General features: G+C 37.1%; 6 protein-coding genes and 2 long non-coding RNA genes across 14 annotated transcripts in view; 2 read left to right on the forward strand and 6 right to left on the reverse strand.

The window, feature by feature from the left end:
• LOC131942494 (uncharacterized) overlaps positions 1-16,575 on the forward strand; it is a 19,983-nt gene extending 3,408 nt beyond the window's left edge. For all 3 annotated transcript variants that reach the window (XM_059302400.1, XM_059302406.1, XM_059302414.1), the window contains exons 2-4: positions 46-314; positions 1,412-1,593; positions 15,879-16,575. In XM_059302400.1, the coding sequence (XP_059158383.1) occupies positions 65-314; positions 1,412-1,593; positions 15,879-16,412 (966 nt within the window). In that variant the 5' untranslated portion in view covers positions 46-64 and the 3' untranslated portion in view covers positions 16,413-16,575. The remainder of the gene's footprint in view (positions 1-45; positions 315-1,411; positions 1,594-15,878) is intronic.
• Positions 16,576-35,249: 18,674 nt separating this feature from the next.
• Positions 35,250-82,555, reverse strand: LOC131942656 (mucin-2). Of its 5 annotated transcripts, none has more exons than XM_059302565.1 (6): positions 82,399-82,555; positions 53,629-55,646; positions 39,149-39,379; positions 38,882-38,947; positions 38,219-38,380; positions 35,250-37,509 (listed from the first exon to the last, which is right to left on the reverse strand). In XM_059302565.1, the coding sequence occupies exons 2-6, from the start codon at positions 55,615-55,617 to the stop codon at positions 37,330-37,332; spliced, it is 2,628 nt and encodes an 875-aa protein (XP_059158548.1). In that variant the 5' UTR covers positions 55,618-55,646; positions 82,399-82,555; the 3' UTR covers positions 35,250-37,329. The 5 variants fall into 5 exon arrangements, with proteins under 5 accessions (XP_059158548.1, XP_059158569.1, XP_059158541.1 ...); XM_059302586.1 differs by lacking the exon at positions 82,399-82,555 and adding an exon at positions 70,259-70,434 and having other exon boundaries at positions 38,219-38,377; XM_059302558.1 differs by lacking the exon at positions 82,399-82,555 and adding an exon at positions 70,259-70,434.
• Positions 82,556-84,064: 1,509 nt separating this feature from the next.
• Positions 84,065-86,595, reverse strand: LOC131942758 (uncharacterized). Its single transcript, XR_009386811.1, has 4 exons — positions 86,537-86,595; positions 85,716-85,867; positions 84,869-84,996; positions 84,065-84,313 (listed from the first exon to the last, which is right to left on the reverse strand). It is a non-coding gene; the product is annotated as an uncharacterized LOC131942758 (long non-coding RNA).
• Positions 86,596-87,991: 1,396 nt separating this feature from the next.
• LOC131942764 (uncharacterized) lies at positions 87,992-88,734 on the reverse strand. The gene is made up of 2 exons (XR_009386813.1): positions 88,603-88,734; positions 87,992-88,262 (listed from the first exon to the last, which is right to left on the reverse strand). It is a non-coding gene; the product is annotated as an uncharacterized LOC131942764 (long non-coding RNA).
• Positions 88,735-97,554: 8,820 nt separating this feature from the next.
• On the reverse strand, positions 97,555-108,151 carry LOC131942727 (uncharacterized). Its single transcript, XM_059302651.1, has 4 exons — positions 108,112-108,151; positions 103,140-103,306; positions 99,552-99,647; positions 97,555-98,744 (listed from the first exon to the last, which is right to left on the reverse strand). Exons 3-4 carry the CDS (start codon positions 99,580-99,582, stop codon positions 97,816-97,818), a joined length of 960 nt encoding a protein of 319 aa, XP_059158634.1. The 5' UTR covers positions 99,583-99,647; positions 103,140-103,306; positions 108,112-108,151; the 3' UTR covers positions 97,555-97,815.
• A 5,317-nt stretch (positions 108,152-113,468) lies between these two features.
• On the reverse strand, positions 113,469-114,476 carry LOC131942546 (uncharacterized). The gene has a single exon (XM_059302447.1). The coding sequence runs from the start codon at positions 114,474-114,476 to the stop codon at positions 113,469-113,471; it is 1,008 nt and encodes a 335-aa protein (XP_059158430.1).
• A 4,067-nt stretch (positions 114,477-118,543) lies between these two features.
• Positions 118,544-132,541, forward strand: LOC131942558 (clathrin light chain A-like). The gene is made up of 2 exons (XM_059302456.1): positions 118,544-118,861; positions 131,843-132,541. Exons 1-2 carry the CDS (start codon positions 118,544-118,546, stop codon positions 132,380-132,382), a joined length of 858 nt encoding a protein of 285 aa, XP_059158439.1. The 3' UTR covers positions 132,383-132,541.
• A 5,823-nt stretch (positions 132,542-138,364) lies between these two features.
• On the reverse strand, positions 138,365-139,372 carry LOC131942568 (uncharacterized). The gene has a single exon (XM_059302466.1). It carries the CDS (start codon positions 139,370-139,372, stop codon positions 138,365-138,367), a length of 1,008 nt encoding a protein of 335 aa, XP_059158449.1.
• Between the last annotated feature and the right edge of the window lie 4,807 nt (positions 139,373-144,179).

A 144,179-nucleotide genomic window follows, 5' to 3' on the forward strand; every position in this document is an offset into this window, starting at 1 on the left:
GTTAATGCTAATCGTTATTTTTTTCTTTGAATATTCCAATCCAAGTTGCTGTCCAAGTACCACCATGACGATACTAGCTAAAGTACCGGCGTACCCTGGTCACGGGGCTACCCCCAGTCCCAGGGGCGGACCCAGGGTCAAGGCCGAGGGTGAACCCAACTACATCAAGGGACAGGGCACGGTCAAAGAGCGGGTGTTTGATGACACGGCGCCCCTGGTCAGAACCCCCAAGCCCAGTCCTAGATGCCCAACTTCCTGTTCCAGAGAGAATTATAAGCTGGGCTGGTATGGCAACGTCTCACCTTTGTTGAAAGGTGAGTCGGTGAATTGATAATACTCATTCATGTTTTAAAATTATGATAAAAAAAAAAACTCAAGTAGTAATGACAAAGGTAGCAATAACAGAAATAATAGTATGTATTTTTGTCTATAAAAAGTAAAAAAAAAGTAAAGATGTATCTGCCCTCCATTGGGCAGATAAAGTAGAGTTCATGTTTCTTGACCTCAGTGGCGTAGCGAGGTCGGGTGTCACCCGGTGCGGCACTTAATGGTGTCACACCCCCTGAGGCGTAGCGACCCTTCCCGGGGACAAACTTTCAAATTTTCGATTTGCCCCCCCCCCCCCACCTCAAACTTTTGATTTGCACCCCCCTCCTCAAAATTTCGAATTGCACCCCGCTCAAACTTTCGATTTGCACCCCCCCCCCTCAAATATGTCTCTATATATTTTTATATTTTTAGCCTTGGTGTCACACCCCTGAATGGTGTCACCCGGTGCGGTCCGCACCCCCTGCCCCCCCCCCCCCCCCCCCCCCTCGCTACACCTCTGCTTGACCTCACAATAGGAAGGTACAGTGTGGTCGGCACTATGCCATCACAGCTGGCTGGACGTTTTACAATCCCAAGTCCGAACCAGAGATACATACCCTCTATCATTCGACCACGCCGTCTCTACAGCTGTCGATTATTAACAAAATAACATTGCATTAAACAGTGAATGATATATTAGATGTTTTTAGCACTTAAAAAACTCACTTAAGACATGGAAATGGGATTTTTTGTCTGTATCGTTGAAAAGGTGAGGTTAGAATTTAAATTTCAAAATTAGGGCTACATATAGGGGTTATGGTGAGTTATATGGCTTTTGGGTTGCAAGTACCAAATACATTTTGGTTTGGTATGTGGTTAGGTTAGGTTTGCCTGTCGTCCCTAATAGGACATAGGCCGTTGACAAGAACTTTCCAGGCGTCTTTGTCCAGGGCTAGTCTCTCCAACTGTCCCCAGGTGTATCCAATCTTCTTGGTGTCTTCTTCCAGGTCACGTCTCCACATCTTGGTATATAACTAGTGTAAAACAAATGTGCAGGTGCTACCACCGTTCTTGAAAGTATTTTGTTGTTGTATCTGCACAGGGGCAGCGACACCTCGCCCAGAGACGGCACCCTATCGAGTCAAACCAGAGGCGGAGGCCACGGCTTTCATCAGCAGGGGACCCCGCATGAGGTGTATCATCAACGAATACGCCCGGCGGGGCGCTAGTCCCAGGGAGCCGAGGGTTAAACCGGAAGCGGCTGAAACAGCAGAAGTCAGCAAGGTCAGTTAGGGTGACACTCAAATGAATTTTTTTTTCCCAAAGTTATATGCTTTATTTAGTTTAGAACGTCTCTCTGTCTTCATGTCTGTGGAAAAACTTGTTTTCAATTTTGAACCGCGTTTATACAGCGATTTAGCCCAATCTTTCCAGACAAATTCGTCTCCGAAGACAATGCAAGAATATTTAATTTTTTTATTTAGTTAGATAATAAATTAGTTATTATTTTTTTATTAATATATTCAATAAGATAAATGGAGATACCAGGATTAAAATCTAGCGATCGCTCAATCAGACAGATGAACTGCTGTCCACAACTGTTTTCACTCGGGATAGCCGACTACGTACCTTAACTACCGTTGGTCATTGGCATTCAGAGTTATGATGGCCAGTCAATAAATTTTTTTTAGTCATTAAGTAGTATTTTTAAGGAAAAAAAACTGAAATACCGATTTATCATTTAAACTTTAAAAAAAAATTGCTTAACATAAATTTTTTAAAAAAGTATTAAAATATTAAAGCTTTTATAATAATAAGCATTTTAAATGCCTTGAAAATAAGGAAAATGAGACTGATTTCTTTATTAAAAACCGTTGGTCGAACATTAAATCGCCTACACTTTTTACCGTCAAAACTACCGCGACAAATCGGCCCAGAATAAAACGACCCAGTTAAAATAGCCCCGTCAAAAGTGCTCCCGTCAAATGGGCTACATACTAATGGACTCACGACATATTGGCTCCAGACAAATGAATCGTATGACGACTATTGGCATAGGCCAGGGGTCGGCAACCTGCGGCTCGCGAGCCGCATGCGGCTCTTTGATATCAAGATGCGGCTCTCCAGCTCCTTGAACAAATACTAATAATCTTAATAAAAAAATAAAATATTTGAAATAAAAAAAATGTTAGTGGCTCTTTAAAACCAGTGAAATTTTGAAAATTGTAACTTTTGGCTCTTCCGCTTCAAAAGGTTGCCGACCCCTGGCATAGGCGTAACCATTTTGTCCAACCCACCAACCACATACCTCATCTACCATTATAACCTCTGTTATAAGTGTAAATGAAACCTTTTTCATGAACTAACAACAATCCATAAACAAATCGAGCTCTTATCATCTAAATTCCACTAATTTAAAAGTGTTGATGTTATTCTGCTTTCTTAAATATTATTATTAACAATCTAACACACTTTTTGTGCTGTTATTATATCTATCTTCGACTCGCTTTAAAAAAAAAACCACAACTAATTTGATTATTCTACGTATCGAGAATCGAGACCATACAACAGGGTCTTACTGTATTATAAAATGCCCCGTACTAACTCTTTGGTCTAAAAATAGAACGAGTTTTTCATCCGTGGCCATGAGGGTTATAAATAGAAAGTCATTGAAGCGTGACGATGTATGGCTGGTGGTATGTGATTCACAAGTAGGTCACGTCTGGTAGTCTTGTAGGCGGGATGGTTTGTTCTGACTGGTGTGTAGAGTCTGAGAGGGGAAGGGGGCGGCTGTGGGAGGGGTGAACGGAAAAAAAGTCACAGGAAAAGAAAACACAGAAAAAAGTCAGTTTTTGCTAGGAAAAAAAGTCACAGAAAAAAAGTCACAGTGGAAAAACTTTATCGGAAAAAAAGTCACAGAAATAAAGTCACAGAAAAAAAGTCACAAAAATCTTTTTATAAATCTTTTTATTAATTTGTTAAGAATTGTTATATTTTGTATGTTTATTGTTGTGGGTTGTATTTTTTGATAGCATAAATTATTTATAGACGTTAAAAGCATTATGATTTATAACAATTGTAAGTAAAAATACACAACAATCTCAACTTGTTACGTATTTAGTTAAATACGCGGTAGAAAAGTTAATTATAAAAGAAATTTAGGCAAATTTTGCCGTAGGCTATTCTCTGGTCGGCCTCTCCTCAGTAGGCATTGTCCGAATATATTTTGTGTTGTTGACGTTACGCGTCAATGACAGCCTTTGAACCTTGTCGGCTTTCTGTTTTGATCCTATGTTTTGTTATGTAATGATAAATGTGGGCAGTAAAGGTGGTTGAACTAAACATAACTATTGTTGCCATGAGTTGAAGGCAGCAAGTCAGATGAACTTACCATTTCACGGTAATTTAATATTGGTATTAAAAAAAAAACACGACGAAAACCGTGGACTTTGGAGCATTCTATTAAATGCTACTGTAACGGACACCTATCTACCAGCCAGATAGATGGTGAACGCCCCCGGATTCTTTCTTGGGGTTATATGCAAATGACTTAAAGCCTAAATGAATGAACACTAACTCAACAACACACTAGGGCTCGATTTCGATGTCTAGGGAAAACTAGTGATACTATTGAAGTTAACAACTCATTCAATCTGCATACAACCTTTAATAAGCGAACACAGTTGTGGCAGAACACAAGGTTAAACAAGATAAAATATTTAGTTTAGAAAATAACAAAACCCAACTTACAAAGCGTAAGAAAAAATACTATCACAGATTCTAACACTGTATAAAAATAGCCACAGGTCACATAACACTGCTATAGCATCAAGAAATCACTTGGCGACAAGTAATATAATATTAGAACACTTTAACAACTTAGGAATGCATAGCACACTCAGGACTTAAGTTCTCTCACGTTCAAATGGTCAGAATCTACTGCCGGACAAAATGGACGGCCTGGTCAAGATGGACTGCCGGTCAGAATGGACTGCCTTGTGCTGCCTGTGGGCGATCTAGTTATAGACTTAGGCAACAGGGGAGGTTATCCTCAACTAATGTAGCCATTGGTTGGGGTGGTCATCTGATCTGAATCAATCAATCAGATCTTGATGGAAAATTTCTGAGTCTTAGACACTCTTAATAAGACAGTGGAAAAAACCCGGTTGTTGCACCATCAATCCATATATGGTATTAATACAATGTCAAAGTAAAACATGACGAGACCTAAGTAGGTCACATCCCCTCCCTTTTTGGAAGTGACAGATAGGTTCCACAAAAACATACATAAGGAACCAATCTGGCAATGAAATAAAAAAAATGTTTTACAAATGTAGTCAATCAAAATCTTAATACCAGATGAAAAACATCCCTGGAAACAAAAGGGAAGTAACTCAAACTTTTACAATTTGTGAAAGGGGAGTAACCCTTTCAAAAAATAATAAGACATCGTAATCCCTCAGAAAGGGGTATTACAATATTTCCATGTGGATATTAAAAGTGGTAAACCCGACAGGGTAAAACCTTTATTTCAATGACTAGCTACAATATCAACTGAGTCATATGAGACATATTATCATAAAAGATTACATATAATCAAAAACCACCTTTAATTAAGGTTCATCTAAAAATAAACAAAATATGCAACATGATTGTCATTTTGAAAAAAATTCAAAACTCATACCACTCACTTTCATGTGAGCGTCACCTAAACAAAACACTTGTGTATGGTCCTAATGAACCACAAAACATGTCACATGATCAATGTGTGTAATAAGATTTTACAGCCTTGACAAACAATCAGCCACAACATTATCAATACCCTTAATGTGGGAAATTTCCAGATTAAAATTTTGGAAATATAAACACCATCTCAATATTCTGTGATTCTTTTGTCCTAACTTAGAGGTAAATTTCAGGGGATCATGGTCAGAAAACACTCTGACTGGATTGGTTGAAGAAGTGACATAGACTTCAAAATGTTGTAAGGACAAAACCAAAGCTAAAGCTTCTTTTTCAATAGTAGAGTAATTCTTTTGGTTCTCATTTAACTTCCTGGAAAAAAAAGCAATTGGATGGTCAATCCCCATGTTGTCTTCTTGAAATAAGACTGAGCCAATGGCTAAGTTGCTAGCATCAATGGCAAGTTTAAAGGGCTTGCTGAAATCTGGTGCAGCCATAACAGGAGCATTAGATAAAAATGACTTAAGGGTTAAAAAAGCTTCATGACATTTATTTGACCATTCAAACTCAACACCCTTTTTCAATAATGCAGTAAGAGGTTCAGCAACAGCTGAAAAGTTTTGACAGAACCGCCTATAGTAACCAGCCATCCCAAGGAACTTTTTGATTTCTTTACAATTTTTGGGAGGAGGCAACTTTACAATAGCATCTACTTTAGCTTCAATGGGCCTAACTTGGTTCGTTTCCACTTGATAACCCAAATAGGTAATTGAACCTTTACAGAAATCACTTTTATGCAGGTTTACAGTAAAATTAACTTCAGACAATTTTCTAAAAAGGTTAGTCAACTGAACAATATGTTCTTCAAAAGTATTAGAAAATACAACTATATCATCTATGTAGGCCTCACATTGGTCTATGTCAGCAATGACAGAGTTAATGACCCGCTGGAAAGTTTGACCAGAATTTCGCATACCAAAGGGCATACGTTTGTATCTATAAAAACCATTAGGGGTTACAAAAGCAGATATTTCTTTTGCACGGTCAGATAAGGGGATTTGCCAGTATCCTGAAAGTAAATCAATTTTGGAAATTATCTTAGCTTGACCAACTTTATCAATAACGTCTTCTATTCGAGGTAATGGATAGGAATCAGCTTTGGTGAGCGCATTTACCTTCCTAAAGTCGGTCACAAACCTGAAAGATCCACCGTCTTTCGGGACTAAAAGACATGGGGAACTCCAGTTGCCGAAACTGGGTTCAATGATATCATTCCTGAGCATATAATCAATTTCATCTTTTATCAAAACAGCTTTTTCCGGGTTAACTCTATAGGGGTGTTGTTTGATGGGTTTTGCATCACCTACGTCTACATCATGAGGTGGTACCTTCGCTTCTTTGGGGACATCCCCAAAAATAGAGGGAAATGTCTCAAATAACTGAGACAATTTATGGCTTTCCTTTGTGGACAAATGCATAAGGTGGTCATTTAGATGATCTAAAAAGGAAGAATTTACCAATTTTGGGGGTTTCAATTTATCATGTATCACATCATCAGAAACATTTGAACATACAGGTAAAGTAATTTTAGCTGTGGATTGAAAATTGTTACAATTATCATAATACTTTTTCAGTGAGTTAACATGATACACTGTCTGTTTCTTTCTCCTGTCTGGCGTATTGACAACATAGTTCAAATCACTTAATTTTGAATGCACAGTAAAGGGTCCACAATATCTTAAGGATAACGCATTGTTCAGATTAGGCACTAGCACAAGAACCTTCTCGCCTGGATTGAATGTTCGTTTACGAGAACTCTTATCATACAGTCCTTTCATTCTCACTTGGGCCTTTCTTAAGTTCTTGTGAGCCATTTCGCACACGGCTTTCAGTCGAACGTGAAAATCGTCAAAGTTTTCCACTGGATGATCACTGGTACCTGTCCAACGCTCGTGGATCAGCTTCAGGGGACCACGGACAGAATGTCCAAACACAAGTTGAAAAGGAGAGTAACCTAGAGCTTCCTGGACACAGTCTCTCGCGGCGAAAATAATCCACGGAACAGTCTCATCCCATTGGGTGTTACTTTTAGCGAATGTTCTTAGCATGGTTTTTAGGGTTTGGTGGAACCTCTCAAGTACGCCTTGAGACTGAGGGTGGTAGGCTGAGCTGGTGATGTGGGTAACGCCTAGCTTGGCTAGCGCTTCCTGAAAATGGTGACTGGTGAAGTTGCTGCCTTGATCTGTTTGAACGATTCTAGGTAATCCAAAGGTAGTGAAGAACCGGGTCATGGCTCTGACTACAGTCTTTGCCTTAATGTTCCGTAAGGGGAACGCCTCGGGAAAACGGGTACTTGAACACATAAAGGTAAGTAGGTACTCGTTGCCCGCCTTGGTTTTAGGCAAGGGACCTACACAGTCCATGACGATTTTAGAAAAGGGTTCTTCTAATACAGGAATCGGACTCAAAGGGGCCTTAGGAATTTTCTGGTTTGGCTTTCCGGCCAACTGACAGTTCGTGCAACTTTTGCAGTAACGCGACACATCATTTCTCATTTTGGGCCAAAAGAACAGTTCTTTGATCTTCGCCATTGTTTTAGTGACTCCTGGGTGCGCTGACATTGGATGGTCATGTGCCAGTTTCAGTATTTCATGCCGATAAGGTGGAGGGACCAACAGCTGGTTTTTACCCAACCATGGTTCGGCAGGTGAGGCATCCACTGGTACAGAGCGACGAAAGAAGAGGCCGTTCTCGGAGAAATATTCCCCATCGTCAGATGAGAGAGATTTTTCGACCATTGCTTTGAGTTCCGCGTCGACTTGTTGAGCTTTAATGATGTCTTCCTGAGATATCCTCAGGGGTAAGCCCAGGCTTGTGTTCTCCGGAAGCATAGACTCCAGTTTGGGAGTCGAATTTCTTGACGATGATGGTAGGTGTGGTTCAGACGTTGTGTCAGCCCATTGTTTGGTCTGGCTTCTTGTCACCACACATGCAGGATACAGTTCATTATCATTATCTGGAACTGTTGACAAAGGGTTTTGAACCGTACAGGGGTATACTTTGCTTCCCGCAAGGTCATTCCCTAGAAGTAGGTGTACTCCTGGGACAGGAATACTATCTATCACACCTAAAATGACCTCACCTTCGACGAGATGATGTTTCAGGGAAAACTTGTGTAGAGGGACTACAGTAGATTTTGTCCCCACTCCCTGGATAATGGAAACGTTTCCGGTGTTCGTCTCCGGCGTAATGTTCATTGAACTTTTCAAAAGAAGTGACTGTGACGCTCCTGTGTCTCTTAGGACGGTGATATTCCGCTGAGACAACGGATCACCTGGTTTGCTAATGACAGCCTCTGTAATGAAAGATGAAAAGTCAACCTTTCTCGATCCCTCGAGATCGGTAGACTCGGAAGAAACTGGATGGTGGCGTGAACAATCAAAATGTGACTGCACATAATGTGTGGAGACTTGACTGCCTTCTTGCGGACACTTAGGGTTAGCGTCCCTTAGAATTCTAGAGTTCATATTTGAACCGGTTGCTTGAGGGAATAGAGCATAGTGCGCAGAGGTACGCACCGCCTCTCTGTTAAATTGAAGACGTTTGTAGCAGTCCTTGACATGGTGACCAGGTCTTTTGCAGAACTGACATACCGCTCGACGATTGAGAGTTGATCTTGGTTTCTCTCTGGACTGTGATGCCTTCAAGTGTTGGCCAACAGGAGGATTGCTGCCAAAAAGGGGAAGCACGGGGTTGAGGCGGTTTCCTGACACTGGTGGTTTCTTATGCACCAACATATATGTGTCAGCCGACTCAGCAGCCTTCTGGATGTCAATTATCTTGTTATCCAGTATGTGTAGTCGTATGTCTTCCGGCAGGGACTTTAGGAATTCTTCCCTTAGGACGAGTGATCTGAGCTTCTCAAACTCAGAAACTTCCTCAGAGTGTAGCCACCTTGAGAAAATTTTCTGTTTTTCAAAGAGAAATTCCACATATGATTGAGTGGGTAACTTGCGGAGTGCTCGGAATTTTATCCGATAGGCCTCGGGCGTCAGTTCGTAGGCCTTCAAAATGGCAGTCTTGACCAAACTATAGTTATTTTGAACGTCGTGAGAGAGTGCCTGGTATGTTTTTGCAGCTTTCCCTGTAAGGACCGTGCTCAATAAAGCAGTAATGGAAGTTTCGGGCCATTCACATGTTTTCGCTAAACTCTCAAATGAGTTAAAGAAAACGACCAAATCTGTTTCATCAAATTTAGGAACTAATTTCCCAAATTTGGCAATCACTTGCCCCACCGACAACTTTTTTGGATCTACCAGAGAAGTAACATCTCCACTAACTTTACCAAATTCTAATTCCAACCTCCTCTTATCTAGAGGTTTCTCCTCACGGAGTATCACCCCAGCCAATAAACTTTCATCAAATACACCTTCATTAATAAAATGAACAACAATTTTATCTCTCAACACCTCTGACTTCTGCGTAACAGAATAATCCAATTTCAATTCCTTAACAACACTAATCAAAACTTTTCTACTCAACTTCTCTACCTCCTCAACAGTGGGATTAGACAAAAAAGATTCCATTTCACTAACTTCGAAATCAAAACAAGCCTAGATTCTCTAAATTAACACGGCCCAACGCTGCGTTATAAACTCGACCTCCTATCTAGGACGTGACACGTCTGGCTTTTGACCTAGATACCTCTAGCCTTGCGCGCGTTGTAATAACACGGCGCCACTGGATAGAAAAACAACTAAATCAAACTAAACTTAGTGTTTAACTGATACAACCAACAACTGGAACGACAGATTAAATGCCGGCGAGTCCCCACTTTGTAACGGACACCTATCTACCAGCCAGATAGATGGTGAACGCCCCCGGATTCTTTCTTGGGGTTATATGCAAATGACTTAAAGCCTAAATGAATGAACACTAACTCAACAACACACTAGGGCTCGATTTCGATGTCTAGGGAAAACTAGTGATACTATTGAAGTTAACAACTCATTCAATCTGCATACAACCTTTAATAAGCGAACACAGTTGTGGCAGAACACAAGGTTAAACAAGATAAAATATTTAGTTTAGAAAATAACAAAACCCAACTTACAAAGCGTAAGAAAAAATACTATCACAGATTCTAACACTGTATAAAAATAGCCACAGGTCACATAACACTGCTATAGCATCAAGAAATCACTTGGCGACAAGTAATATAATATTAGAACACTTTAACAACTTAGGAATGCATAGCACACTCAGGACTTAAGTTCTCTCACGTTCAAATGGTCAGAATCTACTGCCGGACAAAATGGACGGCCTGGTCAAGATGGACTGCCGGTCAGAATGGACTGCCTTGTGCTGCCTGTGGGCGATCTAGTTATAGACTTAGGCAACAGGGGAGGTTATCCTCAACTAATGTAGCCATTGGTTGGGGTGGTCATCTGATCTGAATCAATCAATCAGATCTTGATGGAAAATTTCTGAGTCTTAGACACTCTTAATAAGACAGTGGAAAAAACCCGGTTGTTGCACCATTAATCCATATATGGTATTAATACAATGTCAAACTAAAACATGACGAGACCTAAGTAGGTCACACTACTAATCTTAAGTTTAACATAATTACAATCTACATACTTCATAATAAATATTTTTAGATGAATTATAAACATTCCTATGCGTATACAGCCTACACACATTACAGTTAATTAATTCTAAGTTAATTTGCACTCTCTAAATATTTAATACATAAAAGTATTAACAAATATCATGCAAATATATATTTGTGACTTTTTTTCCTATGACTTTTTTTCCTGTGACTTTTTTTCCTGTGACTTTTTTTCCTGTGACTTTTTTTCTGTGTTTTTTTTTCCTGTGTTTTTTTTTCCTGTGACTTTTTTCCCTACAATCGTGGGAGGGGAGAGTTACCCATGACTGAAAATGTGTTCCTTCGTAATGTCGATGTGTTGGTTGTAGTTTAACACACGCTTCAGCAGCCGTCCCTTATGCATAGCACTATCGCTTTCATCATGTAGAATGACAAAGAAATTTGTTCCACTGTTATTAGAAAATGTGGGGCGAGATTTTAAAATTCTAAAAGTAAAAGCAGTGTGATTGGAGATCGTAATATTTAGAGTCAAATATTTTCGGCTTTTTGTCAGTCGGTTATTCTTTGGATCAGTAGCGTAGCGAGGGGGGGGGGGGCGGGGGGGGGGGACATATGTCCCCGGGCGCCGAGCTTAGGGGGCGCCAAAATGGGTTGGAAAAATAAATTGAAAGGTTGAGGGGAGTGCAAATTGAAAGTTTGAGGGGGGGGGTGCAAATCGAAAGTTTGAGGGGGGGTGTAAATCAAAATCTCGAGTGGGGGGGGCGCAAATCGAAAAGTTTGTCCCCGGACGCCGGGAAGGGTCGCTACGCCTCTGCTTTGGACATCCACATTGTGTTGCCAATTTTTTTGGACATCCACATTGTGTAGTGCTCAGTGATGAACTGGCTCACCGGTCTACAGGGAACATTCCGGTGTGTCCCTAGGAAAAAAAAGTCTGTGTGCCCCGAGTAACGGTTCTGTATTAATCCTATCAGTGTTACGTATTTAAAAAAAATAATATGTTGATATTTCTCCATTTCAAAGTATCCATTTCTTAAAACCAAGGCGTAAATTCGAGCATATGATGGAGAAAAAAAAACGCACATTGAAAAATTGAAATTAAAATGGCATTTGGGGCACCTTTAACAATTTCTCAGGTCTCTAGTACATAGCCAGGCTACCCGTGGTTGTGCTAACCTTTAAACAGATAAAGGCAGTCATCCCCTACACGAAATTTAATTAAGTCTATACATTGTGTTTCCCAGAGAGTGGTAAAAGTAGGTAGCAAATATTTATATTTAAGTTTCACGTAGTTTGTGGACATCAAAGGCAGAGGCGTAGCGACGGACGGACGGGGGGTACATTTGTCCCCTAGGGGCACCAAAATGGGTAGGAAAAAAATTAAAAGCTGCAGTTTTGAATTATGAATGTAAAAAATATATGGGAGGGGGGGGGGGGTAGTGCCAAATTGAAAGTTTGTCCCCAGCGCCGGGAGGGGTTGCTACGCCTCTGATCAAGGGCAAATAAAATAAAATAAACGAGCTGACCCGCGACGTAGCATACGCCGCTATCTAGTTGTTTTATTTTCTATTTATCAACAATTCATAATTTGTGAATTCGACACTACCCCACCCCGCCCAGTGAAAGCAGCCGTTTACAGACGACAGTGATAATATCAAGCAGAACTTATTATCTCCCCTTAGTTTCAAATCGTTTACAAACTAAATTATCATCCCCTAATAGCCGTCACTTAATCGAACCGGCTCTACTATTGTAAACATTCGGGGTGAACCACAATTCACCTGATAGGTGGGGGATGAGGGTGGTGGCTAAGCTGCGTGGTGTCTCGTATGGTCCCAATGAAGAGAATTAAATATATAGAAGATATGGATATTAAAATCGTGTTTTTGTCAGTTTTGCTAAAAAAATAACTAGAAAAAACTTTAGCTTTAAAAAAAAACCATTGTTAAAAAAAAAATTAATATTTTACGAATCAGTGATATAAAATTTGCAGATCCAGAAAAGCGAATTTTTTTTTTAGCGTTGAGGCTAAATTTCTATTTATTTTCACCGTCTAAATTAAAACTTTCAGTTTCACTTTATTAAGACAAGCATTGATTGGCTGTATAGGGACTCCGTGATTTGATATTCTGAAAACCCTACTTTCTAAAAATGTGTACTAAAAACTAGGCCGATTAAGTTTTTTTTTTAAAATTATACTTTTTTAATCACGTGGCCTAGTTATGCCATGTTTCTTGCAGTGGCGTAGCTAGGATTTTTGGGCCCCTATGCAAAAAGTGTTAGTGGGCTCCTCAGAGGCGTAGCGACCCTTCCCGGCGACCGAGGACAAACTTTCGATTTGCACCCCCCTCCCTCAGACTTTCGATTTGCACCCCCGCCCTCAGACTTTCGATTTGCACCCCCCCACTCAGACTTTCGATTTGCACCCCCGCCCTCAGACTTTCGATTTGCACCCCTCGCCCTCAGAATTTCGATTTGCACCCCCCCTCAAACTTTCGATTTGCACCCCCCTCAGACTTTCGATTTGCACCCCCCCCCCCCTTGGGCCCCTATGCCTTGCTTACGCTAGCTTTACGTTAGCTACGCCACAGGTTTCTTGACATATTAAATGACACATTGTTAACAAACAAATTGTGTTTGGCTTACGTCCGACAAAAAACAGTCAGATTTTTATACCATTTATTTTAATAAAATCGCACATGATTTTAATAATCTTTAATTGACCTTCGACTAATTGTGAGACTACACTCGTTGGTATCCATATTCTGCAAGGAGATGATCAGATTTCATCGCAAAGATGTCCAATAGTTTTTCGAGGTGTCGAATGAATTAGAACGATCGTAAATATAAGAATAAGCTCAGTACTGTAATAATTGTTAAACGAAACTTTAAAATGCTTTCAGTAAAGACTTACTCTTTCATTTATATTATTTTTAGTTCCTAATACATGGATAATTTCAATTTTTAAATTGATTGCAAAAAAAATAATATTTATGTTTTTAAGGGACGTAGAAAAAAATCATGCAGTTTATTTATTTTACAGAAAGGCTAAAATTACAAATTTTCACTTGGAAGAAACGGTTATGCTAAAAAAATCTAATTGGCTATGTTATATATCGCTGGAAAGGTCTGTTATAGACAAATATCTACAGTCGTAAAACCAAATGTCGCGGTATCTTTCAGATCCTAATGTCATTTGTGCTATTGCTGGTACTAGTAAATTGTAATGATCTCCCATTGAATAATAAGCATGCGCTAAGGGGATGCAACTTTAGGTATAATCACTTAAAAAATCAAAACTCTACTTAATGTTCTAGGAAAGTGAAAGCAAAACACATTTAATAATAGACTGTTTAATATTTATTTAAACAATTAATTGTCATGACAATTTATGTGCGAAATATGTGATTTTATAAAAATCATTTTGATATTTTAGGATAAACTTAAAATATATGTTTTGATCTTGTTACATGAATATCTGTATGTATTAAGGAATAAAAGTTTCAGCATTGTACTGGTCTTGTAAATCTTTGTTGATATTTTGGATCCCTGAGTTTTAGGGACAAAAAAAAACATTTTGGAGTTGAGAGAAATAATATATAGTCAAAGTAAGTCTAAATAAGTTAGATATGTTTCCTATCGTATTCAATCAATACTTCTTCCACCTCCTCCACCCCTACCCCAAACTGCATGTTTAATCTTCTAAACATGAATGTCTGTGATTAAATAATAATCAAGCGGGATCATGCAGATTATATTATAGGAGCCGACCCGCGGCGTATCATACGCCGCTATTTAGTTGTTATATTTTCTACTTTTCAGCAATTCATAATTTGTGAATTCGACAGTACCAACGCTGCCACTGAAAATATTTGCTTTAAAACGCTATCAGTAGCTCGTTAAGGACGATAACCCCCACCCCTCCTTTCCCCAACCCTTTCCCCTCCCCCCGTGAAAGTAAACTCCTCTTAGTTACCCCCCTTAAATTTAAAATCGTTTCAAAATAAATTATCTGTCCCTAATAGCCGTCACTAAACCCGGCTCTACGATTGTAAACATTTAGCGTGAACCACAGCTCACCAGACCATGGAGGGGGTGGGGGTGGTAGGGAGCGCGCTTACAGCTTGGTGTTTTCTATGGTCTCCAAGAAGAGAATTATATATAGGCCTAAAGATAGATTATTTTTTCTCCAGTCTCTTGGAAAGTCAAACTAAAGACTCACGCACAGAGTGTGGACATCCTGGTCTAGTCGGTAGAGCTCATGGTTGCTGTACCGAAAAATCTCGAGTTCGAACCTCTGGGTAGAGGAAGCTCGAGAATGCTCCTATAACAAAAAACTGCTACCCTGCAGTCTGTTATTGAATAATCAAAGACTTTGGAATCAAATCCAAAAAGAAAAGCTGGTTTTGAAACTAGATGATATAATTAAACTGAATTGCTTACTCGATTGAGCAAAGCGAGTTTTCAGCGCTAGAAATGATTTAAATAATTCTGTTTGTATCCACGTTTTATAAAAAAAAAAAGGTAGGGATTGATTAGTTAGCATCGAGCAATAATTTCACTTCTTTACCAGACTATTGCGTGTTGTATGGGTGGTGTTAGGCAGTTCAAACGAAGGTTTAACACCAGAGATGAATTAAAAAGGTGTGTGTTCTGTTCAGACTATTTTCTCCAGGGGGGGGGGAGAAATTCTTTTGACACCCGTTGATGTATTCATTTTGTATATCTTCTTCTTCTTCTTCGTTCTTAATTATTAGTGTTGAAGGGGATCGAGATTTATCTTGCCAGTGGGTTCGAACTCGAGACTTTGTTCGAATTTATCAACCATGAGCTTTTGCCGACTCGACCACGCCTCCAACACAATTAAGCGTTACGTGTCAACTGGTTATGCGCCATTGAGGCCATTGACTCCAATTTCAGCCTGCTTTTCTTTTTAGATTTGCTTCCATAGCCTTTGTCCAACCAAGAACAAACTACAAGGCAGCAGTTGTTTAATTTTGGAGTTGTCTCTCCTAGAAGAGTGGCTGTCCCCAGATAACGAGCCTCATCTGCCCGAGGGTTCGAACTCGAGACTTTTCGGTTTAGCAACCATGAGCTTTACCGACTCGACCACGCCGACCCCAAATTTTGTATATAAATTATTATATTTCGTTCTGGGGGGCGGTAGACATGCTTCGTGAGGGGTGGGCCTCCCCCCCCCCCTCCCCCTGAAAGAATGTCTGAAAGAAAATTTGAATAATAATGTGGGAATTTGTTTTCCATTTGATTCCAGGGTGGCAGGATGCACAACCTCCTTCACAAATACGGCTCGCTGCCACTGTCGGCCCGAGCAGTGCCTCGTCTAAAATTAGAAGCCGAGCCCATCGCCGAGTTGAGCCGCGGTGAGCAGATGAAACAAACGCTACACAACTACGGCCTCAACACGCCTGCGCGCGCACCGGAACCACGTGTCAAACCGGAAGGGGAAGACAACGCAGAGCTGAACAAAGGCAAGCGGATGGGGAACATACTTCACAAGTACGGCCACGCCCCGTTAAGCGCGCGGGCCGTCCCGAGGGTGAAACCGGAAGGTTCCGGAAATGCTTTTTTGGACTCTGGGATCAGGATGGGTCGTCTGATGCATGAGCCCCGGGGCATGCCCTGCTCGCCCCGCCCCGCCCCGAGAACAAACACAACTCAGGCGAAGCAGAACGCGTTGAAAGGACGCGGGAGTATGGATTTGGTGTTTGATAATATTGCCAGGAAGACGTTTGTTTACTTGCCTGGCCAACAGGCTAAACAGTATGTCAGGGCCAGTATTGGCTGAGTTTAGATTTGTTCTCATGTTTTCATATTATTAGTCAGGTTTTTTTTTTAGTATAGAATTTGTTAATTTTATAATGTCGATGCTGGATGAAAAATAAATGTGTGTATGGTTTCTTATGTTTAACACAGTTATCAGTAATTGGATTATGACACACCAGAGGCGTAGCGACAGGGGAGGGGGGGGGGGGGGGGCTGGGGGTACTAATGTCTCCAGGTTCCTAGGCGCCGAATTTAGGGGCGCCAACATGGGTTGGAAAAAACTTTTTAAAAGCTTTCAAAAAGCTCATCTGAACTGCAATTTTGAATTATAAATATAAAAAAATATATATACAAATTGGTGAACTACCAAAATTAATTAATTATAACTAAAAAGTGTAGTTACTAATAGTACAAAATGAAACCCATAGATATTACCGATTTCTTAAATGGTAATCGTTAAATGACGGCACGGGTTCTTTGTGCTAATTTTACCATATTCTTCAAACTTGTCATTAATCGTTAAAAAAAAGTCAAAACCACGCATTAAAATAAAGTCATACTTTAAGCTACACCACTTCCCTAATTTGTGACAATCTTTCTAAAAATAGTAATTGAGCTACGTCAAGGTTGTTACGTCCCTTACATGTCCCCTGCTTGTGTGTGTGTGTGTGTGTGTTGTGTGCTGGAACGACAGGTACCCTCCCTTTGGTGTATAGTTGTATCCCTTGGTTGAATGTGTTTACATGGAGCGAGAGGTGTTCACGTGAGGTGTGTCAGGTGACGGGTGTCAGAGCGTGTGCTAGTGTGTGAACCAGTTAGTTGTAGTGTGGCTGTGGACGTGGAACGTGGTGTTGAGTATTGTATTTATGTTGTTTTGATCCTTTTATTATTTTAGTACTGTATATATTATTAAATATCTTATTATTATTGTTATTATAGAGTGTTAGTGTTATTGTTGTATACGTCGTATTTGTCTGTTGTTATTTATATACCCCTAGATTCTAGAACCCAACATTTGGGGGCTCGTCCGTTTAGCATGGCGACTACCAGGAGTGCCAGAAGACAGTTAATAAGTGACTTGAAGGAGGAGGGAAAGCTAATCGGGCTGACCAATGACAGTTTGGCGGAGTGGGTAAAGGAAGAGTTGAGGAGGGTAGAAGATGCGAAGGTCGAGGTTGTAGCAAAGGTATGTAACCCTGTACCCCGCTTGAGGGACGTGGCGGCGATGACGGTAGACGAGGACCTGGGTGCGTATGTGAGGCATTTTGAGAGCCAAGCAAAGAGACAAGGCATTGACCCCAAGGACTGGCCGCTCCTTCTGACGGACAAGATGAGTGGACAACTGAAGACTTTCCTCGTTGAGACGGGACTGAACTTGCATCATGACTTCGAGTCAGTAAAGGTAAAGTTATTCACGCACGCAGGTTTCAACGAGGAAAAGTATAGGGTCAGATTCCACCAGCTAGTACCAACACACGACGACATGAGAAGCTTCGCAGTCAACACAGCAGCCGCTTTGAGAGCGTGGGTCCAGCAGTCGGGAATAAAGGAAACGTTTGAGGACTTGGTGAACCTCCTGATAGTTGATCGGATAAAATCGGTGGTCACATGTGATCTGTTGGAGAGGCTGAATGGTGCTGCTAAGTTAAGTGTGGAAGATAATCTTAAAGTTATTGACAACTATAAGAGCACTCAAAACGCTAGAGTGACGAGGCTAGTAAACCAAACCCCTCCGTACGTCGCTGCTAGTTCGACAGCAGAGAGGATACCCTGGCAAAACAAGACACCGCGATCTCCAGGACACCACACTTGCCCTGGTGTACAGCCTATGCATGGTGTTAGGAAGGTCAGTCTGAGCAGTAAATGTTTCACATGTGGACGTTATGGACACTATGCCAGGGATTGTCGTAGCAATAGTAATAGCGGCTTTACTTGGAGAAATAGGTCAGAGAAAAGAGCTGTCGTGGAGTATGGAAACAACAAAAGACCTTATCGGTGCTACAAATGCAATGAACAAGGTCATATTGCCAAAGAGTGCAGTATGGATATAGATACAGGCGCCTGTTATAGCTGTAGAAAGCCAGGCCACATACAACGAAACTGTCCCAACGGGACCAGTAGAGCGAGCAACTGGCGTACTGAAAATGTACATCGACGGTCAGATGATCTCAAGTGTTATTGCTGCGGTGGTGTTGGTCACATATCACGGGTGTGTCCCACAGCTCAGCGTGATATGTTAGGAAATTTTTCCCGGCTTAAAGACTCGCATATGAGAGCGAGGTAAAGCACGAAATTTGGAGGCGTATCCTTACAAAGGTAGTGTCCTTGGTAAGTTTTTTTTGTTAAGATAATTTATTCAATCAATGTTAATTTTTCTTTGTTTTTTTTTTACAGAAGCTGTGTATGATGATTACGGGCTGGAGATGATTAATGTAGTTAAAACGGCTATCGAGAAGGGAACTCAGTTTGATCGCCTTTAAGGAAAGATGACCATCTATGGCGACGTACGCATCTGCCGATGGGCCCTTGCACTACAGGAATTAGCCTGTACTGTGAAACATATCAAGGGAACTGAGAACTTTGTAGCAAACAATCTATCAAGAGTGTTTTACGACAACTAGTGTATATGATATTGAGAAATTCATTATTGTTGGAGATAGTATGATTATGTTAAGGAATTTACTATTGGGGCATTATAATATTATATTGAGAAATGTTTGAGAAAGGTATTACTGATGCAGTATAGAATGATTATGCTGATTAATTTTTTTATTGTGGCTTCTCACATGTATCATTATAGGTTGAGATAGTCAGACCACGAGCTTGGTGCCCGGCCGGAGAAAAACCATAGTCCACTCTCAGGACCGAATTGTTCAAGCTGGATGCGAGCCACAATCTGGACCAAACTGTCCAGGCTGGATACACGCCACACTCTGGATCAAACTGTCCAGGCTGGATACAAGCCACACTCTGGATCAAACTGTCCAGGCTGGATACACGCCACACGGTCAAAACGAGGCTTCCTAAGGACTAAAGAATAAGTAGTCGAGCTCGGGCACCAACAGTGGCTAATGGAACAAGAAATATTTGATCTCTTTGAAGAAAAAGAGATCTGAAGGTGGAGGGGAGGGATGTTACGTCCCTTACATGTCCCCTGCTTGTGTGTGTGTGTGTGTTGTGTGCTGGAACGACAGGTACCCTCCCTTTGGTGTATAGTTGTATCCCTTGGTTGAATGTGTTTACATGGAGCGAGAGGTGTTCACGTGAGGTGTGTCAGGTGACGGGTGTCAGAGCGTGTGCTAGTGTGTGAACCAGTTAGTTGTATTGTTCAATATCAATTTTTATATCTACTTAGTATTCAAAAATGCACAATATCTGCTTAAATTAAGTTTTAAAAAGTGAACGATTAAAAATGCATAAGTAATACCTAAAAATGTTAACACTCTTCTCTTCCTTTTATTAAAATTATCAAAATGTTCATCTGTTTCTGTGAATATATAAAGGAATAGTATGGTCATCATAATGCCCAGTCGCCTTTACTTTCCCTAGCGTGAGGCAGGTGCGTCGCAGTATTAGAACCGATATTGTATTTACCATTATTTACAAAATGTGTGTTGTTTTAATTTATTGACGGCTGAGCTGACCAGACTGAAAGAAACACGAAGCTTTAAATATAATGTATTCTACTATTTATGATACTTTTTTTAAAAAAATACAAATCTATAACAAAGAAATATAACTTATATTTATTTACATTAACCAGAAACAAAGGTTTTCAAAATGTGAAATTGTATGAGTGATGTTAGAAAATGAAATAAAAGATAAGATCAACGTTACCAGTTAACGCTGAATAATTTGTATAAAAATGTGTTTAACGTACTATTAAAGTAATTTTAATTTTTTTTGACTTAACAATGCCTTTCTTTATAAGTGGTCGTGCATAAATGACGTCACACTTGTAGGGGGAGGGGGGGGGGGTCCGTACTTTTGTGACCGTGTGTGATGAGGAGGGGGGGGGGGTGTTCAGATGGTTTGACGTCACACTTTTGCGGTTATAAAAAACAATGTTATTAAATGAGTTTTAGTCGTTTTATCGCGTTTTAGAAAACTGTTCTAATAAATCATAATAGGAATTGATTAAAATACTCTATGTTGACAGAGTTCAGATAAGATTTTAGAAAAAAAAAATATAGATGTTTAAAGAAAAATTCAACTGCTATTTTGAAGGGGGTTGTAGGCTGATGTGTGAAGTCATTTTAGAGGGGGGGGGGGTGTCTGGCTTTTTGTAGTGACAATGTGTGACGGTGGGGAGGAGTTAGGTAAAAATCGTAAAAAAGGATGACGTCATCTATGGATGACCCCTAAGGTTAATGATTAAGGTTACAGTACGGTAATTAACCTTCTAAATGCGACCTATTGCAAGTGTCGACCTCTGCAGTCTCTTAAAGGCTATTAAAGGCTACGCACAGCCCAAACGTCACAACAAGGGAGGTAGTTGATTAAACGTTTAAGATATTGCAACAACGAACTGTCTTCCCTTAACCACATTTCATAAGCTCGTAGTGACGTCACTATGGAAAGAAAGGTTTTTGTGTGTTTTTAACAAAGATTTTGCTAGGCGATGTAATTTTTTTACATTTTGAAAGTCAGAAACGATGACATTTAATATTAACAAATTAAAAATGAAATATTTCTAAAAATGTGTTACAGATTTTAAAAAATCTTTACTTTCTCGTATACAGAGTAAAGAGGAAGTATTGTAATCGCGCTGAATAATTAAGAGATATTTTGACAGTTTTCGCCGTTTTACACCTTCTTACTTTATCATTTACTGAACATAAAGGATGCATTGTAATCTTACATAAAATCTAAATAGAGATTTTGACAAACTTTGACGATTTACATCCTTCCGGAGCGGTAAAAACTTGGTTTTGCAATTTTGTCTGTTTGTCAGTGATGTCTGTAAACACGATTTTTTAGTACCGTTTCAGCAGAGGCGTAGCGATGGGGGGGGGGGGGGGGGGCAGGGGGTACATATGTCCCCGGGCGCCGACCTTAGGGGGCGCCAAAATGGGTTGTAAATACAATTTAAAATGTCATTTTAGCTGCATTTTTGCAGTTTGACGGGGGGGGGGGGGGGGTGCAAACAAAAGTTTGACGGGGGGGGGGGGGATGTAAATTGAAAATTTGCTCCCCAGGGGGGGGCGCCAAATTGAAAGTTTGTCCCCGGGCGCCGGGAAGGGTCGCTACACCTCTGCGTTTCAGTTATATTGACACAATTTCATATATAAGTACTACATCAAATTTGTAGATCTGTTTCAACTTTTGAGCGATATCAAGTTACCGGAAGTGGTACATACTCTACTTCCGGCTTCTCAAAAGCCAATAACTAGAGCGCCATTTTAATTTAGGTAGACAAAAATTCATATGTATGTAACAAATGGTATGGGCAGTATTATATTACATTTTTAAACGATTTTCGGTAACCGGATATGGTATTTTACTCTATTTCTGTATAAACACTTTAACTTGAATACTATTTCACTTAGGTAAAATAAATTTCATAAACACGTATAAGATCTTATGAACAGATTATTCTAAAATTGGAAGTGAATTTATATAGAAAACATCTACTTTTACCTATGTCCGCACCCCCCTCTGGAAAATGTAGTCCGCCCCCCCTTCCCACATAACAAAATAGCAAGTGCCCCCCCCCCCCCCCTTGGAAGAAACACTGAATTTAATACATAGGTGTACACATCTTAGTATGTAGGCCCTGGTAAATTTTGAGTGATTTTAAGAGACCGGAAGTAGAATTTTACGCTGTTTCCGATTTTCCAAAAAGATCACTTCTACTGGACCAATTCATTTCAAACTTTTCACTTAGGTAAAGACTCGATGCCAAGGAACTGTGACAGAAAATGTGACTTAGATGTTTAGTTAACTTTTTACACAGTAATCAATTTTTCGTTTATAATGTACTAATATGCATCTCAATTACGCAAGCATTGTTTACGTTGCGCTATTTTTTTTACTACTTTTGTATTTTTAAAAAAAATGAGTACTTCAAAAGTATTTTAAAAAATACCTTTCTTTATAGTTATTAATATAATAGTTTATTATTATATATTTAAAGAAAAACGTTTATTTTCTCATTTTTAGTGCATTATTACATAAAAGCTTGGTATTAAAACGTTTTTTTCTGCAATTTTTTGTTTACCTTGAATCCTCAGTTTTAGTATTGGATACCTTGACAGACAGACAGAGGGATCAAGTTTAATAAAAGCTAGTAATAAAAGCGTATAAAACATTTCTATTACACGATTAGAATATTCGAGAAAGTTTTCGGGAGATCAGGGCCGGCGCTACCTATAAGGCGAACTAGGCGGTAACCTAGGGCGCCATCCATAGTGGGGCGCAAAATGTTTAATCGCTATTATCAAAAAGTACCTAATAATTAATAACTTTTATAAAGGAGTAGCGATCTATTTCGGCACCCAGGACGAACTATCAATTTGGCACCGCCACCCCAAAATTAGGCCTATATTTATTCGCGATAGTAAATATGCAACCCCACATCCTTAATTTGGAAAGGTCGGGGCGCTTTTTACCAGTCACTTTGCCTTTTTAATTTAATGTCACATAATTGATGTAGAAAACGATTAAATAAGTTCGTTATTTAAATTTCGAACATTTCAAATGGTTATTTAATTTTAATAGGGCTTGTAAGTCTCGTTTTCTCTGACTTTGAATTAGAAATCTGTCCTGGTGTATAGAGTTTTGTAATGACGTGGTGTTCAAAGTATTGTACTTGTTTGGTAAGTTTTGATGAATCGTTTAGATTTGGGCGTAACGGCGGAAGGCTGTTGCTATGGTTTCGTAGGCATAAAGTGTCGAAGTGTTAAAGTGTCGTATTTTTTATTTGGCTGTTGTGTAGTTGTAGGTCTAGTGGAATCTCATTGGTAATAGAGAAATGAGAATGCAGGTAATGAAGTATCATAGTTCTGGAGTTCGGGAGTATTGATTCTTATGGTATTAAAGTATATAATTAGATTGACTGTTAAAGTGTAGTAGTAGGTCCAGTGAAATCGTTGATTTAGAGTACCGTTTGTAGAGATTAGTGAAGTTAATCGAGTTGGTGTCGTAGTCTGATATGTGTTGTGAATGTAATAGAGTATATCAAGTAGTCGAATTTATCGTAAGTTAGATGATTTCAATTCAGTATGGAACACACTACAAAGAAAGGTAGGCGTTCTCTAGTTAAAACAACCTTTAGTTTTTTAGGGATCTATATTACCACTTTGACAGTATTGATATATAGTATTAATTAGGATGGAATTTATAACTAACCATAAACTTTGTTTTTCAAATTAATTTTTTATTAAATATTTAATAAATAATTTCGTCTAAACACAGCTACCCGTGTTAGATTGTTTGAACGGCGTCCCTTTGTTAAGGGGATCCAAAATTTTTAGTATGAGCAGTATTTAGAGTACAAAATAAAAAGTATACTATCAATATTTAACAGAAATATTTTATCATAAAGCTAATACTTTTAGACTTTCAAATAAAACCTACAATTAAGTAATAAATAAGTAAAACATATTGTTTTTATAAGGTTACATAGCTGATGTAAAAGAATTATTACAATTATTACGTAATGAAATTTAACTTGTTTGTCTGTGTTTTTAAACCATGTCTTAGTTACATTAGTTTAATTTAGCTATTCTTGTTATTTCCCTTGAATAAAATTTTGGTATTTGGATTTTCAAATGGGAGATAATGCCGTGCTTAACTTTACATTCATTTCTAATTCCTGCACCTTAGGTTGACCGCTTATATATAAAAATACAATACTTTAATTTATTATTTGCTATTGTAAATTTATATAGAGCTTAAGTTCTAAACAAAATAGTTTGGTAGTTTTTTTTTTTAGCATTATCAAGTTGAAATACTTAATGTTAGTAGACATACAGTTTTAGTCGTTAAACATGTAATTAATTGTCTTTTCATATTTTTCACCCTCTCATAAAAGATTCATATATAACAAATTTAGGCATCTATATTATTTATAACCTTTCATTTTTTAAAACCAAAAATCGTTACATAATCACACACTAGACACTTAACAATTATAACTAAAGACAGTAAAGCTTGAAACAGGTAAGTTCCGTTTTAGAACTCACCTCGGGAGGACTGCAGAGAGCCCAACACTACAAGTGATTCAGTGTTTTTTTTCCAGACTTTTTTCTCCCGGGAGTGGGGGGGGGGGGGGGGGGGGAATAAAGCACTTAAAATTTCTAAGGGAGGGGCAGCTATGTCTATAGTACAAAGTAGACTCGTGCACTTAGCAACAATTTCAATAAAAATGTGATTACGCTTGCAAACTGGAATTGAAGGAATTAGTACAAACTTTTGAGACGAAAGAGGCAAGTAAAATTTGATTTTGGTGTCTACTTATAACGTGTATGCAATTAATAAAAAATCAATGTCACTTTTAATAAATTGTTTTCTTATACATATGTTTTAGTAACTAATTTGTGTGAAAGGGGGCGTTTTAATAAGTTTTACCTAGGGCGCTAAATAACCTGGCGCCGGCACTGGGGAGATCACTCCCGCTTTATTTTCTATTCGAGCGTAATTAAACATTCAGTGTTGTATCAACCCCCCCCCCCCCACACACACACACACAATTTTTATATTTTTTTCAGGTAGACTAACGTAGGTTTTTTTCAACAACTCTGCACCCTCATATCGAGCTCACATTTTACATTTTAAAAAAATTCACATATAATTAAAAATATTAACATAAACATACATTTTTCAAAATTTTAAACTTTAAATTAATAAAAATTTAAATTTTCTCTTAATTAAATTCAAGAGAGTGATGCCCCCTTCCGGTGTGAACGTGAATCATCCCCAGGATGTTCTGACTTAATGAGAGAGACCTTCCGGGAATGTACAGGACACGTGATGGGGTTGTGGGAAGTACGTTGGATTAGGGCGAGAATAACAGAATTCTGATACGCTAGTGGCAGTGGTGGTGGGTCAGAGGGTAATTTAATGCCGGCAATTACTGCATTTTATAATAGTATTCTCCTCCCTCTCTCTCTCTCTCTCACACACACACACACACACGCACACACACACACACAAACACACACACACACACACACACACATATATATATATATATATATATATATATATATATATATATATATATATATATATATATATATATATATATATATATATATATATGTAACCGAGTCTAGTTGCATCTTCTGCTCGACAACGCCAAATGTAACGAGTCTATTTGCTTGTAGTGCCAAATGTTAACGAGTGTATTTACTCATTCTACACAACATCGACCACAATATGCAGGTTTACCATTGATCCTTTTATTACATGAATCAAAAGAAATGCTTCACAATAATATAATGAATCAACTGACCCCCAACCGTCCTCACTAGTCTTCACATAACCGAATGCACATGTCTATCGTCCCTATTAACACAATACGTCTAGTAACCAACCGAGTTCTCTACTGTCCACCGTCCTTTGATACTCTCCTTCTCAGCTGTCGCCTTCCTATATATCCCTTCGTATTCGTACTCGTATTCGTCCTCGTATTCGTCCTCGTAATCGATTCTAATCGTTGCATCAGAATATTAATTGCGCAGCTCTGTCGTACAGTCCGCTTATTAGACCACCTGCACTGTTACGTCAGCCTGTGAACTGCGCAGCGGCTTTGTCGTATCGCTTCCCAAACTACGCCTTGGCTTTGTGATCGTTATCAGCCCAACACCTGCACTATTGCGTTGTTATCGTCCCTGGTAACTACACTAGTTACATATATATATATATATATATATATATATATATATATATATATATATATATATATATATATATATATATATATATATATATATATATATATATATATATATATACAGAGGCGTAGCGAGGGGGGATGGGGGGTGCGGATCGCACCGGGTGACACCATTTAGAGGGTGACACCAAGGCAAAAAATAGCAAAATATATAGAGAAAAATGATAATTCCACTTAATTAAGTGATTAATTCGAGTGTTTAATAGTGTTTTAAGAGGTGCAAATAGAAAGTTTGAGTTTGAGGGGGGGGGGGGTGCAAATCGAAAGTTCGAGGGGGTGGATGCAAATCGAAAGTTTGAGGGGGGTGCAAATCGAAAATTGAAAGTTTGTCCACAGGAAGGGTCGCTAAGCCTCTGGGGGGTGACACTATTAAGTGATACCCGACCTCGCTACGCCACTGTATATATATATATATATATATATATATATATATATATATATATATATATATATATATATATATATATATATATATATATATATATATATATATATATGCAGGCCTTGATGCACTGATGAAAAAAACATGCTTGTTTACTTGTGTGTGAAGTACAATGTAATTACCTCATACTTTTCCATTTACATATCAGCTTAGACTTAGACAGCTGCTTCTAATTCCATGTCCACACAGACGCAGTTGCGAAATCCCCCCATCAGTCAAGCTTACACAGTAAAACTATCAAGTGTATATGTTCAGTTTCAATAGGGGTTCGCACTTTCGCAGATCCGGTAAATAAATCATACATGTCTTCGCACTCCAAGGATGTGTTTTTGACACTTTTCTGGGGCAATTAAAAAAATTAATTCTATTTTAATGTTGAGGGTGGGGAGGTGTGGAGGTTGACACGTTGAGGGTGGGGGTAGGCATGGAGGTTGACACGTTGAGGGTGGGGGTAGGCGTGGAGGTTGACACTAGCTCAGACATTGAAATCCACAAAGCCTTTTGTTGTTATTCAAATTAGAAAGGAAAATCCCAAGATATGCGTTAATTAAAGAATCCGGTTGAAATATTTGTTTATGAAGAATTACTCCATGTTCATTTTTCATATAAGACCCCGATGTTTCAAAACTGTTGATTCGTATTGCATCTTTTATACAAGCCAGTTGTACTTTAATTATTTTGAACATGACGATTGATGATGTTAGTAAAGTAGAGTTCACCTGTTTCAGTGACCCCAGCATATGAAGTGGTAGCGTGGATAGTGTGGTCAGCACTATGCCCAGTCGCCTCTATTTTCCGTAATCTGAGTCAGGTACCCATCACAGCTGGATATACTCAGGGTCTTTCTACGGACTTAAACCTGGATTCGAACTCAACTTTCGGGTTAATAACCGTACGCTCTACAATTCGACCACTCCTTCCCATGGGTTTTTCAAAACTTTGATACGCAGTTCCCTCTCGACATCCATCTAACTTCCAGTATTTATTTCAGTATATATTTTCTATAGTCTTCCTTTCAAACCTGACGGTCTATGGGGTAAGTGAAGTTGAGTTCACTTGTTTCTGTGACCTCGGCATATGAAGAGATAGTGTGGTCAGCACTATGCCAAGCCGCCTTTACTTTCCCTAACGTGAGTTAGGTACCCATCAGAGTTGGGTGGACTCAGGGACGGTCTTATGACTTGAACCCGGTTTCGAACTCGAGACTTACGGGTTAGCAGTCCAGCTCAATATTTTCTATATAAATTCTATTTCGTTCGAGGGGGAGGGGGGGGGGGGCGGTAGACGAGATGATGAGAGAAGAGATGCCTGGAAGAAACACTGCTAATTTTATAGCGATATATCTGTTTCACAGAAGCTTTGTGTCGTTTCAAAGAATAACTTAGAGAGACTTTAAATTTGACACCAGCTACAGTAGTATGGATAGGCTTTGAAAAAAATGTATTAACTTTAATAAATTAAATGCTCTCCCAAATCTATATGGGACGTGTGCCCTACGTAGTTACACACTAATTCTACACTAGTTACACACTACTTTAAATGTAATGGCTTAAACTTAATACTTAATCTCCCCCCCCCCCCCCCACCCCCAACATCTGGTCCTATCTATGTTGCTAGCAGCGCGAATAATTTGGTTCAACACTTGACAATGGACTTTTCTTTAAAGCTCAATTTCTCTAGACTGTTCAGGAATGTGTCATTAGAAGCTCGGATTTTTTTTTTCTAAAATAATTCAAATAATATAAGTAGATTTAATTTACTTTAATCCTCGAGTTTGTGTGGCGTTTTCAAGTGTTTTAAATGTAGGCCATGGTCAACAAAAATATGCCGTAAAATAAAAGAAACAAAAATCTTGAAAATCTCATTTGAATTTTATTGTTCTCTTGTCTTCAAACTAGAATTAGTTATAGTTTTTAATCAGTCGGGTCGGGCGTCATAAAATAACCTCAAAACAAAATGCCTTCTAAAATAAATAAAACTCGAATGACGCTTGCAGTGACACAGCCCACATACGCCTAAGCGGGTCAAACTTCTTTCCGTCCATTACTTTTAAAACAGGAAGTTGTTAATCGTGAAATTTCTATTTTAACTAACTTTGCGTAAAAGTAGGCTAAGGTATAACTATTTGTCGGCCTACATTTTAGAACGTTTTTTTTTTTACTTTCTCGTATACGAAGTACAGATGAAGTATTTTAATCGTGCAAAATATCGAAATCGAGATTTGTACAAATTTCGACGTGTACACGTCCCTGAGTCGGAAAAACATAGTTTTGTAATTTTCTCCGTATGTCTCTGCGTGTGTGTGTGTGTATATGTGTATGTATGTCTGTGAACACGATAACTTGAGTACCTTTACAACTAGGTTGATGAAAGTTCATATATACGTATTATATCAAATTTGCAGTTCTGTATCAACTTTTCAGCGATTTCCGATAAACGGAAGTGGAATTTATTCTACTTTCAATTTTTCAAAATCATATAACTTGAGTACAATTTCAGATAGATAAATAAAATTTCGCATGTAAGTAAAATATTAGTTCTCTGCCTTCTGTTAAATTTTGAGTAATTTCCATTTACCAGAAGTAGCAATTTAAGCTATTTCCGATTTCTTAAAAAACGCATATGAATTTATAAAGTACTAATTTAATGTTCCGCACTAATTTACATATATTGTTTGCCGTTCACTTGGTGTGCAATTTTTTTTCCAAGAAATTCTAATCTATTTTAAAAAGTTGAAGTATTTAGAGATGGATTAAAAATCATGTCTATATCACAAGTTGCAATCCCCTGTAGTGTTATATAAGAATACGAGCCGGCCCGCGGCATAACATACGCCGCTATTTAGTTGTTGTTTTTTCTACTTTCAGTAATTCATAATTTGCGAATTCAACAGTACCAACGCTGACACTAAAATTTTTTCTTTAAAACACTATAAGTAGCTCGTTAAGGACCATACCCTAAAATACTTACTATGCTTGGTCAACATTGAGTGCATTGATAACTTTGTATCGAAATTTACGAAAAACGTCTTTTAAAACTACAAAAAAGTCTTTTAAAACTACGAAAAGTCTTTTAAAACGACAAAAACGTCTTTTTAAACTACAAACAAGTTAATTAAATAAACCGGGAGTGATCTCCCCTAAACTTTCTCGAATATTCTTATATAAAATTACAGGGGATGGGAGCTCGGGCTATAGATATGATTTTTAATCCATTTTAAATACTTAAAGTTTTAAAAATAGAATAAAATCTCGTAGACAAATTAATTGCACACCAAGTGAACGCAAATAAAAAAGCGCATAATAGTGCGCAATATTATTAGTACTTATAAAATTTACATTAGTTTTTTGAGAAATCGGAAGTAGCGTAAAGTACTACTTCCAGTCAACGAAAATTACTCAAAATTTAACAGAAGGTAGAGAATTAGATCTTTAACTTACATGTGAAATTTCATTTATCTATCTGAAATAGTACTCAAGTTATAGGCTTTTGAAAAATTCAAAGTAGGAAAAGTACCACTTCCGGTTATTGGAAATCGCTCAAAAGTTGATACGGATCTACGATTTTGATAAAATACTTATATATGAAATTTCATCAACCTAGCTGTAACGGTACTCAAGTTATCGTGTTTACACACGGACAGACAGACACACAGACAGACACACAGACAGACACACAGACATACGGACAAGATTGCAAAATTATGTTTTTCCGTATCAGTGAGGTGTGAAACGTCGAGATTTGTAAAAATCTCGATTTTTTTTTTTTTGCACGATTATAAGACTTTCTCTATACTTCGTATATACGAGAAAGTAAAAAGTCTAGTGACATTTATGCGCAATTTCCTTATGTTATCTAAAAATAGCTCTGACGTATAATGCTGCGGTGCGTTCAAGCTAGAAGAACGATCGGTTTGTAGGTGTTTATGTAATTTTAAAATTTGTGACCGAATGAGAGGATATTTTTGAAAACTTTCTTCGGCAATATTGTTCTAAATTATGGCAGGAATCGATTGGTACATGTTTCAAGTCGCTAAGTGGTCTGGTTGCCGAGATATGGGCCAAAAACTGAATTTTTTCGAGGTTTTTTGGCTTTTCCGGGAAATACATGAAAGAAACCCGGAATTTTTATGGCCTATGCTCATTCTCGTAACTTGCTTAACATAATTGCTTTTGGAACTAGTCATCTATATTGCTTCGTTGAGGAGGAGATACGACTTAAAGCCCGGACACACATTCATCCATACATTCATCCATCCATTCCCAGAAATGACGAGTTAATAAACGCAATTCTCCAGAATGGAAATTGCGCTAAAAAGTCTTTTAAAACCGCGTAATAACGGGTAAGTTCAGTTTATAGTACATGTATTACTTTTTAAAATTCAAAAGTGTGTCGTAACTCTCTGAATCTCCCCCTCACCCCCCCCCCCACCCCCGTCCATTGTCACACATCGTAACAAAAGTCCGATCTACACTCCATCTATAGAGAGTGTCATTTGTGGATGAGCCCATTTATAAATGACGTCACATTCCTTGGGGTGGGACGGTTGGGGGGGGGGGGGGAGAAGAGTTCGAACTATTCTGCCGATGTGTGAAGAGGGCTGAGTAGGTGGAGGGGAGTGGGGGTGGGTTATCTTATACGATTCTGTGTGACACTATGAAGCAGGATGTAAATTAGTCAAAACGCGTGACGTTATAGATGGAAAACGCACAATCTCTATTTTTTTTTTAAAATCGATGCAACTTAAAAAAAAAAATGGATTGTCATTTTTTTAAAAAGAATTTAAAAAGTGTTTTTTACTATTTTGATAAAAATAATTGTGACAATTGATTTTTAAAGTTAAGTAACAATCCCTAAAATGTTTGTTTAATCACCTAAATTTAAAACTTGTAAACATCAAAAGTACGAATTCCAGGCCTAAAAATATTTTTAAAAATTAGACAATTTTACCCTCCATAGTCAACATTTTAAAAATTATTTGCCCAATTTAAAATAGATCGCTTACGTAAATCAATCTAAAGTAAACAACTTTCCCCGTCTTCAAGATACCACAACAATGCAGACTTTTACAACTTGGCGTCATCGAAAAAAAGTAGAGCTAATTAAAAAACATAACTGAAGTTTGCCGAGACAAAATACACATTATCTCGTCCTTATTTCCACGACCTAAGACCGGAATTCGATCAAGGCTACGTGGGGTATGATAATGCATGTGAGATTATACTGGCGAAATCTGGTTTCAAGTTTACATAAGGGTGTGGTGAAATGTAGGCCAAGGCAATATTTAACCCTCCCCCTCCCCAAGGTCTTATATTGCAGTCTATACACTAATATAAAAGAATATCGAATAAATTTTTTGTGTTTGTTTAGTCTGACCGTGACGCAAATGCGTTTTTATGTATGCTAGAGACAGTAGGTTTAGAACCTGTGACGATGAAGTGTTGTTTTTATTTCTTTGTCAATCGTTATCATTTACGAGACCCGAAACAAGACGGGTGGGGTGGGGGGGGGGGGTAAGGGTGTACCTGATTGGGTACTAGCATCCCATGAAATGACATGACGAATAGGAGAAATAAAAGGAGAAATAAAAGGAGAAATAAAAGGGATACATTCAACAGAGTAGGCGATGTTCATTTGATTTTAATTACAATCTTTGTCAAGAACAGAAAGGCACCATCTATCATGGGGTGACACCATCTGACAGGAAGTAAGGTGACACCACCTGACATGGAGTAAGGTGACACCATTCCAGCATCGAGTGAAGTGACACCATCTAACATCGAGTAAGGTGACATCTTTAACATGGACTGACCTGATATGGGGTGACACCATCTAACATGGAAGACACCATCTAACAGGGAGTGAGGTGACACCATTTAACAAGCGGGTGACACCAAATTGGTGGTGTGAATATGACCACATATCGTTGCATGTTTGCCTGTGTTGGTGGTAACTAATCTCAAATTTAATGCACTGTTAAGCTCACAACATCCAGGAATGGAAGGTAGGGGCGTGGCTAAAAAAATGTGAAATACCTTTGTAACCGCGCTCTGTACGGATTGTTTTGATATGCCAGGAAATGTTGAAAGGGGTGTTTTTTTTTTTAAATTTGCTTTAACTTAAATTAAATTAGAGCAGGGCCCATCTGTGTATGACAATCTTGAAAGGTGGTTTTTTATTTTGCTTGAATTGTTATAAAGTAGACCACAGTCTAACTTTACATTGTGTGTTATGTACTTTTCACAAGTTGTATATGGGTTTAGCTTATTGTTTGGGCATTAGACTGATATATACCAGGGTATTCGACAGACTATACCTGGGCTTTGATTTGACAGACTATACCTGGGCATTAAACAGACGTATACCTGGGCATTTGAAAGGCATATATTTCTTGGGCATTTGACATACTATACCTGGGGCTTTTGCAGACGTATACGGTCCGCATGTATCTTTTAGTAGTCTAACTATCTGTTAAAGAGTTAAACATTTGTAGTCGATTAACAGTGACACAGCCTTCACCAATACTCTTTCAAATTCTTCAACTATTTCAACATTGGGGACCGTGTGGTCTGGTGTGAGATTGTATTATCGCTAGCTCCAGAGGCGTAGCGACCCTTCCCGGCGCCCAGGGACAAACTTTTCGATTTGCACCCACCCCCCTCGAGATTTCGATTTGCACTACCCCCCCCCCCCCTCAAACTTTCGATTTGCACCCCCCCCCCCCCTCGAGATTTAAATTTGCACCCCCATCCCATCAAACTTTCGATTTGCACCCTCCTCAACCTTTCAATGTATTTTTCCGACCCATTTTGGCGCCCCCTAAGGTCGGCGCCCGGGGACATATGTCCCCCCCCCCCGCCGTCCCCCCCTCGCTACTGGCTAGCTCCAAAAGTCCCGAGATTGGTCTCCCATGGACAACAACCCATTCAGGAAAGACAACTCCAAAATCAAACATCTACTGCCTTGCAAATTGTTTTGGGTGGACAAAGGCTGTGGAAGCAAATCCAGAAAAAAACAAGTTAATTAAAAAGTCTAGTGACATTTAAGCGCAATTTCCTTATGTTATCTAAAAATAGCTCTGTCGTAGCGTAAATCAAGAGCAGGGTTAGTAAAACCATTGGTTAGCTATTAAAACGTTTTTTATTAATTTTTTTCAGTATTTTACATGTTTTATTTACAATAGAGTTACATGACTAAAAACCATTGCGCGCCTACTGAATGTGATGACGCAGCCATTGAACGTGATGGCGCAGCTATTGAACGTGATGACGCGCGTGGTGTGGTTGGATAAATATGCTTACTAATTCGGTCCAAATTTTAATTAATTAAAAAAATTTTTTGTGACCGAACGAAAGGATATTTTTGAAAACTTTCTTCTGCAATATTGTTCTAAATTATGGCAGGAATCGATTGGTACATGTTTCAAGTCGCTAAGTGGTCTGGTTGCCGAGATATGGGCCAAAAACTGCTTTTTTCGAGGTTTTTTGGCTTTTCTGGGAAATCCATGAAAGAAACCCGTAATTTTTATGGCCTATGTTCATCCTCGTAACTTGCGTAACATAATTGCCTTCGGAACTAGTCATCGATATTGCTTCGTTGAGGAGGAGATACGACTTAAAGCTGCGGACACACATCCATCCATCCATCCATTCATTCATACATTCATACATCCAGAAATGACGGGTTAATAAACGCAATTCTCCAGAATGGAAATTGCGCTAAAAAGTAATTAAGACACGGCGTTTAAGCGCAAAGCTAATTCAATTGACTTCATTTTAATGTGAAAGACGTCATCACTTTTCCGTTTCGGGGTTCTGGGTGATATATTACTGAAGCAAAACTTCGCCTAGTATTTACACTATTGCGGCGATATTGAACTAGTTTGTCATTAATCGGTGTGTGTGTGGGGGGGGGGGGGGGGGCTGTCTGGTGCGACACATGGTACCGCATATAGTGCTTCTACCAATTATTTGCTGATTCTAGAAATGTGCAGCATTTTGTTGCCCCCTCCTATAGGTCTCAAAGTCTACGGAAAGACGAGCTTAGGGCTACCAGTGCAGTACACATACTTTGTTTGATCTCAAGTTTCTTTTTTAAATACCGGCTTTATAACGGTACCCACGTTAGTTGTATCAACTGGATGGGGCACATTTATTCAGACAATCTATGGTGGGACTTGTGGGACATCAATACTTATACAGGCAGACTTTTCTCTTGGTGGGAGACATACATTTATACGGGCAGACTTTTCTCTTGGTGGGAGACATACATTCATACAGGCAGACTTTTCTCTTGGTGGGAGACATATATTTATACAGGCAGACTTTTCTCTTTGTAGGACATATACATTTACAAATACAGACTTCTTCTTCTTCTTCTTCGTTCTTAATTGTGAATATGGTGGAGGATTCAGACAACAAGTCCAACTTCGTGGACAAACCGGACTGTGGTCTCCAGTTTGTCAGGTGCCCCATATAATTTTTCCCTGAGTGGGGTACAAATACAGACAACACGTAAAATAGTTTGAACATTAATCAGCAATGTCATATTTTATTTGTATAAAACATTACATTTTATTAACCATGATTAAGAAATAATTATATTCTCTATATACAAATATTTACAGGCAGAAAACACAAAAATTGCATGAAAGCAGAGATGGGCAACATGTATCTGAGAAAGATGAATGATGGAAAGTTAATGTAAACATTGATTGGAAACAAAACTAACAGCAGAAAAAAATTTACAGCTTAAAAAAAAAAATTAATAATGCACATTAATGGTAGGAAGAAAACAGTAGACGAAAATTTCGAAACTTTACCAACTTTAGTGAAAGAACAAACACACCAATGCCTAAATGGGCTGTATCAAAATCAGATTATCTCAAAACGCCAAAGCATTGTTTTAATTTGTTCTTTATGATATTAAAGGGTTTGACTTTTTTAGTAACATCTATTTTTACCAAGTCACCTCCCCTTAATAATACAATTGGTTCAAGAAAAATAACAAAGTATTTCTGTATGTTATGTACATTGAATACTGTGGATAAGTAGTTATGAGTTTTTCTACAGCTTACATGAAATCAAAATGTAGTTCATACATTTAATTTCAAGTACATCAGCTTTAATATACAGCATGGTTAAAGATTTACATAATTTCATACATTTTATTTGTACATTTTGATTAAATTTAACAATATTTCATACCTAGCCTGTTGATATAAAATTGTTAAAATGGGTCTGTATTTCTTTTCTTAAACAGATTTTATTAAAAAAAAAAAAATACTGTATAGATAAATTGAAACAATAATAAATAGATGGCAATTATTAAATTCAAGTCTTACTGTATTTCCCAATGGCTATAAGATTTTACAGAACAGGCTCAATGTTTACCAGACTTATGACTATGTACAACTGAATTCAGAACAGAATTGAAACAAAGATGCCTTAATAAAAACAAAAACTATAGCCAGTGTAAACTAGTACAAAATGTCTGACATGCTCTTAAAAATACATTTCTAAAAATATTTATCTCCATGTTTTGAAATGAATTGGGAAAAAAAAAAATCACAACGGATATTTTTAACGAAGAAAAAAATAATTTTCCAGTACATATTTTACTCGATTGAATACAGATAGTCCATTGATTTTCAAAGTACATAATAACATACTCTCATCTCACAAGAGAATTCTTTCACTGAACTTATGCACAGTAATGTTTTACATAAGAAATTTAACTAATTAATGTATGCTATCATAAAGTTACCATCACAAAAAATTGTGGTGTTATTAAAGCGTACATATTTACCTACTTAAGCTGTATAAATAAAAGCTTTACATATCAACATCAATGATCAAATAGATACATTGATGTCAGCTACTGTGCTAGCACAAGAAGGCACAGATTATCAACAGTATATACATTTTAGTGTTATTTTCTTCACATCAGTTTATATCAACCTAGCCAGTAATATGTCAAATGCAAAAAAAAAATAACAAATAGTGTAAAATGGAATGTGTTTTGAAGGCTAATATAGTAAAAAACCTGAAGGAATGTATTTTTTTACAACTATAAAATATAATATGCTTTGTTAGTAACAAAACTTACAAGAAATTAGAATATTCTGGTATTATTAAATCTGATTTGATACTTAAAATATCAAAAACAGATAATTAAAGTAAAAAACATAAAAAGAAAATTTTGTTAAAGTGCATCCATTGTAATATTGCACATTTAAAGGCATTAGCCTTTGAATATTTAACTCTTAGAAAAAAAAAGGAAAGGTATTGATTTAACAATGGAAAACAAACAGAAATTAAATGTTAATCAAATAATGGAGAATTTTAACTTGATTTATAAAAAAAAATTAACTTTCAAATTTACTTAATATGCAACTTAATTTTATTGCATAAAAAGCTAATAGATAACGCTTAAGTAAAAATGAAGTTAGAAAATATTTACAGAAAATGAAATTAATTAAGATGATAATTTAAACATTCAAGTTTTGTACAGATTTGGGAAAACTGTTGCCTGACAATGCTTATATTGAAGAAGAAGAGAGAAAAAGATATACAACAGAGAGTAAGAAACGTATAAATTCTAGACAGATGACTCATAGAGCACCTGTTGGGATTGTTGCTGGGTGTTGATCTCATACAAGCCTTCTCTTATAAGGAAGCGGCTGGCGTCATACCGGCCCTTCTCAAAATACTCTTGAAGGATATGGGATTGTGGTGGGAAGAACGCGTCTTTGCCTTTCTTTAGATTATTCATGTTAACCTATAGGAAGAAAATTGGAGAGTTTATTGTTAAAAAATGTCGAAGGTATTAAGCATGGATAAAAAAAATTATCAAAGTTATGTTATTGACTGGATGTGTCTGAATAAATAATAGTTCGAGTATTTTTCATACCAATGTCTGAAAGTGATACTGTAATAGGGTGTTCTATACTAGGTTACTAGAAGCACACTACTAATTGTTTAATTTGCAAATGTAAATATAACAGTAGTGCACTACTCATTATATGATTTGCCAATGCCTACACGATAAATGGATATGGTAGCAGCAGTGAGGTTTAGCCAAAAACTATCCCTAAAATAGACCATGACCATGTCTGACCATACTCCTAAAACAAGAGCTAATATTACAAGTTGAGGTCATAACATTAATAAAATATACTCTATTTTTGGTCGTCCATTTTTAAATACTGGTCTGAAAAATATGTCTACCTTTTTCCAATTAAATTTTTTTTAAAGAATAAAGTAGAAAACGGCACCTATAGCTAAAAAAATATGCCAAATAATTTGAAATTTATTTTTTAATTGAAAGTAAAGTAGAAAACAGCAATAGGGCTGGTAAGTAGGTCATTAATCAGTTCTACAGCTCAATAAAATCTGCATGAGCCATAGAACTAGTTGGTGACCTACTTACCAGCCCTATTGTGCTTTAAAAAAATACATGAAAGTTAAAAGACTTTAGAGCTAGTCACCTGTAAGTCTTGGTTGTGAAAGTTAATGAAATGTGCTTTTTTCTCTACCTCCTGACCCATCTTAGGGCCAATATCAGACTTGCCGTCAAACGGGGACACAGTGATAGTCCGGCCGGACTCAAACTTAGGCATGTTATCTGACATGCCCCCGTCCATATACTTCTGAAATATGGAACAATAGTAAGTCTAAAATAGAAACAACTTAGGAACTACAAACTACAATAAAAAAACTTATTATTAACCATAGCAAGGGTTATTTAGAGTGAATGAATTGACAGGTAAAATTCTTAAATGATTGTGGCAGAAATTTATATCAATTTTTTGTTTTTAATTTCAGTCAGTTAATAACAAAGATTAACGGGACAACATGGTCAGAAGCTAGAGCAAATGACTGATATCCCCATAAGTCTTAAGTTTGGACCCTGAGCATAGTCCAAAGCAGGTACCTGAGTCCACAGAGTTCCTGATTGACATTCAGGAATGTAAATACGGCTGGGCATACAATTGACTACACTATCCACGTATATGCTGAGGTCACAGAAACAGATCAAATCTATTTCATCTGCCCTAATGACTGACAGGTCTGAGATCGCTCCAGCTTTTTTAAAACAGAGATAAAAGTAAAACTAATAAATGCTACACCACTTGGAAGATAAAGCTTACCTTTCCACGAATGGTGGGCGTCTTCATGCCGGCGTACACTGGGATGTAACAGCTGGCTACCAATGCCTAATAGAGCACAAAATATACTTTATTTAAGTTTTGTACAATTGGAAAACATCATTTTATGTAGGCCTTGTTGATCTTAAAAAATATATTAGTAGGTTTTAACTATTATAATGTCTATTATAATACAAATGTTCTGTTTAATATAGATTAGCAAAAACATGATATTGCTTAGATGTATGTTCCTGCATTTAATTTTTTTACCTCAATGAGTTCATCCTTTGATTTAAAATCAGTCATCAGCTCATTCTTCTTGGTCTGGGCGTTGGTGAGGGAGACGTAGAGTTTACCCGAGGCCGTCTCGTGAGCGTCCTCAGGCAGGATGTCCTCCAGCATGGTGCGCAGGCTGCGGGTGAAGCTGAACCCTGGGGTCAGGGCACCAAGTGGTTTCCTGCGAATCTCTTTAGCCAGGTTCTGGACATGATCAGCTGATTCCTGGAGAACAGATTACAGATAGATAATTAATTTAATTTTAATCAAGAGGTGAATTACTGTTCTTTACTTTAAACTGACTTTTTTGAAACAACATATTTTTTATTAAAATATATGGATGATTATAGAAACCGGTGACACACATTAAGAAAAGAAAAAGAAAACATAGCAAAACATGCTTTGGACTGGAACCCCCAGGGAAAAAGGAGGGTCGGCCGATCAAGGAAGACATGGAGAAGAACGGTTGAAGAAGAGGCGAAAACAGCTGGGCACACATGGGCACAGATAAAGGGGGCAGCCCAAAACCGAGTCCGATGGAGATGTGTGGTTGCAGCCTTTTGCTCCCCAGGTGCCACAAAAGAATGATGATGATGCCAGGCGATGCTTATATTGAAGAAGAGGAGAGAAAAAGATATATAACAGAGAGTAAGAAACGTATTAATTCTAGACAGATGACTCATAGAGCACCTGTTGGGATTGTTGCTGGGTGTTGATCTCGTACAAGCCTTCTCTTATAAGAAAGATAATTAAATGATTAGGTTAATTAATGTTCTTTACTTTAAACTGACGTTTTTGTAACATGTTTTATTACAAAATATAATTAAAATTATTAGGTGATGGCGTGGTCATTTGGTAGAGCACATGAATGCTAATCCAAAAATATCGAGTTCGGATCCCAGACTCAAGTCTGTATGTTGCCCCTAAGTCCGTCAAACTATACAATAAGGTGGCTGAGCACAGATCTTGACCACACAAGGTAATTGATGCAGATGTACTTTACTTCATCTGCCCAATGTATTCTTAGCACTGACGAGAATATAATAAAAGATTAATATTACATTTCATTACATTTGTTTTTTTAATTGCCAAGGAATAAACTATATTATATTTTTTTAAAATAATATTTATTTTGAAAAAAAAAGAATGTTAACATAGGCCTTGAGAGAGAAATTCTTCATGTGAAAAGAAAAACAAAGCATAAAAAGTGCAAGCCCATTAAGAGGAAAACATTGCTGTCCAAAGTTGGTCAGCTCTATACACGGCGCCAGGTGTCATCAATCATAGGCCAAGTCCCTGGTTACCTGCTGGGGTCTATTTATAGCACAATGTCTCGCTTTAAACAAGGCTAGGGCAGACATAGCTCAGCAGAAACTGGTGCAAGACGCCGTGACAGCTTTCAGGAAGCTCATTAGTATTAAAACGTCTTAACCGCGGGGGGGGGGGGGGGGGGGGGGGGGGGGAGAGACGGGACGGGGGGACAGGGAATAAAATAGTCAATGTAAAAAAAAAAAAAACTACTGTTGGTAACTACTGGTGTCTTGTAACAAAGACCATAGGTATACAGCTACTTTTAAATCTGACAAGATAGATGCTAGGGACTAAACATTTGGGTTGAGTGTGGACAAGTCAAGAAATGGGTCTAGGTATGTCGTGGTGAATTCAGGCGGATTCCAGTCTTTGTCTGCACGGATTGTACACGGCCAATGAGAGGAAGGCATGTTTTAAATGTCACGAGCTTTAGTTAAAATATTGAGTATTGTGTATAATGGCATGTCTCCTAATATTATCGATATTTTTTAATTTTTTTTTCAAGAGAGCTGACTTAATATTAGTACACACACAGAGAGTTTCTTCCAGGCATCTCTTCGGAGTATATAAATATGTACAGTGTGAAACATTTTTAAAAAAGGTACAGTGTGAAACATTTTTAAAAAAGCTGTTTTTTGTGTTAAAAAAATAAGTTTCATGTAAGGATATGTAAAAACAAAGAAAATAAGTTAGATCGTGATAAATTCCCGTTTTCAAATGCGTAGTTTCGAAAAAACCAAGTCAAGGCTGAGGCTAATTTCGTTTCGCCATCAATCATACGTCATCTTTAACATTTTCCATTTAATAAGATTTCACTTAAGTGCTAAATGTAGAATGGGTAAAGGTGGGGGGGGGGGGGGGGGGGATATTCATAACATGTGACGGTACTTTAGTCACGAGGTGGGGATTAGGGTACAGTTAGCCATCCTGTATATGTCAAGTTTTGAGGTGGACGATTTGTCAAAGCTAATTTGAGAGAAGCCGAAAGTACCGGTAAATACACGAGACATGAGTGGCTTGTCTGTCCACTACGTTTAAATTAAGCTTAAAGATGGATAAAGTACACAAAACAACTAGCTCGAAAACAAGTTGACTTATAAATGTCATGTAATGCATACTTTTGTATAAAGACAAGAGTCTTTAATAATAGCGGTACGTTTTGTTGTCTAGAAAAAAAAAACAATAACAAAAACACAAATATATTGAATTGAAACTAAACCAATAGATCTATACAGTTATTAATCAGACTGTTGTAATTTATCTGATTAAAATGAAAAGTTGCATCATATATTAAGGGGGATCTTTAATTAACCACAGACGTAGGTAGTGAAGGTTTATTTCTTGGTACCTATAGTAGGTGTTTCAGTATATTTCAATACAATATGGACTCTAGTTTATAAGATTTGGTAATATATAACTAAATACGAGGTGGGGCGTCAGTATACGAATACAACATTTTAAAGAACAGATAATATAATGGTCACGACATGAACCCCAGGAATCGTAGCTCAGTTAAATTGATATAGGGCGTGCTGTAGATGTAATGCTGGTCGGTTCTCCCAACAAAAGGTCACTCTTCACAAGGTGTCCGCCTTGTTTTAAGTCGCCACTGTGACGTCCGGCTGAACCTAATGACGTATTAACATCACGTGGCGAGCGTGGGCGTTGGTCGCTAAATATATCCTGTTGTTGGACTATAACTGGACACCTGGGCCGGCGACTCCTGGGCCAACATATCGTGGGCCAGCGAATTACAAACGTGACTGGACTAATTTATTTGGTAGAATTTACACGAAACGGTTGTCCTAGAAAAACAAGTTTTTTTTTAAAAATAATAATTAAAAAAAAGAGAGACTGACAAAACGTGTTCTTAATTAAGAAGTTAATTAAAGACACATGTTTTAGTACATTAATTAACAAGCATGTCAGCTATTTATAATAAATTACTTTCGCATTCGACTTTAAAAAAAACCGTTGCATGTTTTTTTCCTCTTAAAATTAATAACAAGTGCAACGATTATGTTTTTAAATCATGTACTAATCAATTAGCAAGAACATTGAACTCGTGAAGAGTATTTGAACTTTTCCTAATGGAAAAATACCTGCGCCCACTGAAATACACCTCGTTCAATTATAATACTAACCGGAAGTGAAAGACTTGGGTCATGAAGAGATAAGAACTTAACTTTTTTTTTCCTTTTACTTTTACAGAAATAAAGCTAGAATTTGATAAACCCCACCCTTAAGATACGAAGAATTTGGGAGAAAAAAAAAGAATTTTAAGCGGCTTTACTGAGGGGAAAAAATCCCCGCTGAGTCATGGATTGAGGATGTCGCTCATCACACGTACACCAACGTGCCATTAAATCTCTAGACACGGGAACAATGGGGAACATGTCCTCATTACAATACCTGCACACGGGGAGGAAAGGGGGGGAACAGGTTGATTAATTGAGGAAACAGAGGAGCCCAGGAGATATTTCCGTCGGTGTGAACAAAGATGAAAGAATCTAGGGACAGATTTTTTTAAAGGCTGTTTCTGTTTTAAGATGACTTTTAGACTGAAAGTGAATAAAATGACGTGAGCATGTCGAATCAAAGGCAAATGAAAATTTTTTAATCTGACGGTGTATCACAAAAACAGTAGCCTACACATTTGGTGATGCAAGGCATACACTTGAATTTTTTTTAAAAGAAGGAATGAGACAAGTGGGTAGCATAATAGGGCTGGTAAGTAGGTCACCAACCAGTTCTACGGTTCAATAAAACCTGCATGAGCCATATAACTGTTTATTGACCTACTTACCAGCCCTATTGGATGTACCCAATTTGAACGATGTTTGATCCCTATGAAACACATACAGTATAAGAAGACCAGGTAATCAGCACCGTTGAGTCCGCTAACAAAAGCTTGACCTAATTAGGTATGACCCAGACTATAGGTCAAGGCCTGGATGGCAGAGATTCCAACATGGCGGCCATCATTTCAATTAACCCCGGGCGTATTAGAAGTAAAGTGCAAGAAAATAAGTTGAAATGGTTTCTCCAGAAACTCGACCACATTACACAGTCAATGTCATGGTACTTGCTGCACTGGACTTGACCAGATTAAACAGAACTGTGTATCTAAGCAACGGGGCTAATCAACACAATTTTATTGAGACATTATAGAAAATAACACCACATCATAAATCAATGGTTTATTGTTTCACGTGACCCAACTATGAATATTCAATTGAGATACTGGGAAATTTTTTAGTTGAGTGCGCAGAAAACATATTTACTGGAATTAGCATAAACGTGTAAGAAGAGTAATAAAACTGTAAGACAAGGGGATATAAATATTTGCATACAAATCCCATAAAAATATGCGTACGGGTTTGAAACAATAAACAAGTAAATTGCAGCAATCATTATTAAAACCATAAAAAGTCAAGTACGTCTTAGGGGTCAGACGGTCCCCGAGGTAGATGAAGTAGAGGTACTCTATATCTATGGCAAAGTATGTAAAGGGGTTATGTGGTCAGTGCTATAACCAGCGGCTTTTACTTTCTACAAATGAAGCCAGGAAGTACAAATGTCAGGGCGACACAGTAGTCTTATTGACAAGAGCATAAAACCCATCTGGATATTTTCGGGTTAACCATCACGCTCTCAGTCACGTAGCCACACTGACAGTATAGTCAGTATAGTTATGGTGAAGAAGACTTTAAAAGCGTACAATAATAACGACACTCTTGATTGAAAATAAACCGGGAGTGATCTCCCCTAAACTTTCTCGAATATTCTTCTATGAAACAACAGGGAATAGGAACCCGGGCTATAGACATGATTTTTAATCCATTTTAAATACTTAAAGTTTTAAAAAATAGAATAAAATCTCATAGACAAAAAAATTGCACATCAATTGAACGCCAAATAAACAAGTTAATTAAAAAGTCTAGTGACAATTTTAGCGCAATTTCCTTATGTTATCTAAAAATAGCTCTGTCGTAGCGTAAATCAAGAGCAGGGTTAGTAAAACCATTGGTTAGTTATTAAAACGTTTTTTATTAAATAAACCTAACTACTAACTAAGCACCTTGAAATCAAGAGCAGGGTTATTAAAACCATTGGTTAGTTGAACTTGATTATCAACATGATAATCATTAAGATGATAGATCTCTACTTCCGGCATGTATATACAACCACACCACACGCGTCATTACGTTCAATAGATGCGTCATCGCGTTCCATGGCTGCGCCATCACGTTCAGTAGGCGCGCAAGTTAATTAAAAAAGTCTAGTGACATTTATGCGCAATTTCCTTATGTTATCTAAAAATAGCTCTGACGTATAATGATGGGGTGCGTTCAAGCTAGAAGAGCGATCGGTTTGTAGGTGTTTATGTAATTTTAAAATTTGTGACCGAACGAGAGGATATTTTTGAAAACTTTCTTCGGCAATATTGTTCTAAATTATGGCAGGAATCGATTGGTACATGTTTCAAGTCGCTAAGTGGTCTGGTTGCCGAGATATGGGCCAAAAACTGCATTTTTTCGAGGTTTTTTGGCTTTTACGGGAAATACATGAAAGAAACCCGGAATTTTTATGGCCTATGCTCATTCTCGTAACTTGCTTAACATAATTGCTTTTGGAACTAGTCATCGATATTGCTTCGTTGAGGAGGAGATACGACTTAAAGCCCGGACACACATTCATCCATTCATTCATCCATCCATCCATTCCCAGAAATGACGAGTTAATAAACGCAATTCTCCAGAATGGAAATTGCGCTAAAAAGTGCATAATAGTGCGCAATATTATTAGTACTTTAAAAATTTACATTAGTTTTTTGAGAAATCGGCAGTAGCTTAAATTACTACTTCCGGTCAACGGAAATTACTCAAAACTTAACAGAAGGTAGAGAATTAGATCTTTTACTCACATGTGAAATTTCATTTATCTATCTGAAATAGTACTCAAGTTATAGGCTTTTGAAAAATTCAAAGTAAAAAGAGTACCCCTTCCGGTTATCGGAAATCGCTCAAAAGTTGATACGGATCTACGATTTTGATAAAATACTTATATATGAAATTTCATCAACCTAGCTGTAACAGTACTCAAGTTATCGTGTTTACACACAGACACACACACAGACATACGGACAGAATTGCAAAGCCCAGTTTTTCAGACTGGATTACGCATAAAACCTCTTAATTTTGATAAATCTGGATTGATAATTTTTGCCCGATTAAAATAAGTCCTCTATACTTCGGATGTGATGAAGGACTGAGGTGTAATACGGTGAAAATTGTTAAAATTTCAAGTGATTTTTGTGCACGATTACAATACTTTCTCTATACTTCGTATATACGAGAAAGTAAAAAAGAGAGAAATAAAATATAAAGTTGTGAAACAGTGTTGTTATAATTAACACCAAAGCCACTACAATTTTGAAATGTAAACAAAGAAAGAACTGATTAATCTAATGTATCTCCCAGAGCAGCACGGTCTTCGTATCACTAGGTTGACTTTTTGTCAATGTATTTTGTATTAAAGTACTGTTAAGTAGTTTGATGTATTAGTTATTATAGCAACAATCTACACGTCTTTCCCATACACATTTCATTTCATTACGTGGAGTGGAGCAAAGTAAGGCACTTTGGACCATACGACTTAATATTAACAGCAGTTAGCAACATAGAAGTTGTAGTGTGATGTCTCTAATATATAGATGCATTGCTGTCTTTCATATAACATCAACACAAAACACGTTCTTGTCCCAAACAACACAACTTAGTACAACTTTTTCCCCAACTGTCAACATACCTACACTTTGACTGCAAGACAAACAAGTCACAACCCCACCATCGTATAACTGCCACCCACCCCCCAACCACAGAGAGTACCATCAGTGTTGACTCAGTTGTAAACTATCCCGTCCCCAGTGGTTTCCGTACCTGCGCCCATCGGGGATTTATCTCTCGGGTCAACAGCGTGGGAGTCACTCACTTCTCTAATCTGCTTGCCGGGGAGTCAACACTCCAAGACGCCGAGTCAACACACGCTTTAATCGTACCAACAAGTCAAGAGGTCAAAGCTTTACCAGCGTGTTATGTGGGATCGAGTACACCTCACGCCGCGGACGTCCACCATTAAATCTTTTTGACAGAGAGATATAAAGGTACAAAACCGTTGTTTACAGTATAATGACTACTTTATGATACACGGTTCAAGTAGTCTAGATTACAAGTCTGTTTACTTATAGGATAGTTCAGTTGGCAACATATAAGCGAGTGCGTGGTTTCACTTGTGCCCATAGGTTGATAACTCAATACTTAAACCACTCAAATAGGTCAATGACACAATGACACTTCTTAGCGAAGGGGTCAGCAGCCTGGTGAATACACGAAGCTCTTCTCATTAGGTGATCAGGTTAAGCAATTTGTAAAGAAAATAGTGGGGAGATGTACCTCTGTTGTTTGTCTGAATGTAGTTTATGAAATAGTACCAGAGGAAAAATATAAACACTCTGTAACCTTACATATATTTTCAATTAAATAACTTGTAAATTAACAATACTATTGATACCGTAAAAAAAATGGCAATATTTCTGCCATAGACAAAAAAAAAAAGCAACAACACAAAACAAAACAACAACAAAAACGGTAAGAAAAGAAGAAAAGTTGAAATAAAAATCACACGAACAAATAAAATAATTAAAAAAAAATAACAAATCAAACAAAGAACCACTGCAGCCGTTAAGTGCAAAAAACACATCACGAAGACAATCACCACTACGGTGCTTGGTACAACAGAATACTTCAAAGCTACACTATCCATGTTGTTCACAAGCTTAAATTTACGATCCCTCCAAAGGCCAAATTTCTGGTGTATGGCCGTGCAGATAACCTGTGGGAGCACTCTTAAGATGAAAGGGCTGTTTGATATACGGTACACTTATTGGCTAGGTCATGATCAGAGACATGAGACCCTGATACAGACAGTACAGGGGGGACGGGAGGGACGGGACATCAGTTCATGATACAGACAGTACTGGAGACATCAGTTCCTGATACGACTAAAACAGCTGATACACGTTTTTGATACGACTAAATCTAGCACCGGAGACGTGAGGATTCTGATACGACTGGTACCACAGGAACGTTGATTATAAGGTGATGATTTACGGCCCAGACGGTGTCATAACATGGCCTGTTACCTTAACCTGGTACTAGGCACAACTCTCATAGAAGACTGGTACGGATTATCTCGCACACACTCTAGCCTACATTACAAAACAACAAATATAACCTAGTTATAGTTCAACATTAGCTTTTTGTTGGATAACCCGGGAAGTCCCTTTATTTTTAAACTCATTCTTTCGTTAGAATAGTTTACCTGTTGCTTAATCCAGTGGTATTTAAAACCTTAAACTCACATTTACATTTATAATCCGGAGTGGGGACTCAAATAACACACACAATGAATGGCACGTTTATCACGTAAAGATAATTAGAGAGAGTCTAGTTCAAGTAATGGGGTTATAATGGAAGGGGAAAAACAGGTTCAAATAAACAATAAACAACGTACCCGGTATATCTCACAACCCACCGATATGCATATTAAATGGGTGAAAAACAATGCCAAATACAAAAATATGCAATACGAATTTCGAGGAAAGATTTAATTACCAGAATAAAAAACAATTTTTGACAAGCAACACAATATAAAAAAAAAAAAAAAAAAAAAAAAAAAAAAAAAAAAGCGCCTGCAATTTCTACACAAGAGGTCACCCAGTACACTTAAGTTCAACCAAAGAACGAGACTATAAACTACGACATACCGCGATCTCACGTAACAATTTAATAATTTTATGGCCATCTACTTGAGATGGTGTCAGGAGGTGGTACAAACCTATCGTCTCAGCCACAGGGAGCGGAGAGCCGTACAATAAATAAACTTGTTTGTCTTTCACTTACGCAACGAGGGAAAGTGATATCTTCGTACCATCTGATATGACAACAGTTACATCACTTGAGCTGATATACGGCTTTACACATACTGGTGTAATAATCAACACAAAAAAACCCTGTATAAATTAAACATCTTTCTGTCTGTCTGTCCTTCCATCTACCTACCTACCTACCTACTTACCTACCTACTTACCTACCTACTTACCTACCTACCTACCTACCTATCTATCTATCTATCTATCTATCTATCTATCTATCTATCTATCTATCTATCTATCTATCTATCTATCTATCTATCTATCTATCTATCTATCTATCTATCTATCTATCTATCTATCTATCTATCTATCTATCTATCTATCTATCTATCTATCTATCTATCTATCTACCTATCTACCTATCTATCTATCCATCTATCTAAGTCAAAATTCAGCAAAGAGTAGTTAATTAACTAGACCGAGTGACCTTTAGAGGTGGGGAGTGTGGACAACTCAGGAGACAGGTGCGACACACAACCAATATTCCACCGCCACATCTCGTCTTTCCGGTCAAGGAAATAAATCAATATCTCGCGGTGGTCCTAATCCTCACCCCCCACCTTGACACAAGGCCTGGCGTTCAGTGTGCACCCTCGTGAGGGAGAGGGGGGGGGGGGGTAAACAAGCAGTGCACCGAGGCAAGTGTCACCTGACCACAAGCATGACCCACAGTGACCTCACGCCCTTTTTTTTTACATTTTGTATTACATTAAAGTTTTCTCAGTTTAAATTAGAAGAAAAAAACACACATGAGATAGTAACATTTTACTTGATCGATAAATAAAAAAACAAAGCAAACCAAAACTACCCGAAGAGAATTTTATTTTAGTCATCTATTAAATCCCCCCCCCCTCCCCTGCCAAAAAAAATTTCTAAAAAACTTAAGACAGTCCACTTAATATGGAAAACTATTTAAATTAACTTAAATCCCCCCCCCCCCCCCACATACCATACAGCCTAAAAAATATTTTAATAATGACAGTATACATTTTTGTTTTGCTAACCAAAATACGCTTTTATTAGACTAAAGTTCACGGCCAACGAGTGGGTAAAACTTAACCAAGAAGAAACACAACACACTGCACCATATCAAAAATACAAACTCATTAATCAACAATAATGAATGGCGCGGGCAGGACAAGATATGCAACATGACACAAACCGAAGCAGGAAACTGTCGCGTTTATTTCGGGAATACTCAACATCAGCCTGACATAACGCGACACCAAACCGGAAAAATAAATAACACAGGAATAAACAAACAAAAAAAGGGAGATGGCTAATTAACAGGGGCGCAACACAGTGACCTATTGTGCTATTTTCAACCGATAAAATATGCAGTATGTCATTAGTTAGGACGTTTTCTTTAAGTTTTACAGTTGGCTAGATTAAAGTGAGTGAAGTGTGGTTTGTTGGGATTAGGTAATGCCACAACAGGAGGTTTACATCGTGTAAACATTTTATATTGTGTACAGGAAACAAACAACAACACAGAGGCAATTAATTTTTGTTATCCAACTTGATGAAATGCAACATAATTCATTCAAAGTTGAGTTTTTATTCGAGTTTATTTCTGTAAGTGTCCGATGTGTAACAGCAAAAAAGTAATATATGAAGCTTAATGTATTACACGGAATGCACATTAATATTATTAATTTTAAAATGTTTATTTTCAGATTAATATTAATCTGCCACAACGCTATCTGAATTTAAGTGAATAATATCTTGTTGAATACGATACAACTTACAGTTAAAACATTGGTAAATAAAAACATTTAAACGTATTTATCAATTGTGTATGTTATATAATTATTCAACTTAATTCTTATCAATAAGCGATTCCTGGAAATTCATACACGCGAACATTGAGTTAATACTTTTCAACCTAATTGCTTTTAGTTTTGATTTTGTGCATAAGGTATGTGAGTGACCGTGTCTAGTACGTGGTAATACTGTTGGACACGTCATTTTTGTTCAGCATACCTCGCCACGAAGACGCCCAGAAAGTAAATGGCTGCCTCCTTCGTCACAGACCAACTTCCGGTGTACGCACGCGAGTGCAACCTGGGGTAAAACCTGCCTTTAAAAAATTACCCAGCATGCATCGAGGAAGCAAGTTGATCACGTGACGGCCTTAAGCTGACAGGACGTGACAAGCTTCTGCTACATGTCACAATACATGGAAGGACAAGTTTCTTCAGACGTACAGCTTTTAAGGGGAACTAACTCTTCCTGAGAAAAAACGCCTGATTGGTCTAAATTATTATGCTATTTTCATACGTCAAATCACATATGTTTAAATGACATATTCAAGGAAATAAGTGGAAAATCCTTAGTTTAAAAACTGGACGGTAAAAAGTTTATTCCGGTAACATATTTAACAAAAATAGGTAACGAATTTACTGTCTTGACACATACATTTTCAGACCAGAAGAAGTTTTATTTATTTTGTTTATTGAAACTGATCATATTAGCCTTGCATTATACACCAAACAGCTATACGCCAAAGAATTAAAAAAGCTTAGCAAAACATGGTGTAACATCAAATTCTGATATTCAATTATAGAGTCACAAAAAATAATGAAGCGTGAATGAGTATAAAAGGGATCTATATCATTCTTCACATGAATTACTCATGACTGGCAAGATATGAAACAAAGAGACTAACATAATTACAACCTTTCAATGTGGACCTGATATAGCACACCTATCATTTCACTGACATATACACATATATTGTTCATAGTAGATGTGTTCGACTGATGGTGATACTGAAACAAGAGAGCCATGATAATGGTGCTGATAATTAAAGCCACTCAAGTAGAAATGATTCGTTATTCGCCAACAACAGACAGGAACGGCCTACAGACTCAAACCCGGGATCCGAACTCGATACTTTCGTGTTAGCAGTCGTGAGCTCTACCACCCAACCCGACCGTCCCCTACTGTTTAACAGAGCATAGAAACTCTTCAAACGACTCTATTAGCGAACATTCCTCCCTTACACAGCAAAAAAAAAAATATATAAAAAAAATAAAAAAATTCCATAGACCTAGTCACAGGGGAGAACAAAAACTAGCCCACCATTCGTGTCCACCTATCATATACAGCACTAGGGCAGATAAAAATAGAATGCTAATGTCTAAACTCTTTTAAGGTTGTTGCTCTTCAAGGTTAGAAAAGGTCTTCCAGAGTTTCCACCTGTTTGATATCTCATATTTCATAACATGACCTCTGGTATCAAAGGCGCCATCCTGTGTCATATTGTTTGCTTTAACGATTCAACAAGGAAGAGAAGAGTTAGAACACAGCGTGTAGTTGATGCACAAGTAAAAAAAATAAAAAACTGGAATGGGCAAAACTAACACACTTTGTCTTCAGAAAACAAATGCAGTCGACTTTTTTTTTTAAACTCTACTAAACAACCAGATGTGAGGTAGTGGCTAAGAATGTTGGAATACAAACTTTTATTTAAGTAGAATTCTCATATCAAAAGTATGTAACAGAAAGTAATGTTGGACCAGGGATACTGAAATATTTGCTGCAATCTTGGTTTATTTAAAAAAACGATGTGCGGAAGACATGATTCATTCATTTCTTTCTACTTCTACAAACAGAGACCACGAAGATTTGCAACAATGTCACGAGTTTACAGAGTAGAGAGGTCCAATTCTAACATTGTTTTAAACCACAAGCAATAATAATTTGTGTAACACGCCTAGGTTATTGACCACTGGCCGTACACGCATATTAACAAAGCGGTTTCTGGTTAGGTTTTAGACTAGGGTTAGATTTTTCTCTGAGCTAGGATTAGATTAGGTTTGTGGCTGAAGCATCGTCAACTATAAACGAGCCTTACTCATTTGTAGCTCCGCCTAATCGAACAGCTATGGTACTGAAAATTAAGTTTATATTACACATCTTTTCGTCCAATCGGTATCATGTGCTCCTAATTGCGGATATTACGGAAAAAAAACAACCTATGTGTTAACGTTACAAGGGCGGTCTCGCCATGCACTACAGACGTAAGCCAAATGAGCTTGTGCTGATGCGATTAATGAGCTGTCAAAAAACTCCCAACCAACTCCCTCGCGTAGTGACGTCATCAAAACGTTTTTTTTAGTTTCATATCAGGTTGGCAAACAGTTTAATGTCCGCCCTTATAGGACACGAAATTGGGTTGTGTGCGTCTTTTTGGGGAAGGGGTGGGGGGAATTCTAGGAGAAAGCCGGGAGTTGGTACCGAAACCTTCCCATGGGTGTGCTGTCGACAAGCAAGAGGACAGACGTTCGCGATTGTATTCCCAGTCCGTGACGCCGGTTCGGCCCCGCGCATGACATGGGGAAGATAACCTTCACCATAATGTCGTGGGTACGCCATGACAACCACGTCACGGCAATTAGCTCCCTTGATTGGCAACACGTGAGGGGGGCGATATCCACGACGTCCGATTGGACACGGCACGGTCAGTGCAAAACAAAAGGGCGTTGATTTAACGCTACGGCGTAAAGTACGGTCAGGAGTTAAGATACAGCTGGCTTTACTATTCCATTATTTTTACTTGAGTTATTTTGTTAAGATTCACATTTTCTACTTCATCTGTGTGTGTACTTAAGTAGCAAGTAATGACAAGGGGTACCCAATGTATAGGTGGCGACCCCAGAAAAGTTTACAGACGATCGCCGAGACTAAACCAAACAAAAACATTTTTTAAAAATTGTATGGGGGTCGCGGGTCACTTAACTTTTATAACAAAAAGGGGGTCGCAGCTCGAAAGTTTTGGAACCTGTGGGTCACTAGCAACACAGAACTGCGGGACAAGACATGGCAAACCATATCGACGACAATTTCAGAAGTATACGTGGGGGCGGATAGGACATATCCTGCACAGCTAGTGTTACTATTGATAGACGGGCATAATAGCGGAATCATAAAGGGAAAAAAAAAGAGTGGGTAGTGCCAAAAAAGAAAAAAAAAACGTTATGATAACATAACGAATGCGAAAACCAGGGTAAATTGGTATTAAAAATTGAGTAGGATAAACAGACTTAATGGATAATATGTCTATAATACATACAATCAATAATAGTCAGATAAGAGATATACTTTGGTTACTTTATAAAGACAACGGGTTCTTAACAATTATAAAGAATCATCACAAACTTACCTCAATCTTATCCTTGGATGTGACAAGGACAGCCGCCATGAGCGCCCCAGCAGACGAGCCCCCGACTTTCTCCACCTTTTCTAAAAACGACGGCGCCCTGTGTATCAGACAGGAGACCACCCCCAGGTGGTACATGCCCAGGAAGCCGCACCCGCACAGCGACAGGTTGAGCGGACTTATCATGTCCGTGGGTTGGTACTCAAAGTCCTCCGCGTCGCTGATCACCTTGGTGTCGGCGTCCGGCCGGAAGCAATGTCCGTCAAACCTCGGCAGCGACTGGGATCTGAACGATTGTCTGTCGGTGCTGGAGATTGTAGGCTGGTACTGTGACTCAGTCTCCGGGTCAGTTTTGCTAGTGCTGATTAGAGATTTAGCTTTCAAGTTCGAGGCAGAACCTCCGCTCTTCGAGGCGGGGGTGGAGCCCGAGTTGGTTGCGCTTGCCTTACGGTGTGAGGCGGAGTCTGATTTAGATTCGCTCCTGGGTTTGGAGATTAACTCAGGCTGGGCTGAATCTGCTCGTGAGCTGCTCCTAGTTTTGGGAGTTTTTTCTAAGAGTAAAGAGTCCGATTTAGACGTGACGTCGAGTTTGACAGTCTGATCCTCTACGGGAGTTTCAGATTTATACGTTGGTTCCAGTCGAACCGTGTCTGATTTTGGGGTGCTCTTAACTTTAGAGTCTGGCTCTGGTTCTTTAGATTTGGATCTAGACCTGAACGAAAAGTCGTTTCTCAGGACTTGTTTTTTACGGTTGGCCTTAGCCGTTGTGGGGTCACTTTTTGTTTTCTCTACGCTCGACTTGAGAATAGAAGGGTGGGGTGGTAGGTCTTCGTGCCGTATTGGCCGGTGGTCAGAGTGTGATCTAGACCCAGAGGTATGCCCACGCTCGTGCTTATCTTTTTTTTCAGGCTTGTCTTTTCTGTGTCGTTGTCGTGACCTCGATTCGTATTTGGGCGTCCTCTCGGTGTTTGTTGAATGAGGGGAGGGTGGGGCACGTGATGACGAGGGCGTCTGTAAAAGCCTGGAAGAAGAGTTCGAGGGCTGACGCTCGCGGTTTGTGGAAGAAGCCTGAGAAGGCCGGCGGTCTTTATTCGAGGACACGCTCAGACGATCAGACCGCGGGGTGGATTGAGCAGCTCTCGAAGGTTCTGGTTTTCTGTCGTCAGGCGAAGGGGACCTGTTCTCTTTAGATTTCTTCTTACGGCGGAAGATGAGGAACAGGGCGCAGGTGGTGCTCTGTCTGGGCCGGGCGTCAGCCGAGTGAGATCGACTCTCCTTGTTCGTCTGCTCGGCCAACCCCGGCATAGACTGCGCCGGTTTCAGACCAGACTTCTTCTCCCGGTTCTTCTCACACTTCTTCGCGGCTAATGTCTGCGCATTGTTTGACCTGGGCATTGGTGGGAATTCAAGCAGAACCTCCCGGGAAGCCCTCCTACTACTGGTCAGCGAGGCGGGTAGCTTCTCTGTCGATGTTCTGGAAGAGCGTTCGAATGATTGCGATGATGAATTGTTCTTTAGACTGTTGGTGATTTCCTTGGAGTTCTGTGAAACAGATTCAAAGACCGAGGAGCAATTACTTAAACGGCTGTCTTGTCTGAAGGCGTGTGGGAAAGATGAACGGCGACCATTTCTGGGCACGAAATTTTGTGAACTGGAGCTACTGTGCTGTAGACTCAGTTGCCTTCTTGCCGAGATCTTAGGGATAGGTTTTACCTCTCTTTTCTTAAAGAGGGAGCCGTCTACAGACTCGGTAGAAATCCAGGTGTTTCTGGATATACCTGAAGTCCCTGACAAGATCGTGTGGTCTGATTGTGTTTTACTGAGTGGTGTGTGGTAGTTGAAAGAGCCTCGGCTAAATTTTCGGGGTGTCTTTGGCGAGGAAGTGACGGGGGTGTTAGGGACAGTTCGGTAAGGTCTTTCAGTTAGAAGTGTTGTTATGATCTCGTTGTTTGAATCAAAGGTAGTCTGAGAGTAGGATCTTTCCAGAGTCATCTTGATGGCTGGTTTGACCAGCGGTCAGCCTGGAATGAAAGTACACAGATAGAATAAGAACTAGTGCTATGGAAGAATTAGTTTAGTCAGAAAATAGATACATAATATTTTGTTGCAACAAAAAAGTAAAAACAATAGAATAATTACTCTTATAGACTTAATACTTTTTATTTTAAGTCTACCAACTCAATTTATTTTTATAATGGATACCAACTCAATTTATTTTATAATGGATTGTAAACCTTTTTTTTTTTAAATATATATGCCGAGGTCACAGAAACGGAACTATTCTTTACTTGCACATAGACTGTCAGGTTCAAATGGGAACTTTACATCTATTTTAAACATTGCCAAAATAAACATTCATAAGTAACAGGCACATGTTATCTGAGATTCTCGATTTATTAGCTCGCAAATATTGGTATCTGGCAATTTATAGCAATGAAAAACAAAAATACAAGACTGATGCAGCAAACTAATGTTGACTATAGTCAAACCACGGAGCATCAATACTTTAACAACGTACTCAAGGTAAACATTCCATAGAAACTATGTACTATTAATAAAAAAAAGAACGTCTTAGAAGAAACAGATTGTTTCGTACAACCGCAGTGATGTTGTAAAAACGGCAGCACAAGAATTGGAGATCCAAGACCATTGTGTAAACACAAATACAACACATCCATTGTCCATATGCAACAAAGGTTTGTTTTACTTTTAAAAAAACAAAATGTACAACGAACGAATGAAACAGGTATACAATAAGTGTGGTGTTGGCAAAGGTTTATTTTACTTTAAAATAAAAAAAAAACCCACAAAATGTACAACGAACGAATGAAATAGGTATACAGCAAGTGCGGTGTTGGGGTTAGCAAACACACCTGTTGGAAATACATGCAACTGAAGACATATCGCTGGAGGTTGTTAAACCAATAAAACGTGACGAATAAAACAGTGTAACACAGCTAGTAAATATGTGAGACGCGTTGTACTTGCAATCACGTCAGCATTTAGGACAAGGTAACAAAACAACCAACAAACAACGTTTGTGACATACAACAAAATGAGCTTTATTTCAGAAGAAAAATAAATCTATTTGGGGATTAAGCGTTTATTTAAAAACAAATTACGCCCTTAAGTGGTAGGGGATAAGGCGAGGGTAGTATTTCTATTTAAAGTGTTTATTTTGGATATTTGTTACAGTGAATGGAACAATTCTCAGAAGTTATTGTAAAATCGGGGATCGGGTGGCGTCTTGAGACCACGTTTGACAATGGGGGTGGGGGTTGTTTTGTTGTGTAAAGTCGACAATAATACTGCCAAGGTTTATATTTTAACTTTACAACAGTGTATACATAACAAATAACTATATACAGATGGATTCGGTTTAAAAAAAACGTGCTGGTTTTCTGAATATTTAGTATTTTATTTTAAGACGCTATAACCAGAAACTACCAAACAAACAGTGAACTTCAAACAAACGAGGACACAAAAACTGTTTGAGTAGACCACTGGTCAGGTATCTGACTAATCTCACAGGGCACTCGCTGATGTGGCGCTGCAACCAAAACTATGTCTAAAATCAACACGAGGAAAACACTGCCCAATGACTGGAAGAAAAAAAAAACACTACCCAAACAAGACCACTGGTGACCCCAGTGTCTCGGGGTCAAAAGTTAAATCCTCACCAACACATCACAAGTGTAGAAGACAAAAAAAATAAACCGGGAGTGATCTCCCCTAAACTTTCTCGAATATTCTTATATAAAATAACAGGGGATGGGAACTCGGGCTATAGACATGATTTTTAATCCATTTTAAATACTTAAAGTTTTAAAAATAGAATAAAATCTCGTAGACAAATTAATTGCACACCAAGTGAACGCCAAATAAAAAAGCGCATAATAGTGCGCAATATTATTAGTACTTCTAAAATTTACATTAGTTTTTTGAGAAATCGAAAGTAGCGTAAATTACTACTTCCTGTCAACGGAAATTACTCAAAATTTAACAGAAGGTAGAGAATTAGATCTTTTACTTACATGTGAAATTTCATGTATCTATCTGAAATAGTACTCAAGTTATAGGCTTTTGAAAAATTCAAAGTAGGAAAAGTACCACTTCCGGTTATCGAAAATCGCTCAAAAGTTGATACGGATCTACTATTTTGATAAAATACTTATATATGAAATTTCATCAACCTAGCTGTAACGGTACTCAAGTAATCGTGTTTACACACGGACACACAGACACACACACAGACATACGGACAAGATTGCAAAATTATGTTTTTCCGCATCAGTGAGGTGTAAAACGTCGAGATTTGTAAAAATCTCGATTTTTTTTTTTTGCACGATTACAATACTTTCTCTATACTTCGTATATACGAGAAAGTAAAAAGGTCAAGCTTATATTTAGTATTCTTTAACAAACACAAATAACATTTTACACACTCAACTCTTAAAAAACTAAAACTAACGTATAACCGTTTGCGAAAAAAGGCGAAACTGTTAGCTTTGTAAAATTATTATTTACAGTTAATTCACACGGTTAGCTGTTTTAATATAACACTACAGTAACCATTGCGATGCACTAGAAAATCAATCAACCGGTGTCACGTATTGCCCCTGACGTCACAGGGCGTTAGACGCACTCTTATTTAATCCTCGGTTATGATTGGCGTCAGCCTGAGACTGGTACCACATCTTACTACACGCTGGTACCGGCATCGTTATAATCACGCGAATGTAGAAACGACAATAATTGTTATTATGCTGTGAAATACAAACTCTAATACCATACACTTTTTAAAAATATAATACAGAGCAAATTAAGCAGTCTTTAAAAAAAAAAAAAAAAAAAAAAAAAAAAAAAAAAAAAAAAAAAAACTAATTTTGTTCCTTAATCTACCTGCAAGAAAAATAAGTCATCGATCACGTACAGGTAGATGTCGGGGCTTAAAAGGTAATCAATCAAGAGTTAAAGAAACAGAACAAATAAGAAACTAGCTCTTTGCTAATGTAAAGTAAACTAATACAACATGTCTACAATACAGATCAGCTATTTTAGTTTAGTACAGCATACAAGATAAACAGATAGATATACTTTCATGATAATTTAATAATATGGTTCCTGACATTAATTAAGATGAACATGTTGGAAACGAGAAACATCTACAAGTTCCAACAGTGAGCTCTGTGGTAGCGGTTCGGTAATTGAATGTACAAACACGGTTTTATTTTGGGACGTTCAAGCTACCACAACACACCTAGTATTGAACGACAACAGATAAGAAACATATTTATAAAAAAAGGTAACCCACGCTCACAGATAACAGTTGTCAAGGTAATATCGCGTTGGACTACTAAATTTAGACTTGGACAGATAAGAAATGTTAACACGGATTTGCAAAGATTTCGATGAATTTTTAGTATTGAATTATTTACTTAAGTCATCGAAACAGTATAGAAGTTCAGTACAATTTTGACAACGATGAGTTAAGTATCAGCAATTGCAACATAAAATAATTAGGTAAAGATGTCTATGAAAATAAAAAAGTCCAGCACGACAGCTAAAAAAAGAAAGACACAAAAAAACAAGGGGAGCGTTTTTTTTCTCTCCAAACAACGACAAAAAAAAAAAGACAAAAACCAAGTCATATGGAAATAGTCAATTTGAAATGACTAAGAACATAAGCTTGCCCTGACTAGAGTCCATTACGGTGAGAAAACAAGCCGAGAACAAAGGAAAGAAAAAAATCTGAAGGCGAAATAATTGAGCCAAGCCTAGAAGCGTAGGCCTATCCGCCGGGTCCTGAACCTTTAGGAAAGAAACTGTCGTACGCCCACGTTCAAAACCAAACCACGGCTTGCTTTTGAAGACGTTACAAGGCTTTAGTTGGAAGGAGAAATGTCACTTGTGATGTGGCCGCTAGGCTTCGTGTGTTCGTTACATAATAAATCAAACAAGTCTGGTTGATTAAGTGATGTCTGGAGATGATGTGATGTTGTTTGTCTACATGTTGTCTAGACACACCATTGATTGTTTTTGTAGTTGTCTGCTTACAAATTTACCAAAATCATAACTGAAGATTTAAACGAACTTATTTATAGATTGTGTTATTCATTACTTATTAGTGTAGATTTCTAAGAAAAATGTTTTACATTTTCCCGAAAAGATTTGCTAAAGAATAATTTACTTAAATTTTATTGAAATAAAATGATGCGTAGTAAACGGTAATCTGCTCATAATTGGGATAACCGATGTGATGAACACACAAAAAATAAATACTAATAATACGGGTATGAATACTAGGTCTACATTGTAAAAAACAAATCATGAAGAAAGTGATCACCAATAGCCACAACATTTATCGATTAACAAGAGTGATATGAATAACAAGTTTCGTTGTTAAAATTAATTTGTAAATAAGAACCGACCACACTATAATATAGGCCATACAACCTTTTTAGCAATACAATTTAAATATTATGTATTTATCATCCTGTGATAACCTGTCGAATTAGCGTTATCGCAAAGTAAATCTATATTTAAAAATCTAAATCTAGATGTGCCTAGTCTCTGAAGTAAGACTAAAGTAATCACTAAGTTAATATTATCTTTAATGTAACAACTTACAGAAGAATTCGTAATAAACCCATTTTTTTTTTAAATTTCGGCAGACGGAGAACACACATACACATCCGAATGTTACATTGAGCTTCTACTACTGTGACATCCTAGGTAAATCGAATGGCGGTTAGTGGGACACGGTCCAGCATAGAGCGAGCTCCGACAAAAGCCTGTATTTGCGTGGTGTTTCGTTTCCCACTCGGTATCGTCACATAGCGTAAGCATGACTAATCAATGGAGCGGGATTTCCCGAACAACCACGAAAGCCGGCCCTTGGTTGCGTGCGGGGATAAAAATAGATTCTCACCTGTGCTGTATTTTTATTGTTGGGCTCTTGTGAGGAGCTATATTTAAGCATGAGGTAGTGGTCAGCGTCGATGTAGCGCAACAACAATTGAAGAAAGGTGGGGGTATTGTTGTAAATGGGCATTGATTTCAAGTGTGTGAATAGTCTGAGAATGGAAAAGCACACTCAGACGGCTGAAGACTTAACACACTTTGGCTTGCACAAGCGGGTAGACGACTTAAGGAGTTTTTATGTTGTGACAATTTGGCGAGACAAAAAAATCACTGAGGTAATTAGACCTGGGATTAGTAGGACACGAATTTGTCTATTGCGCTAGATTAAATCGGATTATCGTATCGGATAAGAAAGAAAAAAAAAAGCTTCGAAATTGCATACAAGTAATTGCTAAGACGTCATGAGACTAAGTGGGCTGCCCAATACCAAGTCGGGGGGGGGGGGGGGGGGGGGAGGCGTGTCTGCAGCCAGTTGCATTAAAAGAAGAAGATGTAAGTTATTTCAGGCATGTTTTTCTTTAAACAACTGATTTCGAAACTTTGTTTTTATGCATTTTAGTTATATATTAAAAAAACCCAACTCAATGTGCGTATGTGTAACATAAGCTAGTGTTTCTAAAAGTTGAGTGAGCATTGACGATAGAATCAGAATCAGACACTATGGTATGGGTCGAGTCTTAGAGCCAGCGTTACTGTGAGAACACCACATCATACGCGGCTTGTCGACGTTTAACCAATTCTCATACATTGTTATTCAAAGAGCGTTGAAGCATATTAATAACGATAACAGAGCAAATAATATATGCATCAGGTTGATAAACACTTTACCATGGGGGTCAACAGAAAAAATAACATTGCGCAGTATCTGAACCAGCCCAGACAGGTGAAAGTCGTTAGTTAAAAGTTTACAGCAGGTACAGAGGGAGGGCAATCAACTTTACGATACTGTTTATTCAGCTATTTTTATTAACTGTCTATTGTTTCAAAACAATCCGGTTTGGGCTCCTGAGTACCTGCGTCGTAGCCTATTAAGCGTGGTGCTGCCAATAGTGTGTAGACTGTCGCTAGACATAGACTGTTGCTACACAGAGCGTCGTGTGAGATTTACCTTTATCGAATTTTATATACAACTGCCAGGGACTGCACACTGAGTCATGGTTTTCTCCTTCTTCGTTCTTAATTGTAATGTTGGATGAGATTTCCTCCAACACAATTAAGTATTTCTTGTTAACATGTTATGCGGCATATGCCGTTGAATTTCAGCCTGCTTTTCATAGCCTTTTTATCCATACAAGAACAAACTACAAGGCAGCAATCGTTCGATTTTGGAGTTTTCTCTCCTAGATGGAGTTGCTGTCCCCAGCTATCGAGCCTCGTCTGTTCGAACTCGGGACTTTTCGGTTTAGCAACCATGAGCTTAAACGCTCCGACCAGACCGACTCTACTCCTGCGAGAAGCACTGAACCCTTACACCTAGCTCAGCAAAACGATCGATTGCTTGGAAATCCACGGTTATTCCCCGTCTAAAAATAGATCTCACCGTACAAAAAAAAAGAAGGCTGCAACAACTATACACATGCGTTGACGCATCGAGCTTTAAAAGTACTCAGATACCCAATGTTTTAAATGTGTGCAACACCCATATACATTTTTTTAGTCGTTGCGTCGCACAGTGTACCTGTTTAGCGCGATACCTATCTTGATGTCTATCAGACACCCACACAGTCCTGTGACGCTAAAAAAAAAGGCGGTGGCCTGGTTACTGAATTTGTTTACACAAATGTTTAAGTCTCATATTCCTCGTACCAAACCCCGTACATTTTTTCTTCTACTAGAAGTAACGAAAATGCTGCACATTCTTTAGGTTACTTTAAAAGTACAGATTGGTTATCTTCATCACGGCTTAATTTAACTAAAAGTATATAATAGCCTATGATTTTTATAAGCACCGTATAGAATTTAAATTACTGCATTTGTTTTATGTGTATAGTCACAGTATTCTATACATAATAAAACAACTTATTGTTTGCTTAATAATGTGAAAGCATATATTTATATACAAGACCTTTGAATATAACTTAATAGAGGGGATGGAAGCAGGCCTTGTTACTGAAATAGCAATATTAACAGAAAGTGATATTTCAACGCCAAGTCTAGACAAATGTACAGAATATAGTCCAAGTAGAGACAGAACAGTCAAACCCAGAGGGATCCGAACCAGCCTATTCACGCGGCACCAAATCGCCTCTTTTAATATACTGTTACCGTATATTTTAGAAGTGGGACGACATATTATTTTATAAAAAAAATAATTAAAAAGGTAATTTATCTTTCTAAAAAATTACCATTGCACTTACAGTCCAGCCATTTTCGTGTGTCTTCCAAGGTATGTACACAAAGTTTGCTCAACCAGTCTCCAAAACTAATAAAATAACTACACAAATCTGAACTGCCGATACTGTACGTTCACATAGTTTCACATGGTGTTTTACTAAAGCATTATCCAACTATCAGAATACTCTTAAACGTTGACAAGTCATGTTTGAGACTTCCACTCAAGACATACAGAAACTACACCACAGTGTTCATACTCTCCAACTGTCTATCCCCATTACTGTAATAAAAGGTCTATCCCCAGCTATTCTACACAGCGCCACTTAATCGCATGACCTTAAAGTATACAATGCAGTACTCTTAACTGCGCGACTTTCGCCGTGTTAACTAGCGGAGCGTACACTGTCAGTAAACGGCACTGCCGTATAGGCAAGCTGTCAGTAGACAGTGAGTGTGGCAACTTTTAGTTCTCTCGCCCAGTGACATAATGCCAGCTGTGTATGAATTTAAAACTCAAGTCTGCATTAAAAAAAAAAAAGTAGATATACCAGTTGAATGAACAAGTCATGCATGGTTGAACACAGGTAAATCAAACAGCGAAGCAAAAAAAAAAAAAAAAAAAAAGGAATTCGCTATATAGAACATGATTTCTACAGTTTAATTAAAAAATGCTGTATAAACTTTTCTATGACGCTTTTAATAGCTTAAGTTGGTGTACGGCAGATTTTTTTTAAAAGATACGTTTAAATGAGACACAACAATACACAATTAATCATGGGCGCCATGCTGTGTTCAAATATTTGCAGGTCTCAATACTTTAAACAAATTGTGTGACGTGCCGAATTGGATGTTCCGGTATAGTGTGACGCCTAATGGGGTTGCCAACATTTTAACTAATTTTAATGAACAAAATAACACAATTTGCACTAGATGTTGTAGAATGAAATTTTCGTCCAGTCACACATTAACGTATTTTACTGCACTAATTCCCCCCCCCCCCCCCCAACCCCAGGGATGTCATGGGCATTAAGGCGATAACTCATCCAATATAGTACTATTAGATGAATATCAGTTGGCCTCTAAAGGTATTGCTACACTAATCCTCGGCGTGACCCTAACACAAACTAACAGGAATTTTAAAATAAAAATAAACCTCCATAACACTCTGTACTGCCTTTTTCCGCGCTATATACAACAAGAAGCCAAAAGTTCACGGCCGGCCGATCAATACAAAAGTGTATAAGAATGTTAGTCAACCTAGGTTGGAATGGGAGACAACACGTCGGTGTGGGGCGGGCTGTATACACGTGTATTGATTTCCATGCTGACATCGGCCGGCCGTACACACTACATGGGCATCGAGGTCACGCTTGAATGAACATGCCAATAAGGCTGTGTGCTTATATCAGGACACTACGCTGACATATAATGGTATGCATGACGTGGCTCTAAGGAACACAGCTTTTTATTGATATATTGAAAATACACACACTTGCTTGTTAAAGAGGAGTGTGAAAAGTTAAGAAATTTTAAGTTATTGAAGTTTAAGCAGTTCCGAAACTAGAATATAAACCTCACAAAGCACTAAACTTGCCAGAACGTCAACATTTGTAGAGCATATTTTTTTGCACTTAAATACACATACAAACATAAAAAAAAAAGAAACAATTCATAGTTAATTGAATTAAAATTTTGGTATATAAATCGACAGGAAATAGGGATATTTAAAGAGTTAAAGTTCGACAATCTTAGTGGAATTTTTAATGGTAAAATAACATTACACAGTTCGTTCCAGCCGGGGGCCGTGGTGCCTAAGAAATAACTACATGTGACCGCATGCCACAGACAGGTTAACTTGATAGTTTCCTCCTATGGTGCGGCACCACCGACGCCCACAGCCCACCCCCACCAACCAGACTGAGGCTTTGACTCGGTGCCAAGTCCCAGGCAGCCAAGCGTCAAACGACTCTAGCTCCAGAATCGCTGCTGACATTAAAAAGCAAAGTCTCGATTTTTTTTTTTATACTTCGTACCGGCTGGGGGGAACATGTGATCTAGGGCGCCCGAACTATAGGCCAAGGGTAGACGCGTGACTGCCGTCCTCGTTAGAATTACAAAGCTGACATTCACTGATTAAGCTCTAAGAGAACATACTTTTAAAAGTTCATGTTATAACCAATTTCATACATTTAATAACGATACATTTCGAGAAAAAAAAACGACAACACGTGACCATGAATAGTTCTGCTAATGGGGGTCTCAAGTTCTATTTTGTAATTTTTTGTTTAGTTATTTTATACATTAAAAGATAATTAATTATAAATAAAATTATTCTACAAAGGGATAGATAAAACAGTTGAACCACAGTTAGACGGGAGTGTGTACTATTCGCATATGTTCAAAAGTCCTTGTAAAAAGTCATTCAATCGTTAGCGAATCATTAATAAAAAGTTGTCCATAGTAACGCATTAGCGTTACGTTTTTTAAATATTGTTTTCTTTTTATTCCGTCTGCAAACCATTCTAATTTTTAAAAATAAAACGGCTATAGCTAATTTTTCAAAATTCATTGATTAAGCCTTTTCTTTAAAAAGACTAAAGAAAATCCTTTAGAAAAGGCTACGGAAAATCCTTTTCCAAGTTTCAACTTTGTTGTGATATTGAAGTTGAACGTGAAATGACCCCCAAGCGTGAAGCTAGAGCAGTACACATATAAACATAGGTGTACATAATCCAAAAAACTACGCCGATGATACAACTACTGGCGAGGTATTAGAAAACAAGAACTGGATTTGAGGCACTGATTTGAAATAGTCTTTTGAAGCTCCAGAGGAGCAAAAAAGCTACAGCCATACCTTTCCACCGGGTAGCTTTCTTGAGGATTTCAGACACTACTTTAGGGTACTACTCGATAAGGTTATGAAAAAAAAAAACATGCAGTGCAACAATACAATTCCGATTTTAATTTTTAAAAATTTAAATTTCAAAGAAACAACACGGCATTCTACACATTTTAAGAATGTGTTATAATACCACAAAAATGGTGTCTTCTTAAAAAAAAAGAGCGCGTGAAAGTACTAGTAGTTAACTAAATACTAGTATGGCTTGCTAACTCTATCTCAAACCCGGCCTAACCAAAACAAACTCACATTCTACCATAAGTAACCTTCACCTCTAACCACAATTTTAACCTGAGGTTATAACCTAACTCACCAATTTTCTGTAGTTTATTACGGTCAATACTCTCAACTTTTTTCAAAGAAAACAAAAACGTTAAGGTACTCTTAATAACTTTAAAAAAAGCAACAACAACAAAAAAAAAAAAACAGCCCGACCTTCTTCAACGAAACAAAATAGGAAATTTTATAATCCTAAGTAGAATCGCAAAGCCAAACTAAACTGCAGCACATTTTTAGTCAAAACCAAGGTCACATATTCTGTTGAATGTACTGCCTTGCTAAAAGACTTTTAATTATAGTTTGACATTTACCACCAAGGACATTGACACAAATATCTGTAGTCTAGGGGTGAAAAAAAAAAAAAAAAACCCGACACGGTTCACTGATCACGGTGAATCAACCCCAAAGGGAAGCTATTTTTATACCCACCAATGAAAACATAAAGGGCCACTTTTCAAAAAGATGCAGTTAAAAAGAAATAATCTCATTGGTGGAAGCATTTAACAAGTTATACGTACATTGCTGAGATGTAGTAGGAAATATAAACATTACACTCAGTATAAGATGATAAACGTTCTACTTTGTAAGCAGCTTGCCAAAATTAAAAAAAAAAAACTAAACAACCCAAGTAGATGTCTTTTAAACAATCAATGTAAATGAAGAGGAATCTACTTAGGTTAAAATAAACACAGGCAAAAGAAGCTCAGAGTGAAGATTTCAAGAACTATTTCATTTTGATAACAATTGAAATCGGTGAAATAGTTCAACCCAAAGCCTAGTTTAAATCCAGACCAAAATAAATAAAAAATGAGTTAAAAGACACCTCTAAGCCCTAGATTAGACTAACACAATACCTATCGTACATCAGCCTCCCCGCTTGACTGATGTTGGTAGCTAAAGAGGTGCTGGGCTGGTATAATAACCTCTAAATTTAGAATCTCTGCCACAAAAGGGAACAAACTGGAGCTTGTCAAGTGAGACAGCCAACAGGTAGCTTTGTAGTTATTACCGGATGACGCATTTCGTTATTCTTCAAATCGAAACTCTTGAGTTTTCAAAGAAAAAAAATAACTGTTCCCTTCAATAACTATGGTATATATTTTTTTCCGGTTATCGGTGTTAGGTATAGGATTACGATGGGGGCTAGGGTAGCGATACGAGCAATATTAGCTTCAAAAACGAAGATACATAACATAATTACGAGTTTAATACGCTCAAGTATATTTCTTTAACAATTTAGACAGTGAACTTTAAAATAAACACAAATCTTTCATAGCGATAGTTTAAAGTAAGTGTAGATAAACTGTGTTTAAATGTATTAAACACACGATATTTTAATACAACTATCCAAACACTCCCGAAAGATTAAAAAATCAAATACGTTTTATGAGATATGGAGGAACATTTACGGTGCAGAGCCAAGACATCCACCCCTAACGATTTGACAACATTACGAGTGTCAAGTGTTGACACTTCACCCTGCCTGTTTTGAAGGGGCGACAGTTATTGTTTCTCTGCTAAAAGGACAGTAAATATCAAGGCATATAAAACACAGAGCACTGACATTCAGTCACACGCCTGGCACTATATGACAGAATCGCGGTGCACGCGTCAGGAACATGATAGAGGTTCAAAGACTTCTGGAGATGTTCTAGACCAGGGGTCTCCAAACTTTTCAGCCCGAGGGCCACATTAACTATCAAATATCAGTTCGGGGGTCAGTGTTTTCCAGGCATCTTTGAGAGGCGGTGAAGCACCCCCCCCCCCCCCGAAGAACGTCTACCCCCCCCCCCCCCCACCAAATATAATTTATATAGAAATATATACAAAGTTCAAGTACCCCCCCCCCCCACCCCCGAGAAAAAAAATCTGAAAAACACTGGCGGGGGCCGACAACACAATCGAGGTCCAAGTTTGCTTTAAAATTGTTCTTCACGTATTTTATTCTTGAAAATGTTTGTTCATACAGCTGTGTATGTTGTTCCAAAATTTAAAAGGTACTTTGATGCAAAAGTGTTAATGTTAGGGAAGTCTTCCATGGGCAAAAACTTATATAAAACCCACCCACCCTTCTTTGAACTTGTCTCTAAGGAGGCCATTTGCTTGCAATTCAATGACCTCCAGCTGCTGTTCATCTGGGCAACTAACCACATTTGCTTCAAATTGTTTTTTGAAGCAGTCTCACTTTTTCTTACTTTCAAGCCAGAAAACGCTATTGAAGCTGCAGCTGGAGGTCTCTCATGATCTTAAATGCAAATGACGTGGGGAGCTCAGCTATTGCTTCAGCCATGAAGGCGTTGCAGTGCTGAAAGTACGTCAAGTTGTTGGCCTGTACTTGTTCCAAAAACATTACAAGTTTGGTTCGGAAGGCCTTAAGGTGCGTGTATAGATGAGAAACTCTCTTGTAGTTTTAGGTTCAGAAAATTAAAATAATTAGAGGCCAATTTGTATACCCCTCTTCATCAGACATTAATGGCTGTGGTTTGCCTTTACTTCCAGGAAGTAACCTTTTCCTTTCTTAACTTAGATACTCTGCTCAGAACTTTCTCAGAACTTAGCTATCTTATTGTTGTGTAATAGGGTAAATCTTGCGATTCTGTGTTTGTTTCTTTCGACCTGTCTCTGAACTTTCTATGGTTGAGCCCATGTGACCTTATTTAATTCACCATCTTCACCACAGGATGCAGTATACTGCTAATCTCCATATATTTAGCACACAAAGCTTGCTGGTGAATAATACAGTGCAGGAACATGGGTTGTAGAATATTTTTCTCATTCGCTTGTCCAACCAAGACTGGTAACTGAGGTTAGTCCAGTACAAGTTCTAATCAGCGTTTTTTTTAAAAACTCATCTATATATATATAATTCTCTTCTGGGAGCCGTTAGAAAACAAGCTGTAAGCGCCTCCTTGCAGTCCCCTCTCTTTCTCTCTATCACTATCACTACCACCCCCACCCCACCCCCCCATTGTCTGGTGAGCTGTGGTCACGCTAAATGTTTACAAAGCTAAATGTTTACAAATCGTAGAGCGGTAGAGCCGGTTTCTATTAGGGGCAGATAATTTAGTTCGATTTTAAACTTACAGGAGGTAACTAAGAAATAACTAAGAGGAGGCTGCTTTCACGGGGGGGGGGGGGGGGGGGGAGTGTAGGGTCGGGGTTAGGGGAAAGGGTGGGGGGTTAGTGTTTTAAAGCAAATATTTTCAGTGGCAGCATTGGTACTGTCGAATTCACAAATTATGAATTACTGAAAAGTAGAAAATAAAACAACTAAATAGCGGCGTATGATACGCTGCGGGTCGGCTCGTTGTGAATATTTCTCCTTCGGTAACAGTGGCGAAACTTGCTTGCATTTTTCGCTAGTTGAGTCACAATGTTTTATGAATGCCTGCAACACGGAGGGCAATAGCTTTTGCAATCAAAGCTACATTTTCAAATTGATTTGAATTTTGTGGGCAAAGTTCCTCGGTCATCTCCAAAAAACATTTTTAGCGTGGACAAAAAGATCTCCGAGGGCCGTAGCTTGGAGACCCCTGTAATCTAGACTTTCGAGTTAAAAAGGGTCTCCAAGCGAAAAAAAAAGAAACAACTATTTTCAAAAACTGCAGTAACTTAGTAGTTAGTTAGTAGATGAATTAATTTAAACAGTTATTTTTGTAGATAAACAAGTCAGCTTAAAAAAGAATGTTGAAAAACAATAAGCTATTGATGAGCTGAAAATGTAAAGCTACACCACCGAATAGTTGTTGGTGATAATTAGCTTTAAGGGTGCAATTATAAACTTCAAATTAACCCTAATCTTTTTGCTATTAAGTTAAGTATTAATTATTACCTTATGAACATGTCAGTAATTATTTGAAAGACTGAATTTAACCGAATCTCTGTGTAAAATTTAAATTATTTATGCATTTCAATTTCTACGAAACTAGCTTCGTTATCAAAAGTTTTCAGCATCGAAAAATAAATACTACTATAACTAATATATAGGCTACAAAGTTCTTCTATTTTTACAGTAAACTTAAAAGACGAAAAAAGAAACCCAACAAATACTGAGTTTAATTATTAATACGAGATGGTAATAGGAACTACATCGCATTAGATACATTTGACATTTCAATTTTCAATCCATGTAGGCATACAATGCGAAAGCGATACAAACCTTTGAAGTTAAAAATATTATAATACAATTATGCTTACCGGTGCTATTCGTACGTGAATATATTCTATAACAGCACACAGAACGCTACGGTCAATTAAGGATGCACCCGTGGAGATTCTCCATTAAAGATGAACATTCATAATATCCAGCTCCACAGCTAAGAAGAATATTTTCTATAACCATAATACAATACCAGCTAACGCTGCCTGTGTACTACAAGACTAAAGACAAGACGCTCCGGAGATTATGGCCCCTTTTATATTATCTCCCCCACCTCTAGCACAAGGGGCGGTAATAAGGCACGTGACTCAGGTAAAGGTGGCAACGCTACGGTCCGCGTCTCGTTTTTCTGCGCTAATACGGGCCGTTTGGATGTGAAGGTGACCAGGGGGGAACCTGGTGCTGTAACCAGCAATAAATCTCATTAGCTCAGTTGCGTCACTGCCCCATGTTGTGGGCGATTACTGTTAACGATCCATTGCGTCAATAGCCAGATTGCGTACGTTGTCCAAGATCTTTGTCGACAGCCTCGCCGCACCGCCCAGTAGAATAACAAATCTTGTTTTAAATACATAGACTTTAGAGAATTACAATGGGTTAAACGTGTTGACTTATTCTTCCATGTTTTTAACTTGAACAATGTCGGGTGGGCTATAAAAATATCCAGCACAAAGCTCGCTAAGAGTATGATCTAGAGTAGGATCATGGTAAACATAATAGATACAAAAATATACTTAGAAGTACTAAAGAGTGATAGAAACATCTTAAATCTGTTATCCGACCCTCCTCCCCCCTCCCACTTTTTACTAACCTTGCATGAGTTAGATCGAGTGACAATAAAAGAAAGTAGTTAGATAGCCTTTTGAAAACATCTATAGCGAGGTTACATTCTACTTCAATTAAAACCATTACTATATTTAAAGGGTAAAATCTTGTTCAGTTAATATTATTATAAAATATAATGAACCAAAGGACAACCTTTATATGTACTTTAGTAATGTATATTTAAGCTAAATAACGATACCAGGCCACCATTCCACAAAGAAAAAGGTATAGAGGTGACACCCACTTTATGCCCGATACTGCTTTAAAAACGATACAAGCTTCCCCCCCCCCCCCCTCACTCGGTGAAGTTACACAACGAAACACACAGAGGAACAAAATCTTTTCAGATTGACAAAATCTCACCCCCTCCCCGTAGTGTTCGTAGCTTAAAGTTAAAGTCAGTGACCCAGGCGTATAATGTATAGGAAGAAGTTTGGGCACAAGCCTAACGAACCCGAACGCTGATAATAGCGCTAGCACGCTGGGGAGTTTATAACAACATAATCACCGGAGCAGCACAAAAAGCGCGCTCTTAGATAACTCTATTAACGATGGTAATTAAGACTGGGGTGTCGACATCAAAGTATTGGGTTTACGTTAAAATAATAATAAATAGAAACAAAAAATATTTGGTCTACGATATATTAGGATCTACTCCAAACTCCCGAGTTCGAATCCGGGTTCAAATCAGTAGGCCGTCCCTGAGTCCATACAGCTCTGATGGGTACCTAACTCACGTTAAGGAAAGTAAAGTCGGCTGGGAATAATGCTGACCACGCTATTCCTTCATACGCCGAGGTCACAGAAAAAAGGCGACCTCTACTTCACTTGCCCTATGGAACATCAGGCTTGAAAGGGAACTTCACATACTAGTCCCAACTCCCATAAATAAACATTGCGTAAAAAACAACAAGCGAGCATAACGACCATATAAATAGTACGAATCTTTGTTTCTAAATTGGCCACAAAGTATACAATGATGGCCACAAAGTATACAATGATAGCCACAAATATTGTACAATATACAGAGATGGGATTACTTCCAGTCCAAAAGAACACGGAGCAGATCAATGGAAAAAGTGTTGAAGGGGAGAAAGTGTTGAAAGAAAGAGGCCGAACATTCCAACGGGCAGAGGTTCTAGCTAGAGACAGGACAAAATGGCGTGATCAAGTTGATGCCCAGAATTTCTTCCAGGCATCTCTTCGAAATTTATATAGAAAACATATATTTCCGCCCCCCCCCCCCCCCCGGAAGAAAAAAAATCTGGAAGAAACACTGTTGATGCCTCATACGACAATGGGTGTTGAGAGTTGATGATTGCCACTAGCATCTTACAACATACAGTTTTGCCACAAGTATTACACAGCATACACGGTATCAAAGGTATTGAAACGAGGCCGAGAAGCAATTTTAAAAAGATCCCAACAAACGGACCGAAGATGAACGCCCGATAAAAAATCGCCAGCTTTAGACACCAAAGAATCTTAACCAACTGTGGAAGCCGTTACGCTTGGCAAACTTTAACAGCCTGGGTCCATTAGAAAACATTTTGTAAACGTAATCAACTTTTGCGACGATTGGGTGGGTATACAAACATTGTAATCAGGGCGTAATGATAAAAAAAAATATGTTTACGGACTGTCGGAAACTACAAATGCAACCTATGCCCAAAGAAGTAGCGCTGTTCCAGTATTTAAAAAAAAATAAACCGGGAGTGATCTTCCCTAAACTTTCTCGAATATTCTAATATAAAACTACGAGGGATGACAACTCAGGACATAGACAATATTTGTAATCCATTTTTAATTACTTAAACTTTTTATAATATAATGGAATCTCGTAAAAAAAAAAGAATTGCACACAAAGTAAACGCCTAATAAAATGTGCATAATAGTGCGGGATATTATTAGTACTTTATAAATTTACGTGCGTTTTTTGAGAAATCGGAAATAGCGTAAATTAGTACTTCCGGTCAACGGAAATTACTCAAAATTTGATAGAAGGTAGAGAATTACATCTTTTACTTACATGTGAAATTTCATTTATCTATTTGAAATAGTACTCAAGTTATAGGCTTTTTAAAAATTCAAAGTAGAAAAAAGTACCACTTCCGGTTATCGGAAATCGCTCAAAAGTTGATCAGGATCTACGATTTTGATAAAATACTTATATATGAAATTTCATCAACCTAGCTGTAAGGGTACTCAAGTTTACACACAGACACACACATACGGACAAGATTGCAAAATTATGTTCTTCCGTATCAGTGAGGTGTAAAACGTCGAGATTTGCAAAAATCTCGATTTTCTTTTTGCACGATTACAAGACATTCTCTATACTTCGTATATACGAGAAAGTAATAAAAAAGGAACATACAATTATGTTGAGTTTAATCTGAATAATTGAGAATCGTGTGAGCTGGGTGTCTAGGCCAAAAAAAAATCACAACACCCTCCCTTTTTTTTTCTTACTTCGTTTGACTATTGGTAATTTGAACTCACCGCATAGCGCTAGGGTGTAGGACAAAAGGCCGACAATACATAAGGCCGACAAGTTTTATAAAAGAACAGACTACAATTACAGGCATGTTTAATATCTAAAATATGTCACATGTCAATCAAAATATTCCCATAGAAAATACGAAAGATGAAGTAGAGTTCATGTTTAATTGACCTTGGTACATGAAGGGATTGAACTGTAGTCTGTGGCCTATACATATGTGTACAGAAATAGGCAATGTTGAACATCTTGAACTCAATCTATTTTATGTACAGAACTTAACAAGCCCATTTCAGCTTCACGCTTGAACCAAGAACTTAATCTCAGGCTTGGCAATGCTCAGACGGTCCCGTGGTAAATTCAAAAGTTTCTTTATCCCCCAGTATGTAATAGTGGTAGCTATGGCCAGATCTCGATTATATTTCTATGCCTTTATAAAAAGCCAAGTTCGTAATGGGACACTAGGTTGGTCTAAAAATGTAGAGGTGGATTACACAAAGACGAATTATTACTCTTACCGGCAACCTCTCTTATATAGAACTAGCTGCATCCCGTGCTCCGCCACGGTAAATCTTTTTAAAATATACCAACTTTGGAACAGAACAAAACAAACAAAAACACAACACAAACAAAACACAACCACAACACAACCACATTACAACCACAACACAACCACAACACAACCACAACACAACCACAAAACAACCACAACACAACCACAACCACAACACAACCACAACACACGGTAAATCTTTTTTAAATGTACCAAGTTGGGAACAGAACAAAACTAAATACAACACAAACGAACGCAAAGAAAAAACAAAAACGAAAAAACAAACACAACACTCAACATAAACTCAATTTAAATGTAATCATAAAGGCATATTGCTCACAGTCTATCCCGTAGCGCCAAATCGCGCCCTTTCCGAGCGCCGGCGGAAAATTTTGATTTACACCCTCCCACCTCCCTCAAACTTTCGATTTCCACCCTCCCCCCCCCTCTTGCTACGCCTCTGTTATAAAACCCCTAGCTTTTCCGCAAATAAATTAAAGGCAGTATTTAGAATATCCGTGTTTTACCGACCGTATTGCACTTTATAAATTCATGCATTTTTTTCAGTACTTTTAAAAATTTACAATAAAGTTTCATGACTAAAACCATTGCGCACCTAATGAACGTGATGACTTAATATAGTAATGGAGAATAGTTGATTAAAAATTATAATTAGTAAACAGTACATTCAGTGAATAAAATAAATAAAAGATAGCCTTTTATCAATCAATGCTAATAATAATATTCCAACAATAATGTACTCTAACATGTCTGCATAATTTGCATTCACATTTTGCTAATTATATTATTCCAACAATTATTCCGTCTTGCAGATTTTGCATTCAATTTTTAGCGTGAGTTCAATTTATCTTTGAATTACCTCCATTGGCAAAAATACTAAGCAGTTTAATTAGATTTTGCTACCGTACTGTTATTATGTTATTAATATGTATCCACTCTTTCTGGGAATATTAACGAAAACGATATTTGACATTGATCCTTTTAATATGTTTTAGCAATGTGCGTGTATTTAATATTCTCTTTACGTTATGCAAAATTGTACAAACAGTGGAAATTATAAAATAGCTCTATGCCGCTATATAAACAAACCCTACTCTAACACTTATAATAAGACACTGCGGTGCACTGAAAAGCACAGCATGGTGCGTAGTTTACTTTTATAGTCCCAAAATCTATAGCGATGACGGACGGAAGGAAGGAAGGAAGGACAGACACAGCCCGCTTATATTATAGATTCATTTAATGATGTTAGATATTAAAATTATATAACAGTGTGCATAACAAGATTACAAGATACATACAGCATAAACGTTGCATGAGCATTAGAAGAAGCCAAGCATACGAGTTTTGTTGACAGTGCAAGAGTTGAGCTCTGGCACTTAGCCTTCATAGCAGGTGAAAGATAACATTAATAAGTGGGTTTTAGTTTCGGCAGCAGTAAAACTCATTTAACCAATAGCAATAAAAGTTGATACAAAGTAATAAATATTTTAATATGTAAATATCACTTGTGAGCTTATGGCCTTTCACTGATGATCTTTATCTTAAATGCGGCATCTGTTAGTGTAAGTAACATTGGATCGCCGCCCAGCTAGTTTTGATATCATACATGCAATACCACAATCCTAAAAAAGCAAGTCACCGTCCTCCCACCCCAATGACAATATAATTCCAGATCACACAGACACTTGCATAAACAAAACATGATGTGGGTATTTTGGAAAAAACCAAAACAAACAAAACAATAAGACAATTTCTTTTAAGTAAATTATGTTCTTAATGCTAACCTAATTATGTGTTTAAAAATAAAAATAAATTATTGACCAACACTAAACTAGAACAATGAATGGACATTGGTGTGATGAAATATTTAGATTTGTGTGAAAACACATATTGACAATAACAGACTGTTTATCAGCGGGGCTCTATAATAGAGCAAGCAATTGGTTCTGGTTGTATCCAAGGAATAGATGGGGACATCTCTGGTTATAGACGTCACAATTCAAATAACCCAGTTTCACAACATCAGAGGTTCTCACATTATCCAAGGAATAGATGGGGACATCTCTGGTTATAGACGTCACAATTCAAATAACCCAGTTTCACAACATCAGAGGTTCTCACATTATCCAAGGAATAGATGGGGACATCTCTGGTTATAGACGTCACAATTCAAATAACCCAGTTTCACAACATCAGAGGTTCTCGCATTATCCAAGGAATAGATGGGGACATCTCTGGTTATAGACGTCACAATTCAAATAACCCAGTTTCACAACATCAGAGGTTCTCACATTATCCAAGGAATAGATGGGGACATCTCTGGTTATAGACGTCACAATTCAAATAACCCAGTTTCACAACATCAGAGGTTCTCACATTATCCAAGGAATAGATGGGGACATCTCTGGTTATAGACGTCACAATTCAAATAACCCAGTTTCACAACATCAGAGGTTCTCACATTATCCAAGGAATAGATGGGTACATCTCTGGTTATAGACGTCACAATTCAAATAACCCAGTTTCACAACATCAGAGGTTCTCACATTATCCAAGGAATAGATGGGGACATCTCTGGTTATAGTCGTCACAATGCTTTCTCAGACTTAGACATATGTGACAGAAAAGCAATGGTTTCTAATTCATGTTTATGAAACATGTTCAATAATGTTCATTTAAAAGACAATATTTAGGTTTAAATAGTTTATAATGTTTAATCCTACCCAGGTATTCATTGTCTAAACTTTTCAGTTTGAGTTATAATTTATTGTTATCTACAAGACAAGCTATTCAAATATGCAAATCTGGCAAATTGATAACAAATCTTTCTATGTTATCAGTATATTACATGAATACAATAAGTCAGTATGGCTAAATAAGATGACCCAGTGGTGTAATTTAATTTTTTAAAAAAGACAAAAAGGCAAAAAGAAGTAACAGCAAAATATAAATTCCTCATCAAGCTATTTTGTCAAAAACATTTCAACAAAATTAAATTCATCTTCGTCTATTTTTTGAGTATACAGGAGTCAATAAAATAGAGTCACCACAACAGTTTAAATTTACAACAACCTAAATTTAGGATGACCTATTAGCAACTGTTTCATGTTTCAGAGAGCAATTACATACTGACATTCAATGGACCAAGTGTACGGTGAAATGGAAATGAAAGCAGGAGATATGACCCATGTAAAGTGCCAAGGAGAATACATTTATTAATGAATAGTTTAGCTGATTAGTTCCACACAAAAGGTGGGTGAACCAGGATACTTTCAATAAAGTACAAAGTTATTTTATACAATAATTGTGTGTATAGGGAAGCTAAGAGGTAAAGAATATAAATGCTTTACCATTGTTAAAAATACTCCAATTGCCGGTTGGGCAATACCAGCATTACTGTAATGATTACAAAAGTCAACAAGCAATTTTTAAGCCCAATTAAGAATGAATTCATAATCTTCTACCATATTTTAGGGTACTCAGCTAAAAATTGTAGGTGTAGATGTTCAAAATAATTTATTATGAATTTTCAAATTTTGGGTCAATTAAAAACATTAAATTTAAGATCCCATTTGTTTCTCTTGTTAAAAATTATTTCAGCGATAGATGCTATTTTACCCAGCAATAGTTACTATCTGCCACCATTTATTTATGTTAGAATAGTACGTGATGAATACTCTAATATTTGAAATCTTTCATTTAACAAGTGTAATAACATTTATAATACTACAACATTTATAATGATTAAAATTAAGAAATTACTACAAATTTTATGTTAATGATTATACCTTTATGCTTATTTAAAAAATTCTTTTTAGTGCATTTAAAAATGGATATTGTATAGGTTTTTACACCTGTTTATTTTTAATAGTTTTTTTTTAAGAAACTATTAATTTTCTTATGTATGACAGTGTTGTATTTTTCATGGTTATTAACTTTAAACTATCTCATGATTTATATAGAAAGTTGAAAGACATTGCTACAATAGAAAATTGATACCACAAATCACAAAGGACATGGTGACCTAAGAAAAAGCTTGTACGAATCAAAATGACCTAGTATTGAGCAAACACCTAGACAGGTTTGCAGAAAATTAGGTCGAGAGGTCTAGCTTTATCTTTTAAATCTCATTTAATGTGTAGAAGTATGTGTAAAAAGTAGGCGCAAGAATTAAAAGCTTAAAAAATATTATACAACCCTTTTTTAAAGCTAATTTAGGGCAAAGTCATTCTGATAACTTATTTCTGCCTTGAAAAAGTCAACAAATAAATGAATGTTATCTTCAGAGAATACATATGCTCTCACAGAAAAAAAAAAATTATTATTGGATTCTTTTTTTATTTAAGCAGATAAGAATATTACTTTAACTACACCTGAACTCAAATGTCACAGCTGCAAATCACATAGATAATCATATTAGTTTAGCAATTAAGTTAGGCTCAACAACTGTAAATGTGCTTTAGAGAATTTTTTTAATGGTATAAAGAAGCAGGAAATACAGCAAACCTATCACCCATGTCATATACAACACAAAACAGAGAAACAATTGGTCTAAATTTAATGGAGCTTCATACATTAATACCCAATGCCTAATACCTAATACCTGAGTATGATGTGTGGCTACACATTAAGCAATCGATTAACATACTTTATTATTTGCGTATATAGACACTAAATGATTGGTAGTTTAACTGCAAATCTAGCCCCTGTTGTATTACTCTTGCAAATGCCAACAACAACATGTGGAGCAATGCAACAAATGAACAACATTGCTATACAAATATTAAGTCTCTCAACATTATTTTTTATCTGTTCTCTAGCATTCATTATTCAAGTACTTAAAGATGCAGTTTGACACCCAGCGTTTCCGAGCAGCTATCATAGGATTTGGAATCTGTTGATTAGGTGTCCTGCAGGTATTATTGATTCAACTATATTAGCTAAACTCCTAGTCTACATCTAAACAAGAGGAGTGCTGCGACAGCTAGGCTAGAGTAAGTAGGCCTATAGTGATAGTTAAAGAATCTAGTCCTAGATCTAGACTGTATTCTTACTATTCTAATCTAAAATTAATCTAGGTCTAGAGGTAGCAAAGGCGTAGGGACCCTTCCCTGCGCCCGGGGACAAACTTTCAATTTGTTTTTCCAACCCATTTTGGTGCCCCCTAAGGTCAGCGCCTGGGGACATATGTCGTCCCCCCCCCCCCCCTACGTCTCTGGATAGTAGTAAGGTAAGTAAGTAAAGGATTGAGGTTTCTTTTTAAATCTGATGGCCCATGCGTCAAGTGAAGTAGACTAAGTTGAGTTCATCTATTTCTGTGACATCTGCACGCTATGGGATAAATAGTGTGGTCAAGCTATGCCAAGCTGCCTGAAATACTTTCACGAACATGGGTAATGAACCCATCAGAGCTGGGTCAACTCAGAAATGTTCCACTGATGAAGCTAGATATGAACTCAAAACATTTGGGTTAGCAGTATATAAAACTCTGCCGCTAGGCCATGCTCTTGATGCTGACCACTGAATGTGAGTGTTATCTAAATCTATCTAGAACACGGGTTCCCAACCTGGGGGTCGCGACCCCCAAGGGGGTCGCGAAGGTCTTTCTGGGGGGTCGCCAACTGGTATACTAAACCTTAGTAATTTGAAAACAAAACATAAATATTTAGAAGAATTTTTTAAATTCGGCTTCATTAACATCACTGGAAATGTAATAGAGAAGAAACAAAGCGCACTGTACAAAGTTGTTCTCAGTCACGAATCTATGAAATTTTCAAAAATAAAACGTCATTTGAGACAAGTCATTCGGAACACACCGAAAATTATATGGAGTTCTTCCGTCGGTAAGAAGCCAGTTGCAAACGCCAGAGACTTGATCGAACAGGAAGTTTTCACCAGCATTAGTGCAAGCATCAAATGAAGTCGCGATAGAAAAGGCCAAGCAAAAAAAGAAAACAATAGGAGAAAATCTCATCAATCGCTGCATGTACGTAAATGTTAAATAACACATTTTTATTGAAATTAAGCTTTCACCATTGTTTGCTTTTCAAGTTGATAAATTAACAGACGTGAGTTCGGGTTGGCAGTTGCTGGTCTGTGTCTATATTCATGCGGATGATAGCAAAGAAGAGTTGCTATTTTGTGAAGATAGCATGGAGAAAATAAACACCGTTTTTTTTTAAAACGGGATGATTAAAATGGGTTAGAACGGATGGTGCGCCATCTATGTTTAGCTCAAAATCGGGCTTTCAGAAAACAGAAAAGATTGAGCTCCCTAACCACTGCCCTAACCAATCAACATCAAGAGTCCAATGCTAGTATAAGTCGTAAATTATATAAAATCTGGAGCCTTCAAAGAACTGAGCAAAAACATTAATATAGATCACGAGGTTCTGCTGTTCTACACTACAGTACGCTGGCTGTCAAACGAAAAGTTGTAAATTGTATTTTTGAATTGAAATCTGAAATCAAATTGTTCTTGGAATTGCAAAGGAAACAAGACATTTTGGTATACTTAAAACGACATAGAGTGGTTGGAGAGAGTATCATACATAGCAGATGTGTTCAAACATCAAGATAAACTTAACCTGAAGATTCAGGGAAAATGAACGAATATTATAACTTTCCATGATAATCTCGGGGCATTTTTATCAAAGCTGCAAAATCGGTAAAGAAAATAAATCTAGGAAATATTGTAAATTTGAGAAACTCTGCGGTAGATGAATCTGATTGTGAGATACTTAAAATTTTGAAAGAAGCGATTTCTGGTCATCTTGAATCTCTTGAAAACGAACTGCATCGCCATTTCTCTGGGCTGAAAGAAGAAGAATCTGCATTTACGCATTACCCACTCTCTTCTTCCCTTGATGTTGCCGGCATTCCCGATGAATTACGAGATAAATTCTTTGATTTGCAGAATGATTCCGAGTAAGATGAAAAACTGCAGACACAATTTTGGTGTAGTATTTACCATTCATACCCAAACGTAAAATTGATTGACTTTTCGAAAATATATTTTCAACACTATTCTTCGATTAAAAACAAAATTAAGATAATTATAATGACATAGTTTGGCGTTAACAAAATTTTTAAAAAAATTAAAAACTTAACCACGAAGGTTTAGTGAATAGTATGCAATTTTACTCATGCTATTAAAACAGTTATCAAGAGTAGTTCATATTGAAAGTCTACTAGAAAATCTTATTTTTAATGATTATTACTTTCCATACTAAATTTGGCTTTTTAATTCTATGGGGGTCGCGGGTCACTTACTTTTTATAAAAGGGGGTCGCCACTCGAAAAAGGTTGGGAACCACTGATCTAGAATCTATGATCCAATTATTAGGCCTAGATCTAGATAATTTATTTTTAGACTAATTGCAATATAGAGAGATGGACTAAGTTCTAGACTATTACCTAGATCTAGACTCTAGATCTAAAAAAATAATAAGTAGGGAGGGGCCTAAGACTTTAGACTACTTTAAAGTTTAGAGCAGTAGCGTAGCGAGGGGGGGGGGGCGGGGAACATATGTCCCCTGGCGCCGAGCTTAGGGAGCGCCAAAATGGGTTGGAAAAATAAATTGAAAGGTTGAGGGGGGCGCAAATCGAAAGTTTGAGGGGGGGGGGGGGGGGGGTGCAAATCGAAATCTCGAGGAAGGGTGCAAAGCGAAAAGTTTGTTCCGGGCGCCGGGAGGGTCGCTACGCCTCTGGTTTATAGACTTTATTACTAGCCAGTGTTTCTTCCAGACTTTTTTCTACGGGGTGGGGGGGGGGCTCTTGAAATTCTTCGGGGGGGGGCGGAAGACTTTCTTTGGGGGGGAGGGGACGGGACACTGTTAAAAGTATATAGAATCTATTAGGGGGGGGGGGGGGGGGGGCCCTGTTATTAGCTTTAGTTTTAGACTTTAGTAAATTACTTTAGTTTAGGAGTTTAGGTGTCATAGTGTCATCTATCTTAGTCTTCTTAGTCTTTTACACCTTTATGGCTTTAGCTAGGCCACTTTGACTTTAGAATTTATTAAAAGTGAGTAGGCCTAACTCTAGATCTAGAAACTAGTATAATTTTAAAGCTAGATTTCTAGACATTTAGATATTTATAAAGCGACTGAGTGAGTAAGAAAGATCGAAGACTGGCAAAGATTGACTCAAAGACTGAAGGTAGGAAGCTGGAAGAGTGAAGAACTATTGCTGACTTGAGCCAGTGTGACTGATTGTGAAGGACTGCTCTAGAAAATCTATTTAGGCTTGTAAATTAATTCTTAAAAAAAAAAACCTACCTGAATGTAGGTCTATCACCCATTGTAAGTATCACACACATCTAGATTCTAGTTCAGGATCTATAATCTACTTCAACGATAATTAAATTAAGGTGGGTGATCAATGGAAATAAAATGTTTTGTATTCATTTGTTAGAAGCCAGAATTCAAACGATAATCTATTAATAGTTCAAGGGTCATGAACCGGATATGTTCTATATGCAAATGTATTTTTTGTGTGTTATTGCCGGTTCAAAATTTTTATTTTTAAATTAAAGCATTAGAGTTAAAATTGTTACTTCTTTTTCTTCGATACAGTCTATATAAAGCTTGCTGTCGAAAATTCTTCACAAATTATAGTAAAAAAAAAATTAGGCTGAAAAAAATAAGATCGTCACATAGGCCCGACACTAAATGATAGTAGGCCTAGAAAGAGAACCAGTTTCAGTTTCATTAAAGGTACACAACCCTACTAAAATTTGTTTTTAAAAAACTCCATGATTAGCCCCCCGTAATAACAATTAAAAAAATAAAGTGAAATTAAAATGAACATTTTTTTATGCTAACTTCAACACACAATCATCATTTTAATGATTACAATATAAGCCAATTTTTAGCCAAATGAAACATTTGGATTCTATCAGGAAGACACACGTTCTTGATTTCTTTTTTTCTCCACACAAAGACCAGTGGCGGAACTAGAAAAAAAGGGCCACCCCGCAAAAAAAAAATTCTGGGCCCCCTCCTATATATATATATATATATATATATATATATATATATATATATATATATATATATATATATATATATATATATATATATATATATATATATATATATATATATATATATATATATATATATACAAACACTGAACACAAACATTGGATACTCATTTCTGGCCTGATCGGGTTTGAAATAAAAATGTCTTTTTTTTTTCCAATTTAAACAAATTACAACATGACATGTGAGTGCGTGCATTAGTCTGTTTTGAATTTTTTTTTTTAGATTTATAACTAGTTCATTAAATATGTTTGCTGTAATACAGCCGATTATATGGACTTTGGATAGTGCTAGATTAAAGCCGGTCAAAAAATATAAAACGTGAAAGCTTTGTATGTGAAATGGTTTCTCGTGTTATGTTTATTTTTATGTTTTTTCGTATTTATGTTATTTGTTTTAAATATATTTCCTTTTTATGCTATGTCAATCTTTAGTTTGTATTTCTTTTTAAATAATAATTAAGAGGAGTAATTGCTTTTTTATTTGTTTAGTACAAATATATTAAAAGGAGCACCCCTATTTAACCATTTAAAAAAGGGAAATAAGTCATGGAAGTGTTTTGAACGTTTGCCTATCTTTCACACTACAGCTCAGGCATATATATATATATATATATATATATATATATATATATATATATATATATATATATATATATATATATATATACGCAACAGCATGTGTTAGCTACTGTATAACATCACAACTGTAGTAGACCTGTTTGTTATTGACAAAAGCTATTGCCGTCAAGTCAAAAATGCAACTATAAAAAAATTATTATGGTCGGCTATGGGCCCCTAAATGGCGTGGGCCCCCCCGCATTGCGGGGTCTGGCGGCACTGTAGTTCCGCCCCTGACAAAGACGCTTGTAAACAATCTGACTAGATTTCTACAATTTTATTTTCTCAAGGCATCAAAGCAAAACAAAACACATCTGGTAAAATTCTAGTATCTGCATAAACATAAATAAAGATACAAGTTCATCACATGGTATGGGCTAGATGGGTGGAACGTAAGTCTTCCAAGAAAATGTAGAGAATTTCGGCACTAGCTTCTTTATTGAATTACAATGGAAACAAGGACTAACCCCGAATATATTATTCTTTTACTAAAGTGCTAACTAGCAGGCTTGATTGTTCGTCTACTGATTCTGTAAAAATGAAAGAAAAAAAAAAGAAAATCATTGCAATGAAATTAAGTTAAGGGGTCATCCACAGTGTTTCTTACAGACTTTTTTCCGAGGGGGGGGGAGCACTTGATATTTTCGGGGGGGGGGGGTGGTGGCAGACACTGGTAAGAGTATATGTTTCATAGACAAAGTCCTTTTCTTTAGGGGGGGGGGGGGGGGTCGGTAGACTTCGGTAGTGTGTGTGTGTGGGGGGGGGGGGAGCGGAAAACTCCCCATAAGAGATGCCTGGAAGAAACACTGGCCATCAATAAATGACGTCAAACTTTTCATTTGACGATTTTTACCTACCCTCTCTCCATCGTCGTACACAATTTTAAAAAAAATCAGACCACCCCTCCTCGAAAATAACGTCACATTTTACCCCCTTCCTCCTTATTGCAATTTTGTTGTTTGAAACAGTTTTACTTCATGAATTATAAAGCAAGCTGGGGAACGTTTCGGAAACTGATTAACTTGTACAAGAATTTAAAAAAATATATAAAATCGTAATATTGTTCCAGGTTAAAATGTCCTTACCTAGCCTATAAGTTTTAGGAGCAGAAGGGTCTGTATATCTATGGTACCCCCAGATAAACTTTGCAGTAACAGGATGGGCAGGAGATTGGAAATGTTGAAAGCTTTTCCGTTTAACTCCGGTAGGGCTGCTGAAGAGGAAAGGGAGAAAAAACATTTATACAAGTTTAAGATGATAAGACTAATAAGGGAGTCAGGGGACTGCGGAGAGATTTGTAAGCAGAGTTTCTTCCAGGCATCTCTTCGGGAAGCCCCACCCCCCCCCCCCCCGAATTTTTTTTACCGCCCCCCCCCCCGAACGAAATGAAATTTATATTATTTATATAGAAAATATATACTTTTAGCAGTGTCCGCCCCCCCCCCCCCCGAAGAAAGTCTACCGCCCCCCCCCCCCCCGCGAAAATTTCAAGTGCCCCCCCCCCCCCCCACGGAGAAAAAAGTCTGGAAGAAGCACTGTTTGTAAGATGCGATATTGCTCTCGGAACCAAAAGAAATGATGAAGATGAGTAAAAAAAAAATTAAGTTCCCTTTGAAACCTGATGATCTATAGGGCAAGTGAAGTAAAGTTCACTTGGTTCTGTGACCTCAGCATATGAACAGATAGTGTCGTAAGCTCTATGCCCAGCCAACTTTACTTTCCCTAAAGTGAGTTAGGTACGCATCAGAGTTGGATGGACTCAGAGATCGTCTATTGACTTGAACCCGGATTCGAACTCAAGACTTACAGGTTAGCAGTCCAGCTCTCTACCTCTAGACCACTCGCAGAAAGTTTTTAAACAATGAAAACAGGTGATTATGGGTGTGTTTTTGGTTATAGTTGTGCGTGGTAAAAAAAAAAAAAGAAACGTACGGTTCACAGGAAATGGGCTTGCAGTGGTTTCGTCTTGGGGTAGTTCTGCCTGACGTTCCAGCCGTGCTGGGTCTTCCACCGGAAGTCTGAAGGACAGACACACGGACACGCCGACCAAGAAAAACACAACCGATACAATACCCGAGGCCATACTGTCGAGAAACAAAATGTTGATTGTTAAATAAACGAGTGAATGGTAGATGGGATTACGGATTGGATTACAAGCCAAACGCTTTTCCTTACCCCACCCGTTATCAAGAACACATTGCTCTTATTTAACGTATGTAGTTGCAGAGGCGTAGCGATGGCGGGGGGGGGGGGGGGCAGGAGGGGACATATGTCCCCGGGCGCCGACCTCAGGGGGCGCCAAAATGGGTTGTAAAAACAAATTAAAGTGTCAATTTAGCTGCATTTTTGCAGTTTGAAGGGGGGGGGGTGCAAATCGAAAAGTTGAGGGGGGTGCAAATCGAAAATTTGCTCCCGAGGGGGGCGCCAAATTGAAAGTTTGTCCCCGGGCACCGGGAAGGGTCGCTACCCCTCTGTGTAGTTGGTATCAGGGCCTAGCTATATACACATCGTAGTCAGCAGATTTTTTAATATAATGTGATAACGTCTTTTAATTACAAAAAATAATGATTTTTCTTTTTGTGTAGTGATAAAATAAAAATTATTTATGGTTATTTTAATTTCATGAAAAGATGTAAACTTATTAAGCTTATACAGCTAAAAATTATTTTTATAAATGTAATCATAGTATCGTTAATTTATTAGCTAGTATAGTCCACGTATTTTGAAAGTTAACATCAGAACAATGTACGTACCTTTTGGAGATTTGTTCTATATACGCACACCGTTAAAAACTTACAAAGTATAATAAAATCTTTTCACCATCAAGACTTTATAAAGCTGGTCCAAGTGGATATAACTGAATTATCACGTCCCAAAAAATCGGTAGACATTATGTCAACAAATGATATGACCCAAGATATTGATCTAATGTCTATTCTCTTCTCGTCAGTTCTAACCACAAACACTTTTACATTATTTTCTTTTCTTCATATTGACTTGTAATAAGGACACTAGCACGTGATGACCTAGTGATAAACATAACTAAAGTCACAGTGGCTTTCTTCAATACTGTATGTTTAAATTGTGAATACAATTTTATCACAAATGAAGCTGTCTAAAATTTCTCATAATTAAACTTCCAAAATGGCGTTTTTTAATATTTAAATTGTAAAAGTTGAGTACCATAACTCTTATTTTGTTTTCTACTTTCTCGTATATACGAAGTATAGAGAAAGTATTGTAATCGTGCAAAAAAAAAAATCGAGATTTTTTAAATCTCGACGTTTTACAGCTCCCTGAGTTGGAAAAACATAGTTTTGCTATCTTGTCCGTATGTATGTGTGTGTGAGTGTGTGTCTGTAAACACGATAACTTGAGTACTGTTACAGCTAGGTTGATGAAATTTCATATATAAGTATTATATCAAAATTATAGATCCGCATCAGTTTTTGAGCGATTTCCAATAACCAGATGTGGAACTTTTTGTACTTTGAATTTTTCAAAAGCCCGTAACTTGAGTAATATTTCAGATAAATAAATGACATTTCACTAGCATGTAAAAAATCTGATTCTCTGCCTTGTGTTAAATTTTGAGTAATTTCCGTTGACCGGAAGTAGTAATTTACGCTATTTCCGATTTCTCAAAAAAAGCATGTGAATTTATAAAGTACTAATAATATTCCGCATCATTACGCACATTTTATTTGGCGTTCACTTGGTGTGCAATTATTTTTTCTACGAGATTTTATTCTATTTTAAAAAGTTTAAGTATTTAAAATGAATTAAAAATCATGTCTATATCCCGAGTTGCCATCCCCAGTTGTTTCAAATGAGAATATTCGATAAAGTTTAGGGGAGATCACTCCCGGTTTATTTCATATGTTTTCAAAATTGGCATATACACTAGGTAAGAACTGCCGTCTGAAAGCGTGGGCCATAGCCGATATATTTTAATCCTACTTGTAGTGGGAGTCATCCATCTTTCTACTGTTATCCTTTAGTTCACCTATATGGGTTTTAACGTAGGGTATCCACAATAAGGACCTACCTTGTTATAAAGGCGGCATAAGTTCTGTGTCGATGTATAGACCCTACCATTGATTTCGATGGTTTTTGTGTGTGTATTTATATGTATATGAATAAAACCTGTTATTGCATATATTACACGCAGGACGAGTCCTTAAACATTAACTTCAGTAACACAGTAATCTTATTTCATCTTTTTATTTTTACACAAATAAATTCATCGATATCTTTGGAGGCATAATTTTTTTTTAAATACTAAGATTTAAAGCATTTCAAACAAATACATAAAATGTACATAAGGATTTAAGGGTCATGAAGGGACTTTGTGGGAGTTAAATTTTCCTATTCAAAATAATAGTGTAGCTAAAACACAAAAACTTCACAATAAACAAACACAAAAACGAAGCTTGAGCATAATCAGTGAGTCACATGATCTGTGTACTAAATTTAAATCTGAAAATAGAAATAAATAATTTTAACTAATTGTTATAATCGTTTCATCAGCACTTTTTTATTTTTAGAAATTGTTAAGTTTTTTTATCAACATTTCTTTTTTAAATTATATATATTAATATTATTAATTACTTTTTTTCGGTAAGTCGTCAAAAATGTTAAATAACCGAATTTTTTTTTTAGATGCACCTCTTTATGTAAAAAATGTCAAAGAAAACCCTATTCGTTATTTAAATGCACCTCTTATTTTAAAAAAAATTCCAAAGATAATGTTAAAAACACTGTTTATTTTTTTACATGCTCCTCTTGCTTATCAGAAAATTGTCAAAGATAACTTTACCTAGCCGAGAATTCTGGAGAAGAGAATGAGAGGCAGAAGGCTCTGAATGTTGAAGGAGCCGCCTGAGCCGCCAAGGAGTTGAAGTAGGAACAGAGTGCTAATGTCGAGAGCTTTCTCTTTCACTTCAGGCAGGGTTTCTGTGGAAACAAGAAGATGTGGCAAATAAGCAACATTGTGCATATGTGGTAAATGGACAAAATTGTGTATATGTGGAAAATAAGCAACATTGGGTATTTGTGGTAGATAAATAAAAGAGTATGAGGTGAATGAATCAAATAATGCTATTTAGAAAGTGTATTTCAAATTTACAGTCGTATCATACATTTAAAAAATAAAACGTGAAATCTGACGAAGACATGGTGTCGAAACGCCTAATTGTTAGTTTTGTGCGTTTTATGTTTTACCGGTTAGATCAGCCGTGGATTGGAAAACGTGGAATGTATTTCCAGGTAACACCTTCAACAGGTACAGATAATGAAAATCTCCATCAGGGGTACGTTTTTATACCCCCAATCTTTACTCATTAGTCAGTCTGGAATGGGTTAAGACGCCATTACCCTAGGTTTCCACCAGGCTTTGCTTCCTCACAACGCATCTTTTTACATAGAAAGGGAATTTCGGTCAGGGGAGGACCTACAATCTCGAGTATGGTTGCTTGAACACATATCTTGCTACGCGGTTTTTACATTAGGAACTCGATGATACAACCAAGTTTAAAGGTCAAATGTTACTCACCGTTGAAGGGCACTAGGGGTAGAGAGGTGGGGTCCTGGGGAGGATGAGGGGCGTCTGTGTGACCACCACCTTGAGCCTCCAGGGGTAAACTCCAGGACAGAGAGACGGACACGATGACCAGGAAACACAGGGCTAGAACTATGCGAGAGGCCATTCTGTGAAGTGAAGGTTTTAGATATGTGATGTGTACACAGCTTTATAATAGTTATCCTATGTAGAGGAGGGGTTTTGGGCGTGTGATAAGCACCAGTGTTTCTTCCAGGCTTTTTTCTCTGGGGGGGGGGGGGGGGCAATTGAAATATTCGGGCGAGGGGGGGATGGACACTGTTAAAAAGATATATTTTCTATATATATTACATTTTGTTCGAAATTGGAGAGGGGGGGGGGGGCGCGAAGAAATGCCTGGAAGAAACTCTGATAGCACAAGACTTCAGAGTAATTAACTTTAAATGATTTTGTATGTTTGTATTGTCTTAAATGTTTTAAGAGCTTGATCATTTATAAGAAATATGTATCTGTATCGAATTACAGATTTAAAGTGAAAGCTAAGTTGTACTTAAAAAGTGGTGTGTGTATTTTTTTTCGGCATTTTTCTGTGCAACTTAAATTATAGAAACAATACATTCTATTTTATATTCGGATTAATACTTGGGATAACTGTCTACAGCGAACCTAAATCCTAACCCTAACCGTCATACCGCAAGTACTGATTACATCCAACGTAGAAGTAAAATTGCATCACTAACTAGGATGAAGATAAACTACAAACAAGAACTTTTGTCTTTAATATTAATAGACTAAGGACTACCTCTGAAATTGTATCAACATGATCAAAACATTAAAAACTTATTTTTGTGAGTTTCTTAATATTGTGAATAATTTTCTTTTCTTAGCATTTTGTTTTGTTTTCTAAAATTAAAATGTGACAGAATCAATCTTTGGATAAAACAATTTTATCTTTTCAACAGCTTAGGTGGCTGCTCAGTAAAATAAAAACCGAAAAAGAGAAATTTTAAAGACATAAACAGCTGAGTTTAAAACGTAAAAGTTAAAGATTAAAATAAAAAAATACCTTTTAATGGAGTAAGATGAATTCTCTTCAGATATCTCGAATTAAACTTTGCAAGAAGCGAAGAAGATCTGTGTCTCTATCGACTCTGCCACCCACTTATATACCCCTCAGTGAGGTACAAGAATCTTACGGCTACGTCAGAAGGTAAATTACACGAACAAAAGATCTGGTACCCCAAAACTATACCCCACCCACCCCTCCATCTAACGAAGTAAAATTAACGAACTAATTAAGGCTCATTCATTAACTGCTTTTGTTCTTATTGACTTGCGCTGAGATCTTCAGTACTGACGTCAGTGTACCGAGAGGTCACCACAGGTAACTCGAGTAAGTTAAACGGGTGCTGTAGGCATCTTTACTTTAAAGTATGACGTGCACTGGGTGTTACTTAACCCAGCATACACTTAACTGGATCAATTAATTAAATTAAGTACATAAGCTATAGAGTTCGTGCAATTTAACTTTTAAAACGCTTTGTTTTCGTGCTAGTAATTTTATTTCATTTTTGCTTCTGATGTTGTTTATAAATCTTATTTATGATTGGATATATACAATTTCTTTTCTTTGTGTTTATTTAACTATTTTTCATTTTATATACTTGCTTTGGGAAACTGTAGTATAACCAGAGGCGTAGCGACCTTTCCCGGCGTCCGGGGACAAACTTTCCAAACTTTTGATTTGCACCACCCCCATCAAACTTTTGATTTGCACCCCTCCTCAAACTTTCGATTACTGTTACCAACCCATTTTGGCGCCCCCTAAGGTCAGCGCCCGGGGACATATGTCCCCCCCTGCCCTCCATCGCTACGCCTCTGAGTATAACTATACTTTTGTCTAACTGACACTTAAGAGTGTATATTATCTATGTATGGAACGGCGTGGTTAAGTGGTACAGCTCAAGACAGCTAACCCAATAGTCTCGAGTTCAGATCCCGGGTTCGAATTGTTAGTACGTCCCTGAGTCCACCCAGCGCTGATGAGTACCTGACTTATGATAGGGAAACGAAAAATGGTTGGGAATAATGATGTTCACAATATCCCCATGTATGCTGAGGCCACTGAAACAGATGAACTCGACTTTATCTTTGCGTTGTGTCTGGGGCACGAACGGGACAAGATGATGAGAAGATGATTATCTTTGTAGTCACCAGTCCAAGAGGTGTTAACTGTCTTGCAAGATAGGATCAAATTTTGTATTCTTCTGAGTTTTCTCTAAAGCAGCTATTTATATTAAAATGCAATTAAGTCAGTTGATTTGCACAATCTTTTTATGTTGTTAGTATGTAAGCGGCGATACTTAAATAAATACAGGTTATTTTTTTGTTACATTGTTTGGGTATGTAACATCAAGAAAATATGGCACCAATCGTATGTAATATGTTGGTAGTAGGCGTTGTGCAGTAGCGTACGCAGAGGGGGAGCAGGGGGCCATTTTCAGCAAAGTGGCGCCTTTTTGGAAACTTTATATATATATATATATATATATATATATATATATATATATATATATATATATATATATATATATATATATATATATATATATATATATATATATATATATATATATATATATATATATATAAAATACATGTATATAGAACGTGTTAAAAATTCGGCGCCTTTTTTTGCTCATTTCGCTCCCCCTACAACGAAAACCTGTATACGCCTCTGGCGTTGTGCTAAAACTTATTGATACGCCGAATAAAGTTTAATTCTACAACATGACAGTGGTCTACAATATATTCAGTGTAAAGACGCATTAATGTTGCCGGACCAGACCATATAGCTCATGTTATCCCCTTTAGTGTATTAATCTTTGTTGTAAAAAATAAATTTAAATGGCATTCACTATTTTGTTCTTCGAGGAAAAGAATAAATACTGAAGGCAAAGGTCTGAACTCCTTTGTTCATCTCTTCACCTAATGTGGGCCGTTGTTCATAGAAGATACCTACTAATACAAGTGACGTCTGCCTACACAGGTGACCCCTAACAACACAGGTGACCCCTACCAACACAAGTGACCCCAACCAACACGTGACCCTTATCAACACACGTGACCCCTACCAACAGGTACCCCTACTAACACACGTGAGCCCAACCAACAGGTGACCCCTACCAACACACGTGACCCCCTACCAACACACGTGACCCCCTACCAACACACGTGACCCCTACCAACACACGTGACCCCCTACCAACACACGTGACCCCTACCAACACACGTGACCCCTACCAACACACGTGACCCCTACCAACACAAGTGACCCCATACCAACACACGTGACCCCTACCAACAGGTACCCCTACTAACACACGTGAGCCCAACCAACAGGTGACCCCTACCAACACACGTGACCCCCTACCAACACACGTGACCCCTACCAACACACGTGACCCCTACCAGCACACGTGACCCCCTACCAACACACGTGACCCCTACCAACACACGTGACCCCTACCAACACACGTGACCCCTACCAACACAAGTGACCCCATACCAACACACGTGACCCCCTACCAACACAAGTGACCCCCTACCAACACACATGACCCCTACCATCAGTGACCCCTACCAACACACGCGACCCCTACCAACACACGTTACCCCTACCAACACACGTGACCCCTAACAACACACGTGAAAGATCCTAAAGAAACCAATATTACACGAAGATAAGTACAGATCTTTCTCGAAATGGAGAAAATTTAATTCAAAATCATAAAAAAAAAACAATTACAAAACTTCATATTAGTTATTAGTTTTTTTCTGTTATGGACGCCCCCCTTCCCCCTTCCGCTATTTTTTTCTGAACCAAAAAGTCTCCTCCCTATTTCAACAGCTGACTCTATTGTTTGACACAGGTAAACTCTTCCAGACGGTGTTGTCTTTCCGTGACTAGGTACAAAAGCTACAGGTAACACCAGGTGACAACAGGTGTGCTGTATCGCTCAGACTATTACCGAGGATTCTCAAGCTTTGATTTACCTCCCCCTACCCCGCATATATAATGTAAACAGTAAATTTAGTTAAAATCAATATACGAATATTAAAGAACTGTTACATAAAACCATGTATTTAAAAATAAAAAGCACAAAATGTGAGATTCCGACTTTTGGACTTGGCTGAAGAATACAATGAAAAGAGAAGAAATAATAAAAGTGTTGCATCTTCTGTTAACAATCAGTTCAGAATTTCTTCCAGGCATCTTCGGGGGGGGGGGGGGGGGGAGGGAGCTGCACTGCACCCATCACCCCTTACATGTACACCACTGCACCTATCACCCCTTACATGTACACCACTGCACCTATCACCCCTTACATACACACCACTGCACCCATCACCCCTTACATGTACACCACTGCACCCATCACCCCTTACATGTACACCACTGCACCCATCACCCCTTACATGTACACCACTGCACCTATCACCCCTTACATGTACACCACTGCACCTATCACCCCTTACATATACACCACTGCAGCCATCACCCCTTACATACACACCACTGCACCCATCACCCCTTACATGTACACCACTGCACCTATCACCCCTTACATATACACCACTGCACCCATCACCCCTTACATGTACACCACTGCACCTATCACCCCTTACATATACTCCACTGCACCCATCACCCCTTACATACACACCACTACACCACTGCAGCCATCACCCCTTACATATACACTACTGCACCCATCACCCCTTACATACACACCAATACACCACTGCACCCATCACCCCTTACATACACACCACTGCACCCATCACCCCTTACATGTACACCACTGCACCTATCACCCCTTACATATACACCACTGCACCCATCACCCCTTACATGTACACCACTGCACCTATCACCCCTTACATATACTCCACTGCAGCCATCACCCCTTACATATACACTACTGCACCCATCACCCCTTACATACACACCAATACACCACTGCAGCCATCACCCCTTACATATACACTACTGCACCCATCACCCCTTACATACACACCAATACACCACTGCACCCATCACCCCTTACATACACACCACTGCACCCATCACCCCTTACATGTACACCACTGCACCTATCACCCCTTACATGTACACCACTGCACCCATCACCCCTTACATACACACCAATACACCACTGCAGCCATCACCCCTTACATATACACTACTGCACCCATCACCCCTTACATACACACCAATACACCACTGCAGCCATCACCCCTTACATATACACTACTGCACCCATCACCCCTTACATACACACCAATACACCACTGCACCCATCACCCCTTACATACACACCACTGCACCCATCACCCCTTACATACACACCACTGCACCCATCACCCCTTACATACACACCACTGCACCCATCACCCCTTACATGTACACCACTGCACCCATCACCCCTTACATATACACTACTGCACCCATCACCCCTTACATGTACACCACTGCACCCATCACCCCTTACATGTACACCACTGCACCCATCACCCCTTACATGTACACCACTGCACCTATCACCCCTTACATACACACCACTGCACCCATCACCCCTCTCATATACACCACTGCGACCATCAGATACACACCACTGAACCCATCACCCTTACATACACACCACTGCACTCATCAGATACACACCACTGCACCTATCGCCTCCAACGTATGCGCCTCTAGACAATACTCCCTTAAACACACCACACACACTCCCACTGTTTGAATGCCCCATGATCTGAAGCCCTACTCCCCGTCTAACTCTGGACCAGTTTAACCAGTACAGTTATCAGTGGCGTAGCGAGGTCGGGTGTCACCCGGTGCGGCACTTAATGGTGTCACCCCCCAGAGGCGTAGCGACCCTTCCCGGGGACAAATTTTCGATTTGCACCCCCCCCCCCCCTCAAACTTTCGATTTGCACCCCCACCCTCAAGTTTTTCTCTATATATTTTGCTATTTTTTTGCTTTGGTGTCACCCCCCTAAATGGTGTCACCCATGGTGTCACCCGGTGCGGTCCGCACCCCCGCCCCCCCCCCACCCCTCGCTACGCCTCTGACAGTTATACAAACCTTTTTCTTACAGTCTTACTCCATAGGTCACCTGAGAAAACAGTTGACTGCGTGGGTGGCCTAAAGATCTACCTGATTGGACACACATAAATTATGCAAAGTAGGTAGAGCACATGACCGACGTGTTGTATAAAAGATGAATGGTCATCTCGGATTTTCCTATTGGATTTCAACTGAACTTAGAGCTGGCGGAAGTATTAACGTAGATATATGATCTGTTCACTTTATGGCAAGGTGTAAAATAGCCAAATTGCATTAGAGGAGTCGTCTAGGTGTGACTCGAACCATCGACTGCAGATGGAATCTAGTTTATGTATATGAGAAGTGACGCCATTCTGAATGGAGTTCAGTAAAATATATTTGTTTACGCTGTTATAAAATAACATTGTTAGTCATTTTGATAAAAGTAACCACAAGGTTTTTGTTTTAAATTTGCTTGATATTTTATTCATATGTTAGAACATGAATTCTACAATTTAATAAAATGTATGCCTACATAAGCATTATTAAAATGTTATACGAAGCTGAAAAGATTACATTAAAATATTAACTATTGCTAAAGTAAGATATTTTCCAATATTAACATATTAAAAAGTAAATAAATAAATAAATATATAAAAATAAATAAATAAATGAATAAATAAATAAATAGATAAATAAATAAATAAATAAATAAATAAATAAATAAATAAATAAATAAATAAATAAATAAATAAATAAATAAATAAATAAATAAATAAATAAATAAATAAATAAATAAATAAATAAATAAATAAATAAATAAATAAATAAATAAATAAATAAATAAATAAATAAATAAATAAATAAATAAATAAATATATATATATATATATATATATATATATATATATATATATATATATATATATATATATATACTCTTTAATTAAGCTAAACAATGTTAATTAAACAACGTATATTCATTATTACGCCAGGTCTGCACGATGGAAGCAAAGAATCGTTTCTCAAAGTAAACAGTAGATAAGAATTAGCTCCAAGCTCCATACAGTTAGCTAAAACAGTGCCTCTAGTTATCATTTTTTTAAAATCAGACTTTTTAGAGTCCTCATGCAGTTTTAAGTTTACAAGATTGGTAGCAGGCGGTGAATACAGAACAGTATACACAACAATACACAGTAATAATTTATTGGTAATTTATGGTTTTAGGTACGTAAAATCGGCCGAGGCTAGTAATGTGCGACAAAGTTGCCTCGTTGTTAAGGCTTTAATAAAAGTATATTGTGATATATGTGTGTCAAATATTATAGATAATTGAATAATAAACCAACATTAATAGCAAAAATATATTAATATAGGCCAGAAATTAACTTTAAACAGCAGTGTTTGCGAGCAAAATTTGCTATATAAACAGCAGCCATTTGTTATATAGAGTGGCTTCCCCTGATTCTCCCGCTATAAGTTTACAAAAAAAAAAAACTTAAACAAGATGGCTGCTAAAGTAAACGAGCTTTGTTGCATCTGATGAAAACATCGTTAGTCTTTATTTATTATTGAAAAGTTTTAATACAATTGTTTTAAAAACAGGTACATGAATGAAAATTTGAAACATTTTTGTAACTTTCAAAACATAAATCTTCCTAAAAATGTGAAATAATTACTAGATTCTAATATTTAATGAGGCACTTTCTTTTCACATGACTAGCCTCGGCCGATTTTACGTACCTAAAGCCAGTGGCGTAGCGAGGTCGGGTGTCACCCGGTGCGGCACTTAATGGTGTCAGCCCCCAGAGGCGTAGCGACCCTTCCCGGGGACAAACTATCATATTTTTTATTTGCACCCCCCCCCCTCAAACTTTCGATTTGCACCCCGCTCAAACTTTTGATTTGCACCCCCCCCCCTCAAGTTTTTCTCTATATATTTTACTATGTTTTGCCTTGGTGTCAACCCCCTAAATGGTGTCACCCGGTGCGGTCCGCACCCCCCTCCCCCCTCGCTACGCCTCTGCCTAAAGCGATAAATTACAAATTTATTTAAATATTTTTCAGTAAAATGAACCACATCAGTTTTGAATTGAATCGTCTAGACAAGGGAGCTAAGCGTAGGAGGGTGGAGCTTGTTAAGTATAAGGACTTACTTCCCTTCGCAAACACACTTGTCGCACGATCGCTCAGGGCGATAGAAATAATTTGATCTCAGGGGCAGATAACAAACCATTAACTTGGTAGTCTCCCTTGACTTAGTGGTCTGTGCAGTTTTTGAATAAGCAAGCCATGTTCACTGTGTGCACTGGCCGTGTTATTGTTAAGGGGAGAGAAATGTATCTAAACTAGGCTAGGCCTAGTCATTAACTTCATCGCCTCCCTTGGCCGACACGTTGACCAAATCAATCACGCCGCAGTGCACGTGTGCTGACTTCCACCCTCGCCAGCCGAGCGTGTACACCAGCGCCCCGCTACTTCCGGGACACGTGCACGCCGTGTAGCTGTAATTCGTCATGCGGCCCTCGTGTCGCTCTCGTTCTAACCACTCGCCGACTGAGATGTGTTTCGAACACCCGTGGGGGTGCGACACAATTATCGTGAGTTTTTTCCCCTTATCTTTGTATTTCTTCCGAACTGTTTGGCAAAGTTTGTATAGTTCATCTCGCATCTTCTTGATGCCTTCCGCCATTTTAACATCACAGACATCAATTATCAGACAGGTAAAATCAGAATCAACGCGTGTTTTCTCAACATCAACTACTCTAAAACTGACGCCAGCGTCCGTGCTATCATCGTAATTAAACGTCACTGTGCTGTGTTGTGCCTCGATTTTATCGTAAACCACGTGCTTTGCCGTGTAGATCATAATACGGGCCACAACTTTTCCACGTTTGTGCAATGTCGTGCACTTCTGACATTCGCACCATTTTGAAGGCGCGTAAATCATCTTCACAAATCTACAAGTCCCAGTACCGCATATTGTTATATATTGTCCTCTATTATCCGCGAATGGGTATTTCTGATCAGTTCCTTTGCAATACTCCGGTCTACGTTCACTTATGTGTTTATTCGTTACCTTCACCGTTAAATGAATCAAAAACATTACCAGACGAAAAAGCTCTTCGTCACGAGTATCCTCAGGCAGATGGAAAGGATTGAATTCTTTCACCGGGATAAAATTTGGATGCCCGGGGTTTTTTATACACTTCTTGGCGCTTAGACGCCTGTCTACTGTTGAAAATGGTTCAGTTTCAGCTTCTTCTTCTTCACACACCTCATGCTGGACTATCAACGTAGTAAATTAAATGAAAACGTGATTAATAAGTATTGTGTAGACTAAAAATAATTTTTATTTTGTAACAAAAAAAAATAAATAAATACAAAACTATCTTGCCTAATGATAAAAAATGTTAGACGCTCCAGAACTCAACTCGTTAGTTTATAGCGAGATACCAACTCTACGTAATATTTTTTTTTTCATCTCATCATCTATCTTTCCCCATTTGCGTCTTAGACAACATGTGGTAGATGAAGTAGAGTTGATCTGCCTCGGCAGACAAGGGGTTGGTGTGGCCATCTATCTCTCCCCATTTGCGTCTAAGACAACTAGTGGTAGTTGAAGTAGAGTTGATCTGCCTCGGCAGACAAGGGGTTGGTGTGGTCAGCACTATGCCCAGCCGCCTCTACTTTCCCTAACGTGAGTTAGTTACTCACCATGTCTGGGCAGACTCTACTGTTTCTTTCAAGCATCTCTACCGTACTCTCCCCTCCCCCCAACGAAATATAATTTATATAGAAAATATTTACTTTTACCAGTTTCAACCCCCCCCCCCCCCATTGGAAAATTTATTCCCCCCCCCAAAGTTTCAAGTGACCACCCCCCCCCTCCCCCTGGATAAAAGTCTGAAATAATACACTTGTATACTAAGTGGCGTCCTACAAAACCCAGCGCGATTCTGACTTAAGTCAAACCATGGTATTCGCCCCTACCGACCCCAACACGATTCTGACTTTACTCAAGTATTTACCCATATCCCTGAGTTGTTATCTGTTTTTTGTTTAAAATTACGTTATGTTACGTGGATAACAAACCTAATGATGGATCGTACATTCCACGTGACATTCTCGATAACACGCAGTTGGCTTCATCAAAAAAAAAAGTGTGTGAATGTCCAGTTACTGTTTCATCTATAATAAAATAAAGAACTATAAACATTTAAGATGTTTTGCTTAAAAAAATACATGTAAATTATCTACTGCAAAAAAATATATGTAATTATCTACTGTAAAAAAATTACTTATACACGCTGATAAGATCTAAGAAAAATATTTGAATTTCCGTTTTAAATTACTATACAGACAAAGACACACATGGCATTCGTAAAATTTTAGCTGGAAATGTCACATTGTATTTTTCATTTTGTTTTCATGTAAGAAATAGAAGGGAGGCATTGAGATCGTGCAAAAAAAAAACAACAACTGAGATTTATAAAAATGTCGTGGTTTTTCCTTCTGAGTACGAAAAAACCCAGTTTTTTAAATCTTGTTTGTATGTCTGTATGTGTGTGTGTTTGTGTGTTTTGCAGTGGCGTAGCGAGGTCGGGTGTCACCCGGTGCGGCACTTAATGGTGTCACCCCTCAGAGACGTAGCGACCCTTCCCGGGGACAAACTTTCAAATTTTGCACCCCCCCCCCTCAAACTTTCGATTTGCACTTTCCCCTAAAGTTTTCGATTTCCACCCCCCTTAAACTTTCGATTTGCACCCCCCCCCGCCTCAAGTTTTTCTCTATATATTTTGCTATTTTTTGTCTTGGTGTCACCCCCCTAATTGGTGTCACCCGGTGCGATCCGCAACCCCCGCCCCCCCCCCCTCGCTAGGCCTGTGTGTGTGTGTAAACACGAAAATTCGAGTGCCGGTTTATTTAGCTCGACAAAATTTAAAATATGTATGTTATATCTTATAGCTAGGTTTCATTTCTTTCAGAGTGATTTCCTGTAAACGGAAATGGAACTAATTCTATTTCTAGTTTCTCAAAAGCCCATAAATTGGGTACCCTTTCAGTTAGGAGGTAGACAGAATTTTAAATATAAATATTAGATCTCTTAACATTTGGGCGATTTCCGTTAATCGGAAGTGACAATCATTTGAACACCTAACTTGAGTAGGCTTACCGTTTGAGTTTGGTCGACAAAATAAAAAAAAAAAACCTTTAATTTTTAAGTATACGACTCTATACTTTCTCTAATTTCTGAGTGTTTTCCGATATCCGGAAGTTTCTGTCAGCTGGACGAAATTTTAAGCGATAAGTGGTACTTTAATTTTGTTTCCGATTTCTCAAAAATATTCAGAATTTTGTAATTTTTAAAAACATTTTTGTTAAAGCAGTATATACTATACGTGTTTCCTTAAAAAAAAAAACAATCCGTTTTGCAACAACTTTCTATTTCTATTACCCGCACAAGATATCCCTAGATAAGCCATCTCAACCACTATTGTGTAGCTTCAACATTTTGTCATCCATATCCCGTTACACCAGTGTCAACCCCCCTCCCCCCATTGGTAAATTTAACCCCCTCCCCCAGCATTTCGAGTGACTATCCCCTCCCCCTGGTGGACTATGAAACACGCACACACAAAACATACACAACACACACTCACAAATATTGACTCATGACTCACTTTACTATCGATTTCTAATACCATATGTCGCAATCATAGATCACATGCGAAATGCAGAAAAAACTGAATATTAACAATAAATAAAGCGGAAGTTATCTCCCCTTAAACTTTCTCGAATTTTCTTTAGTAAAACTAATGGCGATAGCACTTCCAGTGCAATGGGATTCAGTGTTTCTTCCAGACTTTTTTCTCCGGGGGGGGGGGGGGGCACTTGAAATCTTCGGGGGGGCGGACACTGTTAAAAGTATAAAATTTTTTCGGGGGGGAGGGGGGGCTTTGCCCCCCCCGAAGAGATGCCTGGAAGAAACTCTGATGGGATTTTAGGCCTGTTTTTAATAATTGTTTAAAATACTTCTTATAGATAGAAAATAATTGCGCATCATTTAAAGCAAACTATATGTCTTTAATAGAGCAGAAAATTCGTACGTTATGAAGGAAACCTTGATTAAGTTTTAAAAAGTTAATCTAATTAACATTTTATGTCGCTATGCATTGTCTTTGAGTCTTGACCTACGTAAAAAATTTGAATTGAATCAGTCCGGGAGAAGCTTCGAAATTCAGCTCTCAAATCTACGAACGATAGAAAAACAAATTTAAACTTATTCTTACGTTTTTTTTTTTTTTTTTTTTTTTTTTGAGAAGTCGGAAAAACTGCTTCCGGTCATCGGCGTGGTCGAGTCGGTAAAGTTCATGGTTGCTAAACCGAAAAGTCTCTAGTTCGAACCCTCGGGCAGATTAGGCTCGTTAGCTGGGGACAGCCACTCTTCTAGGAGAGACAACTCCAAAATTAAACAACTGCTGCCTTGTAGTTTGTTCTTGGTTGGACAAAGGCTATGGAAGCAAATCCAAAAAGAAAAGCAGGCTGAAATCGGAGTCAATGGCCTCAATGGCGCATAACCAGTTGACACGTAACGCTTAATTGTGTTGGAGGCGTGGTCGAGTCGGCAAAAAAGCTCATCGTTGATAAATTCGAACAAAGTCTCGAGTCAAACTGGCAGATAAATCTCGATCCCCTTCAACACTAATAATTAAGAACGAAGAAGAAAGAAGAAGAAGATTCAAAAGTTGACAGAAACCGGTGAAATAAGATAATTTTACTTAACTATGAAATTATCAACACAACAAGAATGAACTAGCTACTTGACAACACATCAACTCATCAACAACATACTGCCTCACTTTGACCACAGACCACAAAACATCAACACTTTTCACAGAATGAATACCGACGAGAATATTCTCGAAATAAGCCGAAATGCCAGATAATTATTATTTAAAAGCATATGCGATGCTATTGAAATAAACATGGCTATAAAAACCTGATTTTTTTGGGTTTATCGGAATTTGTTAAATATTGGATGGATTTGATGATTTTTTTAGTATTTTAGGTTGCCTAAAAAATTCTTAACAATCCAAAAGCAATTTGGTTGATTACATTTTGTCCATGAAAATGAAAATGCACATGGTATAGCTAGTTAAGTATAATTCATTAATAACGTTTTATCATCAAAGTTTTGAGTACAAAGTGGGGTATTCAGAAAATCTATCAGGTATTTCTCTACAGCAAACCAATGGTTGTCTTACAAAAGTGAAATGTCAGGTAATATTTTAGATGAAAAAAATGTAGCCAAAACATAAAAAAACGATAATATTTTCATCAGTGTTTGCAATGTTTATATTATTCATTCGGAAAATATTAAATTTTTGAAATTGTTTACAAGCTTAAATTTTTTAAATGCATTCTATTTAAAGGCCGCTATGAAGGTAAAATTGACGAAAACACGACTTTTATCCATATAAAAAAATAACAATAAATGAAGGATTTTCGTGATACCTTTGATGCCCATTGAGTTTCAATAACAACAAACCATCTACACTACACGCATCAACATCTCACAAACATCTTCTGAGCAATTAGTCCCCAACAAACTCATAAAATTTAACAACATATTCAACTGATACACAAAAATACAAAGATTACAAAAAAGATTCAACTCACCAATAGCTGACTAAAGAATACAAAATGCATATTGCTAAACTTTATCAATGGTAAACGGAAGTATTTTCTTCACACTGCGTTGCTGCGATGGAAAGTCTAGATCTAGCTGTAACCGGTAGCTGTAGCTGACTGAGGGGAAACCCCAAGTTAGTTGGAAATACTTGTTTCTTATTGAAAATTAAAATAATGGGGTCGTCCATAAATGACGTCACACTCGTAGGGGGGGGGGGAGGTGGGGTCCGCAATTTTGTGACGGTGTGTGATGAGGGGGGGGGGGGGGGTTCAGATGGTGCGACGTCACACTTTTGCTTTATAAAAAAGCAATGTTAGAAAACGAATTTTAGACGTTATTTTGCTTTTTAGAAAACTGTTTTAAATAAATTGTAATAACAAACAATTGATTAAAATACTTTATTTTGACGGAGTTCAGACAAGATTTTGGAAAAAAATATAGCTGTTAAAAAAAAATTCAACTGCAATTTGTAGGGTGGGGGGGTTGTAGGCTGAGGTGTGACGTCATTTTAGGGGGGGGGGAGCTGGCTTTTTGTGACGACGTGTGACGGAGGGAGGGGGGGGAGGTAAAAGTCGTCAAAAAAGCGTGACGTCATTTATGGATGACCCCCAACTACGCAAACAGTATGATGACGTGGCTCGTATTTATCTGTTAAGATTAATTTTTACTTTCTCGTATACAGAGTTATGGAGTTAGTTGTAATATAGCCTATTGTAATCACATGAGATTTTGACAGTTTTCACCGTTTTACACCTCAGTACTTCATCATATACGGAAGGACTTATTTTAATCGAACAAAAATTATAAATCCAGATTTATCAAAATCTCGGCATTTTAGGCGTCATCGAGTCATAAAAAAAATGAACTTAGCTTAACTTAATTTGTCTGTTTGTTTTTCTGTTGTCTGTGAACACAATAAATCTATTACTCTTACAGCTAGGTTGACGAAATTTCATTTATATGAAATTAGCAGTTGTGTATCAACTTTTCAGCGACTTTCAGTAACCGGAAGTGGAAGCTACTCTACTTTCGGTTTATCAAAAGCCTATAGCTTGTGTAGTGTTTAAGTGAGATAGACGATCTAATCTGTTTTCTTTCAAATTTTGAGTATTTTCCGGTTACCGGATGTAATATTTTATGCTTTTTCCGATTCCTCAAAAAACGCATAAGAATGTATTTTTAACTTGTTTCCTCCGTCTTTCGTCCGCCATAGTCGAAAACGTGCGAGCAAAATTTCAAACACTTCTACCGGACCTATTTCTTTTCAACTTTTCACGTCAAGACTCGAAAAAAAAATATTTTGATATAAAACAATCTTACTAAATTAGATGATTAATATTTAATTATCACTTTGAAAAATTGAATCAAGTTTTTTTTAAAAATTAAATACTAAAATTCCGCACTATTATACATACATTGTTTGCTGATCATTTGTTGCGAAATTCATTTTTACAATTGGGCGTGAGCGAGATAATAATTTAAAAAAAAAAAATGTCTCCACAAGTGTCGAATAAATGAAAACAATATCTCCTGTTTACACAATTACATAACACAACAGAGCCTCACATGGCAGCTAGTCTCGAGATAAAACAATTAAATGGCGCACATTTTGATAGGCAAACTTGATAAACCTTTATGTAGCGGAAATGCAACAAAAAGGAAAAAATATATTAATTTGGTAACACGTTTTTCACTCATGCTTTCTTACATAATATTGATTCGACGTTATCCTAATGGTTATGCGCTGAGAGCCGGTCTAAAAATAACTACAACTAAGAGCTAAAAATAAACCTGTGTCAGGTTTGTTGTGCATTAAAAAAAGAACCTTGACAAATGAAGACTGACTAGTGAAGACTGACTCGAGTGCTCTTGAGAGACCTTGATACACTTGACAAGGGTGTTAGGCGATATGTGGGAGTGGGCTAACACGAAATACTCAACATTAGCACACAACACGACACACACAACACGACACACAAAACATAAGCACACACAACATGAGCACACACAACACATTAGCACACACAACACGACACACAAAACATTAGCACACACAACATGAGCACACAACACACACAACACGACACACATACACGACACACACAAAATGAGCACACACAATACGAGCACACAAAACATGAGCACACACAGCATGAGCACACACAACACGACACACAACACGACACACAACTCGACACACACATACACGACACACACAACACGACACACACAACACGACACACACAACACGACACACACAACACGACACACACAACACGACACACACAACACGACACACACAACACGACACACATAACATGAGCACACACAACATGAGCACACACAGCATGAGCACACACAACACGACACACAACACGACACACAACACGACACACACAACACGACACACATAACATGAGCACACACAACATGAGCACACACAACACGACACACAAAACACGACACACACAACATGAGCACACACAGCATGAGCACACACAGCATGAGCACACACAACACGACACACAACACGACACACAACACAACACACACAACATGAGCACACACAACATGAGCACACACAACATGAACACACACAACATGAGCACACACAACATGAACACACACAACATGAACACACACAACATGAGCACACACAACATGAACACACACAACATGAGCACACACAACATGAGCACACACAACACGACACTACACACAAAACACGACACACAACACGACACACACAACATGAACACACACAACATGAGCACACACAACATGAGCACACACAACACGACACTACACACAAAACACGACACACAACACGACACACACACAACATGAACACACACAACATGAGCACACACAACACGACACACACAACATGAGCACACACAACATGAACACACACAACATGAGCACACACAACACGACACACACAACATGAGCACACACAACACGACACACACAACATGAGCACACACAACATGAGCACACACAACACGACACACACAACACGACACACAAAACACGACACTACACACAAAACACGACATACACAACACGACACACACAACATGAGCACACACAACACGACACACAAAACATTAGCAAACACAAAACGACACACAAAACATTAGCACACACAACACAACACGACAAACACGACACGAGACACACAACACACACACAACACGACACACACAACACGACGACACACTCAACATGAGGACACACAAGACACACGCAACACAACACACACAACACAGCACACACGACACAGCACACACGACACACATACACGACACACACATGAACACACACAACAAGACACACGCAACACGACACACACAAGACACACACAACACGGCACAGACAACATGACGACACACTCAACATGAGGACACAACAAGACACACGCAAAACGACACACACAACACGACACACATAACACGACACACATAACATTAGCACACACAACACGACACACACAACACGACACACACAACACGACACACATAACATTAGCACACACAACACGACACACACAACACGACACACACAACACGACACACACAACACGACACACACAACACGACACACACAACACGACACACACAACATGAGCAGACAAAACATTAACACACAACACGACACACACAACACGACACACACAACACGACACACACAACACGACACACACAACACGACACACACAACACGACACACACAACACGACACACACAACACGACACACACAACACGACACACACAACACGACACACACAACACGACACACACAACATGAGCAGACAAAACATTAACACACAAACACAAACACAACGCGACATACAACACGACACACACAACACGACAACACACTCAACATGAGGACACACAAGACACACGCAACACAACACGACACACACATGAGCACACACAACAAGACACACGTAAAACAACACAAACAACACAGCAAACACAACACAACACGACACACATACACGACACACACAAGATGAGCACACACAACACGACACACACATTACGACAACACACTCAACATGAGGACAGACAAGACACACGTAACACAACACACACAGCACACACAACAAGACAACACTACACACACACACACAACACGACACACACAACACGACACACTCAACTTGCCATTTATCCAGCGAATGTAAACATTCAGATGTATGTGCGTATGTTGTATAGGTATAATAATATATAGCAATATGTATAACTCATATACACATATATAGTATGAAGTATGTTGGTTGTTATTCCGTTATACATATAAATTTAATATAATTTAATAGGATGTTCCAACCTTTTCGGTTTTCACACTGACGACAGACTGACGACAGACTGACGAGGAAGTGAGTTAAGTAAAAGCTTGTAAAAATATTTTTCAACCGCGTATTCTTTTATTGCCCGCTAGGCACAAAAAAACTGTACATCAAACGGCCAAATACTAGTGTACACGCTGGTACACGACGTTTTTGTTTGTTCTAAAAATAAATTAGATAAGCGTTGTTTTCTAGAAAGTAAAATTTCTATATAATGACATACGCGTAAAATTAATGAATGGGGAGAGATTCATTTATATGATTGACCAATCATATTACGGCACAGTAAATCAAAACAATTCACGATAGGTTGGCGACTAACCATGAGGTCTAGGTAGCCATCTGTGCAATATATAAACAAACAATTGCCTGTCTTTGTTTGTTTACTTTAGTTGGTATAATATACTCTTTAATTTAAAATTATACAACAGCATTTCGATTAGTAATTGAAACTTTTTGAAGAAATGTGCTGTTGGTTGTCATTGAAACACTATTTCTTTTTTTAAATACTGTTTATTACGTTTTAGTTTTATACTAAGCTGTAAATACGTAATGAACACGCCTGTACTGAAAGTTTTAAGTATGAACGAACACCTACCTCTTCTCCAAACAAACGGCCTTATGTGTGCCCTTTATTCCTTGTAGGTTTTACAAGCAACTGATGTAAATACGAGATGGATTGCTGATAAACATTCACGTACTACTTGACTAACCATACGGATGTGTTATTCAAGGTTGAATGATCACCTGTAGTTATGGCTCATCGGAAATTCACGCATCAACATCAGCAAGCGGAAAGGAGAAGGAGGGGAGGGGGGGGGGGCATGTCCGGGCGAGGGGGTGTCTAGTCTCAAGAGCTGAAAACAGGAATGAATGGTAGGCTACTATAATGAGTCAATAGTTTTGTGTAAGTTAATATCTAAGTAGTGCTAGACATTGTATTGAAGTGAGACGACCGGCTAACAAATAGAACACAATCTCGTTGGATCGTTGAATCCTGTTCTCCCCCCTTGTATCCCGTTGTATTCCATTGAATCTCACTTTACCCCGTTGCATCCCCTTGTATCCCGTAGTATCTTTCCCCTTGTATCCTGTTATATCTTCTCGTATCTTGTATCTTTTTGTAATCCCTTGTATCCTACAGTATCTATCCCACTGCATACCTTATAATCATGTTGTATCCCGCAGTATCCTGTTTGTATCTCCTTGTATACCATTGTATCATGTTGTATCCCGTTCTGTTTTACAATTTTGTGTTACCCCAACTAGATGTCACTCACGTCAATTTACTTCCTCATTACCGTATTCATGTAAATAAAGGATTTGTGACAACGGCTGTACTGTAGTGTTTGTTTCATTTGTAGTGTTTTTTTCATTCAGAACTAACATTTGTGTTCAATGGTAGTTTGAAGTAGACATGTGTAGAAATGTGAAGTAGACTTGTATAGTGTGTAGATGTGCACGCGATATCGTGTGTCGGTACTTGTTGATTAGCCATACCAAAATATCCGAAAATTTAGCACAGACTATATTTAAGTTGGTTCCCAGAAAGAACCGCAACGGAAAAAAGCGCAACGGAAAAAAGCGCAAAACAAAAAGCGCAACGGAAAAAAGCGCACATGGAAAAAAGCGCAAAGAGAAAAAAGCGCACACAGAAAAAAGCGCAAAGAGAAAAAAGCGCAAACAGAAAAAAGCGCAAACAGAAAAAAGCGCAAACAGAAAAAAGCGCACACAGAAAAAAGCGCAAACAGAAAAAAGCGCACACGGAAAAAAGCGCAAACGGAAAAAAGCGCACACAGAAAAAAAGCGCAAACAGAAAAAAGCGCAAACGGAAAAAAGCGCAAAGAGAAAAAAGCGCAAACGGAAAAAAGCGCAAAGAGAAAAAAAGCGCACACGGAAAAAAGCGCAAACGGAAAAAAAGCGCAAACGGAAAAAAGCGCAAACAGAAAAAAGCGCAAACGGAAAAAAGCGCAAAGAGAAAAAAGCGCACACAGAAAAAAGCGCAAACAGAAAAAAGCGCAAACGGAAAAAAGCGCACACAGAAAAAAGCGCAAACGGAAAAAAACGCAAACTGAAAAAAGCGCAACGCCAAAATGCGCAACGGAAAAAAGCGCAAAAAAAGAAAAAAAACGCAAACAGAAAAAAAGCACACACAGAAAACTGTGCACACCGAAAAATGCACAGAGCCATTTTCGCACAAAGACCTATAAGGACTAGATGACACATTTATACATGATTGTTAGGGCTGCTGTGAGAGTGTTGTGTTTGACCTGACGTGATATACTACCACTTAAAGCATACCACTACCATGTGCATTCACATCACCACGATACAGGCGATAATCGCTTGACACAACGTCTATTTTTTTCTTGTTCACTATTTATTCAACGACTATTCTCGAATAAATAAACATAAAACTATCCTTGATATTGGCATTACACGGAGTATCTCGTACATGCTCCCTAGTCCCAAGCTTGCATTCTATAACAACCCGTTTCTATCGCAAAACTTCACTCTCTTTCTTCCGAGTCATCAAACATGCATTCGTTATATCTCTCGCACCAACATTCATTCGCACAAAAATACCCTGATAAAACACACATCATAATCATTATGTATTTAATATTATTTCATCATGATGTACCTATATCTACCTACCAACCTTCCTACCTACCTACCTACCCAATATATATATATATATATATATATATATATATATATATATATATATCATTAGCGTAGCGAGGGGGGGGGGGGGGCGTGGGTGGGACATATGTACCCGGGCGCCGAGCTTAGGGCGCGCCAAAATGGGTTGGAAAAATAAATAGAAAGGTTGAGGGGGGTGGAAATTTCCCATATCAACGTGTAATCACTATGAGGCTGCCTTAGATCAGTCACAGAAAACCACAAATTGCTGTGAGGGCTTTCACAATGCTCTAAATTCTGTTTTCAACTGTAGCCATCCAAGTGTGTGGTTTCTGTTTGATGGCTTAATGAGGGACCTTGCATGTCATAAGTTAACCATGGTGAATGTGCAATTTGGTCGACTAGAGGTAAAGAAAAGAAAGTACGACTTACTACATCAGACAGTGGCAGCAGCTGTCGAGATGTATGATCTACATGAAGACAAACTTCAGTATTTAAGGAGATTATCCAATTTACAATAAAGCTTTCTGTAGTTGTTTTTTTCTCGACAGTAACTTAACAGCTTTTCCAAGTTCTGTTATTATAGTTTTGGCTAGACAGTTTTCTGAAATCAATTAATTCACAACTGTTTTTGCAACAAAAATGTTATTTGTGTTGCAATAATAATTATTGTTTTTATTCCATTCTATATGATCATTCTCTTTTATTCTAATAGTAAAAGATTATTAAAATTCATACTTAATATCTAACACAGCTTATCAACATCTCTTGTTTTTATTTTTGAAGTATAACAACTGCAAATAAATAATATGATTTGTGTTATAATGTGACGTCATAAGCTGACTAGTGAACAACGTAAACACGCTTTTTAATTCACTTGGACAATTTTAAGAATACAGCGTCCATAAAATGTTGAGATTAAGAAATCTTTTCTTTTGCCAGCCAGTGCAAATATATTCTAGAGCCGATATGATAACCATGTCGGATCATATTAGTTAAGTAGGTAGGTAGGTACGTAGGTAGGTACGTAGGTAGGTATGTAGGTGGGTAGGTAGGTAGGTGCGTAGCTAGGTAGGTAGGTAGGTACTTAGGTAGGTAGGTAGGTAGGAAGGTACGTAGGTAGGTAGGTGCGTAGGTAGGTAGGTACATAGGTAGGTAGGAAGGTACATAGGTAGCTAGGTAGGTACGAAGGTAGGTACGCAGGTAGGTGTTAGGTACGTAGGTAGGTAAGTAGGTAGGTAGGTACGTACGTACGTAGGTAGGTAGATAGGTAGGTAGATATAGGTACATCATGATGAAATAATATTAAATACATAATGATTATGATGTGTGTTTTATCAGGGTATTTTTGTGCGAATGAATGTTGGTGCGAGAGATATAGCGAATGCATGTTTGATGACTCGGAAGAAAGAGAGTGAAGTTTTGCGATAGAAACGGGTTGTTATAGAATGCAAGCTTGGGACTAGGGAGCATGTACGAGATACTCCGTGTAATGCCAATATCAAGGATAGTTTTATGTTTATTTATTCGAGAATAGTCGTTGAATAAATAGTGAACAAGAAAAAAATAGACGTTGTGTCAAGCGATTATCGCCTGTATCGTGGTGATGTGAATGCACATGGTAGTGGTATGCTTTAAGTGGTAGTATATCGCGTCAGGTCAAACACAACACTCTCACAGCAGCCCTAACAATCATGTATAAATGTGTCATCTAGTCCTTATAGGTCTTTGTGCGAAAATGGCTCTCTGTGCATTTTTCGGTGTGCACAGTTTTCTGTGTGTGCTTTTTTCTGTTTGCGTTTTTTTTTCCTTTTTTTGCGCTTTTTTCCGTTGCGCTTTTTGTTGTTGCGCTTTTTTCAGTTTGCGTTTTTTTCCGTTTGCGCTTTTTTCTGTGTGCGTTTTTTTCCGTTTGCGCTTTTTTCTGTTTGCGCTTTTTTCTGTGTGCGCTTTTTTCTCTTTGCGCTTTTTTCCGTTTGCGCTTTTTTTCAGTTTGCGCTTTTTTCCGTTTGCGCTTTTTTCCGTTTGCGCTTTTTTCCGTGTGCGCTTTTTTCTCTTTGCGCTTTTTTCCGTTTGCGCTTTTTTCTCTTTGCGCTTTTTTCCGTTTGCGCTTTTTTCTGTTTGCGCTTTTTTCTGTGTGCACTTTTTTCTCTTTGCGCTTTTTTCTGTGTGCGCTTTTTTCTCTTTGCGCTTTTTTCTGTGTGCGCTTTTTTCTGTTTGCGCTTTTTTCTGTGTGCACTTTTTTCTCTTTGCGCTTTTTTCTGTGTGCGCTTTTTTCTCTTTGCGCTTTTTTCTGTGTGCGCTTTTTTCTGTTTGCGCTTTTTTCTGTTTGCGCTTTTTTCTCTTTGCGCTTTTTTCTGTGTGCGCTTTTTTCTCTTTGCGCTTTTTTCCATGTGCGCTTTTTTCCGTTGCGCTTTTTGTTTTGCGCTTTTTTCCGTTGCGCTTTTTTCCGTTGCGGTTCTTTCCGGCCACCATTTAAGTTTTGATGTCGTTTTAATATCCGGAGGGCAAACAATGCAAGCGGCGTTTTCATAGGGAAAGAGTTTGTGTGCATTGAAACTGTGAAAACGATGGTGAAAAATTAAATGGAAATTGAGTCATAACATTAAATCAAGACCACGTGAAGCAAATTACAGAATAAAATAAAATAAAACCGAATACATTTTTGTACTACAACTATTCTTTTTAAATGGGTTTGCTTTTATGTTACATATACATTTAATGAATGGACATACATAAAACATACAAATGCAAACGCTTTTACAGTTTTTTTTTTTACTCTACTTACTATTGTACGCTACTCACACACACATACAATAAGCACGATGATACTTTTTACACATAAAAAACTTTGCAAATTACTACGGAAATAAATTCTTAATTTCAAATTGTGAAAACCTAATTCGTGTACAAACGTATTTTCAGTTTCAGCATTTGAATTAGCAAAACCTATGTGATTTCGTATTGAAAATTCCATTGTGAAGAAAAATTTTAGAGCCTTTTTTTGGTCCGGTAGCTTTCAACATACTTTTGGTAGAAAAATAGCTTTTTTATTTATTGTTTTTATTATCTTTTAACAGTAAAGTTCCCCTTCCACACATGAAGGTCTATGGGCAAGTGGAGTTGATATGTTTCTTGACAACGGCATTTGAAGGGATAGTGTGGTCAGCCGCCTTTACTTTACCTAACGTGAGTTAGGTAGCCGTCAGATCTGGGTGGCCTCAGGGACGATCTACTGTCTTGAACTCAGATTCAAACTCGAGACTTAGGGGTTAGCAGTCTAGCTCTCTACAACTAGACCACTCCGTCGTACTATTTGCTTTTACGGCAGATGAAATTTAACCGGAAGTTGGTACTGAAAGTGTGGTAGATGAAGATGTTGACGGAGGCATAGACGGTGGAGCAGAACAGCACAACGCCCACAATGGTGTCACAGGCGTTGGTGTAGGTGCCCAGAACGAGGCCCGGCACGTGCACGCGCGCGAGCGACGCCGTGATCTGCGGGACGCTGGCTGGCAGGTACAGACACGCCATCATCAGCACCATCTTCACCACGCGCTTCTCCTTCGTCGACAACACCTGCGCCGTCTGCTTGCCGGAGTCCTTCTTCGACTGAAGTTTCCTCGTGTTTTCTCGGACTTCCGAAGATTTCCGAAGACCTCGTAACATTAACACGGCGCAGACGAACACGCAAAACTGGCACATTCCGGCTAGGATAGACCCAAACAAGTAATCATTGACCCTGCTCATTATAAAATTCACTTCCGAATACACAAGCCTGTATATAACAACACCATTTTCGTCTAAATCCCCAACAAGTTCTATCGTCCCCAAAATCGGGACATAATCCACTAAAACAAATAAAGTTATAATCGCTATGATGATCTGCGTTTTCTTCAAAGTGAAAGAAGAATTAAACTTAAAAGGTAGAGTCACGCATAGACATCTTACAGTGGAAATAAACACCGTCAACGCGGAGGATAAATCCGCGAATAAACACCGCATCCATACAAACAAACCGATGAAAGACTCGTACTCAATGGTGCTCGGAAGCAGGGAAACTTTTCCACAGTATAAGAGTGAGTACCCCAACACACTCACAGCCATGAGTAAGTCGCTGATGGACAAATAAAACAGCGTGAAATTCACGTGCTCTTTTAGACCCTGACGTATGAAGACGATCACGTTGATGTAGTTTGTGATCATGGCTGGGATGGCTGCGACGGTTGTGGCTACAGCCATAAGCCAGAGGTTGATCATGTACTGCGCTTCATTAGAGATGATATCAGGTTCGGCGTAGGGTTCACTTGTGTTGTTCATCGTTTTAGTGCTGATGGTCGTGTAGCCGAGATTAGCTGGAAAGCCAAAAGAAAAATCTGATAATGGTATCAGCAGTTTAACTCAATATTGTATATTAAAAGGGTTTCGTGTCTCTGATGTTGACTTGCTTGTAGAACAAATTAAAAAAAACAAACATAATAAAGTAGAATTGTGGTATCAGCTCTTTGACTTAATATTATCATTAGATGGATTTCATGTATCTGATGTTATGACTTGCTTTTTGAGTAAATAAAATACCGTGAAAAAATAGAATTCTGGTTTCAGCTCTTTGACTTAATGCTGCCATTAGAGGACTTTTATGTCGCTATCTGGAATTATGACTTGCTTGCACAATAAATTAAAAAAAAACAAACAACAATCGAGTTTGGCTAAGTTATATTTAGTCATTAGAGGTCTTTTATATCGCTGTCTTGGGTTATGGCCTTACAATGAACAAAAAAATAGAAGTATGGTATCAGCTATTTATATTAACTATATATTATATATTAGAGGGCTTTTATGTCTCTGAGGTAATGATTTGCTAGTACAATAAATAGCGAGTAAAAGGAAAACCCATAAAAAAATAGAATCATGTATCTTTTGCTAACTATATTCTTTAGATGGCTTTATGCTGCTGACTTACTTTTGTAATAGATATGTAAAAACACATAAAAATATAACTATGGTATTAACAATGTAACTAAATATTGTCAATAGAGAGACATGCCACTATCTTGTTTATGACCTTTTTATACAATAAATACTTTAAAAACCATAAGAAAAATAGAATTATGATATAAGTGGCTAGCTAAGTATAGTTATCAGATGGTTTTTATGTGTCTCTCTGGGATTATGATTTATACAATGAATTTTAAACTACATTACACTATTATATGATTTATAAATATAATTTTTAAAAAACATAGATTAAGCTCGGCATGCCTGTTTCATTTAATCATATTTAATGTTATTTGCTTTGAATTACAACATGAAGTTAAGATAAATAATCACCAAGTTTAAAATATCTGATACAGAGGCATAGCGAGGGGGGGGGGGCGGGGGGACATAAGTCCCCGGGCGCCGACCTTAGGGGGGGCGCCAAATTGAAAGTTTGAGGGGGGGTGCAAATGAAAAGTTAGAGGGGGGGGGGGGGGTGCAAATGAAAAGTTCGAGGGGGGGGGGGTGCAAAATCGAAAGTTTGAGGGAGGGGGGGGTGTGCAAATGAAAAGTTAGAGGGGGGGGTGCAAATGAAAAGTTCGAGGGGGGGGGTGCAAATCCAAAATTTGCTCCTGAGGGGGGGCGTCAAATTGAAAGTATGTCCCCGGGCGCCGGGAAGGGTCGCTACGCCTCTGATCTGATAGTAGATTATCGCAGATTATATATTGTTGTACTAATACTTACCTAATACTACATTTGTCTAGTTAAAACTTCTAATGATAGATCCATTTGTTAAATAGTGAGGATTGAGATTTCTATAAAAACCTACAACTATTAGCTACCTCGAAAATGTTGATATTTTTTTTTCAGTTAGTGTTATTTAAACATTCAGGTTTGGTGCAATTATGAAGTTAATTGATATATATATATATATATATATATATATATATATATATATATATAGATATTGGTAAACAGTTTTTGTCATCGATACGTTCTGGTTCTTGACTGATTGATTAATTTACGACAACCATTGAGAATAAGATCGTTGAGGATGATTGATTATTCAATCACGAGCAAGTCACTTAAAGGAACCGAAGGTATATTTTAAAGAGCTGTAGTTAGTGCGTTTTCTCGTATGTTTCTTCGTTCTTGGGATTTAGTATGACCCTTGGTTTACTGAAAATGCTATCACAACATTTGGGTCAAGAGTTTACAAGGGCCTACGCCATTAATCAACATTTAACTTGTTTCTGAACTGGGTTTTTATTTTTTTTTTAAAAGGAATCGATTTTTAAAAAATCGAAAAATCTAATTATATAAAAAAAAATATTTTTTTTTTTTTTTTTTTTTTTATAGATCCGTGCTGAAGTATCAAGTACATTTCAAAATACTATTCATCGGTTAAGTGGGAAATAATTTGATTTTTTTTTTAAAAATCGTCATCTTAAGACTTTAGAGAAGTAGCACCAGCGATTATCAATACCGCTTAACAATCCAATTTTCCATCTTTAGCAAGTCAACAACGAAAATAGTTAAAGAGTACAGATTTCTATCGAACCCTGTAGAACTGAGCATTTTGTAACCTCTTCAATTTTTTATTCATAGAAAACTTTTTAGTTTTAATTTAAAATATTTTTATAATTATGTACTAAAAGAAAAAAAAATTCTTTAAATAAATAATATAAAGTACCACTATTTAAATAACCATAAAGACAAGCGTGGGCCAAATTATCATTTCATTACCGCAAGTTACCGAACAAGGAAATGTTACCTCTTCATTAACAGGGAATGAAATTGCTGCGGCTCAAAAACTTTGATAGCATTCAGAACTTTACCGTTTAACAGTGAATGAAAGCATTAAAAACTTCACAATTTAAAAACGAAGAACGGCGTTTAAAACTAGACCGTGAAGGCGTTTGTAGCTTAAAAATTGATCTGCTAATGATAGAGTTAAGAACTTAACTCGTTCGCTGTGATTGTTAGCGTAAAGAACTTAACTTTTTAGCTGTAAATAATAGCGTTAAAAACTCAACCCTTTAGCCGTGAATGCTAGCGTTAAGGACAACACTCTAGCTGTGAATCATAAAAGAACTTAACCCTTTAACATTGAATGTTAGCGTTAACATAACCCTCTAACCGTGAATAATAAAAGAACTTAACCCTTTAGCCGTGAATAATAAAATAACTTAACTCATTAGTCGTGAATGCTAGCGTTAAGGACAACACTCTAGCTGTGAATCATAAAAGAACTTAACCCTTTAACAGTGAATGTTAGCGTTAACATAACCCGTTAGCCGTGAATAATAAAAGAACTTAACCCTTTAGCCGTGAATAATAAAATAACTTAACCCTTTAGTTGTGAATGCTAGTGTTAAGGACAACCCTCTAGCTGTGAATCATAAAAGAACGTAACCCTTTAAAAGTGAATGTTAGCGTTAACATAACCCTTTAGCCGTGAATAATAGAAGAACTTAACCCATTAGTCGTGAATGCTAGCGTTAAGGACAACCCTCTAGCTGTGAATCATAAAAGAACTTAACCCTTTAACAGTAAATTTTAGCGTTAATAACCTAACCCTTTAGTCGTAAATTATAAAAGAATTTAACCCTAAAACTAGAATGTACGATATCAGAACTTACCTTCTTGAAGAGTAGCAGTTTGGACTGAAAACCATCTCGATCTAGCGATGGCATTAAATATTCTTTCACTCAATTAAAAAACAACAACGCATTAAGTTGATGAAAACAATATTTTATTATTGTTTTTTTGTTGTGGAATTAATTTCAAGCTGTTTTTTTCGCTGAAGTATTATTAGCTAATATCTTTGATAAAGAACATTGTTACATGCTGTTACTGTTTGCATGGTTTACGACATTTTGCGCTATTTTTGTGTGATGTAGTTTATTATCCCCGATTTTATGCTTTATTGAATAAGCTGTGTTAATATAGTTACGTGGAGATTGTTGTTTTAAATCTTGATTTTATGATGCGATTCTATTGCCAGGCTTATTTTCTGGGTTATGTTTAAATTAGAATCGTCGTATTGTTAAATCTTAAATGAAGGAAAAGGAGTTAATTACGTTTTCTATTTATATAATTTATTCATACTTAAAAGATCCTTTCGTAATTTTACTGAACTTTCTTGACAATTACAACTTGATTAGTTTAAAATGTTTTAACGAAAGCTATGTCATTATTTTATTTAACTCAACAACCTAGTTAGATGATACAAAAACTGTATTTATCTGCTCATATTATTATGATTGAGCTTCTATTCATGTAGTTTAATAATTTTTCAGACTTTTCGCATTTTTAACATGTTTTATTTAAAAACCTTATAGACATTAGTTAAGTAAACATTTCTAGGCTGTAAGTAAAACAGCTAGGCTCGAGAATTCCCGTATTTCATGGAGCAGCAATTATGTGTATCCTTGGCCCTAATCCTGACCAACATTTTAATTTTCCTATCCGATATTTATTTCTCCGTCAAAACGGAAACCTCGGCTGATTCTCAGATCATAGTTTACAGTCCTACAGGTCTACAGTGCTTGATAGTTCTGCGCCTTCAGTTCTGCCTACAGCCAGCTCGTGCAAAAAAGTTGTCTCCCTGTTATAAGGCTCTGCTGAGTGTCTACGTCATATCCGGAGAAGATTTGTGGGAAAAACTGCTGGGGGATGTGTTTCAGTGTGGATGTTTACAAGCCAATTACCATAGCGACGAGTGTGTGAGATGTGTGGTCATTCTACTTCCGGTTAATCGGTGAAATGTGTTTTTGTGTAATCTATTTAGCGTACATGAATAGTGTACGTTTGTATTTATGAGAAAACGATATTTCTTGTACATTGGGCTTTTTATTTAAATATTGAATAACGCTGAGAGAGATTATCATTATGGTGTAATTAATTTGTCATCTCTGTCATTCATACGCATTTTATGTTTAACTTTAATATGCATGATACTATGTTGAGAGGCAATCGATAATTGACGTCATGATTTTAAAAGCGGAACTTTTAAACCTCGTCATCCGCTGTTCTTTCTATACATGTCTTCATAAGAAGCCGCACCCCCCCCCTCCCCCACCTCCGATCTTGAAGCACCCATCCAAGATGACCACGATTTTAAGTCTCTTTTCGTTAAGCAGCGTCATATAAGTAGGAACATGATTTTTTTTAGACTTTTTTCTCCAGGATGGTAGGGGGGTGGGGCACTTGAAACTTTTTGTGGTGGGGGGTGGGGGGTTGACCTAATTGTTATGAGTTGGGTCGGACACTGATAAAAGTATGTAATTTCTATATAAATTATATTTGTAGGGGGCGCTAGACGTGCCTTGGGGGTGGGGGGGGGGGGGGCTAAGCTCACCCGAAGACACGCCTGAAAGAAACGCTGGTTTTAACCACTCCCCTTTCAGGGATTTTTACTGGCAAGTCCTTCTCTAATCTGTGCCACTGTATTCTAACTATATCATGACTATCGCTTTCACGGCTGACCCACTCCAAAGTCTTTAATAAATCATTTAATGAGAGATTTTAAAACTAGTATAATTAAGAGCCCCTCACCCCACCCCAACTGTGAGTGATGTGAGTAGAAAGTATTGCAAGGGGACATATCAACATATGTGACTGTCCTAATACCATGCAGAATCGTAGTAGTTAACATTTTAATGTATTATTTATTTAATCTACTTAACTCTTCAGTAATGGTATTGGATTACTCATTCCTCGCAGTGTATAATCCGGAGTGAATTAACGAGAAAGCTATGAAACGTTTTGATATTATTGAAATCAGGGTAGGCATCTTATATTCATCATCTATTCCCGTTCTTCCTAAGATATACATGAAGCAGATGAAGCATAGTTTCTCTGTTTCAACGATCACGGTATACAGGGGATAGTGTGGTCAGATAGTATGCCCAGCCGCCTTGGTTGCCCTAACGTGAGTCGGGTACCCTTCAGAGCTGGGTGGACTCAGGGACGTTCTATAGACGCGAGCCAAGGATACGAACTCTAGATTGTCAGGCCAGCAGTAAACGTCCATTGTCAGGTGTAAAACATGTTTGAATCAGTGGTCAAATCTTCTGTACTTATAAATGGTGCTTCAACTTCATCAGCTGACTATGCTGGTAATACAACTAATATATTTTTACTACTTGTTTAATGTGGTAACTATATACTATACCATGGATGTAGGAGTATCACAAGTTGGATGAAGTTATTAATTATGCCTAAGTAAGAATTAAAATTTAGATAGCTTTTCGGAGCGGACCTTCATTAGTGCGGATGAAGTAGAGTTCACCTGTTTCCTTGACCTCAGTATATGAGAGATAGTGTACTCAGCACTATGCCCAGCTGCCTTTACTTTCCGTAACGTTAGTCAGGTACCCTTTAGAGCTGGGTGGACTTAAGAACATCATACAAATTCGAGTCCGTCTTACTGAATGTATTGAATATACATGGTACATGAAATGATAGTAAAAACATAATGTGATTTTTTTTTACAAAAAAGTCTTGTAAATACTGTGTATTGCAAATGAAATGATTATGCATCGTAAAAGAAATAACTATTTATGATGAATTAAATGATTATGCAGGAAAATGAATTGATTATACTTATTGAGAGGAATAATTATACCGAGCGAATGTAATGATTTTAGAGGATAAATATGATCAGTGAAGATATTTTAATAAAAAGAACCTACAACATTTTTTTTTGAAACTGTGCATTATAAATGTTGATGTGGTGGGTCGTGTTAATAGGGCCGTGGGCCGCATTAATTGAGAGAAATGTTGCCGTGGGCAGAATTAATGTAAATAAATCTTAATGTGGGCAGCATTAATAGATATAAATCTTAATGTTTTACCTAACAATGTAAACTATGGCAAAAGCATATTTTCTTCAAGTTTAAAACAATAAACAATTCTAGAAGTTTCTGTTTAGTTCATCTCTCCACACACACACACAAACACAAGTTGACGATTCTGCAAAGTATACGTATCTGATCTCTGGTTTGGTATACATCCTACAAACACACTTCACGTTGTTTCATCATGTAAAGTTCAGGCATTCCATACAATACCGTCATGGACCTTAACCCATCACCTCAGATCCACTGAAAAGAAATTAATTCTAGGGAAAACAACATGTCACACTGATCGGTTATCATTATCTAACATAGTCTCTCTAACCTAATGCAGTAAACTTATTCTAACGTAGTACGTCTTCTTTTAACTACGCTACATTATTTATACAGTAATTCATATTACACGTGATAATTTAGTGCTAAGTAATTCAGTAACCACATCACATTTTATAATTCATTACATCACCACTATTTGCATATTTTCATCTCATATGTTACAATGACAAGTACCAATAACTATCGTCATCATCTTCAGTAACCAAATATGTATTAGACTTAATCTAATGTAGTACCTCTTCTGTTAACTACGCTACATTATTTATACAATAAATTACATCTCGCGTAATACTTTGGTGCCAAGTAATTAAGTAACCACATCACATTTCATAATTAATTATATCACCTGCGCACATTCATCTCATGTTACAATGACAAGTACCAATAATAATCGTCAACATCTTCAGTAACCCAATATGATTTCATTTAGAGGAATATTTTCCCTGAACCCTTAAATCCATGACCAGGTACTCGGTACATCCCCGAGTTACCGGAACAAAAAAATCTGACTGCATCCTCAGTCTTGAAAAAATCGCCATATTCAACTAACTACCGATGAAGCAACCGACCAACGAACAATCCCTTTCTGGCCGGATGACGACACCAAATTATCATAAAACAATATAACAGCATCATACTAATCAACTGGGTTCCTTCCACGCTAAGAAAACAAACCTCTTACATATCATGCATCGAATACCATATTATTATAACATAAATCAAATCCAGATCATCTTGTCAACAATATAACACCTCCCTCAAACCGGCCTATCTATAATACTATAATACTTGCAAGGTCACTAATACTGATACCTTGCAACCATCATCAGCATGAAACAACAAAAGGCTCATAATACACACAGCACCTGCTTAAACACTACAATTATTGGCTTCACTGAGACGTTATAGAAAAAAAATGTACATGCCTGCTACTTAAAAAATATATGAAGAGGTACTTTTTTTTCTAGTTTGTAGAACTTGGGCATCATCATAGGCTACATCACACAACACACACCCCCCACAGATCCCCTTGTCCTTCTACAATAGGCTCAAAATACACACAGAACCTGCATAATCACTGCAATTATTGGCCTCACTAAGACACAGGTCCTCGTAACATGGGTTCTCACATCACGGGTCATAACGACATGGGGTCATTAGAACACGGGTCTTCACATTACTCGTCTTCTTACACATGTCTTCAAAAATCGTCGACTATCTTTTTTTTAACACTATTTAGTGAAGTTAGATAAGCTTTTTTATTTCCTTTCTAGGGTCAGATTATCGTGTCATTCCGTGATTAAGATTCGAACTCGTGTCTTCTGGGTTAAAAGTCTTTTACCCAGCCACTCGACCACGCAGACACTGACAACTCATCTTTAGCACATCTTTAGATGTGCATTAAAGATGTTGTTCTGAATTGTAAATTATTGTGTTTTACTCTTAGTAATAAGTTGCGTGAGTATTTTTTTTTGTTTCTATGAAGACAGGAAGGTTTAGACTTTTTATTGTAGAATAAAATGAATTGTGAATATAGTATCACCTTGTTTCTTTATTATTTTTTTTCAAAACATACTTCCAAACACATTTCATGCTGCCATGCTTATCTTATATGTGTCGCATTTGCAAGGATAAATGTTACTTTTTAAACCAAAATAGCATAAACGAATTTATTTTAAAAGAAATTATACAACGATTCAAACTGATATTTAGCCTTTGGTTGTTTTTTTTTAAACTAAGAAAGCTATTTCAGCTTCAGTACTTGTAGTAAATAAAAGACTAGTAAACTAGAGTTGTTCTGTGCTTTATGAATTAGAATTCATAGAAAAAAATTATTCGAAAAACGCAAAATAATAACCACATTCACACGTGTAAAAACTATTTTTGTCAGATCGATTCTGATTGATGTAGGCGGTTGCAGCTGTTGAAGTTTTGACGCTTAATTTAGTTACAACCCTTACCCGCTATGCAGGACGCAAGATTAACGTATACCAGGTACTGGAGTTCTGGAGCTCTGGGCGCCAAACCATGAATTTCATAGCACTCGGATGAACGGTTAGGTGATCGGCGTGGTCGAGTCGGTAAAGCTCATGGTTGCTAGACCGAAAAGTCTCGAGTTCGAACTCTCGGGCAGATGAGGCTCGTTAGCTGGGAACAGCCACTCTTCTAGGAGAGACAACTCCAAAATCAAACAACTTCTGCCTTGTAGTTTGTTCTTGGTTAGACAAAGGCTATGGCAGCAAATCCAAAAAGAAAAGCAGACTAAAATCGGAGTCAATGACCTCAATGACGCATAATCAGTTGACACGTATACTAAATTGTGTTGGAGGGAATCCTTTCCAATACTAAAATTAAGAACGAAGAAAAAGAATAAAAAAAAAAGGACATCAGTATTTCACATGAGTCTCAAGTACTACAACATCAAGCAAAGAAAACAATATATCGTGAACTATGTTGAAAGCACCTTTTTACTTTCTCGTATATACGAAGTATAGTGAAAGTCTAGTTCTAGACTATTCTAACCTATTCTAATCTAACCTACAACTGACCCGTAACAACATACAATCTAAACCAACAATTTAAATTTTTTATTGAGACTGGAGTCAGGGTGTAAGTGGTCGAGTGGCTGGGTACAAGATTTGTAACCCAGAAGACACGAGTTCAAATCACGTCCATGAATTCACCCGATTAAAGTACACTACACACAATAATGTTTATAGTAATGGTAAAATAAGTTTTGTTTTTAACGAATGAGAAAAATTTACATTAATTTATATTACAAATTTACAATTTAATGGTACATGAAGTTTATTTTTTAACATAACGGGAATAGTTTACATATTTAAAAAAAAAATTGGAATAGTAATTCTATGACTTCATTCTGAGATCACAGAAACTCTACTTCATCTACATTAGACACACTAATGTTTATAATAATGGTACGTACAGTTTCGTTTCCCCTCAATCAGTCTAGTTGATACTGTGATATTATTCTTCAATGTGTATTATCATGACTTCTCTCCAGCATCACAGGAAACTCTACTTCAACTACCTTTCAATTTTGAACTTGAAACTTTGCCTAGTTTTACCAAAATAGAGGCGACGTCGTTTCAGTTATAATTATAATTAAAGTACTTATACAAAATATGTCATTTTTATTTATGGTCTTTTTAAAAGACAAAACAAAAGCTGCCAACGACAATATTTCACTATACAATGTGGATCGCAAGAGAACCTCTGACATTAGGGCTCACGTCGCACCATAAAGGTGTCAAAAGATATGTGTGCAGACTTTTTAAAGGCTAACACTATTTCCATGTCTTTTCAACAGTATTTTATTAAATAAAATGTCCTAAATTTAGAGTCTTCAAAGAAAATGTTTGTGTACATTTTTCCTAATATAGAAACAAATTTCACAATCCCAATATTTTTTATGTACAGTTAGAGATAAGCATTTGAAACACATTTATCTAAGGGACGGTATGGTCGAGTGGTAGGGCACACGAATGTTAACCCACTAGACACGGGTTCAAATCCCCGTGTTCTAGTCTGTAACGTGTCAAAACCCGGCCCTTTGTAAATACAGTCGATTATTGTACACAACACACACTAATGTTTGGAAAAATGCTTCATTAAGTTTTAATTTTTACAAGTATGTCTGTAACAACAGCCCAGTTCAATACCACTATTATTTGGTGTAATGGTACATCATGTTTTGTATAGTGTACGAGCCGACCCGCGGCGTAACATATACCGCTATTTAGTTGTTTTATTTTCTACTTTTCAGTAATTCATAATTTGTGAATTCGACAGTACCATCGCTGCCACTGAAAATATTTGCTTTAAAACACTATCAGTAGGTCGTTAAGGACAATACTACCCCCACCCTCCTTTCCCCAACCCCTACCCTACACCCCCTCACCCGTGTAAGCAGCCTCCTCTTAGTTACCTCCCCTAAGTTTAAAATTGTTTCAAACTAAATTATCTGCCCCTAATAGCCGTCACTAAACCCGACTCTACGATTGTAAACATTTAGCGTGAACCACAGCTCACCAGACCGTGTGGGAGTGGGGGTGGTAGGGATATGCATAGAGAGGAAGAGAGGGGGCTGATAGGCGCGCGAACAGATGGTGTTTTCTATGGTCTCCATGATGAGAATTATATATATAGAAGATAGATAATATATTTTAAAATTATTAAACTGTATTTTCAAAACAGAGTTCATGCTTCTGTGCTTAGCCTAGCCTAGCCTTGTTATATTCTATTGTGACTCAAATTTACTTAGAGAAATGTGACACAAATGACCAAGGAGGAATGTGAAACAAAATAGCAGAAAAAATATTGAGGGTAGCATTTGCAGACATTAAAATTGTAGTGGGCCGCATTATTTTATATTCATTAAGACAAACATAAATAAAAATTACAGATTGTTTATTATGCATTTAATTATATTACACTTAGAGAAAAGTAACACAAAAATATGGCTATACGCGTGCTACAAATCCGTAAAGATAAATCAGAAACAAAATTCGGAGAGATTGTAACTTTCGTTTCTTGCTTAGGAATAATTTACATGAACATTTTCACTTAAGACTGTAAGGTTTGAACATTTTATTAAAAACAAAATGGAGTTCAAAAATAGAATATATGTGTTACCCTTTAAAAATGTTTAAACTTATCTTAAAACACTTTTTATATTGCATTGTGGGCAGTAGTGGCAGAAAGAATTATTTTATTGGTCCACTTTGTATCATCTTTCAAAAGAACCTAAATAACAATAATAAATTGTTTTATATGTATTTTAAATATACATTAACGGGCATCAACAAGGTAGGCCTACATTTAGTTTGGTAAAACCAGGCAAAAAATTAGATTCTGAGGCAAAGTGGAGACATAGAAAGAAATCTAAGTAAAAAAAAAAACAAAAAAAAAAACGAAACAACTGCATTTATAAAAGAAAAACATAAAATTAGGCCAATGTTTAGGCAATGCCTTGTGTGCTGTGTATTATACAAACAGTTTAGTACTAATCCTTAATTGGAAAAAATTATCGGGTACTTAGAAGACGAGATTTAAACTCATGTCTTTTGGGTTAGAGGTCGTTCAACAAGCTACTCGACCACACAGTCCCTGATTCACAAACTGTCTCAAATTTTAAAAGAAATCTCTAAATGAGCATTACATACATTGTCAAGTTCTATAAGTTTTGTGTTTTATTTATTTTAACAGCATTCACACTTTTGTTTGAAAAATGTAACGTAAAGACCTTTTATTGTTTGCAAGAATAGTTGTATTGTGTATTCTTTATTTTAAAATAACTAAACTGTATTTAAAAAAAAAAGATTTCATGATTCTATGCTAAGCATAGGTGGGACGTTCTCACAGAGAAAAAACCGGGAGTGATCTTCCCTAAACTTTCTCGAATATTTTTATATAAAATAACAGGGGATGGGAACTCGGGCTATAGACATGATTTTTAATCCATTTTTAATACTTAAGTTTTTAAAAATAGAATAAAATCTCGTAGACAAAAGAGTGGCACACCGAGTGAACGCGAAATAAAAAAGTGCATAATAGTGCGCAATATTATTAGTACTTTAAACATTTACATTCGTTTTTTGAGAAATCGGAAGTAGCGTAAATTACTACTTCCGGTCAACGGAAATTACTCAAAATTTAACAGAAAGTAGAGAATTAGATCTTTTACTTACATGTGAAATTTCATTTATCTATCTGAAATAGTACTCAAGTTATAGGCTTTTGAAAAATTCAAAGTAGAAAAAGTACTACTTTCGGTTATCGGAAATCGCTCAAAAGTTGATACCTATCTACGATTTTGATAAAATACATATATATGAAATTTCATCAACCTAGCTGTAACGGTACTCAAGTTATCGTGTTTACACACGGACACACACACGGACAGAATTGGATAATCCAGTTTTTCCAACTCCATTACGCATAAAACGCCAAAATTTTTATATATCTGAGTTCATAATTTTTGCCTGATTAAAATAAGTCTTCTATATCCCGGATGTGATGAAGGACTGAGGAGTAAAACGGTGAAAACTGTCCAAATTTAATGTGATTTTTGTGCACGATTACAATACTTTCTCTATACTTCGTATACACGAAAAAGTAAAAAGGTCGTGACACAAATTCACAGAGAGAAATGTTACACAAACAAGCATGGAGTGATGTGAAATAAATTGGTAGAGAAAAATGTTGCCATTTTTAGACATTCAAATTGTAGTGGGTCGCATTGTTTTATATTTTATAAGACCAACCTAAAAAAAAATTACCGATTGTTTAATATGCATTTAGTAATACGACAATGAGTTAAAAGTAACACAAATTCATGGAGTCAAATGTGCTACAAATGTAGAGAGAAATGAACTACAAGTACGTAGAGAGAATTGTGCTTCAAATCCGCAGAGAGAAATGTAAGAAATTTGACGAGATGAATATAGTCGTGAACCGAATTAAGTTACAACAGAAAAATATATTAAAGAATAAAAATTGCGTAAGATATAAAGTTTAATTATAACTCGATCAGAAAAAATGTCTACTAAAACTCTACTACAAATATTATTGGGTGTCGTGTACCTTAATTGATTGTTTTTTTCAAGGGGGCGGGTTTAGGCTTGGTTGTGTGAACACGTTACTGACTAGAACACGTAGATTTGAACCCGTGTCTAGTGGGTTAGCATGCGTGTGCCCTACCACTCGACCACATCGTCCGCAATTTGGATGTGTTTTATGTCTTATTTAATGCTCTAGCTTTGTTTCATACATTTTCATTGCGATTGTGAGTTTTGTTTCTTGTTTACGAATAATTTACATCTACATTTTTATTTAAAAGATTGTACGGTTAGAACATTTTATTAAAAAATGGTGTTGAAAAATAGAATATACGTGTTTCTCTTTTAAAAATGCTTAAACATATATTCAAACTCTTTCTATATTGCATAAGGCGCCGTAGTAGCAGAGAGAAATTATTTCAGGCTCAAAATTAAAGAAGAGATGAAGTAGAGTTTCTCCGTGATCTTCCTTATTAAAATTTATAGCAATACAATCCTAATTAAAACACATTATATCAAGAACACGCATACATGTTAAACAAAAACAAACTTAATGCAACATTACCTAAAACATTTTTGGGTGTCGTGTACCTCAATTGATTGTTTTTACAAGGGCGGGTTATGGCGTGGTTGTGTGAACACGTTACTGACTAGAACACGTAGATTTGAACCCGTGTCTAGTGGGTTAGCAATCGTGTGCCCTACCACTCGACCACACAGTCCGCAATTTGAATGTGTTTTGTATCTTAATTAATGCTCTAGCTTTGCATCAGAATTGTTGATTGGGATTGTGAATTTCGTTTCTTGCTTAGGAATAATTTACATGAACATTTTAACCAAAGATTGTAACGTTTGAACATTTTGTAAAAGAAAAATGAAGTTGAAAAAAAGTATACAAATGTCAAAAGGTCTACTTTTAAAAATGTTGAAACATATCTTCAAACTCTTTTTATATTGCATTATGGGCCGAAGTAGCAGAGAGAAATTTTGTCGTAGGCCACTTTGTATCATCTTTTAAGGGGGCAGTATCACCCAGACTAAGGGAGGGAAACAGCAACTATCACCAAAAAAAATTATTTGACATACACATGTCAAAATTTTACAGCAGTAGTAACGTTTCTTTTGGTATAATACAGTATATAAATTGTAGGATATGTGTATGGCAACAAAGTTTCAAAAAATTATTTTGTTAATATTTTATTATATTTTGAATTTTTGAATTTTTTTTGTAAACAATTTTTTGAAACCATAAGTCCTTAAAATTTGGTATAAAGCTTCCTTGCGTTATATGTTATGTCTCGGAATAATAGAATTCTGTTGTTGTTGTAGAGAAAAAGTAAATCTGGAGTGATCTCCCCTGAACTTTCTCGAAAATTCTTATATAACACTACGGAGGATGGCAACTTGGGATATAGACAATAATTATTTTTAATCAATTTTTAATTACTGTTTATAATAGAATAGAATCACGTAGAAAAAGGAATTGCACACCAAGTGAACTCCAAACAAAATGTGCATAATAGTGCGGGATATTATTAGTACTTTATAAATTCACATGCGTTTTTTTTGAGGAATCGGAAATAGCGTAAGTTACTACTTCCGGTCAACGGAAATTACTCAATATTTGATAGAAGGCAGAGAATTATATCTTTTACTTATATCTTTTACCTGTTTTATAGTCGTTAAATATATATATATATATATATATATATATATATATATATATATATATATATATATATATATATATATATATATATATATATATATTTGCCGTAATGAAGTAATGAAAAATAAATAAAAAAACGTTTTAAAGCAAGCTTTTAATGCACTAGAAAGGAGAAAATAAATGATTGTATTTAAATATATAATAATACACTACAAATGAAATAACAATAAAGAAAAGCTTTGGTCACTATATAATCTTTTGGGTAGGTTTACTAATATTTAGGAAGACAGTCTTCACCCACTTGCCGACTTTGAAACGAATAGGTCTGTTTAAAGTGCTCGGCCGTTTCGATCTATGACGACAAAAGCACGACAGACAGAGGAAGCAAGTTAAATAAAATCTTTTAAAAAGATTTAAGACAAATGAACTTCATAAAGGGAGATAGTCCGTCCCTTAATACACTATATTTAAGCAAGCACTTTTAATTTTCACCCCTAGTTCATCCAATTCCACCAGATTAATTATTTCTTAATTTTTAATATAATATATTTGTGTAGTTAATTTTTGTTTTTATTTAATTAAGATTTAATTTAGTACTTTAATAAATGCTAAAATAAAAACTGGTATTTTTTAAAGAATATTTTAGGAATTAGTATAGGCCGACAGCATCATAATCAATGACTGTAAATGCCACTTTTTCTTACAAAATATTTTTAATAGATCAGATACCCCCCCCCCCCCCACCTCAACCGCACAGGCCAGGGGTCGGCAACCTGCGGCTCGCGAGCCGCATGCGGCTCTTTTGATGTCGAGGTGCGGCTCTTCAGTTCCATGGACAAATATTAATAACGAGCCGACCCACTGCGTATCATACGCCGCTATTTAGATGTTGTTTTTTTTTCTACTTTTCAGTCATTTATAATTTGTGAATTCGACAGTACCAATGCTGCCACTGAAAAAATTTGCTTGAAAACACTAAACCCCCTTTCCCCCCCCCCCCCCCCCCCCCCCGTGAAGCAGCCTCCTCTTAGTTACCTCCTCTAAGTTTAAAATCGTTTCAAACTAAATTATCTGCCCCTAATATAATAGCCGTCACCAAACCCGTCTCTATTATTGTAAAATTTAAACAGCGTGAACCACAGCTCACCAGGCCATGTGAGGGGGTGGGGGTGGTAGTGATAGAGAGGAAGAGAGGGGACTGTTAGGCGCGCTTGCAGCTTGTTTTCTAGCGGCTCCCAGAAGAGAATTATATAAATAGATTATTTTATTTTTTTCTTGAAACTAATAAAAAATATTAGCCTGCACACTCGGTAATGAAAGATATAATAATAAATATAAACAATAAACACTCGCTATTCTATTTGCGAATTCGACATTTTATTTTCGCAAATATCTTCCCATGAGTATTCTCAACAGCTTCCTAAAGTTTCATGGCGATCGGATGAAAGGTGTCCTAATGAATAAAAGACAGACAGACACACACACACACTTACATACATTGCTATATATATATATATATATATATATATATATATATATATATATATATATATATATATATATATATATATATATATATCCTAATCAAAGATCATAATATTAAAATAAAAATGTTAGTGGCTCTTTAAAAGCTGGGAAATTTTGAAAATTGTAACTTTTGGCTCTTCCGTCTCAAAAGGTTGCCGACCCCTGGCACAGGCGGATATTTCAAGGTAGCATGCCTTCATCGCCAAGGTTCAATTTAATGTCATGGACATTTTTGGAATGATAGATCAGTTTGAGTATTACAGAGACACTTCTCCCACGGTCGTTTCTATTTCTGTCCATGGGTGTCTACAATGTGAACTTTTGACTCCACAGCTAAGGACTGAGAACAGTAAACTAAGCAGTCAAGAGAAACCGAGTGCACACCTTATTTTAGTCTAGTCTTTTGCCATTTTATTTTCTCTCTTTGATTATTATATATGCAATTAATGTTCATATCTTTAATGCTGTGTAAAACTATCAAACAAATAAAAGAAAAAAAAAGATCAGGATGAATAATATTCTGTTTGCTAGCTTTGAGTAATACAAGATTTTGTATATTTATTTTAAAATAACAGGTTTACTATTTTCAATCTATTTACTCAAAGTAGTTAGAGGTTAATGCAGACTGAATTATTATAGAACAACATTTTTGAAAGCTATAGTGTTTAATATTAAAAATATATGTATTAAATTAATTTTACTGCCAAAAAAAAAAAAAAAAAACTTATTCTTGAGGTAGACCCTGCTGCTGACTTTTTAGCAAGAGAACAGTCGGAGTTAGCCGGTCTGGAGGATGATAACTTTGGCGAAGGGCAACAGTTCACACAAGACTTTGATGGGTTTGCGCAAAATCAAGAACAAGTAACAGTGGCTCAGAGTAATGGGCCAAGTAACATGTATGAGGCAATATCCCAGCAAGATACCATAAGAGCAGTTCCAGAGAAAATAAAAATCTGGCGTGAAGAACAAAAGACAAGACTGGAGAAAAAAGACTCTGAAGAAGCAAAGCGTAAAAAAGAATTGAAAGAGAAAGCAAAGAAAGAGCTTGATGACTGGTACAAACATCACACGGAACAGTTGGAGAAAACAAAAGAGAACAACAGGGCTGCTGAAACTGCATTTGTCAAGGATCGTGATGAAAAGGTCACCGGTCAAGCATGGGAGAAAATAACCCGCCTTTGTGAATTTAACCCAAAGAACTCAAAGAACACTAAAGATGTATCTAGGTTCAGGTCTATCTTGTTGCAACTGAAACAGACACCATTAGTGCGTTAGGTATTGTGTGCAATTAGAAGCTGATTATACATTTGTCATTTTTATGTTAGTCACCAGCAAATGTTTTAATAATTATGGTATATAAATGTCCAACTTCTAAAATAAAATATTAGTTTTCAGTGAATAAGTAGAATTATTTCTACAGAATAAATGTTTTTATAGTGTGTATCCTCTTAGCTTTTGAATGTTAGATATTTTAGCCAATTTTTTTCCAGAGTATGTATTTTAGTACAAGATAAAATGTAGAAAACTATGCCATTAGATAGTTATATTGCAAAAAATAGAAACATTTCCACTGGTATCTAAGTTTTTATTTTGGCTGCAACTCTAATTAAAGTAAATCATAAAGAGACGTTTAAAATGACCAATTTGTGTTTGTGAGTGTAATGAATGAAAGGAGGAAGTATTGTTTATTTATATAATTATTTTTTTTACCTTTCACATAATCTGGATATTAATCTGTAAAAATCATTTCAACAGATCATTACAGAAATATCAAATTCATGTTCCTTGGCATTAGAAAATATAAATTTTTATGTTTGGTAAGAACTTAGAATTCTCAATTATTCATTCTTCAAAATTGTCTCTCTATAGATAGTTGCCGCTGTTTTATATCTAGTGTGTATAGATCAATGTTGTCTTTATCTCATGTTTAGCCTGTAAAATAATTTTCTTATTCTCTGAACTTAACCTTAGTATACCCATCACTTGTGCCCTACCCTTATCCTTTGTTCCAAAAATGCAATAATTGTTTGGCTGTTCGTGGTTGGATCAGTTTTATTGTGATATTCACCGTGTCGTACATTCAGTTCATTCCATTAAAGAAGCCTTGGTTGTTTGTTTTCTCTGATCATACATTGATCAACACTAAAGTAAGGAATGGGTTTTTTTTTGTTAACTTGCGATAGCTGTCAGTGTGATGAGAAACCATGTTTATTGTCAGCCCATTTAATATTCACCAAAACAATTAGTCGTTCTTTTTATGTACGACTGAATTAATTTATAAATAAAGAGACATGAGATTTAAAAAAAAAATTAAAAACAAAACTTATTGTTTTTCATGTATTTTACATAAATTAATGGGAAGCAACAACGTACATTTAGTTTGGTAAAACTAAGCAAAGTTATATTGAGAACGCGTTGTATTATATTCTAAAGGAAAAACATAAATAATAACACACTATTTTAAAAATTGTGTATTTTAATTATACGTCGATCTGAAACGACAATTTGCGTTTCTTATGCAAACTGTTTCTGGTTTATTAGGGCGGAGATGAATCACAGGGTTTATGTGATATAGAAATATCTTAAACCCCCTAATTGATGTTTAGTAATTAGACCTACTTACCTAGCTTAAATAATGTAGGGTGATGACGAAATCATAAGAAAAGCCAATTTTTGCTCGCAAGTATTGTATACATTCATTTACAATAAATTAGGTCTTAAAATTTGATGAAAAACAAACTTGCTCTTGTCAGAGTATAGCAAAAACTAACGAAGATATTCAAATAAAACTTAGCACCAACATTATTTATTCCCTTAAGAATATAATGAACTAAAACAAATTAAGTTGTCATATCAAATTTAGTTTTTTTTACATTTTTAGTCAAAGGGCTGAAAATTAACAAGTGTGGGGTTCAGGAAAAAACTGTTTAAAAAAAATCTATAATAGATACAGCTATTATTTTAGTTCAATTTGTTCCTCCAACTTTCAGTTAAATGTGTGCAAAATTTAGTACAAGTATATTGAAAATTGTCGGAGATGTACACAAGAATTATTTTTCAAAGTAGTTTTCTCCAAAATTAATACCACAATTTTTTTATGAAAGTAAACAATATTTGTAAGCAAAAAGTGTGTTTTCTGTGATATTTTCACCATCCTACTTGATTTAAAATAAGTAAAGTAAGGCTAATTTATAAAAAAGTCAAATTAGGGGGTTTAAGCTGTCCTTAAAAACACTTGTCAATTACTTCCATTATAATACAACAAATCCCGTGGTAACATAACTAGTGGTGTCTGATGTTTTTACACTCATACTTGTAAAAAGTGAACTATAGTGTACCAAAGCTAAATAGTGTGTGTTGTGTACAACAATAGACTGATTTGACAAAGGGGGAGTTATGACGTGGTTCTTTGGACACTTCACAGTTACCGAGATTTGAACCCGTGTCTAGTGGGTTAGCAATCGTGTGCCCTACCACTCGACCACATCGTCCGCACTTTGTGTGAGTTTTATATCTTAATTAATGCTCTAGCTTTGCATCTGAATTTTTGATTGGGATTGTGAATTTCGTTTCTTGCTTAGGAATAATTTACATGAACATTTTTACTTAAGTCAATAAGGTGGGAAAATTTAATTTAAAAAAATGGAGTTCAAAAATGGTATACAAATGTTCTACTTTTATAAATGTTGAAACATATCTAAAAACTAGTGGTAGAGATAAACATTGTAGTGGTCCACTTTGTATAATCATTCAAAATAACCTAAACAACAATAATGCATTGTTGAAAAAACATAACCGTAGGCCATAGTTTTGAAAATGCTATCGTGTGCTGTGTATTATACAAAAAGTACAAAACGAAATGAAATGCGGATAAATATATCGGGTGATAAGAAGACCAGATTTAAACCAGCGGACTTTACTTCGAACTCATGTCTTTTGAGTTAGAGGTCGTTTAACAAGCCACTCGACCACATAGTCCCTGATTTCACAACTGTCTCAAATTTTTAAATACATCTCTAAATGAGCATTAAATAAATTGATTATTATTGTGAGTTTTGTGTTTCATTTGTGTTAACAGTTCACACTTTTGTTTGAAGACTTTAAAGTAAACACCTTTTATTGTTTGAAAGTATAGTTTTATTGTGTATTCTTAATTTTAAAATCATTGAGTTTGATTTCCAAAATAAAGTTTATGTTTCTATGTTTAGTCTGGATGGGTCGTATTCACAGAGAAATCTTCTTCTTCTTCTTCGTTCTTAATTATTAGTGTTGAAGGGGATCGAGATTTATCTGCCAGTGCGTTTGAACTCGAGACTTTGTTCGAATTTATCAACCACGAGCTTTTTGATGACTCGACCACGCCTCCAACACAATTAAGTGTTACGTGTCAACTGGTTATGCGCCAATTGAGGCCATTGACTCCGATTTCAGCCTGCTTTTCTTTTTGGATTTGCTTCCATAGCCTTTGTCCAACCAAGAACAAACTACAAGGCAGCAGTTGTTTAATTTTGGAGTTGTCTCTCCTAGAAGAGTGGCTGTCCCCAGCTAACGAGCCTCATCTGCCCGGGGGTTCGAACTCGAGACTTTTCGGTTTAGCAACCATGAGCTTTACCGACTCGACCACGCCGACCCCGACAGAGAAATAAGTGACACAAATTAGCTTCGAGAAATGTGACACAAATGTGCAGGAAGAATGCGATACAAATGTGTAGGAAGAATGTGATATAAATTCACATAGAACAATGTGCCATTTATCCAGCGAATGTAAACATTCAGATGAATGTGCGTAGGTTGTATAGGTATAATAATATATAGTAATATGTATAACTCACATACACATATATAGTATGAAGTATGTTGGTTGTTATTCCGTTATACATATAAATTTAATATAATTTAAAAGGATGTTCCAACCTTTTCGGTTTTCACACTGACGACACACTGACGACAGACTGACGACAGACTGACGAGGAAGTGAGTTAAGTAAAAGCTTGTAAAAATATTTTTCAACCGCGTATTCTTTTATTGCCCGCGAGGCACAAAAACCTGTACATCAATCGGCCAAATTCTAGTGTACACGCTGGTGTTGTGACGTTTTTCTTTGTTCTAAAAATAAATGAGTTAAGCGTTGTTTTCTAGAAAGTAAAATTTCTATATAAGGTCATACGAGTAAATATAATGAATGGGTAGAGATTCATTGATATGATTGACCAACCACATTACGGCACAGTAAATCAAAACAATTCACGATAGGTTGGCGACTAACCATGAGGTCTAGGTAGCCATCTGATTAATATATAAACAAACAATCGCCTGTCTTTGTTTGTTTACTTTAGTTGGTATAATATACTCTTTAATTTAAAAGTATACAACAGCATTTCGATTAGTAATTGAAACTTTGTGAAGAAATGTGCTGTTGGTTGTCATTGAAACACTATTTCTTTTTTAAAAATACTGTTTATTACGTTTTAGTTTCATACTAAGCTGCAAATACGTACGCCTGTACTGAAAGTTTTAAGTATGAACGAACACCTACCTCTTCTCCAAACAAACTGCCTTATGTGTGCCCTTTATTCCTTGTAGGTTTTACAAGCAACTGATGTAAATACGAGATGGATTGTTGACAACCATTCACGTAATACTTGACTCTAACAACTTGGATGTGTTATTCACGGTTGAATGATCACCCGTAGTTATGGCTCATCGGGCCTTCATGCATCAACATCAGCAAAGGAGGAGGGGGGGGGCATGCACGTGGGAGGCGGTGTCTCTCAAGCGCTGAACACATGAATGGATGGTAGGCTACTATAATGAGTCAAAAGTTTTGTGCAAGTTAATATCTAAGTAGTGCTAGACATTGTATTGAAGTGAGTCGACCGGCTAACAAATAGAACATAATCTCGTTCTCTCCCCTTAATCTTGTTGGATCAATTAATCCTGTTCTCTCCCCTTGTATCCCGTTGCATTCCACTGAATCTCATTTTACCCCGTTGAATCGACTTGTATCCCGTAGTATCTTTCCCCATGTATCCTGTTGTATATTCTTGTATCTTGTTGTATCTCCTTGTAATCCCTTGTATCCTACAGTATCTATCCCATTGTATCCCCTATAATCCTGTTCTATCCCGCAGTATCCAGTTTGTATCTCCTTGTATCCAATTGTATCATGTTGTATCCCGTTCTGTTTTACAATTTTGTGTTTCCCCAACTAGATGCCACTCATGTCAATTTACTTCCTCATTACCGTATTCATGTAAATAAAGGATTTGTGACAACGGCTGTACTGTAGTGTTTGTTTCATTTGTAGTGTTTTTTTTTCATTCAGAACTAACATTTGTGTTCAATGGTAGTTTGAAGTAGACACGTGCAGTATGTAGATGTGCTCTTGATGCCGTGTGTCAGTACTTGTTGATTAGCCTTGCAAAAATATTGTCAACTTTAGCACAGACTTTATGTACGTTTTGAAGTCGTTTTAATATCCAGAGGGCAAACATTGACAGCGGCGTTTTCATAGGGAAAGAGTTTGTGTGTGCATTGAAACTTGTGAAAACGATAGTAAAGAATTAAATGGAAATTGAGTCATAACATTAAATCAAGACCACGTGAAGCTAATTACAGAATAAAAAAATAAAACAGTTATAATACATTTTTGTACTACGAAAATTCTTTTCAGTGGATTAGCGTTTATGATACAAATACATTTAATGAATAGACATACATAAAACATGCAAATGCAAACGCTTTTACAGTTTTTTAAATCTACTTACTACTTGTACGCTACTTACACATACATACATTAAACACAATGACACATTTCACACATAAAAAATGCCACTTACTACGAGACAAATTCTTATTTTCCGATTGTGAAAACCTAATTCGTCTACAAACGTATTTTCAACATTTGAATCAGCTAAACCTATTTGATTTCGTATTGAGAATTCCATTGTGAAGAAACATTTTAGAACATTATTTTGGTTCGCTAGCTTTTCAACATACTTTTGGTAGAGAAATAGCTTTTTTATTTTTGCTTTTATTTGACGGTCTATGGGGCAAGTGAAGTAGAGTTCATTTGTTTCTTGACAACGGTATATAAAGGGATAGTGTGGTCAGCCACCTATACTTTCCCTGACCTGAGTTAGGTACCCAGCAGAGCTGGGTGACCTCAGGGACGATCTACTGGCTTGAACCCAGATTCAAACTCGAGACTTATAGGTTAGCAGTCCTAGCTCTCTACAACTAGACCACTCCGTTCCACTATTTGCTTTTACGGAAGATGAAATTTAACCGGAAGTTGGTACTGAAAGTGTGGTAGATGAAGATGTTGACGGAGGCGTAGACGGTGGAGCAGAAGAGCACCACGCCCACGATTGTGTCACAGGCGTTGGTGTAGGTGCCCAGGACGAGACCGGGCACGTGCACGCGCGCGAGCGACGCCGTGATCTGCGGGACGCTTGCTGGCAGGTACAGACACGCCATCATCAGCACCATCTTCACCACCCGCTTCTCCTTCGTCGACAACACCTGCGCCGTCTGCTTGCCAGAGTCCTTCTTCGACTGAAGCTTCCTCGTGTTTTCTCGGACCTCCGAAGATTTCCGAAGACCTCGTAACATTAACACGGCGCAGACGAACACGCAAAACTGGCACATGCCGGCTAGGATAGACCCAAACAAGTAATCATTGATCCTACTCATTATAAAATTCACCTCCGAATACACAAGCTTGTAAATAACAACACCATTTTCGTCTACATCCCCAACAAGTTCTATCGTCCCCAAAATCGGGACATAATCCACTAAAACAAATAAAGTTATAATCGCAATGATAATCTGCGTTTTCTTCAAAGTGAAAGAAGAATTAAACTTAAAAGGTAGAGTCACGCATAGACATCTTACAGTAGAAATAAACACCGTCAACGCGGAGGACAAATCCGCGAACAAGCACCGCATCCACACAAACAAACCGATGAAAGACTCGTACTCAATGGTACTCGGAAGCAGGGAAACTTTCCCACAGTATAAGAGTGAGTACCCCAACACACTCACAGCCATGAGTAAGTCACTGATAGACAAATAAAACAGCGTGAAATTCACGTGCTCTTTTAGACCCTGACGTATGAAGACGATCACGTTGATGTAGTTCGTGATCATGGCTGGGATGGCTGCCAGGGTTGTGGCTACAGCCATAAGCCAGAGGTTAATCATGTACTGCGCTTCATTAGAGATGATATCAGGCTCGGCGTAGGGTTCGCTTGTGTTGTTCATCGTTTTAGTGCTGGTGGTCGTGTGGCCGGGATCAGCTGAAAGCCAAAAGAAAATCTGATAATGGTATCAGCGATTTAACTCAATATATATATATATATATATATATATATATATATATATATATATATATATATATATATATATATATATATATATATATATATATATATATATATGTATATATATATATATATATGTATATATATATATATATATGTATATATATATATATATATATATATATATATATATATATATATATATATATATATATATATATATATATATTACAAAGTTTGATGTCAGAAGGAGTCTGTGTCTTATCCCGACTATTTAAATCGTCTATACAATATGAATATGACTGAAGAGAAATGTCCTATGAAGCCCAATCATCTATACGATAGTACGTTACACTGGGGTACCCATTAGATATGTGCAGAGGCGTCTCGGGGAGGGGGGGGGGGTGTGCGGACCGCACCGGGTGACAACAAATAGGGGGGGGTGACACCAAGACAAAAAAAAATGCAAAATATATTTTAACATTTTTTTTGCCAGTTCAATTAATGAATAATTATAAGTATACTTTGGCCATCTCTACAATACATACACACACACTTACACTTTGACTGAATATTATCATTAGAGGGCATTTATGTCTCTGATGTTATGACTTGCTTGTTGAGTAAAAAAAATTCCATGAGGAAATAGAATTATGGTATTTGCTCTTTGACTAAATATTATCATCAGTAGGCTTTTATGTCGCTCTCTGGAATTATGACCTGCTTGTACAAATTCTTTAAAAAAACAAAACAATATGAGAAAATCTCGTTAAGGCTAGGTTAAATTTAGTCATTAGAGGTCTTTTATGTCTCTGTCTTGGGTTATGCCTTACTTGTATAAAAAATAAAAAACAACATTAAATAAAATTATGATATCAGCTATTTATAATAACTAAATATTATATATTATTAGAAGGCTTTTATGTCTCTGAGATAACGATTTGCTTATGCAATAGATAGAAAATAAAACAAAGCCCATACGAAAATAGAATCATGGCATCCGGTGCTAACTATAGTCATTAAATGGCTTAATGACTATGACTCACTTATATAATAGATAAATAAAAACCCATAAAATATAATTATGGTATTAACAATGTAACAAAATATTATCAATAGAGAGACTATGCCACTATCTGGTTTATGACCTTTTTATACAATAAATACGTTAAAAGCCATAAGAAAAAATAGAATTATTATATAAGTGGCTAGCTGAGTATAGTTATTAGATGGTTTTTATGTGTCTCTCTGGGATTATGATTTATACAATGAATTTTAAACTACATTAAACTATCATATGATTTACAAATACAATGTTTAAAAAACATAGATTAAGCTCGGTGTGCCTGTTTCATTTAATGTTATTAGCTATGAATTACAACATAAAGTAAAGATAGATAATCAACAAGTTTAAAATATCTGATAGTAGATTATCGCAGATTATATATTGTTGTACTACTACTTACCTAAGACTACATTTGTCTACTTTATATAATGATAGATCCATTTTTATATATAGTGAGGTTTGAGATTTCTATAAAAACTAGTAGCTAACTCGAAAAAGTTGATATTTTTTTCTGTTTTTAGCTAGTGTAATTTAAACTTTCAAGTTTGATGCAATTATGAAGTTAATTTATATATATTTAGGTAATGAGATCTTGGTTGTCGTCTAATAACGAAGCAGTTGTCGTCATCGATAAGATCTGGTTATTGACTGCTTGATTAATTCAAGACAACCGTTGAGAAGAGGATTGTTGAGGATGATTGATTATTCAATCACGAGCAAGTCATATAAAGGAACCGTAGATCTATTTTAAAGAGCTGTAGTTAGTGCGTTTTCTCGTATGTTTCTTCGTTCTTGGGATTTAGTATGACACTTGGTTTACTGAAAATGCTATCAAAATTTCTGGGTCAAGAGTTTACAAGGGCCTACAACATTAATCAACATTTAACTTGTTTCTTAAATATATTTTATAGAAAGAACTGGGTTTTTTAAAAAAAGGAATCGATTTTTTAAAATTGAAAAATCTATTTTAAAAAATATTTTTCCTTTTTTTAAATAGATAGATCCGTGCTGAAGTATCAAGTAAATTTCAAAATACTATTCATCGGTTAAGTGGGAAATAATTTGATTTTTTTTAAAAATCGTCATCTTAAGACTTTAGAGTAGTAGCACCAGCGGTTATCAATACCGCTTAACGATCCAATTTTCCCATCTTAAGCAAGTCAACAACGAAAATAGTTAAAAAGTACAGATTTCTATCGAATCCTGTAGAATTGAGCATTTTGTAACCTCTTCAAAAAAAATTTCTGATTCATAAAAAACGTTTTAGTATAAAATATTTTTATAATTATGCTTTAAAAAAAATAAAAAATCTTTAAATAAATAGTATAATGTACCACTATTTAAATAACAATAAAGATAAGCGTATGTAGCTCCTTAAATTTTAGTTAAAGCATTCAACAGATACTGTAGTGACCGATGCTTTCCTTTATATTTATTTAAATAGTTGTGTCAAATTATCATTTCATTGGCCGAAGGCTACCGAACAAGGAAATGTTAAACCTTCATTAATAGTGAATGAAAGTACTGCGGTCTCAAAAACTTTAAAATCATTCAGAACTTGTCCGTTTAACAGGGTATAAAAGCGTTAAAAACTGCACAATTTAAAAGTGAAGGATAGGGTTTAAAACTTAATCATGATAACGTTAGAACTTAATCCTGTAACAGTTAATGATAGCCTTAAGAGCTTAAATCTTTAGCTGTGATGTTAGAGTTAAAAACTTAACCATTTAGCCTTGAATGCTAGCGTAAAGAGCTTAACCCTTTAACTGTGAATGCTAGCATTAATAACTTAAACCTTTAGCCGTGAATAATAAAGAACTTAACTTTAAGCAGCACTGAATGATAAAATAACTTAACTCTTTAGCCGTCAATTATAGCGTTAAAACTTAACCCTTTCGCCATGTATGCTAGCGTTAAGGACAACCCTCTAGATGTAAATCATAAAAGAACTTAACCCTTTAACTGTGAATGTACGATGTCAGAACTTACCTTCTTGAAGAGTTTCAGTTTGGACTGAAAACAATCTCGTTCTAGCGATGGCATTAAATATTCTTTCACTCAATTAAAAACAACAACGCATTAAGTTGATGAAAACAATCTTTTATTATCGTTGTGTTGTTGGCGGAATTAATTTCAAGCTGTTATTTTCGCTGAAATATTATTAGCTAATATCTTTGATAAAGGACAATGTGACATGCTGTTACTGTTTGCATGGTTTACGACTTTGTGCTATTTTTTGTGTAATTTAATTTATCATCCCAGATTATATGCTTTATTGAATAAGCTGTGTTATTATAGTTACGTGGAGATTGTTGTTTTTAATCTTGATTTTATGATGCGATTATATTGTCAGGCTTATTTTCTGGGTTATGTTTAAATTTGAATCGTCATATTGTTAAATCTTAAATGAAGGAAAAGGAGTTAATTATGGTTTTTATTGAAATAATTTATTCATACCTAAAAGATCTTTTCCTAATTTGATTGAACTTTCTTGACAATTACACCTTTATTAGCTTCAAATCTCGAATTAAACAAATGTTTTTAACGAACAGCTATGTCATTATTTTATTTAACTCGACAACCTAGTTAGATGAAACATAAACTGTATTTATCTGCTCATATTATTATGATTGAGCTTCTATTCATGTAGTTTAATAATTTTTCAGACTTTTCGCATTTTTAACATGTTTTATTTAAAAACCTTATAGACAATAGCTATGTATGTAAACATTTCTAGGCTGTAAGTTAAACAGCTTGGTCCGGGAATTCCCTATTTAGATGGAGCAGCAATCCTGTGTATCGTTAGCCCTAATCCTGACCAACATTTTAATTTTCCTATCCGATATTTATTTCTCCGTCAAAACGGAAACCTCGGCTGATTCTCAGATCATAGTTTACAGTCCTACAGGTCTGCAGTGCTTGATAGTTCTGCGACTTCAGTTCTGCTTACAGCCAGCCCGTACAAAAACGTTGTCTCCGAGTTATAAGGCTCTGCTGAGTGTCTACGTCATATCCGGAGAAGATTTGTGGGAAAAACTGCTGGGGGATGTGTTTCAGTGTGGATGTTTACAAGCCAGTTACCATAGCGACGAGTGTGTGAGATGTGTGGTCATTCTACTTCCGGTTAATCGGTGAAATGTGTTTTTGTGTAATCTATTTAGCGTACATGAATAGTGTACGTTTGTATTTATTAGAAAACGATATTTCTTGTACATTGGGCTTTTTATTTAAATATTGAATAACGCTGAGAGAGATTATCATTATGGTGTAATTAATTTGTCATCTCTGTCATTCATACGCATTTTTTTAATTACTTTAATATGCAAGATATTAAGTTGAGAGGCAATCGATAATTGACGTCATGCTTTTAAAAGCGGAATTTTTAAACCTCGTCATCCGTGTTTTTTCTTTACATGTCTTCATAAGCAGCCGCGATCCCCTCCCCCCTCCGATCTTAAACCACTTACCCAAGATGACCACGATTTTAAGTCTTTCTTCGTTAAGAATCGCCAGATAAGTCCGAACCAGTGTTTCTTTCAGACTTTTTTCTCCGGGGGGGGGGGCACTTTGGGGAGTGGGGGAGTGACCTAATTTTTGGGAGTGGGGGGGGGGGGGCGGACACAGATAAAAGTATATATTTTCTATATACATTATATTTGTAGGGGGCCTAAGCCAACCCGAA

This window comes from Physella acuta, unplaced genomic scaffold, assembly GCF_028476545.2.
Source record: "Physella acuta isolate Inbredline_101_S28 unplaced genomic scaffold, ASM2847654v3 ptg000036l, whole genome shotgun sequence".
In the NCBI taxonomy this organism is placed as follows: Eukaryota; Metazoa; Mollusca; class Gastropoda; family Physidae; genus Physella; species Physella acuta.

Bases quoted from the DNA above. Each gene is read 5' to 3' on its own strand.
- LOC131942727 (XM_059302651.1), bottom strand. From the start codon at position 99,582: ATGTCACGTGGAATGTACGATCCATCATTAG. The intron at 98,745-99,551 runs GTTTGTTATCCA...CTACGTTGATAG, and splicing joins AATGTACGATCCATCATTAG to TCCAGCATGAGGTGTGTGAA.
- LOC131942656 (XM_059302565.1), bottom strand. From the start codon at position 55,617: ATGACTCTGGAAAGATCCTACTCTCAGACTACCTTTGATTCAAACAAC. The intron at 39,380-53,628 runs GTAAGTTTGTGA...TCTGTTCTCCAG, and splicing joins CATCCAAGGATAAGATTGAG to GAATCAGCTGATCATGTCCA. The intron at 37,510-38,218 runs GTGACTAGCTCT...TTCTTCCTATAG, and splicing joins TTCACAACCAAGACTTACAG to GTTAACATGAATAATCTAAA.
- LOC131942568 (XM_059302466.1), bottom strand. From the start codon at position 139,372: ATGAACAACACAAGCGAACCCTACGCCGAGCCTGATATCATCTCTAAT.
- LOC131942558 (XM_059302456.1), top strand. From the start codon at position 118,544: ATGGAGCAGCAATTATGTGTATCCTTGGCCCTAATCCTGACCAACATT. The intron at 118,862-131,842 runs GTGAGATGTGTG...CTTATTCTTGAG, and splicing joins ATTACCATAGCGACGAGTGT to GTAGACCCTGCTGCTGACTT.
- LOC131942546 (XM_059302447.1), bottom strand. From the start codon at position 114,476: ATGAACAACACAAGTGAACCCTACGCCGAACCTGATATCATCTCTAAT.